Here is a 144,179-nt window from a genome sequence, read left to right as displayed (position 1 = left end):
ATGTGGCAGGGATGTATAAAACCAGGTGGAATCAGGAGCAGCATTAAGCATACTAGTTAAAGGTGTAATGCAGTAACCTGGGAAAATATAATAGACATAAGTTATATGAGACACTGTGGTTTGCAAAAAATGGGATGTACCAACTTGATGTAGCCTAAGCCGAAAACGAAAGTATATTATAAGGGAACTGAGATGACTCAGAGAACCCTGGGGCAGGTGGGCCTGGGCTTAATAGGCTTTAAATTCTAGGCCTCTTATTTAAACTGACTGCTATAGAGAACCTGGGTTGGGCCCCAGCAATTTACTTACATGGTCAAATATTTTTGTAAAATTTGTAAAAGTAAGATATTTTAATCACAGTTGATTAAAATCACTGTCTCTCCACTCATTCACTCCTGGAGTCTGCACCAGCCACCACTATTTTTTCTCTCGGGAGAGGGTTGAAAGCAGGGAAAGCTGCCTCCACTATACCTGAAGTTGAGGACTATTCAGTATTTTGCAACAGTCATATGTTTTCTTTTTTTTAGGTTCATATCATTTCTAGTCCTCAGATGGAGGATTTAAGTACACATGCCAATTTGAGGTTCTCTTTAGGGTCTACATAGAACAAGATGGCCTGTTCATTGTAAAACTGTTTCAGCCTTGCAGCATGGGTACAATGACGAGTTGAGGATTTTACTTTTTTTTTTTGTTTTTTTTGTTATCATTAATCTACAATCACATGAAGAACATTATGTTCACTAGGCTCTCCCCCTCACCAAGTCCCCCCCACAAACCCCACTAGAGTCACTGTCCATCAGCATAGCAAGATGCTGCAGAATCACTACCCATCCTCTCCGTGTTGCACAGCCCTCCCCTTTCCCCCACCCCCCACATTATATATGCCAATCACAAGACGCCCTTTCTTCTTCTCCACCCCTATCCCTCCCCACCCTCCCATTCTCCCCAGCCCCTTAACCACTGGTAACTGTTAGTCCATTCCTGGTTCTGTGATTCTGCTGCTGTTTTGCTCCTTCAGTTTTTCTTTGTTGTTATACTCCACATATGAGTGAAATCATTTGGTATTTGTCTTTCTCCACTTGGTTTATTTCACTGAGCATAATACCTTCTAGTGCCATCCATGTTGCTGCAAATTGTAGGATTTGTTTTCTTCTGATGGCTGAATAATATTACATTGTGTATATGTACCACATCTTCTTTATCCATTCATCTACTGATGGACGCTTAGGTTGCTTCCATTTCTTGGCTACTGTAAATAGTGCTGCAATAAACATAGGGGTGCATCTGTCCTTTTCAAACTGGGCTGCTGCATTCTTAGGGTAAATTCCTAGAAGTGGAACTCCTGGGTCAAATGGTAAGTCTATTTTGAGCATTTTGAGGAACCTCCATACTGCTTTCCACAATGGTTGGACTAATTTACATTCCCACCAGCAGTGTTGGAGGGTTCCCCTTTCTCCACAACCTCGCCAACATTTGTTGTTGTTTGTCTTTTGGATGGTAGCCATCCTTACTGGTGTGAGGTGATATCTCATTGTGGTTTTAATTTGCATTTCTCTGATAACAAGCGATGTGGAGCATCTTTTCATGTGTCTGTTGGCCATCTGAATTTCTTCTTTGGAGAACTGTCTATTCAGTTCCTCTGCCCATTTTTTAATTGGATTATTTGCTTTTTGTTTGTTGAGGTGCGTGAGCTCTTTATGTATTTTGGATGTCAAGCCTTTATCGGATGTGTCATTTACGAATATATTCTCCCATACTGTAGGGTACCTTTTTGTTCTATTGATGGCATCCTTTGCTGTACAGAAGCCTTCTAGCTTGATATAGTCCCACTTGTTCATTTTTGATTTTGTTTCCCTTGCCTGGGGAGATATGTTCATGAAGAAGTTGCTCATTTTATGTCTAAGATTTTTGCCTATGTTTTTTTCTAAGAGTTTTATGGTTTCATGACTTACAGTCAGGTCTTTGATTCATTTCGAATTTACTTTTGTGTATGGGGTTTGACAGTGATCCAGTTTCATTCTCTTACATGTAGCTATCCAGTTTTGCCAGCACCATCTGTTGAAGAGACTGTCATTTCCCCATTTTATGTCCATGGTTCCTTTATCATATATTAATTGGCCATAAATGTTTGGGTTAATGTCTGGAGTCTCTATTCTGTTCCACTGGTCTGTGGGTCTGTTCTTGTGCCAGTACCAAATTGTCTTGATTACTGTGGCTTTGTAGTAGAGCTTGAAATTGGGGAGCGAGATTCCCCCCACTTTTTTCTTCCTTCTCAGGATTGCTTTGGCTATTCAGGGTCTTTGGTGGTTCCATATGAGTTTTTGAACTATTTCTTCCAGTTCATTGAAGAATGCTGTTGGTAATTTGATAGGGATTGCATTGAATGTGTATATTGCTTTGGGCAGGATAGCCATTTTGACGATATTAATTCTTCCTAGCCAGGAGTATGGGATGAGTTTCCATTTGTTAGTGTCCTCTTTAATTTCTCTTAAGAGTGTCTTGTAGTTTTCAGGGTATAGGTCTTTCACTTCCTTGGTTAGGTTTATTCCTAGGTATTTTACTCCTTATGATGCTATTGTGAATGGAAATGTTTTCCTGATTTCTCTTTCTATTGGTTCATTGTTAGTGTATAGGAAAGCCACAGATTTCTGTGTGTTAATTTTGTATCCTGCAACTTTGCTGAATTCCGACATTAGTTCTAGTAGTTTTGCAGAGGAGTCTTTAGGATTTTTATGTACAATATCATGTCATCTGCTAATAGTGACAGTTTGACTTCTTCTTTACCAATCTGGATTCCTTGTATTTCTTTGTTTTGTCTAATTGCTGTGGCTAGGACCTACAGTACTATGTTGAATAACAGTGGGGAGAGTGGGCATCCCTGTCTTGTTCCTGATCTCAGAGGAAAAGCTTTCAGCCTCTCGCTGTTCAGTATGATGTTAGCTGTGGGTTTATCATATATGGCCTTTATTATGTTGAGGTACTTGCCCTCTATGCCCATTTTGTTGAGAGTTTTTATCATGAATGGATGTTGAATTTTGTTGAATGCTTTTTTAGCATCTGTGGAGATGATCATGTGATTTTTGTCCTTCTTTATGTTGATGTGGTGGATGATGTTGATGGATTTTCGAATGTTGTACCATCCTTGCATCCCTGGGATGAATCCCACATGGTCATGGTGTATGATCCTTTTGATGTTTTTTAGAATTCGGTTTGTGCGGGAGTCCAGCTCCAGCCTAGGGGTGGGATGCCCGAAGTTGCAGGACGGAGTCGGCGTATGGATAGACAGGACACGGAGTCAGATGGAGGTGGTCTCTCGACAAAGTGTCGATGACAGCTTTATTTATACCATTTTGCACAAGGATATGATTATTTTTTATTGTTCTGATGATTCATTAGTATAGGCAGTTGGTTAATAAGCATAGGCAAGCTTTTTTCTTTCTTTTCCTTTCTAATCTATTCATGGTTGGTCAAGCATTAGACAGGTGATTGTTTTTCTGTTTTTTGACCGAAATTTTTCTTGTCAACATGTACTCTATTGTTTTTTACATTTCTATGCAACGCAGTTTCTAAGTAGTGCATGTGACCGTAGGAGTGTGCAGTATGTAGCAGCGACTATGGAGTCTATCAGTTCAGGGTGAAATACAGGTCACCTAGTGCCACAGTTAGCTAGGATTCTTTTCCACAAAAATATTCTTAAAAGGTTTAATTTATACTTAATCTAAAATCATAAACTCATATCTTCACTTTATACTCCCTTATAGGGCACAGTAGGCAGCAAACGAAATTTCCTCTTCTTATCTACATTTCTCTTTCTTCTGTGGGGATACTAAAATCTCCTTGACATATGCTACACAGGTCTCCATGACTCTACTACTGCAGGGACTAAACAAGTTCTTACGTGGTGAACAATGCAAGAGCATTCATATCATAGAAACTGTTTCTGTTTTAACTACAAACCTTAAACTATAAACAATTATGTCAAATATAATGTATGATTATTCATTTGATTTTTATACTTTATATGTGAATCTGATAAAATGTTAATGTTGTAGGTAAATGCAAGATATAGATAGAAAGCATGATTTAGAACTGTAAGAAGGCAGGTGTAGATGATCAAGTTTGTGCCTACAGACCAGGTCTTAATCCAAGCTGAACAAGGGCAACAAAACATCCACAGGTGTAGAAGATTTCTCTCAAAACTGGGGAGGTGAGGTTCTAAGCCTCACCTCTGTTGGCCCCCTTTTTCTCACCTGATGGCCCCCCTGCAACTGTGCCTGTCTTAGGTTGTTCCTCCCTTGAGGAATCTTACCCGTCTCTGGCTAACCAGCCATCTTACGGGGCCATACAGGGAGATGTAAAGCTGGTAAGTGAGAGAGAAGTAATATTCTTTGAAAAGGTTAGTTTTTCACTTCTTTACAGATTTATGCTCCATGGCTTCTATGCCCAGCACTTGTTTTAAGGTATCTTTACTTCCTGGAAAATTACAGTACTTGGTAATTTCACATATGAGGCACAAATTCTAGTAAAGGGCTGTGATTAGGAAAGAAGAAAAACAAACTATAGAAGTAGTAGAGGGAAGAAAACATGAAATGATTAATTGAGTGTCAACAGAGTTATTCTATTCAATATTTTCTCATGACTCTATTTCTATAAAACTTTCCATCACTAGTTTCACTAGCATTGTAAACAAGGGGGGCATTCTCAGTGGAAATGGGGTGGTCAATGTTTGACTAACAGCAGGTATCAGTACTTTATGCTAAGATCACCATTTGGTGATCCTGCGTGTTCTATTCTTCAGGAGCACTGTCCTGAAAAGCTTTTGGGAAGTTTATGTTCTCATCCTTTCCACACTGCTCAGCAAAGGTTAGTTAACCCTTGGCAACAATGCAAGCAAAAACAAAGCCAAAAGTATAATGGAAAATAACAAAATCAAGGTGGGTAATAGAGGGAGCCAGCTGCAAAGGCCCCTGCCTTATGGGGGTCTTCTTCCAGCCTGAGCTTTGCTACACAGCTTGAGTAGCATGGCTCCCAGCAGGTTTGCTAATATTTTGTTGAGTATTTTTGCATCTATGTTCATCAGGGATATTGGTCTGCAGTTTTGTTTTTTGGTGGGGTCTTTGCCTGGTTTTGGTATTAGGGTAATGTTGGCTTCATAGAATGAGTTTGGGAGTATTCCCTCCTCTTCTATTTTTTGGAAAACTTTAAGGAGAATGGGTATTATGTCTTCTCTGTATGTGTGATAAAATTCCGTGGTAAATCCATCTGGCCCAGAGGTTTTGTTTGTAGGTAGTTTTTTATTACCGCTTCAATTTCGTTGCTGGTAATTGGTCTGCTTAGATTTTATGTTTCTTTCTGGGTCATTCTTGGATGCTTGTATTTTTCTAGGAAGTTGTCCATTTCTCCCAGGTTTTCCAGCTTGTTAACATATAGGTTTTCATAGTATTCTCTAGTAATTCTTTGTATTTCTGTGGGGTCTGTCGTGATTTTTTCATTTCTTGTTTCTGATTCTGTTGATGTGTGTTGATTGTCTTTTTTTCTTAATAAGTCTGGCTAGAGGCTTATCTATTTTGCTTATTTTCTTGAAGAAACCAGCTCCTGGTTTCATCTATTTTTTCTACTGTTTTATTCTTCTCAATTTTATTTATTTCTTCTCTGATCTTTATTATGTCCCTCTGTCTGCTGACTTTAGGCCTCATTTGTTCTTCTTTTTCCAATTTTGACAATTGTGACATTAGACTATTCATTTGAGATTGTTCTTCCTTCTTTTAATATGCCTGGAATGCTATATACTTTCCTCTTAAGACTGCTTTTGCTGCGTCCCACAGAAGTTGGGGCTTTGTGTTGTTGTTGTCATTTGTTTCCATATATTGCTGGATCTCCATTTTAATTTGGTTGTTGATCTATTGATTATTTAGGAGCATGTTGTTAAGCCTCCATGTGTTTGTGAGCCTTTTTGCTTTCTTTGTACAATTTATTTCTAGTTTTATACCTTTGTGGTCTGAAATGTTCGTTGGTAGGATTTCAATCTTTTGGAATTTACTGAGGCTCTTTTTGTGGCCTAGTACATGATCTATTCTTGAAAATGTTCCATGTGCACTTGAGAAGAATGTGTATCCTGTTGCTTTTGGTTGTAGAGTTCTGTAGATGTCCATTAGGTCCATCTGTTCTAGTGTGTTGTACAGTGCCTCTGTTTTCTTACTTATTTTTTGTCTGGTGGATCTGCCCTTTGGAGTGAGTAGTGTGTTAAAGTCTCCCAAAATGAATGCATTTCATTCTATTTCCTCCTTTAATTCTGTTAGTATTTGTTTCACATATATTGGTGCTCCTGTATTGGGTACATATATGTTTATAATGGTTATATCCTCTTGTTGGACTGAGCCTTTTATCATTATGTAGTAGCCTTCTTATCTCTTGTTACTTTCTTTGTTTTAAAGTCTGTTTTGTCTGATACTAGTATTGCAACTCCTGCTTTTTTCTCCCTGTTGTTTGCATGAAATATCTTTTTCCACCCCTTGACTTTTAATCTGTGCATGTCTGTGGGTTTGAGGTGAGTCTCTTGTAAGCAGCATATAGATGTGTCTTGCTTTTTTATCCATTCTATTACTGTGTCATTTGATTGGTGTATTCAGTCCATTTACATTTAGGGTGATTATTGAAAGATATGTACTTATTGCCATTGCAGGCTTCAGATTTGTGGTTACCAAAGGTTCAAGGTTAGCTTGTTTACTACCTTACTGTCTAACTTAACTCACTTATTGAGCTATTTTAAACACAGTCTGGTGATTAATTCTCTCCCTTCTTATTCTTTGTCCTTCATTGTTCATACGTTGGGTGTTTTGTTCTGTGCTCTTTTTAGGAGTGCTCCCATCTAGAGCAGTCCCTCTAAAATACCCTGTAGAGGTGGTTTGTGGGAGGCTAATTCCCTCAACTTTTGCTTGTCTGGGAATTGCTTAATTCCTCCTTCATATTTAATTGATAATCGTGCTGGATACAGTGTTCTTGGTTCAAAGCCCTTCTGTTTCATTGCATTAAATATATCATGCCATTCTCTTCTGGCCTGTAAGGTTTCTGTTGAGAAGTCTGAAGATAGCCTGATGGGTTTTCCTTTGTAGGTGACCTTTTTTCTCTCTCTGGCTGCCTTTAATACTCTGTCCTTGTCCTTGATCTTTGCCATTTTAATTATTATGTGTCTTGGTGTTGTCCTCTTTGGGTCCCTTCTCTCAGGAGTTCTGTGTGCTTCCGTAGTCTGATCAACTATTTCCTCCCCCCATTTGGGGAAGTTCTCAGCAATTATTGCTTCAAAGACACTTTCCCTTTTTCTCTCTCCTTCTTCTAGTAACCCTATAATGCGGATATTGTTCCTTTTGGAATGGTCACACAGTTCTCTTAATATTGTTTCATTCCTGGAGATCCTTTTATCTCTCTCTGTGTCAGCTTCTATGCGTTCCTATTCTCTGGTTTCTATTCCATCAATGGCCTCGTGCATCTCATCCATTCTGCTTATAAATCCTTTCACAGATTGTTTTACTTCTGTAATCCCCCTCCGGATGTCATCCCTTAGCTCTTGTATATTTCTCTGCAGCTCTGCCAGCATGTTTATCATTTTTATTGTGAATTCTTTTTCAGGGAGACTCATTAGGTCTGTCTCTGCAGATCCTCTCTCAGGTGTTGTCTGAACTATCTTGGACTGGACTAAATTTTTTTGCCTTTTCATGGTGATAGCGGTGGCTGTAGGCAGGTTGCAGGTGTGTCAGTTGGGAAAAGAAAGTCCTTTCCTGCTTGCTGGATGCCTTGCCCTTCTCCGCTGCCTGTGTCAGTTACCCGCACTCCTGGAGCAGCCACCGGGTCAATCCCCTAAGCTGCTGTGGGCACAGTCTCTGTCAGAGAAGCACGGAGCCCTGCGGGGAGTTGCAGGCATGCCACGTGCACTCCTCTGCAATAGCGGTGCCCCTGCCAGGCAGCTGTGTGCCAGCAGCGGCCTTTGGGTCTCGCCCAGGTGGCTGTGCATCGGGTTGGGATTCTGGTCAGCTGCTGGGAGCCCAGCTGCTCCCTCTGGCACCACTGCAGGTGTGCGCAGACCTCTCCCGGGCTCCTCTGGTGCCATTGCCGCCGACGCACGTGGGCCGCATCTGGGCTGTTCGGTTGCTGCTGTGGCGGGCTTGCACGTGCTGTTCCTGGTCCCGTCTGGTGACACTGGTGAATGTGATCTGCTCCCGGTCCCCCCCGGCGTGTGCTTTCACTCTCCCATTGCTGGGCCAGTGTGTCAGGGTCCGCACCAGTTGCAGGAATGACTGGCTGGCTGCTTAGTGCCATGAGGGGCTTCAGAGCTGTGCTTCCTTCCCAGGGTTTAGGGCACCTAAAGTTCCCTGGGATTCTAAGTGTGCCGGGATGACTTTGTCCAGCTGTGGGGTCCCTGTCTCTTTAAGACTTGCAGAAAGCACTCGCTTTTCTTTTGTCTCAGGGGCGCTGGTTGTGAGGACCTGCCCACAGGTTTTGCTTTTCTGTTTCTCTAATATCCAGCACCCCGTGCACCTTGTGTCTGCACTCTGGGTGCGGATTTCTAGAGCTGGTTGTTTAGCAGTCCTGGGCTTTCACTCCCTCCCCATTCTCACTCCTTTCTTCCCGCCGGGTTCTGGGGTGGGGGAGTGTTCGGGTCCCACCTGGCCACAGCTTGTATCTTACCCCCTTCGTGTGATGTTGAGTTCTCGCAGATGTAGATGTATCCTGGCTGTTGTACTGCATCCACTGGTGTCTCTTTTAGGAATAGTTGTATTTATTGTATTTTCATAAATATATATGTTTTGGGGAGGAGATTTCCACTGTACAACTCACGCCGCCATCTTCCCGTGATCCCCTTGGTTTGCTAATATTTTATTGAGTATTTTTGCATCTACATTCATCAGGGATACTGGTCTGTAATTTTCTTTTTTGGTGGGATCTTTGCCTGGTTTTGTTATTAGGGTGATGTTGGCTTCATAGAATGAGTTTGGGAGTATTCCCTCATCTTCTATTTTTTGGAAAACTTTAATGAGAATGGGTATTATATCTTCTCTGTATGTCTGATAAAATTCCGAGGTAAATTCATCTGGCCCAGGGGTTTTGTTCGTGGGTAGTTTTTTGATTACCGCTTCAATTTCTTTGCTCATAATTGGTTTGTTTAACTTTTGTGTTTCTTCCTTGGTCAGTCTTGGAAGGTTGTATTTTTCTAGGAAGTTGTCCATTTCTTCTAGGTTTTCCAGCTTGTTAGCATATAGGTTTTCATACTAGTCTTTAATAATTCTTTGTATTTCTGTGGAGTCTGTCGTGATTTTTCCATTCTCGTTTCTGATTCTGTTGATATGTGTTGATTCTCTTTTAGTCTTAATAAGTTTGGCTAGAGGCTTATCTATTTTGTTTATTTTCTCAAAGAACCAGCTCTTAGTTTCATTGATTTTTTTCTATTGTTTTATTCTTCTCAATTTTGTTTATTTCTTCTCTGATCTTTATTATATCCCTCCTTCTGCTGACTTTAGGCCACATTTGTTCTTCTTTTTCCAGTTTTGATAATTGTGATGTTAGACTATTAATTTGGGATTGTTCTTCCTTCTTTAAATATGCCTGGATTGCTATATACTTTCCTCTTAAGACTGCTTTCACTGCATCTCACAATAGCTGGGCCTGTGTGTGTTCTTGTTGTCATGTTTCCGTATATTCCTTGATCTCTATTTTAATTTGTTCATTGATCCATTGATAATTTAGGAGCATGTTGTTAAGCCTCCATGTGTTTGTGAGCCTTTTTGTTTTCTTTGTAGAATTTAGTTCTAGTTTTATACCTTTGTGGTCTGAAATGTTGGCTGGTAGAATTTCAATCTTTTTGAATTTACTGAGGCTCTTTTTGTGGCCTAGTATGTGGTCTATTCTGGAGAATGTTCCATGTGCACTTGAGAAGAATGTGTGTCCTGTTGCTTTTGGATGTAAAGTTCTATAGATGTCTATTATGTCCATCTGTTCTAGTGTGCTGTTCAGTGCCTCTGTGTCCTTACTTATTTTCTGTCTGGTGGATCTGCCCTTTGGAGTGAGTGGCATGTTAAAGTCTCCTAAAATGAATGCATTGCATTCTATTTCCTCCCTTAGTTCTGTTAGTATTTGTTTCATATATGCTGGTGCCTCTGTGCTGGGTGCATATTTATTTATAATGGTTATATCCTCTTGTTGGATTGAGCCCTTTATCATTATGTAATGTCCTTCTTTATCTCTTGTGACTTTCTTTGTTTTGAAGTCTATTTTGTCTGATACTAGTCCTGCAACACCTGCTTTTTTCTCACTGTTGTTTGCATGAAGTATCTTTTTTCCATCCCTTGACTTTAAGTCTGTGCATGTCTTTGGGTTTGAGGTGAGTCTCTTGTAAGCAGCATCTAGATGGGTGTTGCTTTTTTTTTATCCATTCTATTACTCTGTGTCTTTTGATTGGTACATTCAGTCCATTTACATTTAGGGTGACTATTGAAAGATATGTACTTATTGCCATTGCAGGCTTTAGATTCGTGGTTACAAAAGGTTCAAGGTTAGCTTCTTTAGTATCTTACTGTCAAACTTAACTCATTTACTGAGCTATTATAAACACTGTCTGATGATTTCTTATTTCTCTCCCTTCTTTTTCTTCCTCGTCCATTCTTTATATGTTGGTTGTTTTATTTTGTGCTTTTTTTGTTTCCTTTAACTGCTTTTGTGTGTAGTTTATTTTATTTTTTGCCTTTAGTTAGTATTTCATTGGTCTCCTTTGTTTGCTGTGATTTTGTTTTCTCTGGTGACATCTATTTAGTCTTAGGAGTGCTCCCATCTAGAACAGACCCTCTAAAATACCCTGTAGAGGTGGTTTGTGGGAGTCAAATTCCCTCAACTTTTGCTGGTCTGGGAATTGTTTAATCCCTCCTTCATATTTAAATGATAATCGTGCTGGATACAGTGTTCTTGGTTCAAGGCCCTTCTGTTTCATTGCATTAAATATATCATGCCATTCTCTTCTGGCCTGTATGGTTTCTGTTGAGAAGTCTGATGATAGCCTGATGGGTTTTCCTTTGTAGGTGTCCTTTTTCCTCTATCTGCCTTTGAAACTCTGTCCTTGTCCTTGATCTTTGCCATTTTAATTATTATGTCTTGGTGTTGTCCTCCTTGGTCCCTTCTGTTGGGAATTTGGTATACTTCCATGGTCTGATCGATTATTTCCTCCTGCAGTTTGGGGAATTTTCAGCAATTATTTCTTCAAAGACACTTTATATCCCTTTTTCTCTCTCTTCTTCTTCTGGTACCCCTATAATGTGGATATTGTTCCTTTTGCATTGGTCACACAGTTCTCTTAATATTGTTTCATTTCTGGAGATCCTTTTTTCTCTTTCTGCATCAGCTTCTATGCGTTCCTGTTCTCTGGTTTCTATTCTATCAATGGCTTCTTGCATCTTATCCATTCTGCTTATAAATCCTTCCAGAGATTGTTTCATTTCTGTAATCTCCCTCTGGACGTCATCCTTTTGCTCTTGTATATTTCTCTGCAGCTCCGTCATCATGGTTATGACCTTTATTTTGATTTCTTTTTCAGGAAGACTGGTTAGGTCTACCTCCTTCTCAGGGGCTGACTCTATGATTTTGGTCTTTATCAAATTCTTTTTCCTTTTCTTGGTGATAAAGATAGTTTATGGAACTGGTGTGTGGGACGGCTGGGAGAACGTCCCTTCTTCCTGGTTTGTGGCCTTCCTCTCCTGGGAGAACAGCGACCTCTAAAGGCTTATGTTGGGCAGCTGTGCACCGACAGGGCTTCTCATTCTTGCCCAACAGCTATGGAATATAAGCTCCGCGGTTGCTGTGGAGTTAAGTTTGCGTTTGCTATGGGTGCGGCCTGCTCCGGGCTGCTACTCCGATATGGCGGAGCCCTGTCGGAGGGGAAATGGCCAGGAGGCTGTTTATCTTTGTGAGGGGCCTCCGAGCTGCATTGCTGCCCAGGGGGTTTGGGCGCCCAGAATTCCCCGGGATTCCCAGTTGTTGGGCTAAGTGTCCCCGGATGCTTTCTGTCCAGCTGTGCGGTCCCTGTCCCTTTAAGACTTTCAAAAAGCACTCGCTTTTCTTTGTCCCAGGGGTGCTGGCTGTGGGGAACCACTCACATGTCTTACTGCCCTGTTCCCCTAGTATCCAGCACCCCATGCACTCTGTGTGTCTGCGCTCAGGTGCAGATGGCTAGGGCTTGGTGTTTAGCAGTCCTGGGCTCCCTCTCCATTCCTGCTCCAACTCCTCTCCTCCCACCGTGAGCTGGGGTGAGGGGCACTTGGGTTCTGCCGGGCCGTGGCTTGTATCTCACCCCCTTTGTGAGGCGCTGGATTCTCGCTGGTTTGGATGTAGTCTGGCTGTTGTCCTGTGTCTTCTGGTCTCTCTTTTAGGAAGTGTTGTATTTGTTGTATTTTCAAAAATATATATGGTTTTGGGAGGAGATTTCCCCTGCTCTACTCAAGTCACCATCTTGACTCTGCCTTGAGTTGAGGCTTTTAAAATACATTTTTTGAAGACTCAGAGAGAAGCTCATATACAAACAAAATGTAAAATATTCAGAAAGTGGATAAACCTTTAATGTGCATTTTAACTCTAATTGACAAGATACTTTGGAACATTTCAGGAAAACAAGGAAGAACTAGATTACTGATTTGGAGAAATATGAAGGGTACCTCCTTTTATCATTTTAAGATTTATTTATTGAACTAATTTATTTTTGAATACATTTTTATTTTTACTTAGATAAAAAGTAAAGGACTCTGAAACAAGTGATAAAGATGATGGTCACACCAAAAATTGAAATTCAAGAGAATAATTTCAGATCACTCCAAAAGCAATCATTCAAAGGAAAAGATAAATCTGAAAATAAGTGGCGAATAAGCTCCAGATTATTTCATACCACAATTGACAAAGAGGAGTGAATTATAGGAACACATTGGCAAAAGTTGTAAATTCATGGCTGATTTGACATGAAATAGTGACATCCATAGGGATAACATAAGACTCATAATTACTACTCACCGAAACAAATAGCAACTGTGAGTGTTTCCAATTCAAAGAATATTTAAGATTAGTCACTGCATAAGAAAACTGGAATGTGCTAAAATCTTACTTTTCTAAGAAAGAAATATATGATAGAAGTTCCCTTAAATTGAGAACAATCCTAAAAACTTACATGACTTTATCAATAACAAGATATGAGGCTAATATAAAGTTTTCTAAATTATCAGTAATAAAAGCCAAATTTTAATATTCTAACCTAGGGCAAAAATTTAATTATCTATCTGTTCTCTCCATAGAGAATAATATTACCAAATTATCACACGGAGAAACAATTGGAGAGTATCTAGACAGTGGATGCAGGAAAATTACTTAAGAGGTATGTCAGGCGATTGATTAACAAAAATTGTATTGTACATTTCATTTTTATGGGTTCTATAGTATTTGAGGTATTGATCAGCTTTTAAAAACCTGTCACTTTTGTAATTAATATACTAAACAAGTATTCATATTCATACCATACTAATATTAATTTTATATTCATAATTTTATGTTTTTTTTAAAGAGGTCCCCCCCACCCCCAAATTGTCTAAGTGTCAGGGACTACAAAAGTTGGAATCACCCCCAGCCACTGGGCTGGACTGGATCCAGAAGGCCACCAGGAAACCACATAGTTCTCTCTTGCTCTCAACTGTCTGCTTTTTCTTGTGGCTGGGCCACAGCTAAAGGGCTTTCCCTGCTCTCTCTTAGTTTGCATATGGCGAAGTACAGCTTTCCCACAGCTACCAGCATATATATATATAAAACAAGGTTCCAGCAGACATATTAAGAGACTTTAGATGGCCTCTTGGTCCCAATTCCAAATTCCTGAAAGAACAAATAGAATAGGTTTAGATAGGGTGTGTGCATCTGCCGGCTTAGTCAACTACAGCCAAAGAGATCAAAGTCACATGGTGTATGCATGGCTGCTGGAAGCAGGGCCAGGGCTTGCTTAAGGCCTGGTCATCAGAGAATGGGGTTGGCTCCTGAACTGGTCAAATCCCAAAAGCATCCTCCAGAGGTTGAACTAGAGAAGTCCTGAGTGGGAATGAAAACACATGAGCACAGAAAGAAAAGCTAGAGAGTTTCACATCTGATGAGATTAGGGTGGGGAGCAAAACAAGAAGCCAAATGGGAGGAGCACCCATTCTGGCTCATTACAGGATAGGAATGATGATCAAAGCAAGGGTCAGGGGGGCAGACTAAATTCTCAGAGTGGCAGCAGGTAAACCAGTTGTCCTTCCCAGTCTAGAAATTCACTTTCTTGGGCTAATCTTTGGAGGCTTTGAGGTGTATTTGATTAAGTGAGGCCATTTTTCCTTTTAACATTTCAAAGCTCATTTGTTATCTGTGAGAATTTTTTAAGAAAGAGTTGACCTCTTTATAGCTCATCAAGATTTTCAAATGCTACTTTCATAATACTATAGTTACAGACTGATGTTAACTTAGTAAGTTCTAAAATTAAAAATAATAAAAAATAAAGTGTTACCTAGCATATTGAATGACCCTAGTCCCTGGCAAATATATATATATTTACAGCAATTTGTCTACTCTTTTTTTCTTAAGTCAGATCTTTGAAATGTGTTCCTACAAGAATAGAAACAGCTAGAATACACCTCTAATACATACACACACACAAAACCCTCTTGCTTTTTCATTCCTTTCCCCCATTTCTTTATCTCATTCCAAAAACCTGCTACTGGAAAACAGGATCCCAGCTAAGATACTTTGTGGGCAGAGGGTTCCATAAAGTCAGTCACATTTACAACACTCCTCTAAACTACTCATTAATCTCCTTTCAAGATATCTAAGACCATTTACAGAAAAACCTACTGTTGCCATTTGAAATTTTTACACTCAATACTCATTGCTGCTCACTCAGTGGGATGTGTATCTTACTTCAATACAAATTATCTCTTGTTCTTCTCAGGAGCTGTCATTAGTAATTTCAGTACTTTAGGGCCTAAGAGGTAGGATTTAGTGCCTTTGCTCTAGTATCTAGTTCCTACCTGAGTCAACAAGAATTACATTAATGATTGGAGAGCTGTTTGGATTAATGGTAAATAGAATACATTAAAGACTGAAAATTTCAATAGAACAATATGAAAATAATTAAGTTTCAATCAAATAAGTGTTAGAAAAATATCAAAATTGGCTTATAATAAATGTAACCCTTATAAATATACACAGGACATCCTGAGGAAAAACTGCAAAGCAAAATAATTTTAAACATATGGGTATGGCTAACTACAAACAAAATTGAAAAGTAGGTAGTTGTCTACATTTAAGTCCACAGTTTACCTAACCAATTTTAGCTCTTACATCAGATTTGCTTAGCTCCTAATTTTTCTACTTTCTGCCTCACTAGAACCAAGCATGTATCTGTCATTCTACACCTGGCTTCTTGCCCCACCATATCCCTTTGCCCCTCCCTCTCTTGCACTGCCCTACTAGTAAATTAAAAGGAGCCTAGTATTATCTCCCTCCAGTAGGTTCAAGGGCATCAACATTTCCAAAGATCTTCTTCTTCCCCAACTCCTATCTCAGTGACCTCGAAGAGGAAGCTTGGAATCATTTCCCAACTCTGCTTGGCTGTATTAACAAAAGCAACTCACTTAATTTTTTAGGGCTCAGTGCCCTCAATTGTAGGGCAATTGGTTTAGAGTAAATGTATGATATTCCTGACAGATCTAAAAGACTAAAAGCTGGAGGTGGGGGACTCCAGTCTTGCCTCTTCCATCTGTTGAAGCTTACTTTTCTAGTTTGTACTCATCACAAAGAGACCTTTCTCTTCAGTCACACTGGGTAATAGAATTAATTTTTCTTAATGTATTAATTTTCTTTCCCCACCCAGGTAACCAAATAAAAATGCAGACTCTGTCAGTGGGTTCTGAAATTCTCTACTAGTAGACTCTAAGCCACTTTTAGGCTTGTTGAATTGTGAATTCGGCTCCTTCACCTTCCTTACAGCATATGTCAGAGGGACTGGCCTATTCCTAAGAATACAGGCTAGGGAACAGCTGGCATGACCACACCCTCAACCCCAGAGAGGAAAATGTGGAGGAGCCAGAGGAAAACTGAGCCAAGTATCAACGGCACAGAACCTGGAGCAGCCTGCCTGGGTTTCCTGCCTGACTCCACCTCTCACTAGCTGGTGGTCTGGGAAAGCTGTTCCACTCCTTCAGTTACCTCAGTTTCATACCTTGCAAATTGGTAATAATACCTTTCTGATTGTGTTCTTATGAAGAGTAAAAGAAAGTGCAGAGGCAATCAACACTATTAACATGATGCTAACTTTCAAGGTATTGTTGGTATACAGGACTCTCACATATGAGTACAGATATTTTCAATTACTATACCTCCTCACATATTTTATTATTATTTTTAACTATAGAACTATTTTTATTTCCCTCCTTTATATTATGGGAGCTTCTGCTCTTTCATATAGATTCACAATATTTTGAAACTATCAACTCCTCTTCCCATTTACTCCATTTTATTCTGTCTTGTGTTTGCATTTTAATTATGGTTCTTTTATGACCCTTTTATCCTCTGTACTGATTGTGGCTTCTTATCCTGGCATTAAATTTCTCTTTCTCTCTTTGCTTAGCAGTCAGTGTCATCAGCAGATACGGAAAGTCTGCTCACACACTATGAGGCAGACAGGAAGAACAGGATACAGAAGCCACATTCTGGAGTAGAGGGAATATGTCGGCAGCCAGTGGAGAAGGCAGCATCTGGAGAGAGATGGAGATAGGGAGGAATATGGCCAGAAACACAGCCATTTGCAGTAGTGCCGGCTGTGTTAGGCAGAATGGGATGCCAGAGGTAAGGCTGCGAGGTGGTGGTAGTGCCCAGCGAATTTGGGGGAATAAGACATGAGGCTGATGTCAAAGCTGAAGAGGCAGGCAATACTTTTTCTCCTTGATGTTCAGACACGCACAGTTGTTGAAACATGGCTCCATTTCAGAAATACTAGTGGTTAAGAGCACAGGCTCTGGGAAGCATTCTATCTCAAAATTCCATTGTCTGTTATGTATAACTTTGAAAACATGGCTCAACCTCTCTTACCTTCAATGTGAACTATAAATGGAGGCAATTATACAGAACTCATAGATGAAGGCACACAACCTATCTAGTGTTATTCTAATAGTGGCCAATGTTTTGCTATTATTTATGATTACTAAAATAATGTCACATACTCTGATAGGCTGACCAATAGGAAAAACCTCCAGAGAAGAAAGGAAATAAATAATAGGAAAAACAAGGCTTTGGGTTTGCTTTCTAACCTTTAGGGTGATCCAGGAAATGAGTGGGAAGAAAAATTTCTACTCATGCATTTCAACTTAGTGGCAGTTAGAAAGAAACACAGTGGAATAAACAGAGTTAAATGTCCTTGAAAACTAGCCAGTTCCCAAATATGGAAATGTATTTCAGATCTTTCTCCCATGAAGATATTTACCTTTGTGTTTTAATTAACTACTATAGCATTTATCCTGAATTTTATTAAGAAATCAATTTCATTAAGAAATTTTAAAGATTAATATGATCTCAAGTCACTAATAAATGTCTTCATGTACATTTCACTTGGACTTTTTTTTTATTTTTATTTTTTTTATAATAATTATTTTTTATTGAAGGGTAGTTGACACACAGTATTACATTACATGAGTTTCAAGTGTACAACACAGTGGTAGAACATTTATATACATAATTCTAGGTTCCAGCTATCACCCTACCAGGCTGTTACAATATCTTGACTATATTCCTTATGCTATACATTACATCCCGGTTACTAATTTATTTTACCATTGGAAGTCTGTCCTTTTTTTTTTTTTTTTTTTTTTTTTTTTTTGTGAGGGCATCTCTCATATTTATTGATCAAATGGTTGTTAACGACAATAAAATTCTGTATAGGGGAGTCAATGCTCAATGCACAATCATTATTGCTCCCCAAGCCTAATTTTTGTCAGTCTCCAATCTTCTGAGGCATAACAAACAAGTTTTTACATGTAGAACAAATTCTTATATAATGAATAAGTTACATAGTGAACAGTACAAGGGCAGTCATCACAGAAACTTTCGGTTTTGCTCATGCATTATGAACTATAAACAGTCAGTTCAAATATGAATACTGATTTGGTTTTTATACTTGATTTATATGTGGATACCACATTTCTCTCTTTATTATTATGATTTTTAATAAGATGCTGAAGTGGTAGGTAGATACAAGATAAAGGTAGAAAACATAGTTTAGTGTTGTATGAGAGCACATGTAGATGATCAGGTGTGTGCCTGTAGACTATGTGTTAATCCAAGCTAGACCAGGGCAATAAAACATCCACGTATGCAGAAGATTTCTCTCAGAACGGGGGGGTGAGGTTCTAAGCCTCACCTCTGTTGATCCCCAATTTCTCACCTGATGGCCCCCCTGCGACTGTGCCTGTCTTAGGTTGTTCCTCCCTTGAGGAATCTTACCCGTCTCTGGCTAACCAGTCATCTTCCGGGGCCATACAGGGAAATGTGAAGTTGGTAAGTGAGAGAGAAGCCTTATTGTTTGAAAAAGTTAGCTTTTTACTTCTTTGCATATTTATGCCCTGTGGCTTCTATGCCCAGCATTTGTCTTGAGGTATCTTTACCACTTGGAAGAATTATGATACTCGGTAAATTTGATATGAGGCACAAATTCTATTTAAGGGTTGTAATTAGGAAGGAAGAAGAAAAGCTATAGAAGTAGCAGGCGGAAGAAAACATGGGAAGATTGATTATTTCTTTGATATATCTTCTTGTAGAGTAACTTCAGCATGTATAGGTTTTAAGCTACTACTTAAATTGCGCACACACATTAACATAATAGGAGTATAGTTACATAACCAAAGCATATCTGTAATTACCAGCCCTCTGCAGTGAAACCAAGAAAACCAGTTAGGCACCTTAGGCATTTGTGAAAACTTATCTATGATATGGTGGATATTGTCCAAATGAACTTGAACAGTCTGAGAGAAATCAGACAAATTAAAACAACCCATTCCTGGGGACTGTTCACATGCCATATGTTCTTTTAACAATAAATAGTTTGTAGTTGTAAGACTTTGGAGCGCTACAATTTGCACTTCTCCAAATTCTTGGTTGAGTTCCAACAGTATAGATCCAGTCCAATTTTGTTGTTTTACTGTATGCACAGGCCAGCTTAGATATCTCCTTCCTCATTCCCATGGCAAGTCCAGGAACTGGTGGGATGAGTGCATCTGCAGCTGTAGCAGTGCGTGGATCTTTGTTGGGGTTTTTTGATGATCATCTTCTGGCATGAGTCTTCCAGAGGGTGCAGATGTTGGAAGTTCTTTTTCATATCGTATCTTAGTTCATTTTCGGGGTAGCCCAATTAGGCTTTGATCCTCTGTATAAACACAAACAGACCCTTTGCCTACACTTTTATATGCCCTTTATACCCTTGTGTAGAACTCGTTGGAGGTTACCACACAGGAACTGCCTTTTTTTTTTTTTTTTTTTTTTTTTTTTTTTTTTTTTTGCTATCACTAATCTACACTTACATGACGAATATTATGTTTACTAGGCTCTCCCCTATACCAGGTCTCCCCTATAAACCCCTTTACAGTCACTGTCCATCAGCATAGCAAAATGTTGTAGAATCACTACTTGCCTTCTCTGTGTTGTACAGCCCTCCCTTTTCTCCTACCCCCCCATGCATGTTAATCTTAATACCCCCCTACTTCTCCCCCCCTTATCCCTCCCTACCCACCCATCCTCCCCAGTCCCTTTCCCTTTGGTACCTGTTAGTCCATTCTTGAGTTCTGTGATTCTGCTGCTGTTTTGTTCCTTCAGTTTTTCCTTTGTTCTTATATTCCACAGATAAGTGAAATCATTTGGTATTTCTCTTTCTCCGCTTGGCTTGTTTCACTGAGCATAATACCCTCCAGCTCCATCCATGTTGCTGCAAATGATTGGATTTGCCCTTTTCTTATAGCTGAGTAGTATTCCATTGTGTATATGTACCACATCTTCTTTATCCATTCATCTATTGATGGACATTTAGGTTGCTTCCAATTCTTGGCTATTGTAAATAGTGCTGCAATAAACATAGGGGTGCATCTGTCTTTCTCAAACTTGATTGCTGCGTTCTTAGGGTAAATTCCTAGGAGTGGAATTCCTGGGTCAAATGGTAAGTCTGTTTTGAGCATTTTGATGTACCTCCATACTGCTTTCCACAATGGTTGAACTAACTTACATTCCCACCAGCAGTGTAGGAGGGTTCCCCTTTCTCCACAGCCTCGCCAACATTTGTTGTTGTTTGTCTTTTGGATGGCAGCCATCCTTACTGGTGTGAGGTGATACCTCATTGTAGTTTTAATTTGCATTTCTCTGATAATTAGCGATGTGGAGCATCTTTTCATGTGTCTGTTGGCCATCTGTATTTCTTTTTTGGAGAACTGTCTGTTCAGTTCCTCTGCCCATTTTTTAATTGGGTTATTTGTTTTTTGTTTGTTGAGGCGTGAGAGCTCCTTATATATTCTGGACGTCAAGCCTTTATCGGATGTGTCATTTTCAAATATATTCTCCCATACTGTAGGGATCCTTCTTGTTCTATTGATGGTGTCTTTTGCTGTACAGAAGCTTTTCAGCTTAATATAGTCCCACTTACTCATTTTTGCTGTTGTTTTCCTTGCCCGGGGAGATATGTTCAAGAAGAGGTCACTCATGTTTATGTCTAAGAGGTTTTCGCCTATGTTTTCTTCCAGGAGTTTAATGGTTTCATGGCTTACATTCAGGTCTTTGATCCATTTTGAGTTTACTTTTGTATATGGGGTTAGACAATGGTCCAGTTTCATTCTCCTACATGTAGCTGTCCAGTTTTGCCAGCACCACCTGTTGAAGAGACTGTCATTTCGCCATTGTATGTCCATGGCTCCTTTATCAAATATTAATTGACCATATATGTCTGGGTTAATGTCTGGATTCTCTAGTCTGTTCCATTGGTCTGTGGCTCTGCTCTTGTGCCAGTACCAAATTGTCTTGATTACTATGGCTTTATAGTAGAGCTTGAAGTTGGGGAGTGAGATCCCCCCTACTTTATTCTTCTTTCTCAGGATTGCTTTGGCTATTCGGGGTCTTTGGTGTTTCCATATGAATTTTTGAATTATTTGTTCCAGTTCATTGAAGAATGTTGCTGGTAGTTTCATAGGGATTGCATCAAATCTGTATATTGCTTTGGGCAGGATGGCCATTTTAACGATATTAATTCTTCCTAGCCACGAGCATGGGATGAGTTTCCATCTGTTAGTGTCCCCTTTAATTTCTCTTAAGAGTGACTTGTAGTTTTCAGAGTATAAGTCTTTCACTTCTTTGGTTAGGTTTATTCCTAGGTATTTTATTTTTTTTGATGCAATTGTGAATGGAGTTGTTTTCCTGATTTCTCTCTCTGTTGGTTCATTGTTAGTATATAGGAAAGCCACAGATTTCTGTGTGTTGATTTTGTATCCTGCAACTTTGCTGTATTCCGATATCAGTTCTAGTAGTTTTGGGGTGGAGTCTTTAGGGTTTTTTATGTACAGTATCATGTCATCTGCAAATAGTGACAGTTTAACTTCTTCTTTACCAATCTGGATTCCTTGTATTTCTTTATTTTGTCTGATTGCCGTGGCTAGGACCTCCAGTACTATGTTAAATAACAGTGGAGAGAGTGGGCATCCCTGTCTAGTTCCCGATCTCAGAGGAAATGCTTTCAGCTTCTCGCTGTTCAATATAATGTTGGCTGTGGGTTTATCATAGATGGCCTTTATTATGTTGAGGTACTTGCCCTCTATTCCCATTTTGCTGAGAGTTTTTATCATGAATGGATGTTGAACTTTGTCAAATGCTTTTTCAGCATCTATGGAGATGATCATGTGGTTTTTGTCTTTCTTTTTGTTGATGTGGTGGATGATGTTGATGGACTTCCGAATGTTGTACCATCCTTGCATCCCTGGGATGAATCCCACTTGGTCATGGTGTATGATCCTTTTGATGTATTTTTGAATTCGGTTTGCTAATATTTTGTTGAGTATTTTTGCATCTACGTTCATCAGGGATATTGGTCTGTAGTTTTCTTTTTTGGTGGGGTCTTTGCCTGGTTTTGGTATTAGGGTGATGTTAGCTTCATAGAATGAGTTTGGGAGTATCCCCTCCTCCTCTATTTTTTGGAAAACTTTAAGGAGAATGGGTATTATGTCTTCCCTGTATGTCTGATAAAATTCCGAGGTAAATCCATCTGGCCCGGGGGTTTTGTTCTTTGGTAGTTTTTTGATTACGTCTTCAATTTCGTTGCTGGTAATTGGTCTGTTTAGATTTTCTGTTTCTTCCTGGGTCAATCTTGGAAGGTTATATTTTTCTAGGAAGTTGTCCATTTCTCCTAGGTTTCCCAGCTTGTTAGCATATAGGTTTTCATAGTATTCTCCAATAATTCTTTGCATTTCCGTGGGGTCCGTCGTGATTTTTCCTTTCTCGTTTCTGATACTGTTGATTTGTGTTGACTCTCTTTTCTTCTTAATAAGTCTGGCTAGAGGCTTATCTATTTTGTTTATTTTCTCGAAGAACCAGCTCTTGGTTTCATTGATTTTTGCTATTGTTTTATTCTTCTCAATTTTATTTATTTCTTCTCTGATCTTTATTATGTCCCTCCTTCTGCTGACCTTAGGCCTCATCTGTTCTTCTTTTTCCAATTTCGATAATTGTGACATTAGACCATTCATTTGGGATTGCTCTTCCTTTTTTAAATATGCTTGGATTGCTATATACTTTCCTCTTAAGACTGCTTTTGCTGTGTCCCACAGAAGTTGGGGCTTAGTGTTGTTGTTGTCATTTGTTTCCATATATTGCTGGATCTCCATTTTGATTTGGTCATTGATCCATTGATTATTTAGGAGCGTGTTGTTAAGCCTCCATGTGTTTGTGAGCCTCTTTGCTTTCTTTGTACAGTTTATTTCTAGTTTTATGCCTTTGTGGTCTGAAAAGTTGGTTGGTAGGATTTCAATCTTTTGGAATTTTCTGAGGCTCTTTTTGTGGCCTAGTATGTGGTCTATTCTGGAGAATGTTCCATGTGCACTTGAGAAGAATGTATATCCCGCTGCTTTTGGATGTAGAGTTCTCTAGATGTCTATTAGTTCCATCTGCTGTACTGTGTTGTTCAGTGCTTCGGTGTCCTTACTTATTTTCTGCCCAGTGGATCTATCCTTTGGGGTGAGTGGTGTGTTGAAGTCTCCTAGAATGAATGCATTGCAGTCTATATCCCCCTTTAGTTCTGTTAGTATTTGTTTCACATATGCTGGTGCTCCTGTGTTGGGTGCATATATATTTAGAATGGTTATATCCTCTTGTTTGACTGAGCCCTTTATCATTATGTAGTGTCCTTCTTTATCTCTTGTTACTTTCTTTGTTTTGAAGTCTATTTTGTCTGATATTAGTACTGCAACCCCTGCTTTCTTCTCACTGTTGTTTGCTTGAAATATGTTTTTCCATCCCTTGACTTTTAGTCTGTACATGTCTTTGGGTTTGAGGTGAGTTTCTTGTAAGCAGCATATAGATGGGTCTTGCTTTTTTATCCATTCTGTTACTCTGTGTCTTTTGATTGGTGCATTCAACCCATTAACATTTAGGGTGACTATTGAAAGATATGTACTTATTGCCATTGCAGGCTTTAAATTCGTGGTTACCAAAGGTTCAAGGTTAGCCTCTTTCGTATCTTACTGCCTAACTTAGCTCGCTTATTGAGCTGTTATATACACTGTCTGGAGATTCTTTTCTTCTCTCCCTTCTTGTTCCTCCTCCTCGATTCTTCATATGTTGGGTGTTTTGTGCTGTGCTCTTTCTAGGAGTGCTCCCATCTAGAGCAGTCCCTGTAAGATGTTCTGTAGAGGTGGTTTGTGGAAAGCAAATTCCCTCAGCTTTTGTTTGTCTGGGAATTGTTTAATCCCACCGTCATATTTGAATGATAGTAGTGCTGGATACAGTATCCTTGGTTCAAGGCCCTTCTGTTTCATTGTATTAAATATATCATGCCATTCTCTTCTGGCCTGTAGGGTTTCTGTTGAGAAATCTGACGTTAGCCTGATGGGTTTCCCTTTATAGGTGACCTTTTTCTCTCTAGCTGCCTTTAACACTCTTTCCTTGTCCTTGATCTTTGCCATTTTAATTATTATGTGTCTTGGTGTTGCCCTTCTTGGATCCTTTCTGTTGGGGGTTCTGTGTATTTCCGTGGTCTGTTTGATTACTTCCTCCCCCAGTGTGGGGAAGTTTTCAGCAATTATTTCTTCTAAGATACTTTCCATCTCTTTGCCTCTCTCTTCTTCTTCTGGGACCCCTATAATACGGATATTGCTCCTTTTAGATTGGTCACACAGTTCTCTTAATATTGTTTCATTCCTGGAGATCCTTTTGTCTCTCTCTATGTCAGCTTCCATGCGTTCCTGTTCTCTGATTTCAATTCCATCAATGGCCTCTTGCATTCTATCCATTCTGCTTATAAACCCTTCCAGAGTTTGTTTCATTTCTGCGATCTCCTTTCTGGCATCTGTGATCTCTTTCCGGACTTCATCCCATTTTTCTTGCGTATTTCTCTGCATCTCTGTCAGCATGTTTATGATTCTTATTTTGAATTCTTTGTCAGGAAGACTGGTTAGGTCTGTCTCCTTCTCTGGTGTTGTCTCTGTGATCTTTGTCTGCCTGTAGCTTTGCCTTTTCATGGTGATAGGAATAGTCTGCAGAACTGGGACGAGTGACGGCTGGAAGGACTTCCTTTCTTGTTGGTTTGTGGCCCTCCTCTCCTGGGAGAACAGCGGCCTCTAGTGGCTTGTGCTGCGCAGCTGCGCGCAGACAGGGTTTCTGCTTCCTGCCCGGCTGCTATGGAGTTAATCTCCGCTGTTGCTGTGGGCGTGGCCTGGCTCGGGCAGCTACTCCAAAATGGTGGAGTCGCGTTGGAGCAGGAGCTGCTGGGAGGCTATTTATCTCCGTAAGGGGCCTCCCTGCTCCCTGCAGCCCAGGGGTTAGGGTGCCCAGAGATCCCGGATTCCCTACCCCTGGATTAAGTGGCCCGCCCTGCCCCTTTAAGACTTCCAAAAAGCACCCGCCAAAACAAAACAACGACCACAAAAAAAAACAAGAAAAAAAAATTTTTTTAATTAAAAAAAAAAAAAAAAATTTTTAATTAAAAAAAAAAGGTGGTCGTTCGTTTTTCTTTATTCTCCGGTGCCAGCCTCAGGCCTCTGCTCACCGGTCTTTCTGCCCTGTTTCCCTAATATTGGGGTCCCTGTCCCTTTAAAACTTCCAAAAAGCGCTCGCCAAAACAAAGCAGCAAAAAAGCAAAAAATAAAAAAATAAAAAAAATGGTCGCGCGCTTTTCTTATGTCCTCTGTCGCCCAGCCTCCAGTGCCTGCTCACTGTTCTTGCTGCCCTGTTTTCCCAGTATCGAGGGCCCTGCACTCTGGCCCGGATGGCTGGGGCTGGGTGTTCGGCAGCCCTGGGCTCCGTCTCCCTCCCGCTCTGCCTGCTCTTCTCCCGCCGGGAGCTGGGGGGAGGGGCGCTCGGCTCCCGCGGGGCCGGGGCTTGTATCTTACCCCCTTCGCGAGGCGCTGGGTTCTCTCAGGTGTGGATGTGGTCTGGATATTGTCCTGTGTCCTCTGGTCTTTATTCTAGGAAGGGTTGTCTTTGTTATATTTTCATAGATATATGTTGTTTTGGGAGGAGATTTCCGCTGCTCTACTCACGCCGCCATCTTCCGCCCCACCCCCTCACTTGGACTTTTAATTTTATAATAAAGAGGCAAAATTTGCTTACAAAAATTGATTTTAACACTGAAAATATTAGAAATTCTAACTGGAAAAGTGTAATCCATTTTAAACATTTCATACATTTTAATAAAACATATTTTAAGGTAAATTTATTTGTGAATGGAATTAATAAAATGATTCCCACTAAAGCACAATTTTAATGAAAAGGCTGCTTTTAAAATACATTGAGAACTCAAATTAAGAAATGAATCAAGTACTTACTTTACTAGAAATTAATACATGGTAAAATCAGACATGCAGCTCATGAGGATATAACTTCCCTTCTACATTCAAAACTTTATGCTTTCTGCTTATTTTACCTGAATGAATTTGATAGTACAAATTTCATTCTCAGACTTGTTTCATTGGACTCTGAAAACTTAACATGTTCCCCGAGAATTATTTTGATTTTGGTTATTCTCTAAGGCAGGCCTTTTATAAGTTGTTTAATATACAATGTCTCAGAGATTGATTCATAAAAGGCAAGATAATACCTGAAACAAAAAGTGAATTTGGGGCTGGATTCCTTTGGAGACCCAAAGTATGGGGAAGTTATGAATACCCATCTTCGCAGAAGCCCAGAAAGTGGCAGTCGGAGAGAGAGATGGTTATAGTGGCTCAATAAGGTAGGTTAACACGAGGATATAAGTGGACAGTTGCCCAGACCACTTATTCTTTAAGGAAAGGCAGAAGAAGAGAATATTCTAGCTGTCCTTACAGTCTACACAGTTGTTGGTAACCTGGGGATTTGCCCACCTGCAATGAAGGAATCCAACAAATCTAAAGACTGTGTCAGTCACTCAAAAGTCACTACTGTGGAATGTCCTTGAGGTAGCCAGCTTCCAACATGGCCCTCAGTGAGCCTCACCTCCTGGTTGCATGTGCTTGCATGGTGCCCTTTCACAGTGATTTAGGAGTGATTTGTATGACCATTAGAATATAGTATAAATGAGGGTGTGTAACTCCTGAGGCTAGGACAGAAAAGGTAGCACAGGATCCCCTTGTTTTCTTGGAATACTCACTTTGAAATGTTATAAGGGAATATAGCCTTATTTGATCACAGCTATTAACTCAAAGCATCCAAGGATTACCCCAAGAAAGAGAATTTCCAGTTTGGGAGGGGCCCATGATTTACTGGCTACCACTCAGAGAATTTAGTCTTCTGTGATCCTTCATGTTGATTATCACTCCCACCCCTAAACTGGGTTCTAGAGGGCACTTCTGCCATTTAACATACTGATATAAAAGCAGGAAAACCTCTTCCATTGGTTAGTTTATAATATTGAAGACAGGCTGAAATTTAAAACAACTTTCTTAGATAATTAGAAAGAACAAAGGGTAAATAAACAGAGAAAGGAAGTACAAAAGCATTCTACCTGGTACACATATTATAAATCTCATTTATACTTAATCTCTCTATATGGGTGTATATGTATATAAACATACAGAAGAAAGTCTGGAAGCTTAAATGCTAAATTATCACTTACAATTACCTGTGGAAGGTATGGGATGGTATGGGTTGACTGGGAATGTGTAGAGTTTGAGGAGCTTAAGGGAAGTAGAGAAAGAAAGGAGACCTACTTTTAAAAAGTCAATTTTGTATTATTTGAAAACTGATGATGAGAATGTATTAATGAACCACTTGTATAACACAAAAATAGTGCATATAATAAAACAGAAGCAAAAGCAATCTAGTCACAACCTAAGAGATCTCCTATTCTAAGATCATTAGCTTGTTTCTAGGACTACTGGCCACATCAGCCCTTTCCTACTGAACCTGAGGTCTTTAGAATGCTTTGCTACAAACCTTCTGGGTTTCTTTCTTGGTTTGCTTCCATAAAGTGTCTTTCCCAGCCCCATTACCAAAGAGCTGCCTCAGAAACATGAAGTGTGGCTCCTTCGAGGCCAATATCAAGAGAGCAGATTGCTCCATCTCCTACTGTACTAGTCAGCAATTGCAGCCCTAATTCTGGATAGCTAACTACCCTAAAACACAGTGCTTCCAGCAACAATCCTTTTTTCCTGTTATGTCACTGGCTGCAAGCTGGGGATGGTTTTAGACCTGCTCCATGTCTTTCATTCTTGAACTGGCAGATTACCTGGGCATGTTGTTCACATTGTGAAAGGCAGGTGTAAAGGGAGGCAAGCAGAAACATGAGAAACCTGAGGTCAGGCTCACAACTGTCACACTATCACTTCTGCTCGTATTTACTGCAGTAAAAAGCCTGAAAGGACCTAAGATCAACATTGGCAGGTTGGAGAAATATTCTATATCTCACGAGAGGAACTACAAAGCCACATTTCAAAGGGTATGCATGAATGGAGAAGTGAAGAATTAGGAACAATAATGTTATTTTCCACTGTTATCCATCTGGGACTTCCCAGCTTACTTCCAATTGGCAGTAAGGAAGATAGTGATGGGTGCTGAAAACAGGAATGGTATGATCCAGCAGATGAGATCTGTTCCTAACTATAGGTAACATTAGGCTTTGTCCTTGCATGCTTCTTAATATGCCATGTTATTGTCATGGAGATGTAGTAGTCCTGGTTATTAATTCCTTATAAATATTGAAGTGGAGAATAGTTCCCATAAGGGATGGTTATTTTATAGAAAAGAGACAAGAAATAATGCCCTAGAAAGGGTGCAATGTTTGTAGTATCCTGTTTATTGTGTATTAGAGGTTTGAAGGTTAGGAAGCTTTATGAATTCTTTAGTTCAAAAGGGTGCCAAAAGTTGCCACGTTCTAGAACTAAGGAATCCATAATACTTCATCAGAGTTAAGAGGATGTCTTTACTAATCCTACCTCTTTGATTACTATGTTTAAAATTATCTCTTAAGGAGTCCCCAAAGTTGCTTTTTAAAATAGGAATGAAGTATTCCGGGCCCTGAAAATAGAGACATTAACAGCCTTCTAAGAAAGAAGCGATCATTAAGTTCCTTGTTTCTTCAGAGACAATTCAGTGGGGCCTCCTGTGGTTGTCTGACTTTTGAGACCTACTCTCAGGTAATTTCCATGGTTCCCACGTTACTTTGGAGAACAGTTACCACTTACATTCCTCAGGGTTTGTTCTTCCCTCCAGGCTGGTCGTGCAGCCGCAAAGAGTAAGGCTGGGGCCCAGAAACGAACCTGGTGAATACTGCGCCAGGTCCATCGAAGTGCGGCTGCAGGAGCCCGAGAGGGGAGCACAATCAGTCCCCACGCGCACCGGGGCAGTCGCTGCTCTTTGTTTGACAAATACAAGAAAAGGCGGCGGCGGCGAAGCGTGGGATGGGGAAATACACTGAAGCGTTTGTATGCATAACCGTGTGTAAGAAAGATCATTAATGAGGCGCTCCAACTGCAGGACAACCCCGGGCACCGTGTCATTGGCTTTTGTGCACTTGAAGGCGCGTTAAGTGCCTTGCTCAGAGGTTCCCCTTTGTGTGAAAGTGGGGAAACTAGAAGCATATAGCTACTGCTGGGTTTTCATTTTCGAATTCGTAGGCACTTGGGCCAAAGTCCTCTCACACCAACACACTCCTGCATTCTTGCACCAACATACTCGGACTTGAGTTACTTCTCCGTGGTTGACCTAACGCGGAGCGACAAAGGTTTGGGGCCGCCGCCCGTAGCTCCAAAGGCAACGCCAAGGGGCCGCCCGCCGCGTTCCGCAGCTGCGCGCTGAGCCCCGCCGCCCGACCGTCAGCAAACGCGGGCACCAACCGCCGCGCGGCCCGGCCGTTGGGCGGGTGGTAATTTCTGGGAATGGGGCGGGGTCCGCGGGTGTAAGACGCCGGGCGTTTGCTAGCGTGGAGGGGGAGCGGGCGGCGCCGAGGGGCGCGAGGCCGGTGGGGCGGGGCGGAGCGCTAGGAGCGTCACCGGCGGGGGAGGGGCCGGGGCGGGGTCGACGGCGCGCTCCAACCCGCCCGCGCCTTTCCTTTACTTAGACGAGGCTGAGTGGAGACCTGAGGGATCTAGGCTTGGAGTTTTTCCAACCCCCGGCCCTCAGTAACTGTCAGACTGTTCGAGCGCGGACCCATCCCTGGAGGAAAAGGGCGGGAGTCCTGAGTTGGGCATGGGGTGACAGCTGGGCCCCGCGGGAGGCCTCCGAGAGAGGCGAGGCTGTGGGCGTGCGGTCCCGGCCGGCCCGGAGAAGCAGGCAGGCGGGCGCTGCAGGTGCACGCGCGGCCCCGCCACCCCCACGCCCCACCGGCGCCTTGGAGCCTCCGCACCAGTCTAGGGTCGAAGCCGGGAGCGGGATGCGGGAGCCCCGAGCAGGGAGCGGGACAAGTGGCGAGAGTCTTTACCTGAGAAGGCGGGTCTGGGAGAACTTGGGGGAGAAGGGGCGGGCCAGATTCAGGAGAGCCACCGAGGCAAGGGCGAGCGGGCGGGCGGGGGTCGAGAGCGGCGGGGCCCCGCGCAGTATAAATAGCTGGGCTCCGGCTGACAGGCGCTGCGGTGGCCGGCTGTGCAGCCCCCCTCCCCCGCCGCGTGGGGAGGGGAGGAGCGCTCGGAGCGGGCGGGTGGGGGTGGCGGACTCGAGTGTCCTGGTGGCGGCGGCAGGAGGCCGAGGGGGAGGAGCCGAGGCGGGGGGTGGAGGGAGGGGGCCGAGAGCGGGCCGAGGGCGGGGGCCACCATTGCTCCCCGCGCCGGGCTCTGTGTCGCTGCCGTCGCTTCGGCGGTTGGGGGTCGGTGGGGCGGCGCGAGCGGGGGGCGCTGCGCGGGGCTGCTGTTTTGTTTCCCCTTTTCCCAGTGGAGCGGCTTGAGCTGCTGGGGAGGCCCCGGCTCCCTTGGGACGCCTGGCCAACTGCGGCGGCGGCGGCGGCGGCTGCTAGTCCGCGGCCCTGCCAGGAGGGTACGCGACGCTGTGGTCTCAGGCTCCGCGGAGAGCAGGTAAGAGCGCGGGCAGCCGCGGCTGGTGGGAGGGAGCGCGGAGGGCGCGGCGAAAAAGCCTTGCCGTCCTGAGTGCCGCCTCCTCCCTCCGTACCCCCGCCTCGTGCCTGTGTTGTTTGCTCCTGGGTGTGCGGAGGGTTTTCCGGAGGCTGTGGCGGTGACAACGGCCGGGAGCCGGGGAAGGGGGTTAAGCGCCTCCGACAACGTCGGGAAGCGGGACTTGGAGAAAGGCGACGGCGCGCTGCGCGTTTGCCCGCGGGGAGCGCGGCGCGCGGGGCAGGGCTGAGGGAAGAGGTTACGGACCCCGGCGGGGGGGATGGGCTGAGCGCAGCTGGTCTTGCTGTGTTTACATCTCGGCGCGAGTCACCTCTGCCGAGAAGCGGACTGAACTGACCCGCCTTATCCCGCGGGGAGGCCAGGGCGGGGGTCCAGCTCGGGAGGAAGCGCGTCCTGGGAGGGTCTGGAAGGGCGGGAGGCGGCTGCCGGAGCCCGGGCTGGCCGGCGAGCTCGGGGCGGGACCTGGGAGGCTCCGACCGCTCGAGGTGTCGTGGAGGACTGGAGACCAGTTTCCTTCCCCGTCCGGCTTTATCTCCACCTCTTACCTTTCCTTCCCTCCTTTGCTTAGCTTGCACGGCAGGTTGTCCTCGGTCATTCTTTTAATCTCGCTCTTCGGCCCCCTGCTGCCACTTCCACCTAGTCCCCTGGGGGTAGCGCGGCTTGGCTCTGATAGGAATCTGTTTTCTCAAGAAAACAAAAACAGGCTCTATAACACGCTCGTCCAGTGACCGCCTTCTGGATCCTCTCTTGCCTAAGCTGGCCCTCCTTGCCGTGCTATTGGATGTTTTGGGGGCGCGGGAGGAGGACAGTGAGGGCTCTGGTAAGACTGGTATTAGCTACCAGAACCGCTTCGAGAGCAGGGAAGCCGAGCCCCCTCGCTTGTTCCAGTTGGACATTTTTATTCCTTGTCAATAAAGGGCGGAGAAAATATTTCTAACGTCTAGAGTGATTCAGATTGTAGTTTCTAATGCTCCATCTGCCAGCATCCTGGGTACTTTTTTACTAGGGGCTAGGTTCGCTGCAGAATAGCATTTAAGTTCTTAGTGCTTCATTAAATGATTAAGAGGGGGACACTTCGTTGTAAAACTAAAAAATTTTTTCTCCTTGTGTTCATCAACATTTACTTCAGCTGTGTGGTTTAAATTTTAATCCGACGATGATAGAACAGTTAACTTGTGTTTGGTAATCAAATCTGCTTTTCTTTTTATCTGAGAGTCTCTATCGAGAGGTAAATTATGCACTTTCTCTAGTACAATAATCCCAGAATAGTGCCGGAAGAATGTGCCCTTTACTAAGATAGGATTGGATGTTTGTTACTTCGAAAGGTAGAATGACTTTATGTAAGTGTGGAAATTACTGAATTATGTTTAAAGGAATTTAGGAATAATTACAGTTTATATATAGTACAATACAGTTAATATAGTGTGTTCATTTGAAGACTGAGATACTGATTAGTTAACATGTGAAGTAGAAAACATATATTGGGCATTTGAAAATTTGAAAATGTCAGCCGATTTTTTAAGCTTAGTGACTTGACTAATTTGATTAATCATTGCTTCTCATTTCAGACAGATATGCTCTCTTATAAAACAGAGTACTGTTGAGAAGAATTTGTAACTGAGATTTTTCTATTCTAACTAAATAGATTAGTAACTATGGTAGGGCCTACCTGTGTCAAAGGCCTTTACCTGCTCAGATTGTATACTAAGGGTTTTTTGTTTGTTTTTTGGTAACAGCTTTATTGAGATATAATTCACTTGCATTCAGTTCGCCTATTTAAAGTGTAAGTTCAGTGGTTTTTAATATACTCAGAAGAGTTGTGCAAATATCACCATAATCAATTTTGAAACATTTTCCTCACCCCAGACAGGAACCCCATACCCATTTGTGGGTCACCCTCCTTTTCCCTTCAAAACCCCTAGCCCCAGGCAACCACTGATCTACTTTCTGTTTCTTTTTTTTGCCTATTCTGCACATACTTTATATAAATGGAATCATGTGGTCTTTCACAACTAGTTTCTTTCACTTAGCATAATGTTTTCAAAGTTCATCCATGTTGTCCATCATCATTTATTTTTATTGCTGAGTACTATTCTCTTGTATGGATATACCACTTGTTTTTCATTCATTATTCAGTTGATGGAAATTTGAGTTTCCACTTTTTAACTATTATGAATAATACTGCTGTGAACATCTGTCTACAAGTTTTTTTGTGAATGTGTTTTCATTTCTTTTTCAAAAGTTAACTTTTTGAATTATTTGATACCAAAATTAATCTATTCAATGATTTTTAGTAAATATATAGAATTGTTAAACCATCACCACAAACCAGTTTTAGGACATTTCTTTCACCTCCAAAAATTGACTATAGTCTTTTTGCAGTTAAACCCTTATTCTTAACCTCAGCCCCAGGCAACAGCTGATTCGTGTTTTGTCTCTATAGATTTGCCTCTTCTGAATATTTCACAAATGGAATCATACAATACATATGCATCTGGCTTCTTCCATTTAACTTAATGTTTTTAGGTTTCATCCCTCTTGTAGCATGTATCAGTATGTATTTTGTTCCTTTTTGTTGCTGAATGGTGTTATATTATATCCAGTTGACGGGCATTTGGATTGTTCTCAGTTTTTGACTGTTGTGAATAATGGAGCTTGAACATTTGAGTACAAGTCTTTATGTGGACATAGGGTTCCATTCTCTTGGGTAGATATATACCGAGGAATAGAATTGCTGGGTCATCTGTTTAACTTTTTAAGAAGCTGCCACACTTTTCTAAAGTGGTCATTGCATTTTACATTCCCAGCACAGCAGTGTATGAGAGTTCTAGTTTCTTCATATCTTTGCCAACACTTGTTACTGCCTGTCTTTTTTATTAAAGCCATTCTAGTGGGTATGAAGTAGCTAACTCATGATGGTTTTAATTTGCATTTTTCTAAAGATTCAAAATGTTGAATATTGTTTCATATTATTAGCCATTCATATATCCTTTTTGGTTAAATAGTTATTAAAATCTTTTGCCCTTTTTTGTTTTATTACTGAGTAGTGACAGTTCTTTATTCTGGTTGCAAGTCTCTTATTACATACTTAATTTGCAGATATTTTCTCCCAGTCTGTGGCTTGTTTTTTAATTTTTTAGCTGTAGTTTTCTGAAACTCACAAGTTTTAATTTTGATGGAGTTTAATTTCCCAATATTTTCAGTTATAGGTCATGCATTTGTTATAAGAACTCTTTTGAATCCAAGGTCTCAAGGATTTTCTACTTTATTTTGTTCTAGATGTCATAATTTTCTCTCTTACATTTAGATTTATTATCTATTTTGAGTTAACGTCTATGTATGGTATGAAATAAGGGTCTAACTTCATCTGTTACGTATGGATTGTCTTAGCATCATTTGTCAAGAAGATTATTCTTTCTCCATAGATTGTAAATGTCAAGATTTATTGCCTGACTCAGTTCTGTTCCATTATCTGTATGTCTAACCCTACACCAGTACTACCTTATCTTGATTAATGTGCTTTATGGTAACTTATGAAACCAGGTGTGTAAGCCCTCCAGTTTTGCTTTTGCTTTTAAAAGTTGTGGCTATTCTTGGTCCTATATAAAAATTTTAGGATCAGCTTATCAATGTCTGCAAAAAGTCTGTGAATTTTGGTGGGGAATGCATTGGATCTGTATCAGATTTAGGGAGAATTGCCTTCCATCTTAAAATGTTGAGTTTTCTAATACATGACCATGAAAATATATTTTCATTTATTAATTTTTAATTTTTCTCAGTGATTTGTAATTTTTAGTGTACAAATCTTGTTTTTTTATTTTATTGTAATAAGAACACTTTATCTGAGATCTACTTTCTTAATATTTTAACTGTACAGTACACTGTTGTTACCTGTAGGTGCAATGTTGTATAACAGATCTCTGTATTTAGTGGAAGTTTTCATTTTAATCCTCGTTTTCTCAGAGTTTTTATTGTGAATGGGTATTGGATTTTGTCAAGTGCTTTTTGTGTATTTGTCATGCTAACAAGTGACCAACTGCCAGTTTCCCCAATACTGCCCTGGTTTTAGCACTGAAAGTCCTGCATTTTGGGAAACCTGTCAGTCATGGTCAAACCAGTATGGTTGGTCAACTTAGAGTCTGAGATGATCATGTGGTTTCTGACCTTTATTACATTACTATTGCTTATTACATTAATTGATTTTCACATACTAAACCAACCTTATATTCCTGGGATAAATCCCACGTGGTCATTGGTATATAATTGTTATTATATGTTGCCAGATTTGGTTTTCTAATGTTTGGTTGAACATTTTTGTGTTGATATTTATGAGAGATAGACTGAATTTTCTTTTCTTGTGTTGTCTTTGGATTTTGAAGCATAGTAATACTAGCTTCATAGAATGATTTGTTACCTCTTCTATTTTCTTATGAGTTTGTGAAGGATTGGTATTATTACCTCCTTGAATAATTTGATAGAATTTACCAGTGAAAGCATCTAGGCCTGGATTTTTCTCTTTTTAAGCTACAAATTCAGTTTCTATACTTGTTACAAGTCTATTCAGATTTTCTGCTAATTTTTTAGTTAGTTTCAGTAATTGTGTTTCTCTGGATGTGTTCGTTTCATCAAAGCCATTTACTAATTTTGGCATGTAGTTCATAATATTCCTACATATGCTTTTAATTTTGCTAGTAGGTTATGTCCTTATCATTTAATTTTGATAGCATGTGTCTTCTTTTTTACTTGGTCATTCTAGCTAAAGGTTTGTGAATTTTGTTTTTCTTTTCAAAGAAATAGCTTTGGTTTAATTGATTTTCTTTCAGTTTTTGCTTGATTAATTTCATTTTAATCTTTTAAATTTTCTTCCTTTTGCTTGCTTTGGGTTTATTTGCCTTTTCCTAGTTTCTTATGAAGCAGCTTAGATTATTGATTTGAGATCATTCTTCTTTTCTGATACAGGCATTAAAAGTTTAAATTTCCTTTCAAACTCTGTGCTTTAATTGCATCCCATGTTTTAATATGTTCTATTTTGAACATTTTTCATTTTTAAATGAAAATTAAATAGTTCTAAGTATTTTGAACTATATGTTCTAGTATTTTCTAATTTCCTTTGTTATTTCATCTTTGACCCGTGGGGTATTTACAAATGTATTGTTGAACTTCCAATTATTTGGGGATCCCCCAAATTTCCTTGCTTTTGAATTCTAATTTAATTACCCTGTAGTAGGAGAACATACTTTGTATTTCTCTCTTTTTAAATTTATTGAGACATTTTTATGACTTAGTGTATAATCTGTTCTGAAGAATGTTCCATGTGTGCTAGAAAAGAAAACATATTCTGCTGTTATTGGGTGGAATGTTATGAAGGTGCAGGTCGAGTTGGTTGATAGTTTCAAGCTTTCTGTGTCTGTGCTGATTTTCTGTCTATCCATTCTATCAATTATTGAGAGTGAGATATTAAATTATTATTAAATTGTTTATTTTTCTTTTCAGTTCTTTTAATTTTCACTTCATATTTTTGGAAAAATGGTGTTAGGTTTTGGTATACATACATAATTGTTTTATGTTACTGATAAATTGACCATTTTATTATGAAAGATCCTACTTTATCTCTAGTAGCATTTTGTCTTGTATTAATTACTGTATTTGCTCTAAGCTCTCTACACTGTTTGTATTGCATCATTTTACTTTCCACCTATTCTTTTTCAACTTATTTGTTTTTTGAACCTAAAGTGTCTTCTATAGACATTCACACTTAAAGTTAAAATGCTTTTAAAGAAATAGTCTGACCATTTCTTCTTTTGATTGGAGGGTTTAATCTGGTTATGCTTAATGTAACCTTTGGTAGTCAGATTTACATCTGCAATTTTGCTTGTTATTTTCCATGTCTCATTTCTTTGTTTGTTCTCTACTGCCTCTTCTGGAGTTAATATTTTCCAGAGCATAACTTGAATTCCTTTGTTAGTTTTTTTTTAATGGAAGTATTGTCGATATACAATCTTATATTGGTGTCATGCATACAACACAGTGCTTCAACAGTTACCCCATATTATTAAATCCTCACCACCAAAAGTGCAGTTACTATCTGTTAACACAGGAGGACATTACCTAATAATTAGCTATATTTTCCATGCTGTACTGTACTGTCCCTATGACCAACTTATATTATGACTGAGAATTTTTGTGCCCTTTTATCTCCCTTACCCTCCCCACAACCCAACCCAAACCCTCTCCTATGGTAACCCCCAGTCACTTCTCAGTATCTATGAGTCTACTGCTCTTTTGTTCATTTTGTTGTGAGATTCTACAAATAAGTGAAATCACGTGGTATTTGTGTTTTTCTGTCTGACTTACTCACTTAGCATAATACCCTCTCGGTCCACCCATGTTGTTGCAAATGGTTTGATTTTTTTTTTTGTGGCTGAATAATATTCCATTGTGTATATGTACTTTGTTAATTTTTTTGTTTGAGGAACATTATGTTTACTAGGTTCCCCCCTTCACCAAGTCGCCCCCACAACCCCCATTACAATCACTGTCCATCAGCATAGTAAGATGTGGTAGAATCACTACTTGTCTTCTCTGTGTTGCACAGCCCTCCCCGTGCCTCCCCCCACATTATAAATGCTAATTGTAAGGCCCTCTTTCTTTCCCCCCCCTTATCCCTCCCTTCCCATCCATCCTTCCCAGTCCCTTTCCCTTTGGTAACTGTTAGTCCATTCTTGGGTTCTGTGATTCTGCTGCTGTTTTGTTCCCTCAGTTTTCTTTTGTTCTTATACTCCACATATGAGTGAAATCATTTGGTACTTGTCTTTCTCCGCCTGGCTTATTTCACTGAGCATAATACCCTCTAGCTCCATCCATGTTGTTGCAAATGTAGGATCTGTTTTTTTCTTATTGCTGAGTAATATTTCATTGTGTATATGTACCACATCTTCTTTATCCATTCATCTAATGATGGACACTTAGGTTGCTTCCATTTCTTGGCTATTGTAAATAGTGCTGCAATAAACATAGGGGTGCATCTGTCTTTTTCAAACTGGGCTGCTGTATTCTTAGGATAAATTCCTAGAAGTGGAATTCCTGGGTCAAATGGTATTTCTATTTTGAGCTTTTTGAGGAACCTCCATAATGCTTTCCACAATGGTTGTACTAATTTACATTCCCACCAGCAGTGTAGGAGGGTTCCCCCTTCTCCACAACCTCGCCAACATTTGTTGTTGTTTGTCTTTTGGATGGTGGCGATCCTTACTGGTGTGAGGTGGTATCACATTTGGTTTTAATTTGCATTTCTCTGATGACTAGCGATGTGGAGCATCTTTTCATGTGTCTGTTGGCCATCTGAATTTCTTCTTTGGAGAAGTGTCTGTTCAGCTCCTCTGCCCATTTTTTAATGGGATTATTTGCTTTTTGTTTGTTGAGGTGTGTGAGCTCTTTGTATATTTTGGATGTCAACTCTTTATTGGATCTGTCATTTATGAATATATTCTCCTATACTGTAGGATGCCTTTTTGTTCTATTGATGGTGTCCTTTGCTGTACAGAAGATATTCAGCTGGATATAGTCCCACTTGTTCAATTTTGCTTTTGTTTTCCTTGCCCAGGGAGATATGTTCGTGAAGAAGTCGCTCATGTTTATGTCGAAGAGATTTTTGCCTATGTTTTTTTCTAAGAGTTTTATGGTTTCATGACTTACATTCAGGTCTTTGATCCATTTCGAATTTACTTTTGTGTATGGAGTTAGACAATTATCCAGTTTCATTCTCTTACATGTAGCTGTCCAGTTTTGCCAACACCAACTGCTGAAGAGGCTGTCATTTCCCCATTGTATGTCCATGGCTCCTTTATTGTACATTAGTTGACCATATATGTTTGGGTTAATATCTGGGGTCTCTATTTTGTTCCACTGGTCTGTGGCTCTGTTCTTGTGCCAGTACCAAATGGTCTTGATTACTGTGGCTTTGTAATAGAGCTTGAAGTTGGGGAGCGAGATCCCCCCCACTTTATTCTTCTCAGGATGACTTTGGCTATTTGGAGTCTGGTGGTTCCATATGAAATTTTTAACTATTTGTTCCAGTTCATTGAAGAATGCTGTTGGTAGTTTGATAGGGATTGCATTGAATCTGTAGACTGCTTTGGGCAGGATGGCCATTTTGATTATATTAATTCTTCCTAGCCAAGAGCATGGGATGAGTTTCCATTTGTTAGTGTCCTCTTTAATTTCTCTTAAGAGTGCCTTGTAGTTTTCAGGGTATAGGTCTTTCACTTCTTTGGTTAAGTTTATTCCTAGGTATTTTATTCTTTTCGGTGCAATTGCAAATGGAATTGTTTTTCTGATTTCTCTTTCTATTGGTTCATTGTTAGTGTATAGAGAAGCCACAGATTTCTGTGTATTAATTTTGTATCCTGCAACTTTGCTGAATTCTGGTATTAGTTCTAGTAGTTTTGGAGTGGATTCTTTACGGTTTTTATGTACAATATCATGTCATCTGCAAATAGTGACAGTTTGACTTCTTCTTTACCAATCTGGATTCCTTGTATTTCTTTGTTTTGTCTAATTGTCGTGGCTAGGACCTCCAGTACTATGTTGAATAACAGTGGGGAGTGTGGGCATCCCTGTCTTGTTCCCAGTCTTAGAGGAAAAGCTTTCAGCTTCTCGCTGTTCAGTATGATGTTGGCTGTGGGTTTATCGTATATGGCCTTTATTATGTTGAGGTACTTGCCCTGTATACCCATTTTGTTGAGAGTTTTTATCATGAATGGATGTTGAATTTTGTCGAATGCTTTTTCAGCATCTATGGAGATGATCATGTGGTTTTTGTCCTTTTTTTTATGTGGTGGATGATGTTGATGAATTTTCGAATGTTGTACCATCCTTGCATCCCTGAGATGAATCCCACTTGGTCATGGAGTATGATCCTCTTGATGTATTTTTGAATTCTGTTTGCTAATATTTTGTTGAGTATTTTTGCATCTACGTTCATCAGGGATATTGGTCTGTAATTTTCTTTTTTGGTGGGATCTTTGCCTGGTTTTGGTATTAGGGTGATGCTGGCTTCATAAAATGAGTTTGGGAGTATTCCCTCCTGTTCTGTTTTTTGGTAAACTTTAAGGAGAATGCGTATTATGTCTTCTCTGTATGTCTGATAAAATTCTGCAGTAACTCCGTCTGGCCCGGGGGTTTTGCTCTTGGGTAGTTTTTTGATTACTGATTCAATTTTGTTACTGGTAATTGGTCTGTTTAGATTTTCTGTGTCTTCCTTGGTCAGTCTTGGATAATTTTTTGTATTTCTGTGGGGTCCCTCGTGATTTTTCATTTCTCATTTCTGATTCTGTTGATGTGTGTTGATTCTCTTTTTTTCTTAGTAAGTCTGGCTAGAGGCTTATCTATTTTGTTTATTTTCTCAAAGAACCAGCTCTTGGTTTCATTGATTTTTTTTCTACTGTTTTATTCTTCTCAATTTTATTTATTTCTTCTCTGATCTTTATCATGTCCCTCCTTCTGCTGACTTTAGGCCTCATTTGTTCTTCTGTTTCCAATTTCGATAATAGTGGCTTTAGACTATTAATTTGGGATTGTTCTTCCTTCTTTAAATATGCCTGGATTGCTATATACTTTCCTACTTTCGCTGTGTACCACAGAAGGTGGGGCTTTGTGTTGTTGTTATTTTTTTCCATATATTGCTAGATCTCAGTTTTAATTTGGTTGTTGATCCATTGATTATTTAGGAGCATGCTGTTAAGTCTCCATGTGTTTGTGAGCCTTTTTGCTTTCTTTTTACAATTCTAGTTTTATACCTTTGTGGTCTGATAATGTGGTTGGTAGAATTTCTATCTTTTTGAATTTACTGAGGCTCTTTTTGTGGCGTAGTATGTGGTCTATTGTGGAGAATGTTCCATGTACACTTGAGAAGAGTGTATATCCTGTAGAGTTCTATAGATGTCTGTGATGTCTGTTTAAGGGTGTTGTTCAGTGCCTTTGTGTCCTTACTTATTTTCTGTCTGGTGGATCTGTCCTTTGGAGTGAGTGGTGTGTTGATGTCTCCTAAAATGAATGCATTGCATTCTATTTCCTCCTTCAGTTCTGTTAGTGTTTGTTTCACATGTGGTGGTGCTCCTGTATTGGATGCATATATATTTATAATGGTTATATCCTCTTGTTGGGCTGCCCCCTTTATTATTATGTAATGTCCTTCTTTTTCTCTTGTGACTTTCTTTGTTTTGAAGTCTATTTTGTCGGATACTCGTACTGCAACACCTACTTTTTTTCTCCCTGTTGTTTGCATGAAATATCTTTTTCCATCCCTTGACTTTTTAGTCTGTGCATATCTTTGGGTTTGAGGTGAGTCTCTTGTAAGCAGCATATAGATGGGTCTTGTTTTTTTATCCATTCAGTGACTCTATGTCTTTTGATTGGTGCATTCCATCCATTTACATTTAAGGTGATTATCTATAGGTATGTACTTATTGCCATTGCAGGCTTTAGATTTGTGGTTACCAAAGGTTCAAGGGTAGCTTGTTTACTATGTTACTGTCTAACTTAACTCGCTTAGTGAGCTATCATAAACACAGTCTGATGATTCTTTATTTCTCTCCCTTCTTCTTCTTCCTCCTCCATTCTTTATATGTTAGGTGTTTTATTTTGTGCTCTTTTGTGTTTCCTTTGAGTGCTTTTGTGGGTAGTTGATTTTATTTTTTGCCTTTAGTTAGTATTTGGTTGGTCTGCTTTCTTTGCTGTGATTTTATTTTCTCTGGTAACATCTATTTAACCTTAGGAGTGCTTCCATCGAGAGCAGTCCCTCTAGGATACCCTGTAGATGTGGTTTATGGGAGACAAATCCCCTCACGTTTTGCTTGTCTGAGAATTGTTTAACCCCTCCTTCACATTTAAATGATAATTGTGCTGGATTCAGTATTTTTGGTTCAAGCCCTTCTGTTTCATTGCTTTAAATATATCATGCCATTATCTTCTGGCCTGTAAGGTTTCTGTTGAGAAGTCTGATGATAGCCTGATGGGTGTTCCTTTGTAGGTGATCTTATTTCTCTCTCTGGCTGCCTTTAATACTCTGTCCTTGTCCTTGATCTTTGCCATTTTAATTATTATGTGTCTTGGTGTTGTCCTCCTTGGGTCCCTTCTGTTGGGAGTTCTGTGTGCTTCCGTAGTCTGAGTGAATATTTCCTCCCCCAGTTTGGGGAAGTTTTCAGCAATTATTTCTTCAAATACACTTTCTATCCCTTTTTCTGTCTCTTCTTCTTCTAGTACCCCTATAATGGGAATATTGTTCCATTTGAATCGGTCTCACAGTTCTCTTACTATTCTTTCATTCCTGGAGATCCTTTTATCTCTCTCTGCATCAGCTTCTCTGCATTCCTGTTTTCTGATTTCTGTTCTATTAAAGGCCTCTTGCACCTCATCCATTCTGCTTTTAAATCCTTCCTGAGATTGTTTTATTCTGTATTCTCCCTCCCAACTTTATCCGTTAGCTCTTGCATTTTTCTCTGCAGGTCCATCAGCATGGTTATGACCTTTATTTTGAATTCTTTTTCAGGAAGATTGGTTAAATATCTCCCCAGGTTTCCTCTCAGGGGATGTCTGTGTGATTTTGGTTTGTATCATATTCTTCTGCCTTTTCATGGTGATAGAGTTAGTTATGGGCAGTTGGCGCGTGTGTTAGCTGGGAGAACAAAGTCCCTTCCTGCTTGCTTGTTGTCTTCCTTTCCTGTGAGAACAGTGATCACTACCGGCTTGTGTTGGGCAGCTTATCCCCGACGGGGTGTCTAAGTCTGGCCCAGGCAGCTACGGAGGATGCTCTTTGCAGCTGCTGTGGGTGTGACCGGTCTCAGGCTGATGCTCCGCTATGGCGGGGCTGCACTAGAGTGGGAATGGGTGGGAGGCTGTTTATTGCTGTGAGGGACCTCAGAGTTACGCTGCCGCCCAGGAGGTTAGGGTGCTCGGAGTTCCCTGGGATTCCCAGCTGCTGGGCTGAGTGTGCCGGGATGCTTCTGTCCAGCTGTGAGGCTCCTGTCCCTTTAAGACTTTCAAAAAGCACTCTATTTTCTTTTGTCCAAGGGCCACTGGCTATGGGAACCCACTTGCAGGTTTTACTGTTCTGTTTCCCTAGTATCCAGCACACCATGCACTGTGTGTCTTCGCTCCCAGTGCGGATGACTATGGCGGCGTATTTAGCAGTCCTGGGCTCCCACTCCTTCCCTGCTCCAACTCCTTTCCAACCGTTGGGGAGCTGAGGTGGGGTGTGCACTCGGGTCCTGCCGGGTTGCGGCTTGTATATTACCCCCTTTGTGAGGTGCTGGGTTCTCGCAGTTGTAGATGTAGCCTGGCTGTTGTACTGTATCTTCTGGTCTGTCTTTTAGGAATAGTTGTATTTGTTGTATTTTCAAAAATATATATGCTTTTGGGAGGAGAATTCCGCTGCCCTACTCACATCGCTATCTTGGCTCCTCCCCTCTCCATCTCTTTGTTAATTTTTTTAACTAGATTTTTTGAGTTATTTTATTAGGTTTCTCTAGGGATTACAACTGTGTTATTTGTCAGTCTACTTAAGATTGACTAATTTAATTATGGTGTAATATAGAAACCTTGCTCCATTTCTTATCCTCTTCTGTTTGTTAATATTGTCATATATATTAAATTTTTTATGTGTTAGAAGCCTAACAATATAGTTGTATAATTTTTTATCCAATTTTATGTCTTTTAAAACACAAGAGAAGAAAAAATAAACAGTCTATTAAATGTTTTTTTGACCTTTTATAATGCTCTTTATTTCTTTTTGTGTATTATGGGCTGGTTATTTCCTTTCAGTCTGATGGATCCCTTTAGGATTTCTTGTAAGGCCAGTCTGTTATCGATGACTAATCTCAGTCTTTGTTTTTAGGGATTGTTTTTATTTTGCCTTTATTTTTTATTTTCAATTTTTTTTGATATTTCATTCTGCTTTTGTAATTATGTTCTTAATTTTGGTAAAATATATGTAACACAAAACTTACCATTTTAGCTATTTTTAGGTGTACAATTCAGTGGCACTAATTATGTTCACAATGTTGTGCAACCATCACCACTCTCTATTTCCAAAACGTTTTTATACTCTTTCAGCTATGACTCCCTGTTTCCTCTTCCCCAGCCCCTGGCAACCTCTCTTCTACTTTCTGTCTTTGAATTTTCCTATTGTAGTTACCTCATGTAAGTGAAATCATATGGGATTTGTCTTTTAATATCTGATTTTGTCTTTATTTTTGAAAAATAGTTTTACTGTTTATAATATTTGTTGTTACATAAGATGTTTTCTCTTTTAGCACCTTGAATATGTCATGTCTTTCTGGCCTCCATTGTTCCTGATGAGTTGTTTTTCTCTTTGGTCTTTCAAGATTTTCTGTCTTTGGCTTTCACAAATTTTACTATGATGTGTCTAGGTATGGATATGTCTCTTTATCTGCTTTGTATTCATTAAACTTAAATCTACAAATTAGTGTCTTTCAACAATTTGGTAAGTTTTAACTGTAATTTCTTCAGATTTTTTTTTCCTTTCACCCTCTCCTTTCCTTCTGGTACTCTCATTACATATAAGATTCTTCTTTTTTTGTTTTTTATTAAGGTATCATTGATATACAATCTTATGAAGGTTTCACATGAGCAACATTGTAGTTACTACATTGACCCATATTATCAAGTCCCCCTCTACACACCCCATTGCAGTCACTGTCCATCAGCTTAGTAAGATGCTAACATATATAAGATTCTTGATGGTATCCCCTAAGTCTGTGAGGCTCTGTTCATCTTCTTTTTTTTTTTTTTTTTTAATTCTTCCAGTCTTTAGAATTGGTAATTTCTATTACTATGTCTTCAAGTTCACTGACTCTTCCTTCTGTCACTCAAATGTGATATTGAGCTCTGCTAATGAGTTTTAAATTTTGGTTGTACTTTTCAATTCCAAAATTTCCATTTTGTTCTTTTTAAATAATATCTCTATCTTTATTGAGAGTGCCTGTTTTTTTGAGTTATTTATAGTTGTCATACTCTTTTAATTTTTTAAGGCTGGCTTCTGTACTTGGAGATAAAATTAAATTTTAGACGATGACATCTAAGTGATGCATTAAATCCTAAGGTGATGTTTTTTTTTATTTCTAAATTATATTCAATATTTTTCATTTGTATTTCATGATATACATGTAGATATATTACTCCTAAATATTAATTTCATCTGATATTTTTAATCTAAACATACTTAACAGTTTTTTTATAATCACTAATATTTATTGACATGTAGGATCAGTGTAGAATTTGTAAGGCCTGCCATTAATTCAGAAACCTTAGTTCAATCTCTGAATTGATTATACAGTGTAACATCTACTTGTTTGTCCATATTTTTTGCTGTTAACTAATTCTCTCATTGTAGGTACTAATGAGTAGAAAAAAAATGGAAGAAGCCTAAGACAGTAATATAATGTGTTAGAATGGTTACAAAATATCAGAATCTTTATATCAGCCTGAACATGTAATAATACAGCATCCATTCATTTTAGGTTCTTTAGCTACTGCAGTAAACAAGATTAGTGCAGTACCTGTTCTCATGGAACTTACATTCTGGTAGAGGAGACAGACATTGAACATAAATAAGATAATTTTAAAGAGCGCTAAATAAAATGAAGCAATAGGCAGGGCAATGTGGTGTCAAATAGAGAATAATGGGGGAGCTACATGAAAATGGAATATAGTTTGGGCAGGGAGACAGGGAAATATATTTCTGAAGGATTACTAGTTGAAGTGAGATCTGCATGATAGGTGAGAAAGATTCTGTCTGTTGATCTGGAAGAGGTTTATGACCTAAGAACAGGAGGTGCAGGATAAGCTTGATGTGTTTTAGGAACAGGGCTAGTACTGGAGTTAAGGAAGCTATGAAGGAAGGATGAGGAATGAATGAGGTCAGAGAGTTGGGGTGGGTAGCCATGGGTTGACCTTTATATAGATCATGTTAGAGAGTTTAGATTTTTTCCCAAGTGTGGTGGGAACCTACTGGAAAAATATTGCAGTGACCTCCATTCTTCACTGGAGTTAATTTATAGCTCAGTTTGTAATCTTAGACTTTATAGCTTCATGTGTGCCATTTTCTCTAAATGATTTTAGCTTCATAGAAAATAGCAGAGAAAAAAATTTTTTCCTGATACTTCTTCCTTGCAATTTAACTAAGAAAGATAAAATACCAATACCTAGAAAACCTTAAATTTGTAGAACAGTTAAAGTAATGGCAAAGATTTTTAACTAATTTATATTAGTATTATAAAATATTTTTGACTGTATATAATTATGTGCTAAAATGTACAGGTAACTTCATGTAGTTGTATGATTGATTTTCTAAATAATTTGGATATAAACATTTTTTCTTTCACTATTTCACTATTATAAGCAGTCATAGTTATTTTTGTGTGGCTAATATTAACATAAAATAATTCTGATTTCACATTACTTCAAATTAGACAGTGTGTGAAGATTAGCTTCTTCAAAGCTTTATGTGACTAAAATTTTTGAAGATAAACTACCTTTTCAAAGTAGAACTATAGGTTATTAAAAAAAACCTGTGGTCTTTATAAAGTGAGTAGTAATCTCCAGTATTTCCATTTATACTGCCATGTGTATATTTCTAATATTTAAATTATACATTTCTATAAGGAACCCAAATAATTTTCAAAGAACTAGTTTTGTAAGTCAACCCAGGTATACACCATAATTTGGAAGGTATTTTTAAATTACTCCAATTCTGTGTTAAATATTAACTTAGAGTATCTGAGTATATTTCTTGACCCTTTATTCACTAGCAGTTTATTCTGACTATATTCCATATCTTATTTATGGTTGTTAAAAGGTGCTTACATTTTTCCCAAAATGATTTAAGTGGCTTAACAAAGGATACATATATATTAGAGATATAAAACAGAGGATGGAACAGGAACAAGAAAAAGTTGAGTCAGGGGTTAAAATTGTTGCCTGTTAAGTAAGTGCCAGCCACTGTTCTGTATCCGTGGGTGATTAGAATAGCTATGGCCCAGCTCTAATGGAGCATATTCTAGTTTGTGTTGATGGGGTGCATGTAAGTAAAAACCTTACCATGCACTTCATTACAGAGAACTGACAAAAAGGTAATTTGGGGCAGTATAAAACCCAGACAGTTAAAAAATACTCTATTGGCTGGTATCTTTAATATCCTTGATATAATTCATTTAAAATAGAGTAAAGCTTATTGTTTTGGTTCCCAAGGTAGTACATGTTAGTTTGTGTTACTGGTTATAAATTTGGCCAAAGAATAAAATAAAAAATTTCTCTAATATGGTCATTTCTATGGGCTTCTACTCAGCTATAATTACTGAAAATGAGGAAGCTTAGAGATGTATTGTGGTAGATTGACTATAGGGCTAAGCTTTGTAAAGGATGCAAAAAAAAAGTTAAATTCATGAATTATGGATATGACCAGGAAATAATATAGTGATTGCAGAATTAATATTAAAACTCAGAATATTTTGGGTTTTTACCTGTATGCAAAGGCCAAAGTCCCAATGTTTTCATAAGTAACTGTCCAATTTGAGTAATTTTATTTATAAACTTGCAAGGAGGTACTGTTAGATACATGAACAATAAAGTAGGTTTTCCTTATAACTCAGGTCTGTATTAAACATGTACCATTGTAAACTCTTAAGTTTAAGGATTATCTTACTTTATAATTAGTAAGAACTAGAAAGTATAGTTGACCTTTGAACAGTGCAAGGGCTAGGGTGCTGACACCCATGCAAACAAAAATCTGTATAACTTTTGATTCCCCAAAAACTTAAGTATTAATAGCCCTACTGTTGACTGGAAGTCTTACCAATAACCTAAGCAGTCAATTAACACATATTTTGTGTGTTACATGTGTTATATCCTATATTACAATAAAGTAAGCTGAGAAAGAAAATGTTTTTCTAATTGGTGCAAATCTCCAAAAGTTTTTTGATGTGTTCATTGAAAAAAGTCTATGTATAAGTGGACCCATGCAGTCAGTTCAAACTGTGTTGTTCAAAGGTCAGCTGGGGTATTCATTTTAAAAAGGATTAGTGGATTGTTTCCTTTTACATTTTTGTTCAGTAATAGTGTGCTTAAACTTTCAGAAAAACTTTTTTTAAATATTTTATTTCATAATCTGGATGAAGTTGAGAATGTTCCATGAAGTCTACATAGCTTTATGAATTTTAACTTAATGTTTAGAAGTGGAGATGCTGTTCTTTTTGTTTGTTAGCTTGTTTTTTGAGATGCTGTTCTTACTATGTCATACTTAAACATTTAACTCAATCACGATACCACTCTATAATGATAAAGCATTTTAAACTTCCCATTTTATTTGTTTACTAATACTATATACTGATAGTTCCAGGCCAAACATTTCTTCCTGTTATATTTTATTACGTGGAAACACAGGGTCTATTTTGTGTTCATTCCAGACCGTTATGGTTTTTATACTCCTCTAAAAGTTGCTGCTGGGTTTAAGTTTTAAGTTGAGGATTTATATTATCTTTAACTTTCTGTAATCTTCATCACTGTCATCAACTGATGTTCATAGAGTTTTGCCATCCAACTGACTAACAATATTATGATAGTCACTATAATAATTATGCTGGCTGTAAAGTAGTTTCTATTAATTTTCACTTTTTTATAAGATGAGTGAGATTTTGAGAAGTAAAATAATTTGCTGTGCAGAAGAGTTAACATAGTAAGTTTGAGACTGCTGTCCTGAGAAAGGCCTGCTTGTGGGGTTGGCCCTTGGCTGGCATCTGGGAACTTGGTTCCTAGTGACCTGTTAAGGGTGATTCACTGTGCCTAGAATGTGCAAACCATACAGCTTATATTGAACCACCTGCTTTCCATCTGGAGGTCTGGAATTTTGGTATACATGAGGCAGAGGGTGCTTCTGTGACCATCCCCTAATAAAACCTTAGGTGTTGAGTCTCTGATGGGCTTTGTTGGGCAGAAACATTGCACACATGTTGGTGCATTTTTGTTGATGGGGGAAGAGTAAGCACTGCATCACCTCTCATGGATTCCTTCAGATTCCACCTGTGTCTTTTCCTGTTATGACCTTCTCTATAGGCATGAGTACAACTATATGCTGAGTTCTGTGAGATCACTGGACACACCTCTTTAAAACTAAAAGAGATTCAGCCCCGCTGAGGCTAAAGATTTGTGTTTTAACCTCTGTGGAAGAAGTTTATTTCCCTTTGCCTGATGATTAGAGTCCCAAGCATAATGGGGAAAATGACATTTAGTCCTTTAAATAAGAACAAGCGTGCATTTGTTCATTCATCTATTCATTATGCATTCTGTAGGCCCATAAGTGTGCATATTCTAGGCCCTGTGAAGGACCTTCTGCAGGGGTCCTTTCTATTTAGTACTATTAAAAAGTTTATATTTTGGTTTCAGGTAGTTCATTTATTTGAGATATGGGTAAACTTGAATTAAGATATAAGGTGTATATCTGAGAATCTTTGTTTCTTACTAATACTAATACTAATACTAATACTAATACTAATACTAATACTAATACTAATAGTTATAATTCCAGGCCAACATTTCTTTCTAAAAAACAAACAAGCTTAACTCTGAAGACAGTAGAGAAAGAATTTCTAATATAATCACTTTCTCCCTAAGGCTTACAGAACATATATAAGAGAATTGGTGGGTTAAAGAATTTACCGCCCGTCCCTACATGCCCCCACCTCCCTTTTATGGAAAGGGAAAAAAACGTATACACTTGTATAGATCAGATATATATATATAATTTACATTTAAGATATTTTAAGCCTTTTGATCAGCCCGTGTTATGAGCCAATCAGGAAGTGGGTAGAAAAATCTCCCAGGGTTAGGTGGGAGAGGTTCTATGTGATTCTTTCACATTTTTAATAAAAAAAAAACTTGTTTAATCATGAGTCCGAAAACCTTTGAGAGCATAGACTCTTCAGCCAGACTGCTTAGGTTGAAATTTTGACTGTTACTTGCCAGTTGTTTGACCTTGGGACAAGTCACTTAAAAAACAAAACAAAATAAAAGTCCCCATGCCTCAGTTTCCCCAAATGTAAAATGGGAATAATAACTGTTATGTAGGATTATATAGAGTAAATAGATTAATACACAGACTGAGTTTAGTATAATGCTTGGCACGGAGTAAGTGATCTATAAATGTTAGCTAACTTACCCTTCATTGTTTAGAAGAAGGAAAAATACTCTACATTAAGCTGTTCATTGACTTTTTTCTAGGGTAAACTCATTTTAATGATTCAGATCCTGTCAAACCAGAATACTAAAAAGATTCTTGTAAAAGGCACTTCTTTTCTTTTTTTAATTCCTTTTATTATCATTGATCTACAATTACATGAAGAACATTAAGGTTTCTAGACTCCCCCCTTCACCAAGTCCCCCCGCCAACAAACCTGATCACAGTCACCGTCCTTCAGCGTAGTAAGATGGTGTAGACTCACCACTTATCTTCTCTGTGTTGCACATCCCTCCCTGTGCCCCCCCCACACATTATACATGCTAATCGTAAGGCCCCCTTTCTTTTTCCCTGCCCTTATTCCTCCCTTCCCACCCCTCCTGCCCAGTCCCTTTCCCTTTGGTAACCGTTAGTCCATTCTTGGGTTCTGTGATTCTGCTGCTGTTTTGTTCCTTCATTTTTCCTTTGTTCTTATACTCCACATATAAGAGAAATCATTTGGTACTTGTCTTTCTCTGCCTGGCTTATTTCACTGAGCATAATACCCTCTAGCTCCATCCATGTTGTTGCTAATGGTAGGATCTGTTTTCTTCTTTCACACTTAGGTTGCTTCCATTTCTTGGCTATTGTAAATAGTGCTGCAATAACATAGGGGTGCATCTGTCTTTTTCAAACTGGGCTGCTGTATTCTTAGGGTAAATTCCTAGGAGTGGAATTCCTGGGTCAAATGGTTAAGTCTATTTTGAGCTTTTTGAGGAACCTCCATACTGCTTTCTGCAATGGTTGAACTAATTTGCATTCCACCAGCAGTGTAGGAGGGTTCCCATGTCTCTGCAACCTTGCCACATTTGTTGTTGTTTCTCTTTTGGATGGTGGCGATCCTTACTGGTGTGAGGTGATACCTCATTGTGGTTTTAATTTGCATTTCTCTGATGACAAGCGATGTGGAGCATCTTTTCATGTGTCTGTTGGCCATCTGAATTTCTTCTTTGGAGAACTGTCTGTTCAGCTCCTCTGTCCATTTTTTAATTGGATTATTTGCTTTTTGTTTGTTGAGGTGTGTGAGCTCTTTATGTATTTTGGATGTCAAGCCTTTATTGGATCTGTCATTTATGAATATATTCTCCCATACTGTAGGGTACCTTTTTGTTCTATTGATGGTGTCCTTTGCTGTACAGAAGCTTTTCAGCTTGGTATAGTCCCCCTTGTTCATTTTTGCTTTTCTTTCCCTTGCCTGGGGAGATACGTTCATGAAGAAGTTGCTCATGTTTATGTCCAAGAGATTTTTGCCTATGTTTTCTTCTGAAGAGTTTTATGGTTTCATGACTTACATTCAGGTCTTTGATCCATTTTGAATTTACTTTTGTGTATGGGGTTATACAGTGACCCAGTTTCATTCTCTTACATGTAGCTGTCCAGTTTTGCCAGCACCACCTGTTGAAGAGGCTGTCATTTCCCCATTGTATGTCTGTGGCTCCTTTATCATATATTAATTGACCATATATGTTTGGGTTAATATCTGGGGTCTCTGTTCTGTTCCACTGGTCTGTGGCTCTGTTCTTGTGCCAGTACCGAACTGTCTTGATTACTGTGGCTTTGTAGTAGAGCTTGAAGTTGGGGAGTGAGATCTCCCCAACTTTATTCTTCCTTCTCAGGATTGCTTTGGCAATTTGGGGTCTTTGGTGTTTCCGTATGAATTTTTGAACTATTTGTTCTAGTTCGTTGAAGAATGTTGTTGGTAATTTGATAGGGATTGCATCGAATCTGTATATTGCTTTGGGCAGGATGGCCATTTTGATGATATTCTTCCTAGCCAAGAGCATGGGATGAGTTTCCATTTGTTAGTGTCCCCTTTAATTTCTCTTAAGAGTGTCTTGTAGTTTTCACGGTATAGGTCTTTCACTTCCTTGGTAAGGTTTATTCCTAAGTATTTTATTCTTTTTGATGCCATTGTGAATGGAATTGTTTTCCTGATTTCTCTTTCTATTATTTCTTTGTTAGTGTATAGGAAAGCCACAGATTTCTGTGTGTTAATTTTGTATCCTACAGCTCTGCTGTATTCCGATATCAGTTCTAAGAGTTTTGGAGTGGAGTCCTTAGGGTTTTTTATGTACAATATCATGTCATCTGCAAGTAGTGACAGTTTAACTTCTTTTTTACCAATTTGGTTTCCTTGTATTTCTTTGCTTTGTCTAATTGCCATGGCTAGGACCTCCAGTACTGTGTTGAATAACAGTGGGGAGAGTGGGCATCCCTGTCTTGTTCCCGATCTCAGAGGAAAGGCTTTGAGCTTTTCACTGTTCAGTATGATGTTGGCTGTGGGTTTATCATATATGGCCTTTATTATGTTGAGGTACCTGCCGTCTATACCCATTTTGTTGAGAGTTTTTATCATGAATGGATGTTGAATTTTGTCGAATGCTTTTTCAACATCTATGGAGATGATCATGTGGTTTTTGTCCTTTTTTTTTTTATGTGGTGGATGATGTTGATGGATTTTCGGATGTGGTACCATCCTTGAATCCCTGGAATGAATCCCACTTGGTCATGGAGTATGATCCTCTTGATGTATTTTTGAATTCTGTTTGCTAATATTTTGTTGAGTATTTTTGCATCTACAGTCATCAGGGATATTGATCTGTAGTTTTCTTTCTTCCTGGGGTCTTTGCCTGGTTTTGGTATTAGGGTGATGTTGGCTTCATAGAATGAGTTTGCGAGTATTCCCTACTCTTCTATTTTTTGGAAAACGTTAAGGAGAATGGGTATTATATCTTCTCTGTATGTCTGATAAAATTCTGAGGGAAATCCATCTGGCCTGAGGTTTTTTTCTTGGGTAGTGTTTTGATTACCACTTCAATTTTTTTACTGGCAATTGGTTCGTTTAGATTTCGTGTTTCTTCCTTGTTCAGTCTTGAAAGTTTTTATTTTTCTAGGAAGTTGTCCATTTCTTCTAGGTTTTCCAGCTTCTTAGCATATCGGTTTTCATAGTAGTCTCTAGTAATTCTTTGTATTTCTGTTGGGTCCGTCGTGATGTTTCCTTTCTCATTTCTGATTCTATTGATATGTGTTGATTCTTTTTTTTCTCTTAATGGCTTATCTATTTTGTTTATTTTCTCAAAGAACCAGCTCTTGGTTTCATTGATTTTTTTTCTACTGTTTTATTCTTCTCAAGTTTACTTCTTCTCTGATCTTTATTATGTTCCTCCTTCTGCTGACTTTAGACTTCATTTGTTCTTCTTTTTCCAATTTTGATAATTGTGACATTAGACTATTCATTTGGGTTTTTTCTTCCTTCTTTAAATATGCCTGGATTGCTATATACTTTCCTTTTAAGACTGCGTTCGCTGCTTCCCTCAGAAGTTGGGGATTTGTGTTGTTGTCATTTGTTTCCATCTATTGCTGGATCTCCATTTTAATTTGGTCGTTGATCCATTGACTATTTAGGAGCGTGTTGTTAAGCTTCCATGTGTTTGTGAGCCTTTTTGCTTTCTTTGTACAATTTATTTCTTGTTTCATACCTTTGTGGTCTGAAAAGTTGGTTGGTAGAATTTCAATGTTTTTGAATTTACTGAGGCTCTTTATGTGGCCTAGTTATGTGGTCTATTCTGGAGAATGTTCCATGTGCACTTGAGGAGAATGTGTATCCTGTTGCTTTTGGGTGTAGAGTTCTATAGATGTCTATTAGGTCCATCTGTTCTAGTGTGCTGTTCAGTGCCTCTGTGTTGTTACTTATTTTCTGTCTGGTGGATCTGTCCTTTGGAGTAAGTGGTGTGTTGAAGTCTCCTAAAATGAATGCATTGCATTCTATTTCCTCCTTTATTTCTGTTAGTATTTGTTTCACATACGCTGGTGCTCCTATGTTGGGTGCATATGTATTTATAATGGGTATATCCTCTTGTTGGACTGAGCCCTTTATCATTATGTAATGTCTTTCTTTATCTCTTGTGACTTTCTTTGTGTTGAAGTCTATTTTGTCTGATACTAGTACTGCAACACCTGCTTTTTTCTCCCTGTTGTTTGCATGAAATATCTTTTTCCATCCCTTGACTTTTAGTCTGTGCATGTCTTTGGGTTTGAGGTGAGTCTCTTGTAAGCAGCATATAGATGGGTCTAGTTTTTTTTATCCATTCAGTGACTCTATGTCTTTTGATTGGTGCATTCCATCCATTTACATTTAGGGTGATTTTCGATAGGCATGTACTTATTGCCATTTCAGGCTTCAGATTCGTGGTTGCCAAAGTTTCCAGGTTACTTTCCTTACTATCTAAGAGTCTAACTTAAGTCACTTAGTATGCTGTTATAAACACAACAATTTAGAGGTTCTTTTCTATTTCTCTTCCTTTTTCTTCCTCCTTCAGTCTCTATAAATTAGCTATCTAAATTTGTACTTTTTGTCTATCCCTTGATTGACTTTGGCGATAGTTAATTTAATTTTGCATTTGCTTCGTAATTAGCTGTCTACTTTCTTTACTGTGGTTTTTTTTTTTTACCTCTGGTTACAGCTATTCAACCTTAGGAGCACTTCCATCTATAGCAGTCCCTCTAAAATAAACTGTAGAGATGGTTTGTGGGGAGGTAAATTCTCTCAGCTTTTGCTTATGTGGAAATTGTTTAATCCCTCCTTCAAATTTAAATGATAATCTTGCCGGATAATGTAATCTTGGTTCCAGGCTCTTCTGCTTCATGGCATTAAATACACCATGATACTCCCTTCTGGCCTGTAAGGTTTCTGCTGAGAAGTCTGATGTTAGCCTGATGGGCTTTCCTTTTTATGTGATCTTATTTCTCTCTCTGGCTGCTTTTAACAGTCTGTCCTTATCGTTGATCTTTGCCATTTTAATTACTATGTGTCTTGGTGTTGTCTTCCTTGGGTCCCTTGTGTTGGGAGATCTGTGGATCTCCGTGGCCTGAGAGACTGTGTCCTTCCCCAGATTGGGGAAGTTTTCAGCAACTACCTCCTCAAAGACACTTTCTATCCCTTTCTCCCTCTCTTCTTCTTCTGGTATCCCTATAATACGGATATTGTTCCGCTTGGATTGGTCACACAGTTCTCTCAATATTCTTTCGTTCTTAGAGATCCTTTTTTCTCTCTGTGCCTCAGCTTCTTTGTATTCCTCTTCTCTAGTTTCTATTTCATTTATTGTCTCCTCCACCACATCCAACCTTTTAATACCCTCCATTGTGCTCTTCAACGATTGGATCTCTGACCTGAATTCATTCCTGAGTTCTTGGATGTCTTTTCATACCTCCATTAGAATGTTGATGATTTTTATTTTAAACTCCCATTCAGGAAGAGTCACGAGGTCCATATCATTTAAATCTTTCTCAGGAGTTGTATTAATAATTTGACTCTGGACAAGGTTCCTTTGGCGTTTCATTTTTGTATATGGCACCCTCTAGTGTCCAGAAGCTCTATTCTGGATCTGCTCAGCCCCTGAAGCAATATCGGGGGTTGCAGGGGAGCGGTACTGGTGCCTTGGGGGAGGAAAGAGCTGTTACCTGCCTCCTGGCTGCTGTGCCTGTCCATGGGCCAGTGGGCTGGTCACATAGGTATAAGTTTTTCTCCCAGAGCAGCCGGATAAGGATCCTTGCTTTCCACAAGCGGCTGGGATCCCAGTCTCTGCAGGAACTCTGCCTGTATTAACTTTCCAACCTGGTAGTCATGCGAGTCTCATGAAAGCACCATGAAATGTAGGTTTGTGCTCTCTGGAGGTAGGTATTCAGCAGTCCCAAGCCTTCTGCTCCCTCCCCGCTCCGTTTCTCTTCCTCCCACTATTGAGCTTGGGTGGGGGGAGGGCTCAGGTCCCGCGGCGCCACAGCTCTGGTACGTCACCCTGTTTGGTGAGGTCTGCTCTTTTCTCTAGGTGTATGCAGTCTGACGCCATCCTCTTTCCTGTTGCTCTCTCAGGATTAGTTGCACCAAGTATATTTTCTAATTGTATCCAGTTTTAGGAGGAAGCCTCTGTCTCTCCTGTCACACTGCCATCTTTAAGCCAGTCTACTTCTTTGCTTTTTTTTTTTTTTTTCTTTTTTTTCTTTTTTTTTTTTTTTTATAAATAATTATTTTTTATTGAAGGGTAGTTGACACACAGTATTACATTACATGAGTTTCAAGTGTACAACACAGTGGTAGAACATTTATATACATAATTCTAGGTTCCAGCTATCACCCTACCAGGCTGTTACAATATCTTGACTATATTCCTTATGCTATACATTACATCCCGGTTACTAATTTATTTTACCATTAGAAGTCTGTCCTTCTTTTTTTTTTTTTTTTTTTTTTTTTGTGAGGGCATCTCTCATATTTATTGATCAAATGGTTGTTAACGACAATAAAATTCTGTATAGGGGAGTCAATGCTCAATGCACAATCATTATTCCACCCCAAGCCTAATTTTTGTCAGTCTCCAATCTTCTGAGGCATAACAAACAAGTTTTTACATGTAGAACAAATTCTTACATAATGAATAAGTTACATAGTGAACAGTACAAGGGAAGTCATCACAGAAACTATCGGTTTTGCTCATGCATTATGAGCTATAAACAGTTCAAATATGAATACTCATTTGGTTTTTATACTTGATTTATATGTGGATACCACATTTCTCTCTTTATTATTATTATTTTTAATAAAATGCTGAAGTGGCAGGTAGATACAAGATAAAGGTAGAAAACATAGTTTAGTGTTGTAAGAGAGCACATGTAGATGATCAGGTGTGTGCCTGTAGACTATGTGTTAATCCAAGCTAGACCAGGGCAATAAAACATCCACGTATGCAGAAGATTTCTCTCAGAATGGGGGGGTGAGGTTCTAAGCCTCACCTCTGTTGATCCCCAATTTCTCACCTGATGGCCCCCCTGCGACTGTGCCTGTCTTAGGTTGTTCCTCCCTTGAGGAATCTTACCCGTCTCTGGCTAACCAGTCATCTTCCGGGGCCGTACAGGGAAATGTGAAGTTGGTAAGTGAGAGAGAAGCCTTATTGTTTGAAAAAGTTAGCTTTTTACTTCTTTGCATATTTATGCCCTGTGGCTTCTATGCCCAGCATTTGTCTTGAGGTATCTTTACCACTTGGAAGAATTATGATACTCGGTAAATTTGATATGAGGCACGAATTCTATTTAAGGGTTGTAATTAGGAAGGAAAAAGAAAAGCTATAGAAGTAGCAGGCGGAAGAAAACATGGGAAGATTGATTATTTCTTTGACAAATCTTCTTGTAGAGTAACTTCAGCATATATAGGTTTTAAGCTACTACTTAAATTGCGCACACACATTAACATAATAGGAGTATAGTTACATAACCAAAGCATATCTGTAATTACCAGCCATCTGCAGTGAAACCAAGAAAACCAGTTAGGCACCTTAGGCATTTGTGAAAAATTATCTATGATATGGTGGATATTGTCCAACTGAACTAGAACAGTCTGAGAGAAATCAGACAAATTAAAACAACCCATTCCTGGGGACTGTTCACATGCCATATGTTCTTTTAACAGTAAATAGTCTGTAGTTGTAAGAGTTTGGAGCGCTACAATTTGCACTTCTCCAAATTCTTGGTTGAGTTCCAACAGTATAGATCCAGTCCAATTTGTTGTTTTACTGTATGCACAGGCCAGCTTAGATATCTCCTTCCTCATTCCCATGGCAAGTCCAGGAACTGGTGGGATGAGTGCATCTACAGCTGTAGCAGTGCGTGGATCTTTGTTGGGGTTTTTTGATGATCATCTTCTGGCATGATTCTTCCAGAGAGTGCAGATGTTGGAAGTTCTTTTTCATATCGTATCTTAGTTCATTTTCGGGGTAGCCCAATTAGGCTTTGATCCTCTGTATAAACACAAACAGACTCTTTGCCTACACTTTTATATGCCCTTTATACCCTTGTGTAGAACTCGTTGGAGGTTACCACACAGGAACTGCCCTTTTTTTTTTTTTTTTTTTTTGCTATCACTAATCTACACTTACATGACGAATATTATGTTTACTAGGCTCTCCCCTATACCAGGTCTCCCCTATAGACCCCTTTACAGTCACTGTCCATCAGCATAGCAAAATGTTGTAGAATCACTACTTGCCTTCTCTGTGTTGTACAGCCCTCCCTTTTCTCCTACCCCCCCATGCATGTTAATCTTAATACCCCCCTACTTTTCCCCCCCTTATCCCTCCCTACCCACCCATCCTCCCCAGTCCCTTTCCCTTTGGTACCTGTTAGTCCATTCTTGAGTTCTGTGATTCTGCTGCTGTTTTGTTCCTTCAGTGTTTCCTTTGTTCTTATATTCCACAGATAAGTGAAATCATTTGGTATTTCTCTTTCTCCGCTTGGCTTGTTTCACTGAGCATAATACCCTCCAGATCCATCCATGTTGCTGCAAATGGTAGGATTTGCCCTCTTCTTATGGCTGAGTAGTATTCCATTGTGTATATGTACCACATCTTCTTTATCCATTCATCTATTGATGGACATTTAGGTTGCTTCCAATTCTTGGCTATTGTAAATAGTGCTGCAGTAAACATAGGGGTGCATCTGTCTTTCTCAAACTTGATTGCTGCGTTCTTAGAGTAAATTCCTAGGAGTGCAATTCCTGGGTCAAATGGTAAGTCTGTTTTGAGCATTTTGATATACCTCCATACTGCTTTCCACAATGGTTGAACTAACTTACATTCCCACCAGCAGTGTAGGAGGGTTCCCCTTTCTCCACAGCCTCGCCAACATTTGTTGTTGTTTGTCTTTTGGATGGCAGCCATCCTTACTGGTGTGAGGTGATACCGCATTGTAGTTTTAATTTGCATTTCTCTGATAATTAGCGATGTGGAGCATCTTTTCATGTGTCTGTTGGCCATCTGTATTTCTTTTTGGAAGAACTGTCTGTTCAGTTCCTCTGCCCATTTTTTAATTGGGTTATTTGTTTTTTGTTTGTTGAGGCGTGAGAGCTCCTTGTATATTCTGGACGTCAAGCCTTTATCGGATGTGTCATTTTCAAATATATTCTCCCATACTGTAGGGATCCTTCTTGTTCTATTGATGGTGTCTTTTGCTGTACAGAAGCTTTTCAGCTTAATATAGTCCCACTTACTCATTTTTGCTGTTGTTTTCCTTGCCCGGGGAGATATGTTCAAGAAGAGGTCTGTGCCTATGTTTTCTTCCAAGAGTTTAATGGTTTCATGGCTTACATTCAGGTCTTTGATCCATTTTGAGTTTACTTTTGTATATGGGGTTAGACAATGGTCCAGTTTCATTCTCCTACATGTAGCTGTCCAGTTTTGCCAGCACCACCTGTTGAAGAGACTGTCATTTCGCCATTGTATGTCCATGGCTCCTTTATCAAATATTAATTGACCATATATGTCTGGGTTAATATCTCGATTCTCTAGTCTATTCCATTGGTCTGTGGCTCTGCTCTTGTGCCAGTACCAAATTGTCTTGATTACTATGGCTTTATAGTAGAGGTTGAAGTTGGGGAGTGAGATCCCCCCTACTTTATTCTTCTTTCTCAGGATTGCTTTGGCTATTCGGGGTCTTTGGTGTTTCCATATGAATTTTTGAATTATTTGTTCCAGTTCATTGAAGAATGTTGCTGGTAGTTTCATAGGGATTGCATAAAATCTGTATATTGCTTTGGGCAGGATGGCCATTTTGACGATATTAATTCTTCCTAGCCACGAGCATGGGATGAGTTTCCATCTGTTAGTGTCCCCTTTAATTTCTCTTAAGAGTGACTTGTAGTTTTCAGAGTATAAGTCTTTCACTTCTTTGGTTAGGTTTATTCCTAGGTATTTTATTTTTTTTGATGCAATTGTGAATGGAGTTGTTTTCCTGATTTCTCTTTCTGTTGGTTCATTGTTAGTATATAGGAAAGCCACAGATTTCTGTGTGTTGATTTTGTATCCTGCAACTTTGCTGTATTCCGATATCAGTTCTAGTAGTTTTGGGGTGGAGTCTTTAGGGTTTTTTATGTACAGTATCATGTCATCTGCAAATAGTGACAGTTTAACTTCTTCTTTACCAATCTGGATTCCTTGTATTTCTTTATTTTGTCTGATTGCCGTGGCTAGGACCTCCAGTACTATGTTAAATAACAGTGGAGAGAGTGGGCATCCCTGTCTAGTTCCCGATCTCAGAGGAAATGCTTTCAGCTTCTCGCTGTTCAATATAATGTTGGCTGTGGGTTTATCATAGATGGCCTTTATTATGTTGAGGTACTTGCCCTCTATTCCCATTTTGCTGAGAGTTTTTAACATGAATGGATGTTGAACTTTGTCAAATGCTTTTTCAGCATCTATGGAGATGATCATGTGGTTTTTGTCTTTCTTTTTGTTGATGTGGTGGATGATGTTGATGGACTTTCGAATGTTGTACCATCCTTGCATCCCTGGAATGAATCCCACTTGGTCATAGTGTATGATCCTTTTGATGTATTTTTGAATTCGGTTTGCTAATATTTTGTTGAGTATTTTTGCATCTACGTTCGTCAGGGATATTGGTCTGTAGTTTTCTTTTTTGGTGGGGTCTTTGCCTGGTTTTGGTATTAGGGTGATGTTAGCTTCATAGAATGAGTTTGGGAGTATCCCCTCCTCCTCTATTTTTTGGAAAACTTTAAAGAGAATGGGTATTATGTCTTCCCTGTATGTCTGATAAAATTCCGAGGTAAATCCATCTGGCCCGGGGGTTTTGTTCTTTGGTAGTTTTTTGATTACGTCTTCAATTTCGTTGCTGGTAATTGGTCTGTTTAGATTTTCTGTTTCTTCCTGGGTCAATCTTGGAAGGTTATATTTTTCTAGGAAGTTGTCCATTTCTCCTAGGTTTCCCAGCTTGTTAGCATATAGGTTTTCATAGTATTCTCCAATAATTCTTTGCATTTCCGTGGGGTCCGTCGTGATTTTTCCTTTCTCGTTTCTGATACTGTTGATTTGTGTTGACTCTCTTTTCTTTTTAATAAGTCTGGCTAGAGGCTTATCTATTTTGTTTATTTTCTCGAAGAACCAGCTCTTGGTTTCATTGATTTTTGCTATTGTTTTATTCTTCTCAATTTTATTTATTTCTTCTCTGATCTTTATTATGTCCCTCCTTCTGCTGACCTTAGGCCTCATCTGTTCTTCTTTTTCCAATTTCGATAATTGTGACATTAGACCATTCATTTGGGATTGCTCTTCCTTTTTTAAATATGCTTGGATTGCTATATACTTTCCTCTTAAGACTGCTTTTGCTGTGTCCCACAGAAGTTGGGGCTTAGTGTTGTTGTTGTCATTTGTTTCCATATATTGCTGGATCTCCATTTTGATTTGGTCATTGATCCATTGATTATTTAGGAGCGTGTTGTTAAGCCTCCATGTGTTTGTGAGCCTCTTTGCTTTCTTTGTACAGTTTATTTCTAGTTTTATGCCTTTGTGGTCTGAAAAGTTGGTTGGTAGGATTTCAATCTTTTGGAATTTTCTGAGGCTCTTTTTGTGGCCTAGTATGTGGTCTATTCTGGAGAATGTTCCATGTGCACTTGAGAAGAATGTATATCCCGCTGCTTTTGGATGTAGAGTTCTCTAGATGTCTATTAGGTCCATCTGCTCTACTGTGTTGTTCAGTGCTTCCGTGTCCTTACTTATTTTCTGCCCAGTGGATCTATCCTTTGGGGTGAGTGGTGTGTTGAAGTCTCCTAGAATGAATGCATTGCAGTCTATTTCCCCCTTTAGTTCTGTTAGTATTTGTTTCACATATGCTGGTGCTCCTGTGTTGGGTGCATATATATTTAGAATGGTTATATCCTCTTGTTTGACTGAGCCCTTTATCATTATGTAGTGTCATTCTTTATCTCTTGTTACTTTCTTTGTTTTGAAGTCTATTTTGTCTGATATTAGTACTGCAACCCCTGCTTTCTTCTCACTGTTGTTTGCTTGAAATATGTTTTTCCATCCCTTGACTTTTAGTCTGTACATGTCTTTGGGTTTGAGGTGAGTTTCTTGTAAGCAGCATATAGATGGGTCTTGCTTTTTTATCCATTCTGTTACTCTGTGTCTTTTGATTGGTGCATTCAACCCATTAACATTTAGGGTGACTATTGAAAGATATGTACTTATTGCCATTGCAGGCTTTAAATTCGTGGTTACCAAAGGTTCAAGGTTAGCCTCTTTAGTATCTTACTGCCTAACTTAGCTCGCTTATTGAGCTGTTATATACACTGTCTGGAGATTCTTTTCTTCTCTCCCTTCTTGTTCCTCCTCCTCGATTCTTCATATGTTGGGTGTTTTGTGCTGTGCTCCTTCTAGGAGTGCTCCCATCTAGAGCAGTCCATGTAAGATGTTCTGTAGAGGTGGTTTGTGGAAAGCAAATTCCCTCAGCTTTTGTTTGTCTGGGAATTGTTTAATCCCACCGTCATATTTGAATGATAGTCGTGCTGGATACAGTATCCTTGGTTCAAGGCCCTTCTGTTTCATTGTATTAAATATATCATGCCATTCTCTTCTGGCCTGTAGGGTTTCTGTTGAGAAATCTGACGTTAGCCTGATGGGTTTCCCTTTATAGGTGACCTTTTTCTCTCTAGCTGCCTTTAACACTCTTTCCTTGTCCTTGATCTTTGCCATTTTAATTATTATGTGTCTTGGTGTTGCCCTTCTTGGATCCTTTCTGTTGGGGGTTCTGTGTATTTCCGTGGTCTGTTTGATTACTTCCTCCCCCAGTGTGGGGAAGTTTTCAGCAATTATTTCTTCTAAGATACTTTCCATCTCTTTGCCTCTCTCTTCTTCTTCTGGGACCCCTATAATACGGATATTGCTCCTTTTAGATTGGTCACACAGTTCTCTTAATATTGTTTCATTCCTGGAGATCCTTTTGTCTCTCTCTATGTCAGCTTCCATGCGTTCCTGTTCTCTGATTTCAATTCCATCAATGGCCTCTTGCATTCTATCCATTCTGCTTATAAACCCTTCCAGAGTTTGTTTCATTTCTGCGATCTCCTTTCTGGCATCTGTGATCTCTTTCCGGACTTCATCCCATTTTTCTTGCGTATTTCTCTGCATCTCTGTCAGCATGTTTATGATTCTTATTTTGAATTCTTTGTCAGGAAGACTGGTTAGGTCTATCTCCTTCTCTGGTGTTGTCTCTGTGATCTTTGTCTGCCTGTAGCTTTGCCTTTTCATGGTGATAGGAATAGTTTGCAGAGCTGAGACAAGTGACGGCTGGAAGGACTTCCTTTCTTGTTGGTTTGTGGCCCTCCTCTCCTGGGAGAACAGCGGCCTCTAGTGGCTTGTGCTGCGCAGCTGTGCGCAGACAGGGTTTCTGCTTCCTGCCCGGCTGCTATGGAGTTAATCTCTGCTGTTGCTGTGGGCGTGGCCTGGCTCGGGCAGCTACTCCAAAATGGTGGAGTCGCGTTGGAGCAGGAGCTGCTGGGAGGCTATTTATCTCCGTAAGGGGCCTCCCTGCTCCCTGCAGCCCAGGGGTTAGGGTGCCCAGAGATCCCGGATTCCCTACCTCTGGATTAAGTGACCCGCCCTGCCCCTTTAAGACTTCCAAAAAGCACCCGCCAAAACAAAACAACGACCACAAAAAAAAAAAGAAAAAAAATTTTTTTAATTAAAAAAAAAAAAATTTTTAATTAAAAAAAAAAGGTGGTCGTTCGTTTTTCTTTATTCTCCGGTGCCAGCCTCAGGCCTCTGCTCACCGGTCTTTCTGCCCTGTTTCCCTAGTATTGGGGTCCCTGTCCCTTTAAGACTTCCAAAAAGCGCTCGCCAAAACAAAGCAGCAAAAAAGCAAAAAAAAAAAAAAAAATGGTCGCGCGCTTTTCTTATGTCCTCTGTCGCCCAGCCTCCAGTGCCTGCTCACTGTTCTTGCTGCCCTGTTTTCCCAGTATCGAGGGCCCTGCACTCTGGCCCGGATGGCTGGGGCTGGGTGTTCGGCAGCCCTGGGCTCCGTCTCCCTCCCGCTCTGCCTGCTCTTCTCCCGCCGGGAGCTTGGGGGAGGGGCGCTCGGCTCCCGCGGGGCCGGGGCTTGTATCTTACCCCCTTCGCGAGGCGCTGGTTTCTCTCAGGTGTGGATGTTGTCTGGATATTGTACTGTGTCCTCTGGTCTTTATTCTAGGAAGGGTTGTCTTTGTTATATTTTCATAGATATATGTTGTTTTGGGAGGAGATTTCCGCTGCTCTACTCACGCCGCCATCTTCCCCAATTTCTTCTACTTCTTTGCTTTTTAAATCATGAAAGTAAATAATTTGGCTAAGGTCTTGGTATTATTTGCACTGGGGTCTTTAGGATGGCAATTGCCGGACTGGCAATTTATCCCTCCTTGAAAAAGGGCAATTCTCATAATTTGTTGATTAGAAACTAACTAGATTCTAGGTTTCTTAATGATTGGAAATCTGCCATTTATCAATATCACCTCTATCTCTAGCCTTCTGTAAAAGAGTTGTTTGACTACTATAAGCCAGTTGACTCAAGTCTTTTAAGTATCTCTTTTTGACTATAGAAAAGGTGTTTATGACCACACTTGAGACTTTTCAAACATCTGAACGGTGGTCAGGGAGTAAACCTTGACTTTGACATACTTTTTCCCTAACCAGACCTCCTAGTGCATATCCTTTTGTCTGGTTCTTTCTTTTTATTTTCTTATTTTTTAATTCTACTTTGGTATTGTTAATGTACAATTGCACGGGCAACATTATGGTTACTAGACTTCCCGCATTATCAAGTCCCCACCACATACCCCATTACAGTCACTGTCCATCAGCATAGTAAGATGCTATAGAATCACTACTTGTCTTCTCTGTGTGGCACTGCCCTCTCTGTGCACCCCCTACCCCTGACATCATGTGTGCTAATTGTAATGCCCCTTTTTCCCCCTTATCCCTCCTTTCCACCCATTCTCCCCAGTCCCTCTCCCTTTGGTAACTGTTAGTCCATTGTTGGGTTCTGTGAGTCTCCTGCTGTTTATTCTTTGTTCTTATACTCCACATATGAGTGAAATCATCTGATCCTTGTCTTTCTCCACCTGGCTTATCTCACTGAGCATAATACCCTCTAGCTCCATCCATGTTGTTCCAAATGGTAGGATTTGTTTTCTTCTTACGGCTGAATATTATTCCATTGTGTATATGTACCACGTCTTCTTTATCCATTCATCTACTGATGGACACTTAGGTTGCTTCCATTTCTTGGCTATTGTAAATAGTGCTGCAGTAAACATAGGGGTGCATCTGTCTTTTTCAAACTGGAGTGTTGCATTCTTAGGGTAAATTCCTAGGAGTGGAATTCCTGGGTCAAATCATATTTCTATTTTCAGTTTTTTGAGGAACTTCCAGACTGCTTCCCACAATGGTTGAACAAATTTACATTCCCACTAGCAGTGTAGGAGGGTTCCCCTTTCCCCACATCCTTGCCAACATTTGTTGTTGTTTGTCTTTTGGATGTTGGCCATCGTAGCTGGTATGAGGTGATAATCTCATTGTGGTTTTAATTTGTATTTCTCTGATGATTAGCAATGTGGAGCATCTTTTCATCTGCCTATTGGCCATGTGAATTTCTTCTTTGGAGAAGTGTCTGTTCAGATCCTGTGCCCATTTTTAATTGGATTATATTCTTTTTGTTTGTTGAGGTGCATGAGCTCTTTTTATATTTTGGATGTCAACCCTTTTTTGGATCTGTCATTTATGAATATATTCTCCCATACTGTAGGACGCCTTTTTGTTTTATTGATAGTGTCCTTTGCTGTACAGAAGCTTTTCAGCTTGATATAGTCCCTCTTGTTCATTTTTTATTTTGTTTCCCTTGCCTGGGGAGATATGTTTATGAAGTTGCTCATATTTATGTCCAAGAGATTTTTGCCTGTGTTTTTTCTAAGAGTTTTATGGTTTCATGACTTACATTCATGTTTTTGATCCATTTTGAGTTTCCTTTTGTGTATGGGGTTAGACAGTGATCCAGTTTCATTCTCTTACATGTAGCTGTCCAGTTTTGCCAACACCAGCTGTTGAAGAGGCTGTCATTTCCCCACTGTATATCCATGGCTCCTTTATCATATATTAATTGACCATATATGTTTGGGTTAATATCTGGACTCTCTATTCCATTCCACTGGTCTATGGGTTTGTTTTTGTGCCAGTACCAAATTGTCTTGATTACTGTGGCTTTGTAGTAGAGCTTGAAGTTGGGAAGCGATATCCCCCTGTTTTATTCTTCCTTCTCAGGATTGCTTTGGCTATTTGGGGTCTTTTGTGGTTCCATATGAGTTTCAGAGCTATTTGTTCAGTTTGTTGAAGAATGCTGTTGGTACTTGATAGGGATTGCATTGAATCTGTAGATTGCTTTAGTCAGGATGGCCATTTTGACTATATTAATTCTTCCTATCCAAGAGCATGAGGTGAATTCCATTTGTTAGTGTACTCTTTAATTTCTCTTAAGACTTTCTTGTAGTTTTCAGGGTATAGGTCTTTCACTTCCTCGGTTAGGTTTATTCCTAGGTATTTTATTATTTTTGATGCAACTGTGAATGGAATTGTTTTCCTGATTTCTCTTTCTGCTAGTTCATCGTTAGTGTATAGGAATGCAACGGATTTCTGTGTATTAATTTTGTATCCTGCAACTTTGCTGAATTCTGGTTTTCTAGTAGTTTTGGAGTGGTTTCTTTAGGGTTTTTTATGTACAATATTATGTCATCTGCAAATAGTGACAGTTAATAAAATGGCCATCCTGACTAAACCTTCCTTAACAATCTGGATGCCTTTTATTTCTTTGGCCGTCATCTTTCTTCCTCTTCCTCACTTCACTCCAGCCATGTCGCCTCCTTGCCGATCCTAGAACTAGATCCTTGAAGTGTATTCCTCTTGAAGATCTTACATTTTCTCCTTCCTTTGACAAGAGAGCTCATCCCCTAGTCACTGGCACAAATCATTCCTACTTTTGGGTCTTCACTCATATGTCACTTTTTCAGTGAATCCTTCTCTCTGATTCACTCCAATTTGAAATTGCAATCCTCTTTTCTGCTGAATAGTCTCTCCCTTCGGTTCATTTGTCTCCCTAGACTTTATCACCAGCTGTATGTATACTATACATATTTTGCATATTTTCGTTTCTTCCCACTGGAATTTAAGGTCCTTAAGGAGAAGGACTTCTCTTTATTCACTGCTGTATCTCCAGCACTGAAAACCAATAGTGTATCATAGATGCTCAGTTAATATTTGTTGAATGACTTAATTATTGGAGTATGAGGGATAACTTGGAATAGATGCTCCCTATTTATTTATACCCTATTTAATTTCACAAAGAAGTAGAGACAACAAAGCGTCTAGTAGATAAACTAGAGTCTGTAAAGTGGTTTAGACTAAAACATTTGAGTGAAGCCATGGCAGTACAGGAGATAGCATAGAGAGTTTAATGAGTTATAAGAGGACTTAGGGATTCCTGGATCCTACATGCAAGGGTTGACCAGAGAGTAGCAGTGCCCTTAAATTTAGCCAAGTGGAAAACCCTGCTGTGGGCCTCTGCCTTAGAAGTCCTTAACTGGTCCATGCCTCCTGATAGGGTGAGGATTGTGGGGTTTCAAGGGAACTAGTCCTTCTAGTACCTGTTTCTAGATCAAGCTCTGAGTATTTGAACCCAAGAATTCCCTGCCCTTGTGGTCCTTCATAGGCCTCTTCCCTGGTTCTCTCTCCTATTGACTGTACCATGTGTATGGTTTCTCTAGGCCTAAGGGGTATCCAAGGGGCAGTTGTTTGCAGGCATGTGGCCAGAGCTTAGACACATGGGCACATGTATGTGTATAAGGCTTCTTGTAGGATGGAGTAGAGCCAGAGGTAGGAAGAGAAAAAGAGGCAGCCTGCAGGCCTGGGGAGAGAGTATGGTCCTCCCATGCCCCCATAGAACTTGAGGGAGCCTGAGAATTCCAAATCAGAATTTAGTCTTTTAGGTTGTATAAAGGGAGATGGAATAATAATTTAATATCTTGCTAGGTTGTTTTATAACTAAAAGATTTAGACATATGGTATATAGGCTTCCATTTGTACTCTTGTCCCAAGTCCCTTGAACATTAGGTATAGGCCTGCAAGAGGGAATTGAAAAGGAGTAGCTAGAGAGGGAGAAGGTAAATTCAAGATAAGAGTTTCAAGGAGGGAATGATCAATGTTGTCAAATGCTTCAGACATTAAGCCCCACGAAGACAGAAAAAGTATAAAATGTATCCATTGGCTTTGACAACCAGAATTTAGTAAAAATTTTAGTTGGTGGTGATGTTGCCAAACTTCCATAGAAGGAGGACTACCTGAGAAATTAGGAAATCGAGACAGAGTATAGAAGATGTTTTCTTAAAACCTCTGAGAAAGGAGAAACTCGAGTTGTAGCTGGAGGGGTATGCAGGGCCATGGAGGAGGATTCTTCCATGTTTAAGGTGACAGAGTCTTGTAAATGTTTATGTGTTGAGGGGAAGGATACAGTTATCCTTTAAGTAAGAGAATATTAAGGAAAATGGGAATAATTGATGGAGCAAGGCCTAAGATCCAGTACATAGGTCACTAGAATAGCCTTTGAAAGAAAGAGGGCTGTTGGAGGAGGCTTGGGATGTTTGGATGTATATGGATGCTAAGTTTGGAGGGTGAGAGAGCAGGAAAGTGATTTAACAGGCAATAATACATCATGAACATTGTTTTATAGTAGTTTTTTGGGTTGGTCTTTTTAACTTGATTTTATACTCCTGGGGATCAGGGATCCTGCAGCCAAGCATTGAAATCCTGTTGGTTGATTGAAATATATAGCCCAAAATATGGGGCCTAGGCTATGTATATTGTATCTTTCCTTACTCAAGGATTGTTATTTGTGGTGACTTAAAATTTTAAGTTTGTTAAAAACTTCTGATTCCTCAACAGCCTAGAAATAATTTATTATATTCATTATACAATGTATGTTATCAGGCTTTAGAGGTGGTTTGTTATAATAAGTATATTCTGTCTGAATCACACTTATTTTGGGCAACAGATTTTTAAAATAGAATTATATTAATACTGCCCTTTCCCCCCCGACCCACACTAGTAACTCCAAAGAACTGCTGGTTTATATTTTGTGATTTAGCTCTTGCAAAGTTGTGAAAATAGTGAAGATGCTTAGACTACTTAATATTCAAATTGTAAGTAAAATTTACTTCTGCTATTATTATCTACATGTTTAGAAAACAGAAATTGAAAAGAGTAGTTTACCTGGTATAGTAATAATGAGTTTTAGTGTGATAGGACTGTGTGTTATCTTAACTTTTATTCTTAAGCTACAAATACTTCCATTTCCTGTTGAAGATCAAAAGGAGCCATTACTGAATGGGACTTAGGTAGTGAGCTAAAATTTCTACTTTTTTTCAGGTATTTCTTTTTACTGTAGAAATTTATGGAAATTCTTTTTAATTTTATTTTCATATTTGTATGATACTAGTAGTTAACTTAGGACATAATATTAGTGGAATGATTCATTAGAAATGTCTATTCTGTTCTTTTTATATGCTTATTTTTCTGCATCTTTTAATTTTTATATGAAAATCCTGTTAGAAGTAAATATCTAATATATGAAAAATTTAAAATGTACAAAATCAAATGAAATAACTTTTTAGGAGTAATCTAATGTGTAAATCTAGGTGTACATATTGACATTCATAACTAGTAGAGAAAAAGCTTGAATTATGTTTACTTGAAATCATTCGCTATACTGTATTTTGAACCAGTAGCAAAAATATTATTGAGGAAAGAATGATAAAGTAATATTAAAGGCATTCCAAGCAAGTTCACTACATTATTTTCAAACTCCTCTATTTGAAAGTATAAGCAGCTCGCATTAATGTAATACATATCCTTACATAGTATTCAAAATGTGAACACAAACTGAAATTGCTACCATAAGCAAAAGACAATTGAATTATATTTTTCAAATAAACAAAACAAATGAGCCGAAGAAGAGTGAAATATTTACAAATCAATAAATCCTTTAATTTGTTAAATAGGCAAATAATTTCAGAAGTTGTTTCAATCCAGCACTTTTTATGTTTTCAGTACATTAAAAGATTTTTTTATATTCCTACCAAAGTATTTTAGGAATAAAGGTACATTTTCATAAGGGAGAAAGTTATAACATTTTATCTCAGAATGTAAATGTCATAAGGTCACTTACATGCAGTAGCTTTGTAAAAACTTTTATTTCAGATTGCTCATGAACTTGACAACTCTTAAGGAGAATGCTCCTTACTGCCCTCTTTTGTCACAGGGCTGTAAGCCTATCTCCTTTTTTCCTGGTTTACAGAATGTTAAAAAAGTAGAGAGCAAAGTAGGCTGTGCTTTACATCCTTCCTGTATATTTTTAATAACTTCTCAAATTCTTCCTCTTTTTAGGTTCTCTGATTAATCATCTTTAGAAGACTGGATTTCTGGATATCTATTCCACTCCACCTCTGTTGATTTTTAAAACATGATAACGCAAACCTGTAACACTGGCAATCATCCATGAACCTTTAATTACATTGGCTAATAGCATTTGAAGCTTCCTCAGGGAATAAACAATGACATCAGCAGTGATTGACAGTGGAGGTTCTATTTTGGAGCTTTCCAGCAATGGAGTAGAAAATCAAGAGGTTAGGCATCCAATGTATTACATTTCTGTTTTTTTCATAGAAATTAATGCATGAACTAATTCTGAAATTAATAGGAAATAGGTATTTGAGAAATGTACAATGCTTGAAACTGTACCTGTCTTGTGTCCTCATATAATTTAGGTAGTAGAAGGTTGAGGAAAGTACTGCCAGGCTCACCTGAGTTGTTGGTACATGTATATATTGGAATAAACTGGGAGGAAAAAATTTGAAAGAAAAGAACACTGTTGTATTATTAATTGAGAGATTTAAATTCCTGATAAAATCCTTTGTTTTGGATTATAGAGTGTGAAGGTATATACTGTACCTAAACACCTAAATTAGATCTTAAATTAGAATTCTGTGTCTCCTTTAGTTGTCATCTTTGCTTTTTGGTTATTATATCTAATTCTCTGGGGATCCATCATATTTTAATCTAATATATGTGCTAAGAAATTTAGATAATTTGTAAATTTGGAGAGAAATTCAGGTTTTGAAATTTTATACATGCAGAATTTTTCATCATTAGCATATTTGGTTATTTTCACATTACTGATAACATTAAAAAATAAGAGGAGTAGAAAAATAATAGTACCTGAAATATATGGACTTCCAGGGCTTGTCTTCTGTTCCCAACATTCAGTAAAGAATGAATATTGGGAAGTATCTAAATTAAAATAATAATGTGAGACTTCCTTTCTGCTTGCTAGATAGGCTGCTGCCCAATTCATGACTCATTGAATAAAACCAGTTATATCTTCAAATATTTTTATATATATATATATATATAATAATGCTGTCACAGTAATGGACAAGCACAAATACTTAGTCAGAGATGAAGTGGGAAAATGGAAAGTTTACTGTATTAAAAAAAAGTTTTCCTTATAATATATGAAACATACTTCTGTTCCTGGTGCTTACTTAGTACCAGTATAGTGGTACAATGGCAGGACTGTGAAACAAGTTAGGACATCAGGCTGTGTGTTCTAGAGTCAGGATTCTTTTTCTTCTTTGCTTGGTGTCTGTTTAGTCTTCCAGGATAACTATGGAGTAATCTAATGTGTAAATCTAGGTGTATATATTGACATTCATAACTATGTAATTCATTGGGAAAGGGATAAAGTAAATGTCCTAGTTTTCCTTTGTTCTCAATGGACTTGGTAACTGAAATGTTCCTGTTGTGTTTTAATCTAAGACTGGTTTAAGGTTCATTAAGAGAAGCCACAGTTACAAAACATATTTTATTCTCATAATCAATTTCTAGTTTTTTCTGGAAGATTCACTATTTTCTGTGTGATCATTTGCAGGTATGATAAACCAAAGAGATCAGGGACTCAAGGGACTTCCATCCCCTCCCACATCATCCAGACCAATTATTGCTTCTTCTTCAAGTGCCTTCTCTTTGTCCTATAGTTGTACTCTGCTGGTATTTAACCTATGAGGGGGGCCGCCAAGAACAACAGGCAGGATACATTCATGTTGTGCTGATTGGGTACTGTTAATATAAGAAAAAGAGCCCAACAGTTTGTTTCTGGAAGATTCCTTATATTTTTCTTCCTTTACATGGAACACAGGTATTCATGGACTGGAGGACTAAAGATTATGGAAGAGTCTGATAAATGAAATCATTTTACTAAGGCATTATTGAGTTATGCGGCAGCCATATAGGGTGGTCACAGGCATTTCAGGTAGTGTAGCATAAGAGTGGGGGAAACTATTCTAGGGGAAAATTATATTATGTAGGTGCTTGCTTTCATTCATTTGCTCCTTAAAGAAATATTAATTGGCCATTTACTGTGTGTCAAGTACTTTTCTAGGCTCTGGGGATAAAGTATTTTGGAATGGCTATGAAGAATAAATTAGGGCTAGAGACAGATGGAGAGGTGGTAGGGGGTATTTTAATTAGGGTGGTCAGGGAAGTCTGAAGGGGTGATGTTTTAGTTTAGACCTAAAGTAAGGGATTGGCCACTATCCAAAAGAAACATCTACAGGAAGAGAATTGCAGGAAGAAAGAAAAGTCACTAGTACCTGAAATATCTTTTAATTTTAAAAAGGGAGTTTGGGGAGTTTCATTCCTGAAAAGTGATTTATAAGACAAAAATTTTACAATTAGATTTTCAGGAATGCATCTATAACATACATCTCTACTCTGTTCAGCATGGAGAATATAGCCAGTTGTTCTGTAACATCTTCCTATGTTGACAGATAGTAACTGTACTAGTGGGGGTGAGGATTTCATAATATGGGTAACTGTTGAACCATTGTGTCGTATACTTGAAACCAATATAAGACTCTATATCAACGATCTTCAAGTATATCCTTGAAGTATATCAAGTATATTTGAACAGTGAACTATATCCTAATACTTCAATTAAAAAATATATACTCTAAAACAGAATAGGGTGAAAAGATGACCTGTCACGATTTTATAATCATCACTCCAGAATCTGAAGGAAAAAAATGAATGTTTAAAAGTGATGGGTATTTGGGGAGTTATTAATGATTTTCAGGCTTTAATTTTTAATTTTTTAATTACTTTTTATTTTGCTATCATTAATGTACAATTACATGAACAACATTATGGTTACTAGACTCCCCCTATTATCAAGACCCCACCACATACCCCTTTACAGTCATTGTCCATCAGCGTAGTAAGATGCTGTAGAATCACTATTGTCTTCTCCATGTTATACTGTCAGGCTTTATTTTTTATAACTATTTCTAATTATAAAAACAATACATTTTGTAAAATTAGGATAATCTTATTTCTGACAAAGATACCCAAAAAAGTAAACTACAGTCTTACTAATAAGATGCAAAGACCATATGGAAAATAGTAATAAATATATAAAATGCTGTCATACATTAAGAAATCCAGTTGCCAAAAAGGATTTAGATACAGAAGGATAATTTAGTATTAAGAAAACCATTAATACGGATCAAAGATCTGAATGTAAGACATGAAGCTATAAAACGCTTAGAAGAAAACAAAGGCAAAAATCTCTTGAACATAAATATGAGCAATTTTCTCCTGGACACATCTCCTTGGGCAAGAAACAAAATAAAAAAATGAACAAGTGAAACTACATTAAACCAAAAAGCTTCTGTACAGCAAAGGACACCATCAGCAGAACAAAAAGATATCCTACAATATGTGGGAGAATATATTCATGACCATTTTATCCAACAAGGGGTTAACATCCAAAATATATAAAGAGCTCATATGCCTCAACACTAAAAAAAACCAAATAATCTGATTAAGAAATGGGCAGAGGACCTGAACAGACATTTCTCTAAGGAGGAGGTACACATGGCCAACAGGCACATGAAAAGGTGCTCCACCTCGCTAATCATCAGGGAAATACAAATCAAAACCACAATGAGTTATCACCTCACACCAATCAGAATGGCCATTAGAAATGACAAGTGTGGGTGAGGATGTGGAGAAAAGGAAACTTTTCTACACTGTTGGTGGTAATGTCAATTGGTGCAGCCACTGTTGAAAGCAGTATGAAGGTTTCTCAAAAAATTAAAAACAAATACCATTTGACCCAGTGATTCCACTTCTAGGAATTTACCTGAAGAAAACAAAATAGCTAATTTGAAACGATATATTACCCCTATGTTTATTGATGTATTATTTACAGTAGCAAAGATATGGAAGCAACCTAAGTGTCCATGAATAGATGAATGGATAAAGAAGATGTGGTACATATACACAATGGAATATTATTCAGCCATTAAAAAAAGAAATCCTGCCATTTGCAACAACATGGGTGGATCTAGGGGGGTATTATGCTCAGTGAAATAAGCCAGGTGGGGAAAGACAAACACCATATGATTTTTCTTATTTGTGGAATATAAAAACAAAGCAAAATAAATGGAACAAAACAGCAGTAGCCTCATAGACACTGAGAAGTGACTGGTGGTTTCCATGGGGGAGGGGTTGGGGTGTGTGGGTGGGTTGGTTGAGGAGGATAAAGGGGCAGAAAAATTCTCAATCATAGTGTAGGTTGGTCATGGGGACACTACAATATGGAGAATATAGTCAGTGATTCTGTAACATCTTCCTGTGTTGACTGATAATAGCTGTAGTAGTTGGGGGTAGTTAGTAATATGGGTAACTGTTGAACCAATGTGTTGTATATATATTTGAAACTAATAGAAATTGTATATCAACTATACTTCAATTAAGAAAAAAGAAAACCATTAATACAGCATATATTCCTACTAACTGGGTTACCATTAATATAATATATATCCCTATGAATATGATAAATGATAATTAAGAGTAGGGATAAAATACTTGTTGAAATGGGGTTTGTGAAATTCAGTATCCATTCCTAATAGCTCTTAATAATATAAATACAGATGTATATTTCCTTAACATTATAAAAAAATAACTTAAAATCAACAATCCTATTTAATGGTTATGTACTGGAGTATTTCCTTTAAGACTGGAAAGAAGGTAAGTATGGACACTACCATTGCTATAATATTTTTCTGCAGTCAGGCAAGATAATAAAAACATATATGAATATTATGAAGGAGACCAAAGTTTATTTACATATAATGTGGTTTTTCACCTGGGAAAACCAGAGGCATCCATGAAAACCTTTTAGAAATAATAAGGGCGTTTGGTAGTTTGGTGCGTACAAAATTAACATTAAAAAATCTAGCTTTCTTTTTTAAGGACTATAAATTAGGATAGACCATAAAAATAAGATCCCTTTCAGAAAATTAACAAAAATATATAAAATGCTGAGGAATAAATGTGAAAGATACGTGTACTTATTTGAAGAAAAATTAATGGTATTGAAGTGCATGAAAGAAGACTCTAGTAAACAGAGATATACTTTGTACTTGGGTAGGAGAGATGGGAAGAGTTGATATTTTGGAAGATGTCACTTTCCTCCAGTTAATCTATATTTTAATTCTATCTCTATAAATGTTAGGGCAAGTTTGGGGAAAACTGATTATATGGACCTAAAGATTGAATGGAAGAGTAAACCATGCAAGAATAGCCAGAGCAGTTTTTGAAAAGGAAATGTAAAGCAGGTAGGTCTCATAGAAATGCAGAATTAATGTACAATAAAAAATAAAAAAGAATTTATACTTATGAAAACACAGTAAATACAATTTTAGAGAGCATCTGCTTCCAGACAAACAAGATTGGGAGTTTTTCCATTCCAGATTGTGATGGAATAACTGAGACCAGATTTATACTCCTACCGTAAACAACTAGGAAAATGAACAAAACATGAAATCACAGTTTCAAAACATTAGTGTTATGGTCTGAATATTTGTGACACCCCCACCCTCCCATTCATATGTTGAATCCTAACTCCTGAAGATGATGGTATTATGAGGTAGGGTCTTTGGGAGGTGATTAGGTCATGAGGGAGGAATCCTTATGAACAGGATTAGTGTGCTTATAAAACGTTACAGACAGCTCCCTTGCTGCTTCTGCCATGTGAGGATACAACAGAAATCTGACCGAGAAGAGGGCCTGTACCAAGTCATGTTGGCACCCTGATGTTGGACTTGCAGCCTCCAGAACTGTGAGCAATAAACTTCTACTGTTTATAAGCCACCTAGCGTGTGATATTTGTTACAGCAGCCCAGATGGACTAAGACAACACCTGGACAGTGGGCAGCACACAACTGCCTCCTGAGAGAAGAGAAGTCCATCTTTGTGATTGCACTGGCTCATTGCTTGGAGCCACTTCCAGAACCACATGTGAGGAGGAGGAACCCAAGCAGAGTGCAATAGTCTCACCTGTCTGAGGAAACAATATTTAGAATTTGTAGGGGCTAACACAACTAATCTGAAGGGCAGAGTATCTGAGAGGAAGAAGCTGTTAAGAGGAAGGATATCAACTCGGCCTTGGGCCCCACTAGTCTTTAGCTGAATGAGCTGCCCTGGTGTGGTGTGAAACTCCATGAAGCCAAGCAAGTAATGACCAGGAAGGTGTGTAAATTCAGTAATTTGTTGAACAATCTGCAGAGTTCATTCAGGGCTGGGAGCTATTAAGAGTTCCAGGCCAGTAGAATGGAGAGTCCTTGTTAATTGCCAGAGCATTCCCAGGGAATTCATTATAGGCTTCAGAAGGGTCATGCCTTATAGTAGTGCTAAACTAGTCCTAGAATAAAGGATAGTACAAACTTGCCCTAAAAAGGTTTAAAAACAGGCTTTGAAAATGGATCCTAAAGTAACTTAACTATGTCATAGTAAACATTAAAATAACACAACAATATGTAAATCGCTCCCAGCAATGTTAAATATACATATCCAACACCCAACCATGTTAAATGCAAAGAAGCAGGAATAATTAACCTGTAATTTGGAGAAAAAATACCTGCCAATGAAAACACAAACACAAATGATAGAAATGATGAAATTAGCAGGTCAGACTTCAAAACAGCCATTATAAATATGCTCAAGAAGTTAAAACGTGAACCTCAGAGGAGAGGTATAAAAGACATAAAAGAACCAAATGAAAGTACCATAAATGAAATATATACTATCTGAAAAGAAAAACACACTGGATAAGATTAGAAATACATTAGGCACGGCAGAAGAAAACAGTGAATTTGAAGAGAGGAATAAAAGTACATTGATAAGCACAAAAAACATTGTGGGGGCTAGGGGGAGACAAAGACTCAGTTACCTATGGGACAGTGTCAAACTGTGTAACATGTAATTTAAGCTCCAGAATGAGAGGAGAACAGAAGTAGAATATATGAAGAAATAATGACCATATGATTTTCTAGTTATTTGCAGCTGAAGCATTCCTAACTAGTATACCTTCTCTATGCATTTACATGTGGATATATATACATATGTGTGTATGCATATGTTTATATGTAGGGCTAGCGGATTTTAAAAATATAAATGGATCATACTACCCCCCCAAAAAAGAAATAATGGCCATAGAAGTTCCAAGTTTGATGAAAAATACAAACCTATACATAGATCTAAGAATCCTTAACCCTAAGCAGGATAAAGCAGAGAGCAAATAGACACTGAGGCACATCATAATAAAACTACTGAAAGCCAATTTCAGAAGGAAAATCTTAAAAGCATCCAGAAAAAATTCATTACATACAGAAGAACAAAGATAAAGACTATAGACATCTTGACTGAAACTGTAAATCAGAAGATGACTTTAAAATGCTGCAAAACTAAAATTTGTCAGCCTACAATTATTTATACAATGAAAATGTCCTTTAAAACGAGGCTCTTTTTCAGACCAACAAAAGTTGAGAGAATTTATCACCAGCAGACTGTGTTACAAAAAATGTTAAGTATATTTTAGGCAGAAGGTAAATGATACCAAGTGGAAATTTAGATATACACAAAGGAATGAAAGGCACTGGAGAAATTATTAAAGTGGGAGTAAATATAAAATACTTTTTAAAGTCAGTTTTTACTTTTTATAAAAGACAGTTGTTTAAAACAAAAATAACAATGTGGGGTTTATAATGTGAAGAAGTAAATATATGACAACAGAACAAATGATGGGGAAGAGGGAATTGGAAGAACATGATTGTAAGCCTTTTATGTTATAAATAAAGTAACAATTTGTATGTAAACTATAAGCATATTGTAAAACCTACATCAAAACTAAATACAAATTTAAACTAAAAAAGCACTATAATGCAATATTTGAATTAAATGGATATTAAATTATTAAAAAGGCAGATTAAAAGGAATGAGGAATAAATGAAAAAAAGCACATTGGATGGTAGATTTTAAACTTATTAATAATATTAAATGTAAATATTCTGAACAGTATAAGAAATTGACTTTATAGCAATACAGTTTCAAAGTGAAAGTAGAGAAATAGATATACCATGCAAACATTAATCATAAAAGCTGAAATGGTTTCAGGACAAGAATATTATAAAGGGATAAAGATAGATATTTCATAAATGATAAAAGGACTGTTTTGTCAGGAAGACTTAACCCTAAATGTGTATGGACTCAATATTAGAGCTTCAAAATACATAAAGCAAAAACAGAATTGAAAGAAGAAATAGATAAATCCACAGTATTAGTCGGAGATTGCTGCATACCTTTCTCAGTAAGTGATAGAACAATGAGACAGAAAAATCTGTGAGGACATAGAAGACTTGAATAACATTGTCAGCCAGCTTCACCTAATGGGCATTTATTAAACACTAATAGCATTGGAATATACATTCATTTCATATGCATGGACAGTGAACTAAGAACATTTGCTGGGCTGTACATCTCAATAATTTTTAAAGGAATGAAATCATACAGAGTAAGTTGTCTGACCAAAGCAGACAATATTAGAAATTAATAATGAAAAAATGTTAGCAAAATCCCCCAATATTTGGATATTAATATCTCACTTTTATATAACCTATGGATTAAAGAATAAAGCACAAAAGAAATTAGAAAGTATTCAAAATGAAAATGAAAACAATATATCAAAATCTGAGGGATACAGATAAAGCAGTGCTTAGAAATTTTGTAGCTTCAGATGCTTATATTAAAAAGGAGAAAAAAATCAAGCTTCCACTTGAAACAAGAATGTTGGAAGGCTTATACCCCTAATTTGAAGACTTACTATGATGCTCCAGAAATTGAGATGTTATGGTAGACACATATGTAGTTCAGTGGTATGTATATAGATTCACATAAGGCTGACTGATTTTCAGTAATGGTACTAATGTAATTCAATGGACAAAGTATAATCTTTTTAACAAATGATGGTAGAACAACTGGATATCCATATGCAAATGAACTACAATCCTTTGTCACATTGTATGCAATGAATAACTTAAAATTGATTATAGAACTAAGTGTTTAAACTATAAAAACTTAAGGAAGGAAACACAGGAGCAAATTTCCTCAACTTTGAAACAGGCAATATGTCAGACTGAATACAGAAAGCATGAACTTTAAAAGAAAAAGATGAATTTAGCTTCATTTAAATAAAATTGAGGTTATTTAAATTGAGCTTTATCTGAAAAATTCTAAGAAAATCAGAAGGCAAACCAAAGATAGGAAAAAATATTTATAATACATATGCTGACAAAGGATTTATATTCACAATATACAAAATAGTAAGTGGAGATAATCCATTAAAATGGGAAAAGGATTTGAACAGATAATTCTATGAATGGTCAATAAATACACATAAAAATGCCCAATATTAGCCATTAGGGAAACAAACTAAACCACAAGGAGGTACTACTACTACATACTTACACAGAATGGTGAAAATTACAGAGTGGTACCATGTGTTAGAAAGGATATAGAGCAACTGGAACTCTCACACATTGCTGGTGGAAATGTAAAATGTAAAATAACATAATCACTTTGGAAAGTAATTTGATAGGCATTTTAAAATTAGACGTACTGTTCCCATATGGTCTAGTAACTTGACTCATAGGTAAATGTAGAGTAGAATGGAAAGGAAGAGAGGAAAAGAGCAGGGATGTTAATAGGAGCATTACAGCTATATGAAAATAGGTGAATGGATAAGCAATTGGTATATCCATACAATGGAATGCTCAGCAATGAAAAATGAACTAATACATGCAACAACGTGTATAAATCTCAACTTTATGCAAATTTCAAGAACTCAGACATGATAGACAAGCTGTTGACTATGTAAGAATTTTAGAAAAGGCAAATTTATAGGGATAGAAAACAGATTGGTGGTTGCTTAGGCCTGTGTGGGTGTGTGGGTGAGTAGTAGGTGGTGGTGGTGGTGGTAGTGAGGGTTGAATGGTATAGGGGGTGCAAGGGAGCCATCTGGGGTAATGGAAATGTTCTATTTCTTGATTGTGATGGTAGTTGCACAGTTGTTTTGTATTTATAAAAATCCATAAACCTTAAGTCTATAAAACTCAAAACTTAAATTTATAAAACTCATTTAAAATAAGTCTACTTTCAGTGACTGTAATGGGGTATGTGAGGAGGGGTATTTGATAATAGGGGGAATCTAGTAACCACAATGTTGCTCATGTGACTTTATATTAATGACACCAAAATAAAGAAAAAATAAGTCCACTTATATAAATATACCTAGATAAAGTTGATTAAAAATAAATGATTTATGTAAGAGAATGAAACTGGTCATTGTCTAACCCCATACACAAAAGTAAACTCGAAATGGATCAAAGACCTGAATGTAAGTCATGAAACCATAAAACTCTTAGAAAAAAACCATAGGCAAAATCTCTTGGACATAAACATGAGCGACCTCTTCATGAACATATCTCCCCGGGCAAGGGAAACAAAAGCAAAAATGAACAAGTGGGACTATATCAAGCTGAAAAGCTTCTGTACAGCAAAGGACACCATCAATAGAACAAAAAGGCATCCTACAGTATGGGAGAATATATTCATAAACGACAGATCCGATAAAGGGTTGACATCCAAAATATATAAAGAGCTCATGCACCTCAACAAACAAAAAGCGAACAAACAAAAAGCGAACAAAAAGTTAACTAATGTGGTATGTGGGGGGAACTTGGTGAAGGGGGAAGTCTGGTAAACATAATGTTCCTCATGTAATTGTAGATTAATGATACCAAAAAAAAAAAAAAGTGAATGCGATCACACCAAGTGACTAATGCCCATGGTAAAAAAATAAATAAAAATAAAAAAATTAATGATTTATTTGTTGAGATACAGCCTTCCACAAGTTTTATTTTATGAAAATGATATTTCTTTAAAAATTTTTCAAATTACTCCTTATAGGCTTGAAGGTTTTTTTTGTTATTAGTCCATTTGTTATTTGAAAAAAAAAAGTATTTTGATTTTTCTTATATAGGATTATTGTAAAAAAAAATAAACTCAGACATACTGAGAAAATGAAAATCCTCCTTTATCTGCTCACCTCTTTTACCAGGTTATTGACAGAGATATACTTTTCCAGACTTTTAAATGCATATGTAAAATAAGTATTTATATAAATAGAATCATACAATAATACTGTGTGTACTTCCTCACTTATTTGTCTCATGTATCTTTTTCCATGACAATGCATAGATATCTGTCTCAACTTTATAATTACGCTGAAAAATCTATCATTGTATGGATATACCATAGTTATTTAGTCCATTTCTGATGGGTATGTTTTCTTTTTCTATTTCTGTTTTTTTGGCACTATGAACACCTTGAGAGATTTGTCTTAAAACTGTGTTTGCATAGTAAGTCCACTTTATTTTAGTGACTTACTTATTTGGAACAGCTCCTGGTGGTAAACAGCTGGGGGGAGATTTGTTCCCCAGAGACTGTCACAGTGTATGTGTCATTTTTGATAAGGTTTTAAAGGTAGCCTTACCATATACCATGAAAGAAAAAAATGTGAAACAAATTTATGTGTTTTTAATACACTACTGAATTTTATGTCTTTCGATGTATTTGTAATACACAGTGATAAAGAATTACAATAACTCTGCTTTTTAGCCATTTTATGGTATTTGTCTTTGGAAAAACTTCTGATATATGGAGAACAATGACTGTAGTGCATTAGTAAAGCACTTTTTAGGTGAATACTGCAGAATTGCCCTTGTCCTCCCTCTTTAAACTAAGAATGTCTCCTTGAAAGAAGTTTTTGAGATCACTGTTACTGCTTCTAGTAGGGTTGTCAGATAAAATACAGGCTATTCAGTTAAAATTTGAATTTCAGATAAACAACAAATAACTTTTTACTTTATGGATGGGACATTCTTATTCTTTGTTTATCTGAAATTCAAATTAACTGGGTGTCCTTTATTTTTTATACACTAAGTCTTGACAGCCTAGCTTAAGGGGAACTAGTAGGTTGTGCCAAGACCTGCTGCATCTGTATTTAATGTGTTTCAATTATTGCATATTTTGATGACAAGCAAGATTACAGTGATCCTAAGAAAAACAACTTGGTAGATATGTAAGTTTTACTATATTATTATAGAACAAAAGACTCCTGATTCTTTGTTTTTCCACACTCCTTCCCTAGTAAAAATAGCTAACTCTTTTACAAAATACAAAGCTTAGGAAGTTATGTGCCATTGTAGATTACTGAATGTTGAATTTAAGCATACCTATTAATACTTATTTTTTTTTAGCTTTATCATTCTTTCAACCAAGTTACAAATACTTAAATGCCATTTCAGTTTATATGAAATGCCTGTTGTTGAGGAGGATATAAAAATTGACTGAGATCTGGACTCTTGCTCTCAAACATCTTAATATCACATCAAAGAGTTGGATATGTAAACAGATAATTGCAATACAGGATAATGAACAGTGGCAATATTAGGCAAACAACTTGTTCTAGAAGTACTTGGGGTGGAAAAATTGATTCAGACTGGGGGGATTATAGAAATTTCAGGCTACAAAATAAATATGAGAAAAGTCATGGAAACTTTCACATTTGGGAATTAGGGACAAGGCAAATAAACAGCTATTTGAAGTAATACAGGAAATAAGCTGTCAAGGTGGCACATTAGTTTATTGGGGCTGCTGTAGTTTCATAAACTAGGTGGCTTAAGCAGATATTTATTGTGTCTCAGTTCTGGAAGCAAGAAGTTCAAAACTGAGGTGTTAGCGCTTTGTCTGAGGGCTCTGAGGGAGAATCTCATGTTTCTTTCCTAGGTTTTGGGAACCTCCTGGATTCCTTGCCTTGTAGATGGTATTGTCCCTGTGTCTTCAAATCATCTTTCCTCTGGGTCTCTATGTGCAAATTGTCCCTTTATATAAGGACATGGTCATACTGGATTAGGGCTTGTCTTATTTTAACTGGGTCATCTGCAAAGACCCCCATTTCCAAATAAGCTTAAATTCACAGGTACTGTGGGTTAGGACTTCAACAGATTTTTATTTCCTACTGGTAGAGTAGGGGTGGGGAGTTCACAACATAAAATAATCTCAGATTAGTGTTACTATTAAAAACTGCTAAATTTCAGAGCATTGAAAAAAGGTACAAGTCCCTTGGATTATGTATAAATAAACTATTCACTGCTTGGGTCAGTACTGCTAGTTCAAATGCTACTTACGATGTTGCTTTCTGAGTTTCTGGTTAGTGGAGACCTCGTCAGTCTTTACCTATCCCATGCTTGTCTTTAATAGCTATTTTATAGCTAGGTGTTGCTGCTTGTAGGCTGGTTATAAAGCTGAGCAAGAAGCATGGAGATTCAAATGTTAGTATATTCCATTTGTGGGAGATAATTTTTTTTAATATTCAAAAGTTGGCTCACATTTTTTGCCATATACAAAGTAGGGGAATTCAGTGTTAATACTCAACATCTGCTTTTAAAATATTTACTATATCTTTGTTTTGTAACATTTAAATTTGTGAACTTTTATACAAAATGAAGAGCATATAAAATATGTATGTTTCATTTTAAGAGTAACAAGAAGAATATTACCTATAACTCAGATTAAAATAGAAATTACTATTATTTTTAAAAAGTGTGCCCCTCTCATATCCCCATCCCTGTCCCCAGTGGTGCCATTATTCTGACTTACTTGTTATTATTCCTTTACTTTTCTTCATAGTTTTATTATCTGTGGATATATTCCTAAACTATATATTGTTTACTTTGAAAAACTGAAGAGCATACCAAACTAACTGAGTTAAGAAAGGGCAGCATTACCATAGTTTGATGAAGGTTTCCAGGAAAGGGCTGACTAGTCTAACATCAGGTTCATTGAGTTCAAGAGCTTCTACTCAGGTAATAAGCGAGCAGGGTCATGAGTTCTTGGAAACAAAGGGCCATCTCAGACAGGTATCCAGCTGTGTTACAGTATGGACCTGGTATTGCAGGTTTGTTCAGCAGCTTTCTAGTCACATGAAAAGAGTAGTTTTTAAAAAATTTTTTGTTTTTAAGCTCTTTGTGGTCTTCTTCCAACACTTAGGAGTAGATCAAAGCAGAACACATATGGAAGGTGAAATGACTGTTCAGCTGATTCAGGTAGTGAGGCAAGGTAGAGTGAATAAGGTACATCAAGGAAGCCAGATACAGTTTTTAAAAAATTGGAATAGGCTTATCTGGGCATTCTGTCTTTAGGAACTATGTCAGTGGTTGTCTTGGTGATGACAATTTATCATAATGTCTTAGCAGTCACATTGCTACAGTCTGGACTGGTTGCCCTTTAAATGCAGTGCACAGCTGGCAACATCCTGGAATCTCTCTTCACAATCCTCCTGAAGATTACTATTGTCTTTCTTCCATGTTGGATCACCTGTATTCTGTATCCTAAGTTGTCATGTTTATTAACAACTTATTCTTTTTTTTTGATGGAATTCACCTGTATTCTGTATCCTAAGTTGTCATGTTTATTAACAATTTATTCTTTTTTTTGATGGAATACACTCTCCAATATCTTAAGAAAGGATGCATGGAAGATAAATGTTTTGAGATCTTTCACGTCTGAGAAAGTATCTTTATTTTACTTTAAAAAGATGGTTTGGGTGAAGAATTAAATTTGAGACAGGAAATAATTTTCCTTTTATAATTTTGAAGAATTATCTCCATTGTCATGTAACTTCCAATATGACTCCTGAGAAGACTGAAGTCTGAGTCTTATTCTTTGTATGTGACCTTTATTTTTTTTCTAGAATCTTGTAGAATCTTCTTTTTGTCCCCATTATTGTGATATTTCACCAGCGGTGTGCCTCAAACATTGGTCTTATTTTCTTATACTAAATACTTGGTACTTCCTCTCAAGTGGGCAGCTCAGGAAAATTTTCTGGAATTCTTTCATTTCATGCTGACCTTTCCCCCTCCCTTAATTTTATTTTTCCTCTGGAACTCCTACTATTCAAATATTGGACCTCCTGGGCTGGTCCTCTAATATTGTTCTCCTTTCTCTCTTATTTTCCACTGCTTTATCTTTTTTCTCTGGTTCCTGGAAGACTACCTTAATTTTATCTTCCAGTACTGTTTTTTCATTTCACCTATAATGTTTTTAATTTCTAAGAACTCTGTTTTTTAATGCTTCTTATTAAAATTGTATTCCATTCCTTTATGGATATATCTATCATTTTTTATCTCTGAGGAATATGAATATATTTGTGTGTATATATTCTGTTTTAGAGGCTTTTCCTCGGATAATATTGGCTATCTATATTTCCTCTAGTAATATTGGCTATCTGTTCATGATTAAAAGTAGAGGACTAAAAAGCTGATTAGAAACTGTTTTTGGTATAGTAGTGAGTGATACTAACAAATGTGCCTAATACGTCTCAAAGATGCTGTTGTTTCTCCTCTCCAGGAAGTAACTCTTCAATCTTCTGATGAGGTTGGGGAGTCCAGCTGCCTAGTATTATAGGAGGAGGGAGCAGGTCTAGGAATCAAAGTGCTTTTCAAACAGCTTTAATGGAATCTTCCTGGTCTTAACCCTCTTCTCTTTACCATCTGCTGCTCCCCAGTTTCCAGAAGTAATTGGTTTTGCTCTCTGTGGATTCTCTGTGTAAAGTGTGTGGTTTCTCAGCATTTTTTGCTGCCAGGCTATGATTTGGTTTTCCTGGGTCTGTTAAGCCACATACTACTACTACTCATCCGTCCACTTTTAGTCTCCCTAGATTTTGTTGCTCTTCTTCCTTTTCCTTTGTTGCTCATCTGTCTTTTCCATATGGGTTTTTTTTAATATTTGAAGGTCTTTTACTGTGTTTTAATGGACTTTCATTGACACAGTGAAATTATATGCATACTTTTAATTTTTCATCTTAATCCTTAAGCCCTGATTATTTAAAATGTTTAATATATGTCTTACCTCTTGAGACTTGAAAAGACTATTAAAGTGAGCCCTTTACATCTCATTTTAGTTTTTATGTTCATATTTATAATACGTGAAACTCACTGTGTAGTCTCCTTGAGACTATATGAACTCAAGTGAATCCAGACTTGTGAAAAAAAAAAAAGGTTGATTGTTTTTTAAATTTGCTCTTGTAGGAAAGTGGAAAGGTTTCTGAATATCCAGCAGTGATTGTGGAGCCAGTTCCAAGTGCCAGATTAGAGCAGGGCTATGCAGCCCAGGTTCTGGTTTATGATGATGAGACTTACATGATGCAAGATGTGGCAGAAGAACAAGAAGTTGAGACCGAGAATGTGGAAACAGGTAGACATCTCATGAAATTTCCTTATTTATAACTTTCCCCTTTTGTAAGTGTCAGCATTGCTATTTCCAGAGAATAATAAATCAAAGAATGTCTTTTTAATGCTATTTAGTATAGCTTGGAAACCAGTAAAGCATCACTTGTTTAGGAGAATTTATGTAGATAAAAGAAGTCCTACATTTTAATTCTTTTAAGTGTAACAGAGTTTCATATCATGGACCCTAAGGACAAAATTAAAAGGCCCACAGTAATTATTTATTTTTATATTGAGGTACGTAAAATAAAATGCACAAATCTCTGTACAGCTTGATGAATTCATAAAAATGAATTATTTTATAAATTTGTTACAATTTTTTATGGAGATGTGAATAATGGCTAGTTATTAAGTCAGTAGGCTTGTATACAAGATTAAATTTTTTAATTCAAAAAATGAATATAGTATTCTCATTCTATAACAGGTTAAGAGTTTCTTTGAATCAGTATCAGTGGAGCAGTGTAATTCTGTTTTTCGTACATCAGAAACATTTTCGTAGTATTCTATTAGATTCCTCTTCCTTTTTTGTCTCCCTAGAAATTTTAATATTTTAGTCCGTCTTTGGTAAGATAACTATATGTTTAATTGGTGATTAGTATGTGTAAGTCTTGGAGAAACCTTTACATTTTTGCCACTGACTGTAATGAAAATAGAGTATTTTACCAGATGGATTGTAGTTGACTATTTTATAATAAACATTAAAATTTATCTTTAGCTCTTAATAGAGAAAGAGAAGTCTTATACTTGGTTTACAACCCTAATACAAATTCCTAAGTATTTAGGTAAATTTCTATAAATATAGCAGTTTCATGATTAAGAATTTTGAGGATTTGATATTTTTCTGCTTGTTGAGACTCCGTAGCACTCCTGAGGACCACTAGTTTCTTCCAGCTTAAAGCTGTTCTTCCTTGTATTTTACTTTTATTGGTCTGAAATATTAGAAGTTACCTGCTCTTTCAGAGCAGTGATGACAACAGTGCTGGCAAATCCCATGTAAAGTGGCAGTCAGTTCATTTTATCAAAACAGTTCAGCTAAGCACTTCATATAGGCATCATGACTATAGTTTGCAGTGGTACTTGATTTTACAGTATATAATGCTAGTGGGAGGAAGATACATGTGTTTTTTTTAGAGTTTGGAGAGTTTTGTAGTTTGAAGCTTGAAGTATAGTGGTACAGATGAATTTTCTTGAGGAAAAGAATAGGCAAAACATTACATTTAACAGTATTATGCAAGATTATATAGATATTGTAACTGATGTTATTATAGGAGTTATAGTTACTATTGTAACTAAACAGAAAACTAATAGCACAAGAAAAAAAAATATGATAGCTTAAGTTGAATTGAAAAATTAGAACCTGTTTGAATGTCTGGAAAATTTTTTGAGCAAACAAGTAAGAAAGACTATGATTTTGGTAGCAAATTGGAAACTTTGTAAAAAATGAAAACTAAAGTGCCAAATTTGCATTAGTAGAAAATTATGATATTTATAACATTAAGATATCAGAGCAGGGTGGACATATGGTTGTGCAATTGATGGTCAGTGCTTCATTAATTTAAATCACTCAGAAAAACAGTTCCAAATAGGAAGCAAATCTGACCTGTTTAAGGGATTTTATTTTCATAGTTTTCTTGAACTCTGAATGTGACGATATTATTTGGAGGGCAGAGGTATGAGTGATTGTGATTTTGAACAAGTATATACAAAGTCTGGGTAAAAGATGAGTTACTTTTGTGATATTTAAAAAATGATTTTGAATCCTTGATAATTTTTTTAGCATTTTCTTCAATACTAAAAGGAAGTATAGCTATTCTTGTCTCTCTTTACAGAATAATGCTATAAAACTTAGATTTCAGACAACTTTTTTAAGGGCAATGCCAAATTCAGACTGAAAGCTGTACATCTAAAATCACAACTTAGAACACTTGGATTTATTCATCATAAGACATGTAGAACTTAGAGACTACAGTATACTTCATTATTTTAAATACTACGGCTCATGGATTTTTATAAAACTAAGAATTGTTAATATGTATAGATTTGTTTAGAATCAGCTGATCTGAGCTTAATTTTGTTCAAAGAATGAAATGCATTTTTAAACAAGTTAAACTGAATAATTTTCATCCTGACATCTAGAACATGTAAGAATAAAGATTGTTATGACTTATCTTAATGCATGTTTCCTTTTACATAGTGAATTAGGATCAGATTTATTTATTGTGGTGATATAAATTTTTAACTTAAATTCCATATATGTGTAAGTTTTGGAGAAGAAGCTGATGGGAGGGAAAAGGAATATTTATAAGACTGCTAGAACACTTTCTATATGGGGAATTGGTGGAAATAAGATCCAAACAGAGTAAGATTTACTTTTGTACATCTAGGAAATACTTCCTGGAATGCTCCTACATTATAAAATATTCATAATTATGTTGATTGACCTGTTATATCAGTTTTCTGCATGTTTATGTTGAAGGTTTTCTTCTTTTATTCAAATATGCCTATATGTCTGTATGAGAAACAATGTTTGTAATGTTATCCAGTCAGGAGTACTAAAATCGTATAATGATGTATATTTAGCCATTTTCATTATTTTGTGTATAAAATGATTTCTTATTTTGTTAATAGGAATTGCAGGCTATATTGCTTCACCTCTTTATAGACTAAAAGTCTACATTCCCCCACAGAGCTTATGTATAATAGTAATCCTCTCTTAAAATTTTATAGGAAAGACCAAATATATTTTGAAACTTGAAAAAATAGGCATGTTCATCTAAAGCTATAAATTGCTTTTTGATGGTAACTGAAAATTAGTTATAAAGTGCTTTTGAGGAATAGTAATGAAGTAGGATGAAGGGTGGTTTTAACTCTGGCAGGCTGGAAATACCTTTGCCAGTAGCTACAGACTGCTACCCACCAGTTCTGGAGGCCTGCTGGGTAGACTGATGAGGTGAGCTGGAGGGGAGGAGTCTCTTAGATTCCCTAGTAAGAGTTGAAAATGTAGTTTTTATGTTCACGCTTAAAAAGTGATATATATATATATATATATATAGGATATAAATTGTACAAGGTTATAACAGATTACCATTTAAAAATAGACTTATACTGGTGCAATCAATAATAGGTATGTTTTGCTATAAATCTTTTAAGACTTGGCTGAGAAGATTGAGCTGTTGAGAATCTGCTTCATCTTGCAGCTTAACTTGCTATTTGTATCCTTTTAACTTTCCATTTAATTTGTTATGTGGAAGCGCTCTATTTTCAACATGATTCTTTCCTTTAAGAGGTTAATAATTTAGTTGTGGAGATACAATATATATGTTTTATTCAGAATATAAAGCAGTATAGAATCAGTTGAATGCTGTTTACAAATTCAAAGAAATTTTCAGAAAAGGAAGGTTTAATTTACAAGATTAAGGAATGTTTTAGAGAAAGTAAAGGAGAACAAGTGGTAGCATTTGGATAGTGCCCTGCCAGGGCACTCCATTAACCAAACCAAATCTAGACTTATGGGAGTCCTTGACAAAATCAGCCTCCTGGGACAGAGAACAGAGGAAGAAGGGTGAAAAGTTGATCTGGAGGGACAAATGGAAGACATCTAGTACAACTGAAGTTTAGTGAAGAAATGTCAAGGAGAGACTGATTTGGGAACCATCTTCCTTGAAGCCATAGGAATAAATGAAATCTCCAGGGGTAAGGTATTTGAGAGATTTCCCTATAGTGGAAGATACTTAAATTCTGTTATTTGTCTATGATCATGAACAAAGAAGACAGAATTAAGGAATTACTCTTGGAAAATGTTTACATTTTGAAAACATGAAGAGTCAAAGAGTAGTCAAATATCATAGGAAATCCTAGGTGACTATTCCTGAGCTTAACTTTTTTTTCTTTTTAAGCCTTTTAAGCAGCTCTCTTAGTAGGAAAGGGAAGAATATTGATTGGATTAGTTAGTCCTGGTTTCACATTTCTGCGTTATCCCTTACTTTGTAGTGTTTAGCCTTTTCTGAGTCTGTTTCACTGTCATAAAATAGGAATTCAGGGTTGTGAGGGTTACATAAGATAAATATATAAAACCCAGTGCTTGTGACATAGTAAGTGCTCCATATAGTGTTCCTTTAACTTCATTTGGACCTTTCCTTGTGCCTTCAAATATGGAGATCTTTTTTTTTTTTTTTTTTCCTGGATAATTATTTTTTATTGAAGAGTAGTTGACACACAGTATTACATTAGTTTCAGGTGTACAACACAGTGATTCAACATTTATATACATGATAATTCTAGGTACCAGCTATCACCATACCAAGTTACAATATTTTGACTATATTCCTTATACTATACATTACATCCCGGTTACTTATTTATTTTGCAATTGGAAGTGTGTTTATATATATATATATTTTTTTTTTTGTGAGGGCATCTCTCATATTTATTGATCAAATGGTTGTTAATAAAATTCTGTATGGGGGGGTCAATGCTCAACGCACAATCATTAATCCACCTCAAGCCTAATTTTCGTCAGTCTTATGGAGATCTTTTATACACCAAAACAGAACATTTGTCAAGTTTTCTGTTGTATTTTTCTCTTTTCTTTCACTTCTACTTTTTAAAAAAGCAAATGTTTTATCCCTTCAGTCTGTACTTTTTTTGATCATTCCTTCTTTAACTTACTGTGCTTTGATACGTATATTTATCATTCTCTTGAAGCTCTTTATCAGATTTCAAAGGCCACTCCTGCCAAATTCAGTGATCCACAGAATCCTCCAGAAGTAAATCCTTCCTAATCTGGCCTTTTTATCTACTGAAACACTGTAATCTAGCTGTTTTCCCTACTGCCCCTTCATGGACTGTGCTCTTTATGCTTCTGAGCTTTTCCTTAAATACAGTTTTTAATCAAGAATGATTTCAGGTATTACCATTCTTTAATTTAGGTTCAACTATATGAAAGTCTCCACAAGGATTGTAGCCTACCTTAAACACACCCCTTTCCTGATGTTTTGTTAGACCATCTGGATTTATGCACTTGATCATTTGCTTTGTTTTACTATTTTTGTACGTTTACTCCTTTTGTCTTCAAAGTGAGCATGTAAGTCCCTTGAAGATAGAGAACATATTTTTGATTTTTTTGAACATAGTGTATATATAATACAGTATTTAACTCATGGTTGTTAAGAAATACAGACTGAAACAAATTGACTTTTGATTTAGACTTGCAGTATAATCAAGAACCATCTATGTAAAATCTTAAATATATTTTTTTTGTTTACATGCTAAATATTGAATACCTTAGGGTTATTTAAAATACAAAAAAGAGTAATCCAAAAAAATGTAAATGTGGTCATCTCAAATATATTGGAGCCATAATACTGTCATATTTAGATTGACTTCATTTTAAAATCACAGTGGGTTTTAATCATTGTTGCTTACACCTAAATTTTATTTTTTCTTAATAAAAGCAACATGTGCTCATTGGAAAAATTAGAAAGTATTGCAAAGAATAAATAAATAGTGAAAATTCAGGACAAATCTGAATTTATAAATGTCTTTGTAACAATTATATTTAACACATATATTTAAATCAGTAAATAGAGTTTTATCACAATTGCCTGTCAGTTTTTCATTGGATTTTGCAATCTAAAAAGAAAATGAAATGAAGCTTTTGCTTTCTAAACTACCCATCATCTTACCAGCAAGGGAACAGTAACTACTCCTTTTGTATATTTCCTGCTGGTCTTTTAAAAATGTACATTATCAGCATAATTAACATATTGTGGTAGACTTACTAATCTTTACCAACCAACATTGGCTGAAAGGGGTCTGGTAGCTTCCTGACTCTCTATTCTCATCACTGGGAGCAGGACTTTAGTTTTTAACCAGGTATCAGAATATAAAAATTTGGTCTTACTAATTAAAATAATTACCAAGAAAACTGGAAAACTTTTAAAATGATCAACAGTTATATTTAGAGATTAGTTGAAAAGATAGATGACAAGAATTTTTATATAACAAGAAAGCAGCTTTTTAAAATAGATGTAAGTTCAGCTTTTTAAAATGCAGGTTAGAAAAATAAAACCAGATTTCTGTCTTGAAAAATAAGGAGCCAAATTTCTTTCTTGAAGAATCTCAAGACTAAGTTGACTTTATGATGAGCTATGATAACTTTTGTATTTGTTATACCATCAGAAATCCTCCCTGTGGCACAAAATGACTCTTAATTAGAAAATATTGTTGCCACAGAGAGGTAGAAGATTGACATGAAAAACTGGGGATCTGAAAAAGAGCCCCTATCCTAGGATTACCTGAAGGTGAAACATATTGAGCCAGAAGGAAGACAATGCTGGTAAGGTTGGTTTTTAATTTACCTAAGAATGTTTACAGTTTTACATTTAATTACAATTATTTCAACTACCTATACCATATTTTTGTTTAAGGGGTAACAAAGATTCCTCCTTAAGGAGGGAGAAATAATACAGTAGTATTTTTTCTCCTAAATAATTAGCTATCTGAGTTATCCTCTGCCATGTTCCTATTTTTTTTTTCTTTTTATAGATAAAGTTCTAGGGCTATTTCATGCCTCCACTTCCTTCGAAGTTACTACTAACTGAACATCTTCAAGTCTCTTTCTCTTTTTCCATTTCCATTACTTCTGCTTCTAATCTAGACTTCTTCCTAAAATTTTTTGAAGAGGTGTTTTCTTCCAATTATCTATTTTCTTTAGTTTAGCCTAGTCACTAATTTTCTAAAAAGGTAAAATGTGAATCTTAAGTTCATTTAGTTTTGATTCTTCCATTGTTTGAATTATAATTGTACTGGATTTAGATCAGAAAGCATTATTGGAGAAAAGTTTTTAATATTTTAATAACCATATTTCATTTAGCCTAAGATGCCATCAATTGTAAAAAACATATTTAGACACTAAAAGAAAAATGCTGCCAATTATACATTTTAGGATACTATCAGTAGTAAGATACATCTTGATTGAAGAGATGTCAAAATATGAAAAAAGAATTAAAGAAATATGTTATCATGCAATTATGAATCTTCCTGAAATTCTCACTTACTTGGAGGTTAAAATATCAGGTTTATGAAAAATGGAGGTAAGTCTGTGTGCTGAGTAAGATCTCTAAATTCTTTACTGTCTTTTAAAAGAGAGGGTATTTAAGTAAAAAATCATTTAATTGTATTGTTTACAAATATACAAAGTAACCATAATGTATTATGAAGAGTACAGGAGATAAAAAGGCATTTTAATATGACACATATATTTAAATCAGTAAATAGAGTTTTATCATAATTGAGTGTCAGTTTTTCATTGGATTTTGTGATCTAAAAAGAAAGTGAAATGAAGCTTTTGCTTTCTAAACTACCATTTTAAAATGGGATCCTTTAAAGGACTCTTTAAAATAGCCACTTATTTTTAGTGCACTTGAATATGTATTTTACAGATTCTTAATTATGTGAAGGAGAAAATAGTGGCCAAAAGAAAACATCAATTAATAAAGCAGAAATGAAAAGGAATGTTTAAAAAAATGTTTTTTTATTAAGGTATCATTGCTATACACTCTTATGAAGGTTCCACATGATCAAGATTGTGGTTATTACATTCACCCATATTATCAAGTCCCCCAAATACCCCAATGAAGTCACCATCCATCATTGTAGTCACTGTAGTGCTACAGAGTCACTACTTCTCTGTGCTACACTGTCTTCCCCATGAGCCCCCCATACCATGTGTACTAATCAGAATACTCCTCAGTCCTCTTTTCCCTCCCTCCCCACCCACCCTACCCCACCCCTCCCCTTTGGTAACCAGTAGTCCCTTCTTGGAGTCTGTGAGTCTGCTGCAGTTTTGTTCCTACAGTTTTGCTTCGTTGTTACACTCCACAAATGAGTGAAATCATTTGGTACTTGTCTTTCTCTGCCTGGCTTATTTCACTGAACATAATACCCTCTAGCTCCATCCATGTTGTTGCAAATAGTAGGATTTGTTTCTTTCTTTTAGCTGAATAGTATTCCATTGTGTATATGTACCACATCTTCTTTATCCATTCACCTACTGATGGACACTTAGGTTGCTTCCATATCTTGGCTATTGTAAGTAGTGCTGCAGTAAACATAGGGGTGCATATGTCTTTTTGAATCTGAGCACCTTTCTTTGGGTAAATTCCTAGGAGTGGAATTCCCAGGTCAAATGGTATTTCTATTTTTAGTTTTTTGAGGAAAATCCATATTGCTTTCCACAATGGTTGAACTAGTTTACATTCCTACCAGCTGTGTAGGAGTGTAGGAGGGTTCCCTTTTCTCTGCATCCTCACCGGCATTTATTGTTCCTAGTCTTTTCGATGTTGGCCATCCTAACTGGTGTGAGGTGAATATCTCATTGTGGCTTTAATTTGCATTTCCCTGATACTTAGCAATGTGGAGCATCTTTTCATGTGCCTGTTGGCCATCTGAATTTCTTCTTTGGAGAAGTGTCTGTTCATATCCTCTGCCCATTTTTTAATCAGATTATTTGCCTTTTGGGTATTGAGGCCTGTGAGTTCTTTATATATTTTGGATGTTAACCTGTTGTTGGATATGTCATTTACAAATATATTCTCCCATACTGTAGGATGTCTTTTTGTTCTGCTGATGGTGTCCTTTGCTGTACAGAAGCTTTTTAGTTTGATGTAGTCCCATTTGTTCATTTTTGCTTTTGTTTCTCTTGCCTGAAGAGAGGCGTTCAGGAAAAAGTTGCTCATGTTTATATTCAAGAGATTTTTGTCTATGTTGTCTTCTAAGAGTTTTATGGTTTCATGACTTAATTCAGGTCTTTGATCGATTTCGAGTTTACTTTTGTGTATGGGATTAGACAATAATCCAGTTTCATTCTCTTACATGTAGCTGTCCAGTTTTGCTAACACAAGTTGTTGACAAGGCTGTCATTTCCCCATTGTATGTCCATGGATCCTTTATCATATATTAATTGACCATATATACTTGGGTTTATATTTGGGCTGTCAATTCTGTTCCATTGATCTATGGGTTTGTTCTTGTGCCAGTTGACAAGGAATGGTTTTAAATGGTCTTTGTATACTTTTCAAGAAACAGCTGATTGATATAAAAGGAAAGATAAATGTATCTAGAAAACAAATCATTAGAGGAAGTTTGTTTGACTTTGGAAACTAGTAGCATTCATTCCTTTGCACTCAGACTTTTTATTTTTTAAAGCACTAGTTAACTTTCAATTTTACTATATCACAGTGAGTCTAAGTAATACAGTTGTATTAACTCAGACTGAGGAGAGGCTAAAAATGGATTATATAGAATTTTAAATGAGTAACACACAAGGTTTCAAGTGTTTGCCAAGTACAGATAGCTCAAGGTTCTTAGATATACAGATAGGAATGCTTTAAACTGTATCTCCAGGCTAACCATATATCCATATGTTCATTCTTCTGCCAACTCTCGCCAAGGACCTAGAACCTTTCAGGCTCAGAGCTGAGTGTCTTGTAAACAAGATCCTGCCTTTGCCTTCACCAGGCTTTCAGCTTTCTGGAGAAGATGAACAATTAAACATGTTATTACAATAAGTTGTGATGAGTGTTATAACAGGATTAATGAAAGGTTTAGGGATTATACAAAGGGAAATGCCTGGGAGGGCAGAGAATGCCTTCCTGAGGAAGTGACATTTAAACAGATTTGAAGACTTTGAAGTAATTAGCTGAGTAGAGCATGGAAGTCTGGGAGAAAGGGAAACATGAGCTATTTGAATTGCAGAAAGGAATTCAATAAGGCTAGGATATGGATTATGAGAAGGAAGGGGGAATTAAGTGAGGCTAAACAGGTAAAAAAAATATTTCTGCATCTGTTGGGCCTCATCTAAAGGACATTGGGAGCCTTTTAAGAGTTCTAAACAAAGTATGATTTTCATACAAATTTAGTTGTTTCTACAATATAAGAACTATAAATGAAAAGTAAAATAAAACAAAGCATTACCTGAAATAAAAGTTTGAATTCCTTAGCTCCCCATTCACAGCTCCTACTAGCTAGTTAACTATTCTTACTCACCTTTGACTAAATTGGCTGCTTCTAAAGATTTAGGCTAAAGGTCTGTTCATTGCCCACACTAAGCTAAAAGTTACAAAGGTGAAGGTAGTCGTATAGTTAGCCTTTCTTTTTTTGAAATTAAAAGCTGGGTGCTTTGGTACATGCTTGTTCAGGGTAAGGAGGAATCATTGTCCCTTTTGTATCCCCCAGGCCCATTTGTAAACTGGGAAGAGGCTGTTTTCTCAGATTTGTGAAAGGGCACATCAGGTGAAGTGGTCAAGAACACTTTAAAAACAATTGTCAACTGTTAACCTTTGTGCCTTTTTAAAAATCGTTCTGTGTTTGGGCCTCCTTGGTCATATGAAGCCTGTGGACCTTCTCTCTGAAGAACATTTAAAAATATATAAAATAAAATACCTAGAATTACAAAGGAACCAAATATATTGAAATGCAGCTTTTAGACTATTTTAAATCATGTACTTTTAATGCATATGCTTCTTTAATAAAGCATTAAATAATGAGATCTAGTGGCATATATAATTTACAGCTATAATTTCAAAGTAGTGATGACCATAAGTGGTATTTTGAGATATCTGTAACAACTATAATATTATATGAAAATGTTTATCATTTTTACTGTCATGAAGTCACAGTTACTGCCAAAACTATTGTGGTTTGTGCCTTTATTTAAAATGGAAGTGCTAAATTTCAGACAGAATCTAAAAGACTTTTCCTAGGTCTCATCCATATATTATTTTAGCTGTCATCCACCCTTTCTTCATCCTTCCCTCCTCTTTCTATTCTATCTACTTTGATTCTCTTTTCCCTAATAACTCATAGTAGGGATCCTAAATCCATTTTAAATGTGTCACTTATTGAATACACTTCTTTGGTCCCTGCTAAGGAAAAAAAAGCTGTATTATGGTAGTTTTTCATGATCCTTAATTGGTATAATTTAGCTTATTATAAAACATTCTAGTATTTGAGCATTTAGAATATTTCTTTAAAGGCTCATTTAACATTTTATAACATCTTAGTTGTCTTGAGATCCCTCCTATTTCCACAACAAAAATTCCTGTGCTCAGTGGTTCTCAAACTTGAGCATATGTCAGAATCATCTGAAGCACTTGTAAAATACAGATTGCAAGCCCCACCTCCAGATTTCTGATTCAGGGGTCTGGAGTTGGATTTGAAAATTTGCATCTTACCAGGACTCCAGGTGATGCTCACGTTGATGCTCTTGGCTCAGAGATCATACTTTGAAAACCATTAAATAAATTGTGGGGAACAACACACCAAGGAAGTTTCTGCCATTGTAAAGTTTCTTACTGTGTTTTATTATACCCATCACAAAAGATTGTTATTAGAGGTGAAAAGGTACTAAACTTCTTTCAGGTTTATATGAGATGATGTAATGCATTACCATTATTAATTAATTCATCAGTAAACATTCATTAAGCATCTACTGTTTGGCAGGCACTATTCAAGTCTTGGGACTAGAGTGGTAGACCAGACAGGCAATGTCTCTGCATTCATAGTACTTAGAATCTAGTGGCAAAAACATGTAAGTTGCCATACTGTAAAAACGCTTTGCACAAATCAGAGTACATAAATGAACAACTCTTGAAATTGTTCTTTAGAGTTCATATTTACAATTAAGCTATAATAGTTAACTCCCTAATCATTTCTTTTCAAGCAGTTGAAGCAGCAGATAATTCTTCCTCCATATGGTAGTTATTAATATTAATAAGTACAGTTGAAATACTGGTAAATATAACATTTATCATGTGCAAAGTACCTCTACATATACAAAGTACTGTCATAGCTCCTAGGGAGTAAGTGATTACATGTTGAATAAGACATGGTGCCTGGCCTCCAGAAAGCTTACCAAATAAGTTGAGAAAAACAAGCATTCAAGGAGATAATCCTATGGAGTAGTTAGGGTTGGGGAAGGGTGAGGAAAAACAAAGAATTGCCAAGCATGGTAGCCAATGTAAAGGTTCCATATTGCATTATTGCTGTTGTGATGGGTCATAGTTAAATTTCATGACAAGGGCATAGTCCTGTAGGTTTGGGGCAGAGGAGCAAGTCAAATGGAATTAAGCATTCCTAAATCTCACCATTTTTATGTTTTTAATGTGTGGAAACAATATCATGAAAAGCATGAGTGGCTTCTTTTTCTCTTTCACAAAAAATCAGCAAAGAGTGTTAACTGGTTTACAATGATAGTTACAATTTGGGAGTAGTAGTAGGAGGTGAGGTAGGAGTAATATGTAACATTTCTATAATTTTTTTTCATTGAGTAGATCAAGAGAAGAAAGAATTTGGTCCATTTTTTTTGTTCCATTATACATTAGTAAGATAGATGACCAGTTTTTATTATAGACATCCTGTATTCTCCAAGTTTAAGGTCAGTGTTTGATCAGAACTGGATGTTTGATTTCTATTCACTTTGGAAACCAACCAAAATACATACACTACTTAAAAGGAATGAACAATTAAATTAACGAAAAAACACTTTTCATATGTTTTATATTTGGTGATTATATGTGGTTATCCTCCAGGACTTATTTAAGATATATTTGAACAAAATCATTTGTTAGCTAAAACTTGGGAGAGATTTTCTTACCATTAGATGAGCTTCCAAAGATTACTCTAGAAAGTTTACATCAAAGAGACATGCATTACATCTCTAATCTAACAGCAAAAAGGTACTTCTTGTTATGCATGGTGTTTGATAAGATTTTTAGGAAAATATGAACCCTTTTTTTCCCACATCACCCTTTATTCTGTTACTGGATTCTCAGAAATAATGACTTAGAATAATAACTTAGAATGAAAATTTTCTTTTGAAGAGGAAGCCAAGGATTTGATTCAAAAGGAGAAAGAACTCAAAAGTTGCTGATTTCTTTTGGAGACATTTGATTTCTTGAATAAACTTGAACTTTCATTTTTTTTCCCCTTCTCTAAAGATATTGCTGTACAGTTAGCATCTATTTGGATTTACAGGATTAAGCTTTGCCTTCTGGTTTGGAAAAAACAAGGTTGGCAGTATCACATTTTTATTTATTTTTATTTTGATATCATTAATGTACAATTACTTGAACAACATTATGGTTACTAGACTCCCCCTATTATCAAGTCCCCACCACATACCCCATTACAGTCACTGTCCACCAGCGTAGTAAGATGCTGTAGAATCATTACTTGTCTTCTCTGTATATACTGTCTTTCCCATGTTCCTCCCCACTACATTATGTGTGCTAATTGTAATGCCCCTTTTTCCCCCTTATCCGTCCCTTCCCACCCATTCTCCCCAGTCCCTCTCCCTTTGGTAACTGTTAGTCCATTCTTGGCTTCTGTGAGTCTGCTGCTGTTTTGTTCCTTCAGTTTTTTCTTTGTTCTTAAACTTCACAGATGAGTGAAATCATTCGATACTTATCTTTCTCTGCCTGGCTTATTTCACTGAGCATAATACCCTCTAGCTCCATCCATGTTGTTGCAAATGGTAGGATTTGTTTTCTTCTTATAGCTGAATAATATTCCATTGTATATATATGTACCACATCTTCTTTATCCATTCATCTAATGATGGACACTTAGGATGCTTCCATTTCTTGGCTATTATAAATAGTGCTGCAATAAACATATGGGTGCATATATCTTTTTCAAACTGGGCTGCTGCATTTTTAGGGTAAATTCCTAGGAGTAGAATTCCTGGGTCAAATGGTATTTCTATTTTTAGTTTTTTGAAGGACCTCCATAATGCTTTCCACAGTGATTGAACTAGTTTACATTCCCACCAGCAGTGTAGGTGGGTTCCCCCTTCTCCACAACCTCGCCAACATTTGTTGTTGTTTGTCTTTTGGATGGTGGCGATCCTTACTGGTGTGAGGTGGTATCTCATTGTGGTTTTAATTTGCATTTCTCTGATGACTAGCGATGTGGAGCATCTTTTCATGTGTCTGTTGGCCATCTGAATTTCTTCTTTGGAGAAGTGTTTGTTCAGCTCCTCTGCCCATTTTTTAATGGGATTATTTGCTTTTTGTTTGTTGAGGTGCGTGAGCTCTTATATAATTTGGACATGAACTCCTTATCAGATATGTCATTTCTGAATATATTCTCCCATACTGTAGGATGTCTTTTTGTTCTACTGATGGTGTCCTTTGCTGTACAGAAGCTTTTTAGTTTGATATAGTTCCACTTGTTCATTTTTCCTTGTGTTTCCCTTGCCCAGGGAAATATGTTCATGAAGAAGTTGCTCATGTTTATGTCCAAGAGATTTTTGCCTATGTTTTTTCTAAGAGTTTTATGGTTTCATGACTTACATTCAGGTCTTTGATCCATTTTGACTTTACTTTTGTGTGTGAGGTTAGACAATAATGCAGTTTCATTCTCTTGCATGTAGCTGCCCAGTTCTGCCAACACCAGCTGTTGAAGAGGCTGTCATTTCTCCATTGTATATCCATGGTTCCTTTATTGTATATTAATTGACCATATATGCTTGGGTTTATATGTAGGCTCTCTATTCTGTTCCACTGGTCTATGGGTCTGTTCTTGTGCCAATAGCAAATTGTCTTGATTACTGTGGCTTTGTAGTAGAGCTTGAAGTCAGGGAGTGTAATTCCCCCAACTTTATTCTTCCTTGTCGGGATTGCTTTGGCTATTTGGGGTCTTTTGTTGTTCCATATGAATTTTAGAACTATTTGCTCTAGTTCATTGAGGAATGCTGTAAGTATTTAGATAGGGAGTGCATTGAATATATGGATTGCTTTAGGCAGGATGGCCATTTTGACAATATTAATTCTTCCTAGCCAAGAGCATAGGATGAGTTTCCATTTGTTAGTGTCCTCTTTAATTTCTCTTAAGAGTGTCTTGTAGTTTTCAGGGTAGAGGTCTTTAACTTCCTTGGTTAAGTTTATTCCTAGGATTTTATTCTTTTTGATACAATTGTGAATGGAATTGTTTTCCTGATTTCTCTTTCTGCTAGTTCATCATTAGTGTATAGGAATGCAACAGATTTCTGTGTATTAATTTTGTATCCTGCAACTTTGCTGAATTCAGATAGTAGTTCTAGTAGTTTTGGAGTGGATTCTTTAGGGTTTTTTAATTACAATATCATGTCATCTGCAAACAGGGACAGTTTGACTTCTTCCTTGCCATTCTGGATGCCTTTTATTTCTTTGTGTTGTCTGATTGCCATGGCTAGGACATCCAGAACTATCACATTTGTTTTTAATTCCATTGGTACCATCACATGCCAGCTTAGGAGGCCCTCAGGAGTGCCAGTCATCTACTAGAGTCAAGAAGGCACCAATTATTATGTTTAGGCTTCATCTACAGGCCTATTGTCTGGGAAGAGACGCCTCCACGAAAAAAGGAAGAGCTTTGGGAACCTTATCCTTAGGAATAAATGTCAGGGGTAGAAACCAATGCATTCCGTTTATCATCTTAGGAATAGATCCAGGAACTATAGAGATCACTGCTGCAAGATCATAAAACCCTATGTTTAATTTTCTTCTCTTCTGCTTTTCAGTAGTAATCAGTAGCAAGCAGTTTAACAAAAATGAACCCCTTTATACTTGTTTTTGGAGGCTGCAAGAATGAGGGGCTAATAAGAGACTTGTTAGTTCTGCAACCAGTGTTAGGGGAAACAGAATTCCAAAAGAGAGAATAGTGGAAAGGAGAAGAAACTGGGCTGAGTTGTTGTATTTACCAAAGGCAGGCAAAGAGCATGATGAGTTGCCCTGGCTATGAGACCCTTGTGGGATTATCTGAGACTGCCTGTGTTGTGCACAAAACAATTTTTTTGAGGGCTAGAACAAAAAATTAGATATGGCCATTACTGTAAATGAGCTTGCTTTCTATTGGGGAAAATATATAAGAAAAAATTCTTCAGTACCTAAGGTTTAATAAAATCAGTGTTATAAGAGTGAGGAGGAGAGCACTATTAGCTATTGTGATGGGAAGTTCATGTTTTACCTGAGCCTGGTAGGATAAGTAACATTTCATTTGGGGAGTGTTAAAGAAAAAAAAGGCAATGACACTTGTTAAAGCACAATAAGGAAGACTTTCTTCAAGGGGAGCTATTGTGATAGGTATAGAGAACATTGATGGAATTTTACAGTGGGGGAGAGAGAGTGGGCTTAACTCAGAATACAGCATGGGCAAGTAGGAGTAGAGTGAAATTCACTGGATGGAAAATTACTAAGAGGAAACATCAGGACTAAGGAGGTTTCTGGCTAAACAGACCTAAGAAGATTCTTGGCTGAAGATGGACCAGGGTGATCGGACATCACTAGGGGAAATGGTGGAGGATGAGGAACCCAATTAGGTATAGAGAATGACCAGATAGGAGGTTGGGGGATTCTGAACTGACTAGCTAAACTGACTTAGCTGGGTTCTTGCTAAAACTGGATTTTACAAGTGCACAGATGGGCCTAGGAGAAGGTTCAGGAGCCTATTTAAAGTTTGGTAGGCAAAGAATCTTTGACAATAGCAAAAGTTTTTTTTTGGTTCACAAGTCATCATTTACACCTTCTCCTCCTTTACCATCTAGTCCATTACCAAATCATGTCAGTATTACCTCCAAAATACATCTTTAATCTACCAATTTCTTTCCATCTTCATTGTTACTAGTCTAGTCCAAACTGTAGTTATTTTTTATATGAACTATTGCCATGGCCTCTGGAGTTCTAATTGGTTTCCTTGTTTTCATTCTTGCCTCTCCCTGCGCCCATCCTAAGCAACTCATTGTTTGCATAGAAGCCAGAGTGATTTAAAATATATATATTTGTAAGTTGAATCATGACACATCCATCCCTAAAACCTTTAAGTGGATTCTAATTGCACTTAGGCTAATATTCAGGATTTTTAACATAGCCCTCAAGACCATGAATAATTTGGCTCCTCTCATCCATCTAGAAACAGTAACAACAATAATAGCAACAAAACCGTAACATTTAAAATTTCTTTACTGTACTATCAGGAATAGCTCTTAGGGCTTTATATATTAATGTATTTAATACTTTCAACAACCCTAGGCTAAATAACTTTCCCAGGGCTACACAGCTATTTCAATGGTAGAGTAAGTAGAGTGCTAGCACCCAAAAACTCTGGAGCATTTTACCCTGATGAATTATGTCAGACCCCCTCTCTCCCACCCAACATAAACACACACGGTTGTGTTTTCTCCTTTCCATTAATTCAGGCTGAATTTTCACAGAGTGCTCACATATACTTTCTTTCTGTAAAAGACCGCTTTCCATTTTTCAGCTTCTAACTCCTTGTTATCCTTTGGATCTTAGTTTGAATGTCACTTTCTCAGAGACTGACTTTAGCTAATACTCTTCAATCTCAATCAGCACTATTAATGTCATAGTTACCATTCTTCTTTTTTTTGAACACCTGCAATTTGTGATACAGTAAACTCCCATATAGTAAGGTGACAAATAATTTAAAAAAGTCAAATCACATACAATAATGGCATTACTGTCAGTTTAATAAAATGACCTAGTCAGTCTGTGTGGAGGAGGAATTGTGTGTGTGCAATGGTTTCCAGTGTTCTGACTAAGGTATCCAAATCAGTCTAAGGTCCAGCTGTGGTATGGTGCCACCTGGTGGCAGTTGTATACTCCAGTGATTGCTATTTGAGGCTAGAGTGGAAGAAAGGTGGCCAATTAATTACCAGTTAACTTTTCTGAATGCATGTATTCATGAAGTTTTGTTTTATTTATATTTGTATATATTTGTTTAATGTTGACACATGATGCTTCATAAAACCAGACACCATGTCTGTTGTGTTTACTGGTATTGCTAAGAACCAGCACCCAGTAGGTTTTCAATAAATATTGAATGAACAGGTGAATGAGAAGACATCGTGAATCAGAAAAGAATGCCAGGAATTTTGTATTTTACTTAAAGATTGACAAGCAGTGCAGTGTAAGTAGAGATTAGGCTTTTATATGGTTGAGCGAGGTGAGGCTAGAAAGGGAGTGGAAACAGATTGTGGTGGTTTTTGAGTAAATTAGCTAGGAAGCTGTGAAACGTGATCCGGGGGAGATGAGAAGTGAATAAAAGTTCATTTATTTTAAGCAACTAGAGCATACACAAATAACATAAATAGAAGGTATATAGCTTCCAAAATACGAAATTGGGGGTAACCTAGGGAATAAATTTTGACCAATCTAACAAAAATGGCAACCAAAGAGGAAAAAAAAAAAACCAGGAAAATATAAATCATAAGTCAAGATAGTAGAAATAAGTCTAAAATATCAGAAATTATATTAAAATCACTTATTGTGACCTTCACATGAGTCTGTGCTATTTTTAGCAGATACACAAAACAAAATTAGATAAAAAGTATGGAAAAATATGTTCATCAGTAAAACACTAATCAAAGGAAGCTGATGTAATAAAATGAAATTTAGAGTGAATCTTTGACACAAAGAGAGACTCTTCAAACTGCTAAAAGGAACGATCTGGAAAATATAATCATCATAAACTTATACGCATCTAACAACATAGCCTTGAAATACCACTTAAAGCAAAAACTTTAAGACTTGCAAGAAATGGACATGTTTACAGAACAGTTGGACTTTCTTTCACATACCTCTGTCAAAATTGAAAAGTCAAGCAAACCAAAATAAAAAATGGCATCAAAGAATTGAAACAGGATTAACAAATTTCATAAACCAGAGAGATATAGAACCTGTACCAAATAAAACATAACCTTGTGCATTTTTTTTTCAGTTATACATAGGTCACTTTTAAACTGTGTACTAGGACATAGAGGAATCTCAACAGTGTCCAGAAAATTGGCATCATTCAAAATACAGTTGGCCTTTGAACAACATTAGGTTGGGTGCCAACCCCCCATAGAGTTGAAAATATTTATATAGCTCTTGACTCCCCCAAAACTTAACTGATAGCCTGTTGTTGACTGGAAGTCTTACTGATAACATGAACAGCTGATTAACATATTTTGTATGCTATGTGCACTATATATTGAATTTTTACAATAAAGTAAGCTAGAGAAAATAAAATGTTTTTTCAAATTGTTGTAAATCTTCAAAAATGTTTCCAGTATGTTTGTTGAAAAAAATCTGTGTATAAGTGGACCTGTGTTGTTCAAACCTGTGTTGTTCCAGGATCAACTGTATATTATTTCATTACATGCAATAAAATTTTAGAAGTCAACAATGAAAAGACAATCAAAATACTTAATAATATTGGCAACTAAAAGCTTACTAATAGTTAATGGATGAAAGAGTAAAGGAAAATTTTTAAAGTATTTGCACCTGAGTAACAATGAAAGCATTTAATATAAAAATTTGAGATGTGACGTAAGCAGAACTCCCTGAGAAATTTAATAGCTCTGAATGTATTTACTGGAAAATAAGGACATGTTTAACTCTAGGTGTTAAGGAACAACAGAATAAATCCAAATTAAGTAAAAAAAGGAAATAACAAAGATAAAAGTCAATATTAGTGAGACAGAAAATAAAACAGAATAATTATTATAACCATAAAATTAATAAAAATGGATAAATTTTTGTAAAGACAGATCAAGGAAATAAACTATGAAGAAGCACTATGAGGAGAAATATAGCCAACTGAATAGAGTTTAGAAATCACAAGAGAAAATTGAACAACATATTTCCATGGAATTTAAAATCTATGATGTGGACAATTAAAAAACATAAAATACAACTGACTCAAGAAATAGAATATCTATACAAATAATAACCATTTAAGTTATTTAATTGTACATATGTATCCCCTCATTCAAATAAAATCCATCAGACCCAGGTCTAACTAAAATTTCCAGGGATACATAATCCCTATCATATACAAACTGTCATAGAAAACAGTAAAAGAAAGAAAGCTTTCTGACTCATTTTATGAAGTTAGTATAACCTTTACTTTAAAATTGATCCAGTATAAAATTTCTTGCTGAATTTATGTATGATCAAAGCTAAAAATATTGTAAATAAAGAAGAGCAAATTGAATCTAGCTATGATTAAAAAATACATAATGACTAAATGCCTACTAGGAAGGCAAGGAAGACTAAATATTAGAAAAATCTATGAATGTAATTCACCACATGAATAGATTAAAGGAGGAAAAAACCCCATACAATCACCTCAGTAGATCCAAAAAACATTTGTTAAAATTCACCATCTTCTGATGATAAAGATCTCATCTGGATTGGGACTTAAAAAGGGATAGATACTAAAAATCTATAGCAAATATAATAATTAATAGGGGCAAGATGCCAGCTGTCATCTTTACTAACTAGCATTATTATTAGGGATCTTAGCAAACACATATAGGAAAATAAATAAAAGGCATCCGGATCAGAAGGGAAGAAACAAAATTGTTATTTGCAGATGGTTTTAATTAACATATAAAATTTAAGGGACTATTTAGATTGTAAAACTGCTTAGAGGATTCATCAGGGTTGCTGTATACACGAGCAACAATCAGAAAAAATACAGAAAAGATCTCATAATAAAGATATAATAATAAAACAATTAGGTATCTAGGAATAAATTAACAGTGAATATGCAATATCTTTGTAAAAATAAGAATTTAGCATTTGACAGACATAAATAAATGAAGAGATACACAACTTTAGAGGAAAGAGAAAACTTAAACAGATATACTATTTGATTCCTTTAATCTTTAAACCACAAACATACATGGAAAATTAGACACAGTAAAGCTGTTAATTCTTCTCCAGTTAATCTATAAATTCAGTACAATTCCAGTCACAATCTCAGGAGGACTTGTTTTTGGTGGAATTTGACAAACTTTTAGATAAAGATATTAAAATAGTATAGACATAAAGAAATCTCACCAATGTCCAGAAATCATTATCATTTAAAATACAGTTGGCCCCTTGAGCAACGTGAGATTGGGGTGCCTAGACCGTTCTGCAAAAGAACAAAGTATGGGGTACCTGTCCTTTTATCTATCAGGAAAAGCTGTAGAAAATTTTAAAATGTGTTCCTGGCCCACAGACAAATACTTTAGTGGGATAGAAACAGAGTAAGCATTTGTTTACACCTGGTATATAATAGATAATGGATTTATAAATCAGTGGGAAAGAATGTACTATGCAATAAATTATATTAGGATAGTTGGCTATTTATATAAAGAAAAGTACAATTAGATTCCTATTTCATATCCTCCTGTTTTATTTTTTTCAATTAATTTATTCCTCTATCTGCTTTATTTATACAATCACCACATCTCCCTCCCTCATAAGCATCAATTTAATTTGTTAGTGGGTTATTTTTGTAGGTATTGGGTGTATATATCCTGTTTTATATATTTAAAATTTACATAAATGGTACTATGTATCTTACTGTTTCCTACTTTCCTTTAAAAGTACTGCTTTTAATATCCACCCATGTTGCTTTGTATATATCTAATCTGTTGCTGCTAACTGCTACACAATACTCTGTAATAGACATACACCACATTTTATCTTCTACTTGCCTAGTAATAGATAACCATCACTTTTTACTTGTATCAGCTATTGCTGCATAACAAACACATCCAAATTTATTGGCTTTAAACAAGAACCAGTTACTGTTTCTCTTGAGTCCGTGGGTTAACTATATGGTTTTTCTGAGATGGGCTGGGCTTACTCCCTTTTTTGTGGTCGTCTGTGAATAAGCTAGGAGCTTACTGGTCTAGGTGGGCCTCAGCTGGGACAACTCAGCCCTCCTCTCTTTCCAGTCATCTTATTTCCTTTTCATTTCTTACGATGTTGGTCGAGAACTCCAATATGTTAAAGAGTAGTGATACTACTTGGCATCCCTGTTTCTGATCTTGAAGGGAATGCATCTGAAGTTTCAACTTGAATTTTAAGGTTTGTTGTGGGTTTTAGTATGTAATATGTGTGAAGTTAAGGGATTCTTATCTACTTTGTTTTTTTTTTGTTGTTATACTTAAGTATGGAGTCCTATCAGAAACTTTTTTGTTATTCTTTGATAAGTCATGATTTTCTCCTTTAATCTATTAATGTGGCCAGTTAATTGATGGATTCTCAGTGAACTTTCCTGATATTTGAGGATACATACTGCTCATCTTTTTGATTTGTTTTGCTTGAAGTTTAAGACCTTTCATAAGTAATATGGAGAGGAGGTTTCTGACTACATTTAAATTTCTTGACTAGTTACTATTCAATTTTTTTTTCTTTATACAAGTCATCCATATTACAACTTGATTAGTGTAGAGTTGTTCATAGTACTGATTTATTATTTTTATATCTTTGTTGTTTTTCTCCCCTTTTGTTCTATATTTGCACCTTCTTTCCTTGATAACTCTTGCCAGGTCTATCTATTTTATTAATCTTTCCAAAATCATCTTTGGTTTTGTGAATCGTCTCTATTTTTTTAAATTACTGTTCTCTATTTCATTTTTCCTGCTCTTTATTATTTCCTTTCTTCTTATTTCTTTGAGTTTGTTCTGTTGATTTTTCTGCCTTTATGAATTGAATGCTTAGATGGTTTGCTTTTAAACTTTTACATTTCCTGACCTCTAAGCACTGTTTTAACTGTGTCACACATAGTTTGACATTGCATTTTTATTTGATTCATCTCTAAATATTAATTCCTTTATGATTTCCTTTTTATTCCAAGGGCTATTTAAATTACACCATAAGGGAAAACACATATTAATTTGATTACATGTAAACTTAAACTTATGGTAGAACAAAGGATACTATAGACCAACCAAATTGGAAGTCAAATAACAGGCTGGCAGAAGATATTTGCAACACATATCTGAATTATTAACTAGAATATGTTAACATTCTACAGATCAGTAAGACAAAAAGTATCATAGAAAAATGACAAAGGATATGAATCAGCAGTTAGTTCATAGGGGAAATGTTAATGGCCTATAATAAGTATATGAAAAAATGTTGATCCTTGTACTTAAGTGTATGCAAACTAATACAACAATGAAAACTTTCTTGTCAGCCAACAGATGGCAAGAATTTTTAAGGTGTGATTACATCTTTTTGACAGGCAGGTGAGAAAAACAGGAACTCTGACATTAGATTTTAGAACTGCATAGCCACTTTGGAGAGAGTAACATAAAATTAAAAATGCACTTACTCTATGACCTAAAAATTCTATTTGTAGGTATATACTGTGGAGACACTCTAGAGTACATGTTTAAGAAAATATATAGATGAGAATTTTTTGCAGCATTGTTTATAAAAATGAAAAATAGAAACACCTTTTTTCGCCTACCAGTAGATAATTTGAGGAATAAAATGGGGGTAACCATGTACTGGAATGTTTTGTAGCATGTAAAAAGCATAACTATATTTACTTGAACCAGCATGGATAGAATGTAAATCTTGAATGAAAAAAGTAAATTTGAGAATGGCATATATAGAATAATGCCATATATGTGCCCAAAGTCTGCAAAATAATACTATGTGTTATTCTGGGGTACACACACACAAACATACACTTGAACATTCACATAAATACACACACAAAAAATAAAAGTGTTAAAAAAGAGACTGGAAGACTATACACAAAACTCATGATAGGGGTTTCTTTGGAAAGATGCAATAGTGAATGAGGTCTGGGGGTTTTGAATACTATTGAAAGATATATCTTTACCTGCAATGTGGTATTTCTTAGGGAAAACAAACACCTTGAAGCATAAGTAACAAAATGATAGTATTGGTCCTGGACGGTGGGAATGTGACTATTTTGTTACATTATTTTTTGTAATTTCATACATGTTTTAAGTCCTCCTAAAAAATTGTGTAAGAGATGAGTTCCTAAATTAGGACCACAGATGACTTAGATTTCTAGCCTGGGATGATGGTAATGTTATTGATAGAGAACAAAGACCTCTAGGTACCAATTGGTTACCCAAATAAAGATGACTACCATACAATTGGAAATTAGAACTTAAATCTAAATAAAAACAAGAGTTAAAACTGGAGCTGCTGATTTTTGAGCAGTACAGAAATAATATTGAAAGCCCTAGTAGTGAAAGGGTAATAAATACCATTGTTGAGAGAGTAGAGAATGAAGAGAGAGAAGATGGCTAAGGATTACATTTTGGGAAAAGTCACATTTAAGGGTTTTGTAAAAGTGAGTGAAGTCAACTGAAAAGACAAATGGGCAAAAACAAAACCAGTTTATTATCATTAAAACCAGAAGGAAAGGATTTCAATAAGGGGTGGTCAATAATGTCTCTTGTTTGGAGAAGTAGAGTCAGATGAATATTAAGAGGAGGTTGCTGGGTTTGGCAATTAAAAGCTCAATGTTGACCTTCTAAAGAACTTTTCAGTGGGTAGGGTGAATCTGACCTTCCTGGAATCAGTCAAAATAGGATTTGACTTATATTTTAGTTAAGAACTCCATTATAAACTTTTTCATAAACATGCTAAACAAGAATCATATATTAGCTCTTGTAAAGTTTCAGAGGAATTGAAAAAAAAAATTCCAGAGTATTCAAGATACTACACATGAATAAAGCCCTTGAAATCGAGTTGTCATAAATGTTATTTAAAATGTAGAAATCAAGAACTATTTTAATTCACTTTGTGGGGTGTCATGCACATATGGGTGCTTAACAAATGCTACTTGAAAACAGTTGTTCATCTAACATCCATTAAAAAACAGTTGCAGTAATCAGTTGACAGTTTTCTAGGATTGGCTGCTAAGAATTGGAAGCAGGGTTTTGCCTAGTATAAGCCAGACAGTGAAGAATCAACAAGCTCCAGGAGAGTCTGACTGAGGGACAACTTATATAAAATGCAGAAAACATGATCATAAGCCAAATCATCAGCCTCACAAATAGTACATACTTGATCCTTCCTCATTATAGGGTTTTGATGGTTGATAAATGCATATGGCAGGATAATTTATGAAAAAATAACTTGTGGGAGTCATGGACCTGTTTGGGAACCTAAAAAATAGCCATGGCCCTTCTTATAAAACTGTACATTTTGCTAATACAATTGTGGTTTTGTAAACCCCCTATTAAAAAAACGCATGCCTTATGAAGGCTTTTTTATACATAAAACTGATTTACTAACTTTCCTGTGTAATAATCCAAAATGTAACCCATACCCACTATTCTCTAATTCATGCTTAAACATTTTATTTATTATTTATTTATTTATTTTGGTATCGTTAATCTACAATTACATGAGGAACATTATGTTTACTAGACTCCCCCATCACAAAGTCCCCCCCACAAACCCCATTACAGTCACTGTCCATCAGTGTAGTAAGATGCTGTAGAATCACTACTTGTCTTCTCTGTATTGCACAGTCCTCCCCATGTGCCCCCATTATACATGCTAATCATAAAGCCCTCTTTCTTTTTCCCTGCCCTTATCTGTCCCTTCCCACCCATTCTCCCCAGTCCCTTTCCCTTTGGTAACTGTTAGTCCATTCTTGTGTTCTGTGAGTCTGCTGCTGTTATGTTCCTTCACTTGTTTCTTAGTTCTTATACTCCACAGATGAGTGAAATCATTTGGTACTTGTCTTTCTCCGCCTGGCTTATTTCACTGAGTATAATACCCTCTAGCTCCATCCATGTTGTTGCAAACGGTAGGATTTGTTTTCTTCTTAGGGCTAAATAATATTCCATTGTGTATATGTACCACATCTTCTTTATCCATTCATCTACTGATGGACACTTAGGTTGATTCCATTTCTTGGCTATTGTAAATAGTGCTGCAATAAACATAGGGGTGCATATGTCTTTTTCAAACTGGCTGCTGCATTCTTAGGGTAAATTCATAGGAGTGGAAATCCTGGGTCAAATGGTATTTCTATTTTTAGTTTTTTGAGGAACCTCCATACTGCTTTCCACAATGGTTTAACTAATTTACATTCCCACCAGCAGTGTAGGAGGCTTCCCCTTTCTCCACAACCTCGCCAACATTTGTTGTTGTTTGTCTTTTGGATGGTGGCGATCCTTACTGGTGTGAGGTGGTATCTCATTATGGTTTTAATTTGCATTTCTCTGATGACTAGCGATGTGGAACATCTTTTCATGTGTCTGTTGGCCATCTGAATTTCTTCTTTGGAGAACTGTCTGTTCAGATCATGTGCCCATTTTTAATTGGATTATTTGCTTTTTGTTTGTTGAGGTGCGTGAGCTCTTTATATATTTTGGATGTCAACCCTGTATCCGATCTGTCATTTATGAATATATTCTCCCATACTGTAGGATGCCTTTTTGTTCTATTGATGGTGTCCTTTGCTGTACAGAAGCTTTTCAGCTTGATATAGTCCCACTTGCTCATTTTTGCTTTTGTTTCCCTTGCCCGGGAGATATGTTAATGAAGAAGTCACCCATGTTTATATCTAAGAGATTTTTGCCTATGTTTTTTTCTAAGAGTTTTATGGTTTCATGACTTACATTCAGAGCTTTGATCCATTTTGAATCTGCTTTTGTGTGTGGGGTTAGACAGTCATCCAGTTTCATTCTCTTACATGTAGCTGTCCAGTTTTGACAACACCAGCTGTTGAAGAGGCTGTCATTTCCCCATTGTATGTCCATGGCTTCTTTATCATATATGTTTGGGTTAATATGTGCAGTCTCTATTCTGTTCCACTGGTCTGTGGCTCTGTTCTTGTGCCAGTACCAAATTGTCTTGATTCCTGTGGCTTTGTAGTAGAGCTTGAAGTTGGGAAGTAAGATCCCCCCACTTTATTTTTCCTTGTCAGGATTATTTTGGCTATTCAGGGTCTTTGGTGGCTCATGAATTTTATAACTATTTGTTCCAGTTCGTTGAAGAATGCTGTCAGTATTTTGATAGAGATTGCATTGAATCTGTGGATTGCTTTAGGCAGGATGGCCATTTTGCCAATATTAATTATTCCTAGCCAAGAGCATGGGATGAGTGTCCATTTGTTAGTGTCCTCCTTAATTTCTCTTAAGAGGGTCTTGTAGTTTTCAGGGTATAGGTCTTCCATTTCCTTGGTTAGGTTTATTCCTAGATATTTTATTCTTTTTGATGCAATTGTGAATGGAATTGTTTTCTTGATTTCTCTTTCTGCTAGTTCATTGTTAGCGTATAGGAAAGCAACAGATTTCTGTGTATTAATTTTGAATCTTGCAACTTTGCTGAATTCAGGAATTAGTTCTAGTAGTTTTAGAGTGGATTCTTTAGGGTTTTTTATGTACAATGTCATGTCATCTGCAAATAGTGACAGTTTAACTTCTTTACAATCTGGATGCCTTGTATTTCTTTGTTTTGTCTGATTGCCGTAGCTAGGACTTCCAGTACTATGTTGAATAACAGTGGGGAGAGTGGGCCTCCCTGTCTTGATCCTGATCTTAAAGGAAAAGCTTTGAGCTTCTCGCTGTTCAGTATGATGTTGGCTGTGGGGTTATCATATATGGCCTTTATTATGTTGGGGTAATTGTCCTCTCTACCCATTTTATTGAGAGTTTTTATCATGAATGGATGTTGAATTTTGTCGAATGCTTTTTCAGCATCTATGGAGATGATCATGTAGTTTTTGTCTTTCTTTTTGTTGATGTGATGGATGATGTTGATGGATTTTCGAATGTTGTACCATCCTTGCATCCCTGGGATGAATCCCACTTGGTCATGTTGTATAATCCTTTTGGTATATTTTTGAATTCGGTTTGCTAATATTTTATTGAGTATTTTTGCATCTACGTTCATCAGGGATATTGGTCTGTAATATTCTTTTTTTGTGGGGTCTTTGCCTGGTTTTGGTATTAGGGTAATGTTGCCTTCATGGAATGAGTTTGGGAGTATTCCCTCCTTTTCTATTTTTTGGAAAACTTTAAGGAGAATGGGTATTATGTCTTCTCTGTATGTCTGATAAAATTCCGAGGTAAATCCATCTGGCCCGGGGGTTTTGTTCCTGGGTAGTTTTTGATTACCACTTCAATTTCTTTGCTGGTAATTGGTTTGTTTAGATTTTGTGTTTCTTCCTTGGTCAGTCTTGGAAGGTTGTATTTTTCTAAGAAGTTGTCCATTTCTTCTAGGTTTTCCAGCCTGTTAGCATATAGGTTTTCATAGTATTGTCTAATAATTCTTTGTATTTCTATGGGGTCCGTCGTGATTTTTCCTTTCTTGTTTCTGATTCTGTTGATGTGTGTTCTCTTTTTTTCTTAATAAGTCTGGCTAGAGGCTTATCTATTCTGTTTATTTTCTCAAAGAACCAGCTCTTGGTTTCATTGATTTTTTTCTATTGTTTTATTCTTCTCAATTATATTTCTTCTCTGATCTTTATTATGTCCCTCCTTCTGCTGACTTTAGGCCTCATTTGTTCTTCTTTTTCATATTTTGATAATTGTGACATTAGACTATTCATTTGGGATTCTTCTTCCTTCTTTAAATATGCCTGGATTGCTATATACTTTCCTCTTAAGACTGCTTTTGCTGCGTCCCACAGAAGTTGGGGCTTTGTGTTGTTGTTGTCATTTGTTTCAATATATTGCTTGTTCTCTATTTTAATTTGGTCATTGATCCATTGATTATTTAGGAGCATGTTGTTAAGCCTCCATGTGTTTGTGGGCCTTTTTGCTTTCTTTGTACAATTTAGTTCTAGTTTTATTCCTTTGTGGTCTGAAAAGTTGGTTGGTAGAATTTCAGTCTTTTTGAATTTACTGAGTCTCTTTTTGTGGCCTATTATGTGGTCTATTCTGCAGAATGTTCTATGTGCACTTGAGAAGAATGTGTATCTTGTTGCTTTTGGGTGTAGAGTTCTATAGATGTCTGTTAGGTCCATCTGTTCTAGTGTGATGTTCAGTGCCTCTGTGTCCTTACTTATTTTCTGTCTGGTGGATCTGTCCTTTGGAGTGAATGGTGTGTTGAAGTCTCCTAAAATGAATGCATTGCGTTCTATTCCCTCCTTTAGTTCTGTTAGTATTTGTTTCACATATGCTGTTGCTCCTGTGTTGGGTGCATATATATTTATAATGGTTATATCCTCTTGTTGGACTGAGCCTTTTAACATTATGTAATGTCCTTCTTTATCTCTTGTGAGTTTCTTTGTTTTGAAGTCTATTTTGTCTGATACTAGTACTGCAACACCTGCATTTTTCTCCCTGTTGTTTGCATGAAATATCTTTTTCCATCTCTTGACTTTTAGTCTGTGCATGTCTTTGGGTTTGAGGTGAGTTTCTTGTAAGCAGCATATAGATGGGTCTTGCTTTTTTATCCATTCTATTACTCTGTGTATTTTGATTGGTGCATTCAGTCCATTTACATTTAGGGTGACTATTGAAAGATATGTACTTATTGCCATTGCAGGCTTTAGATTCGTGGTTACCAAAGGTTCAAGGGTAGCTTCTTTAGTATCTTACTGCCTAACTTAAGTCACTTATTGAGCTTTATTTCTCTCCCTTCTTATTCGTCCTCCTCCATTCTTTATATGTTAGGTGTTTTATTCTGTAGAGTTTTGTGTTTCCTTTCACTGCTTTTGTGTGTAGTTGATTTTTTGCCTTTAGTTAGTATTTGGTTGGTCTGCTTTCTTTGCTGTGATTTTATTTTATGTGGTAACATCTATTTAGCCTTAGGTGTGCTTCCATCTAGAGCAGTCCCGTTAAAATATCTTGTAGAGTTGGTTTGTGGGAGGCAGATTCCTTCAACTTTTGCTTGTCTGTGGATTGTTTAATCCCTCCTTCATATTTAAATGATAATCATGCTGGATACAGTATTCTTGGTTCAAGGCCCTTCTGTTTCATTGCGTTAAATATATCATGCCATTCTCTTCTGGCCTGTAAGGTTTCTTTTGAGATAATGATAGCCTGATGGGTTTTCCTTTGTAGGGAACCTTTTCTCTCTCTCTGGCTGCCTTTAATACTCTGTCCTTGTCCTTGATCTTTGCCATTTTAATTATTATGTGTTTTGGTGTTGTCCTCCTTGGGTACCTTGTATTGGGAGATCTGTGGATCTCCATGGTCTGAGAGACTATTTCCTCCCCCAGTTTGGGGAAGGTTTCAGCAATTATTTCTTCAAAGATAATTTCTATCCCTTTTTCTTGTACTCCTATAATGCGAATATTGTTACGTTTGGATTGGTCACACGGTTCTCTTAATATTCTTTCGTTCCTGGAGATCCTTTTATCTCTCTCTGCCTCAGCTTCTCTGTGTTCCTGTTCTCTCATTTCTATTTCATTAACGGCCTCTTGCACCTCTTCCAGTCTCCTCTTTAGTCCTTCCAGAGATTCTTTTATTCCTGTATTCTCCCTCCTAACTTGATCCTTTAGCTCTTGCATATTTCTTTGCAGGTCCATCAGCATGGTTATGACCTTTATTTTGAATTCTTTTTCAGGAAGATTGGTTAAATCTATCTACTCAGGTTCCCTGTCAGAGGTTGTCTGGGTAATTCTGGACTGGATCAAATTTTTCTGCCTTTTCTTGGAGATAGAGGTAGTCGTAGGAAGTTGGCGTGTGTGTTAGCTGGAATAACAAAGTCCCTTCCTGCTTGCTGTTCACCTTGCTCTCCTCCGCTGCCTGTGCAGGTTACCCGCACAGGGGAAGCAGCTTCCTGTTTTATTTCCTGAGCTGCTGTGGGTGGGGCACCCCAGAGCCCTGCGTGGAGGGGCAGGCATGCTCGGTGTGCTCTCCTGTGAGAATGGCAACCCTTCGCGCCTTGTCCTGGCTTCCTCTGTCCCAGGCAGCTGTGTGCCGGTGGAGCCTCTGAGTGTGGCCCGGGTGGCTGCGGAAGAGGCTCTGGGTGGTTCCTGTGGGTGCGCCCGCTCCCGGGCTACTCCTCTGCTATGGCGGGCCACACTGGAGGGGGAATGGACGGGAGGCTGTTTATCGCTGTGAGGGGCTTCAGAGGTGCGCTGCTGCCCAGGCGGTTAGGGCACTCGAAGTTCCCCCGGATGCTGCCTTCCAGCTGTGAGGCCCCTGTCCCTTTAAAACTTTCAAAAAGCACTCGCTTTTCTTTTGTCCCAGGGGCACTGGTTGCGACTGTTCCATTCTCTAATATCCAGCACACCATGCACTGTGTGTTTGCACTCCTGGTGTGGATGATTAGGGCTAGGTATTTAGCAGTCCTGCGCTTCCACTCCCTCCCTGCTCTGACTCCTCTCCTCCCACTGGTGGGCTGGGATGGGGGTTGCGCTCGGGTCCCACTGGGCCGCAGCTTGTATGTTACCCCCTTCATGAGGTGCTGAGTTCTTGCAGATGTAGATGTAGCCTGGCTGTTGAACTGTATCTTCTGGTCTGTCTTTTAGGAATAGTTGTATTTTCAAAAATATATATGGTTTGGGAGGAGATTTCCGTTGCCCTCCTCATGCCGCCATCTTGGCTCCTTCATTGTTTAAACATTTTTATGTATCACAGTGTCTTTTATGAATTTCAGTCTCAGTGGACATTCTGTGTGAATTCAGAAGGCTTATTTTTTTTCTTCTGTTACATAATTTAGGGCTACCGTAATAGGTGCCCACAATAGAAACTTGCTCAAAGAAAGTGCTTGATAATTATTTGTTGAATAAGTGAATGAATATGTGAACTATGTTCACATATCTTCATTCCAATAATGTTTTATAAAACCTTACTATTAAATAAAACAAATGAATATAAAAAACTGCAAATAGAGACTTAATTAATTATACGAAAATATGAAATAATTGATCTTTTCTCTTTGTAAATCTGTAGACTGCACTCCTGTGTCTATTGTCTATCTGCCAGTGCTGATGAACCAGATTTTTTAATGGTCCTAAATCACTTGATTCCAGCTTATTGTACTTGATTCACATTTTTTTAATAGCAGTTTTTCTTGACTATTTTTTCTTCTGAATGTGCCCAACACACCACACGTCAACTTTGATTTTTATTTTTGGTTTGGCTGTATTAGAAAAGCTTATGTAGTGTAGACTGGCTGCCTCTTAACTGTTGTCCTACAATTCACTGCTAAAAACCTTTTTTTTCATTTTTTAAAAAATTTCTCAGAGGGACTCTTAACCATTACTTTAGCTTCTGATATTAAAAAGGAAAACGGCCATTTTATAATTTACAACTCATAAATACAATAGTAAAATGGGTTTAACTTTTCATCCACTTGATAACTTCTATGTTTTATAGAAGAAAATTGTTCTGTAGAATTTTTGACCTTGAAATCATAAGATACTGTGTGACTTTGGTCAAAGTATTTAAGTTCTTGGGATCTCAGTTTCCCGATGTGTAAAGTGGGGGCACTGGACTAAACTGATTATTCTTAAATAAGTCTCCCATTGGTGGTTAAAGAGCTGTTATTTCTAAAATAGGAACTAGGCATCATTTTCCCAAATTAATGGTAAATGACATTAATGGATAGGATAGACTGTCTCCTCCCCTTGATTCCTACCCATAATTTTTTAAAACCATGAAGCCTATTGCCCTTCATTTGTACTAATACTAGATAGAGCACACAGTTACATATTTGGTTTTAAAGTATAATATGTCTAATTCATGGTAGTCAGAATAAGAGATCATGATGTTGAAGTTCTTTATGTTATATATTTTTTGAAAACCTCTAGGTGATATGGGCATTTATGGACCTGTGTACTAAATAAAGGTAAAAGAAAAATGAAATAATCAGGATAAACAAAAATAAAAACAGTTGAAACTTACATGGTATTGGAAACAATTGGTGTTGGAATAGGGAATTGGAAACATATCTCCCATTTTTTCCATCTTGGATACTACAGGACGATAAAATCATTCAGATAGCCAAGGGTATGTAATTATTTTTAGTTATATTAGACTTTAGTGATAATGATTACTTTATGAACATATTTTCAAAATGTAAAAGTTGGAGGATGAAAGAATTGATACCTGGACTATAAGGTATAAAGAAATGGAAAGACTGCTCAGGACTCTGTAGTTGGAAGTTAGAGGTCATTTACAAATTTTACCCTTTTAAGCTGTGAAATGTGACAAGAGTATAAGCTGCTTCTTCCTTTTGTGTTATTAATTACTTTTTGCTGATTAACAAATCACTCCAAATTTAGCAGCTTAAAACAACAAACATTTATTATATTTTACAGTTTTTGAAGTTAAGGACTGGGGAGTGGCCTACCTGCACGGTTCTAGCTCAGGGTCTTTCATGAAGCTGCAGTCATCTGAAGGCTTGATTAGGCCTGCAGGTTCTGTCTCCTGCATAACTCAGTCACAGGCCTACTGGCAGGATACAGTCATTCCTTGCCTAATGAGCCTCTCCCCAGAGTTACTTGAGTATATTCGTGACATGGCCGTTGGCTTCCTCCAAGAATGACCCAAAAGGAGAAGATCAAGCATTCAGTTTCTGAAGTCATATACCATCACTTTAGCTTTCTTCTAGTAGTTAGAAGTGAGATATTAAGTCCAGCCCATGCTCAAAGGGAGAGAGGAATTAGGCTCTACCTCTTGAAGGGAGAAATGTGAAAGACTTTTCAGACAAGAAAATCCATAGGAATGAAATGCATCCTAACAGATAAACAGGCCTTGTTACATTGGTGCTTGAGGAGTATTTGAGAGTAAAGGTCTAGAGTCAGAGTGCTTGGATTCAAATTTGGACCCTGCCTCTCATTAGCTCTGTAAAGGAACCTTAGATTCTCATCTGTAAATAATAAGCACAAATACCTATTTCATAGGAATGCAGAGAAGAGTAAGTGAAGAAAGTAAAGGTAAAGCATTCAGTATGGAAGCTTTTATTTCAGTAAGTTAGCTGCTATTTGCCTTTACACAGCAATAACTTTTGATGTAGGGGATATCTTTCTATAATGTTATTAGCAGCATTTGAATTTGCTTTAAAGGGTTTACCATGCTAACCCTACCTATTCTTACTCAATTTATTAGTTTGCTTATCAATACTTAATCTTGAAGATTTGAGCTATGTAGATGTATGTGTGTCTATCACACATAGACATACATACATATATTCACATATATTACATGGTTTGAGTCCTATTGTAATACATATATATTTAAATCCTGCTCTATTTATATGCTTACCATTTTACCAAGTAGCTAAAAATTCTTCAAATGCAGTTTTAATAGAACAATCCATTGAATGTCTTGATTATTTCCTCAGACTAGGCCCTAGAAATGAAATTCCTGGGTCAGAATATATGAACCTTTTTTAGATTCTTAATATATAATGTCACATTGCCTTCCTGAAAGTTTGTACCAATTTATATTTCCACCAGCAAGCTATCCTTATTTGCTATTCCCAATATAGTATTATTGGTCTCTAAAAAGTAGTGGGTCTTTTGAAAGCCTAGTTATAGTCGCAAGGTAGAATTCCATTAAAGCTTAAGGAATTGTTTTTATAAGAGCTTTAAATATATGGGAATATTTTCCAGTCTTTCTGCATTAATCTCTGTTATATACATATGCATACATGTTATATATATATGTGTATAAATAGTAAATATGAAGTACTAGTAGGAATACAGCTGTTCTCTCAGAACTTAAAAAATAAGGCTGACATGTATACATAAGTAATTAAGATGTACAGAAAATAAAATACACTATTCACTTAAGATGTATCTCAAGAAGCAAACAGTAAGGTAAAAATTATGTATCAGACTTCAAACTGACTACCACATTGAGAACAGTACAACTTCTTGAGCCAAATTAACCTGTTGCTTTCAGAAAAAATAAACCTTTGGCTTACATTAATCTCTTCTCTCCTGAATACATAAAAAACTGCTGATTGATAGGAATGGAAATTGAGATTTACTATCAATTTCAATAATTTGCCTAAAGCCAGCAGTTTACCAGTGTCCCTTGTCATACCCCATCTGGAAACTGTCTCAGTTTAAGATGCTACCTATCAAAGGATGATCCTTATTTTAAATTAACTAGAAATAAAAAAGCTACCACTCACAGAGTTTCTCTTGTCCGATAGGTGGCAAGTTTACCTAGTTCAAGAAAGAGATCCTTACCGGGTTTAAGAAGAGTTGTACCTTGAAAATGGCTCATAGATTGTTTTTCCGGAGGGTGGGGATCATGGTGGTAGGGCTAGGAAAAGTGCCGAGAGAATAAATCAGTATTTAGAAGAAATGAGAACAAAACAAGTCATGGGCTACCTAAATCTATTCTGAAATTGCACTGACATTGTGGGCAAACTTTTGTAAAATGGTCCTACAATAATATTACCACTGGGAAAACTTTTTTTTTCTCTCTTGACTACCAGCAGTTTGTTCAATTCAGATCATAAAAATTATGCATTATTATTTTAAATGTGTAACTGCCGAATCTTTGTGTTTATTCAGCAAATACTGTGCACTCCTTCTGTAAGAGGTAAATTTTGTGTAGAAACAACTTTAGGGCAACATTTTGTTTATTTTTATTATGAAATTCTGACACCAGAAAAGCTTGTTTTGATGAAGCCTCATCTGAGTCATTTTATTGGTTTGACTTCTTGTGTTAAAAAATTTACTCACTAAATGGCAATTTATCTCCTATTGTAATACGTACTTCATTTGTAGTAAGTTTAGTTTACATGAAAAATTTTTTTAAGTTGATGATATAAATGAATACGTTTACAAATGAACCGAATAGAAATGAAAAGGTACCCGAATTTCATGACTAGCGAACTGGGAAAGTACAGTTTAATCCAGAGATTGGCATGTTCTGCTGTTTACTAATAAATACCGGTTTAGTGTGCTAACACTTCAGTAGAGGGAAAAGGACGAAGTCGTTCTCTGAAAGTAATTGGAAGCCCCTTACTTTTAACAAGTAATGTTTTTAGAATATTTTGTAGGCATGACTTTTGTTGGCATTCCTGTTTTAAAGTGTAGCTCTTTCAAGTGAACGGGTTGCATGTTACATCAGCTGTGAAACAGCCAAACAAGTTAAATAGCCACCTTTATTTACAGCTGCGGTACTAGGTTTTAGATCTCTTCAAGGAAGAGAATTTGATTAATGGCTCTTTTCCAGAGGGGGCACAATTAGAGACTTTTCCGCAGAGCTTGAAACGCGCCTCTTCCTGCCGAAGGGCCGTGTCCCAGCGCGGCTCCCGGGGCGGTTTCCAGCCTCAGGTGTTCCCCTCGCCGCGAGCCGCAGCCACGCTCGGGGCGGGCGTCCGGGACTTCCTGTCTGGGCGCGGGGCGGAAGGATCGCGTTGCCAGCCGAGACGGCCGCCGCCGCCGCCCCTGCCGTTAGGTGGTGGGGTTTCTCAGCCCCGCGGCGGGAGGCGGGCCGGCCTCGGCTTCCTGTCGGCGGACGCGCAAGGATCCGGGCGTCTGAGTGTGTGCGAGTGCGTGAGTGTGTGTCGGTCGCACGGCGTGTGTCTTCGGCCGCGGGTTCCGCCTCCTCCCCTGCCGCCGTTGCTCACGGTGTAAGTCAATGTGAAGCAGCAGCTCCAGCCCCGGGATAAACATGGCGACGTCTCTGCATGAGGGACCCACGAACCAGCTGGATCTGCTCATCCGGGCTGGTAAGGACATGGGAACTTTTCTCCTGTGCATCGGTGCAGCAGGGGAGGGGGTGCAGAGAGGGCGGGGTGACTCCCCTGTGGCGGTCAGCGCAGGGGTAACAGTGTCCACCTTAGTCGCCGGGGCGGCCGGGGGGAGAGGGGGTTAGTGAATGAAGTAATGGAGGCGACGAATCAGGAAGTGATCACCTTGCAGAATAACCTGCCTGGAATCCGGCGCTGTCGCTCCAGGGCGGCTTAGCGAGCAGTGGCGGCGGCCGGGGCGGAGCGCTGGCAGCGGGTGCGGGAGTAGCGACCGCGGCTAAGTTGGGGACTCGGGGGCGGACGAGTTGTCCACTTCACCCCAGTTGCTGAGGAACCAGGAAGTGAGTGAGGCTGTTGTCTTTCGGCTGCACTTGCCACGCTGTCTGGCCGGAGAGACCGCTACTACCGGCGGTCGGGGGCGGCGGGCTTCTCCGGTGGACGCGCGCCACCCTCCCCGGTCTCCTGAGACTTGGTCCACGAATCTTCGACTTCCGCATGGACTAGGCAGCCTGGGCCATGTCCGGTAGACCGATACCCGCCAAAAAAAATGCCCCAGCTCTCCTCTTAACATCCCCACCTTGTGCAGCCTCAAGAGTAACGGGTCTGGGGAGGGTCACTTATACCGTGAAGTAGCCCGGCACGAGGTTTCTTTCAGGGGTCCGCCTCCCTTTGCTCGTCTAATGGGAGGCTGTGAAGTAGGTTTATGATCCTTCCCTCGTGGGTTTTTTTTTTAATGGGGAGAATGGGAAGGACAGGGAATGTATCTTGTACCCCTGACCTGGAGCGTTAGGGTGTCAGAAAAGGACGTTTATTATGTAAACAGTGGGTGAATGTGAAGGAGTGGGGTAGGCTGGAGGGAGGCTTGGCCCCAGAGAAGTCTCAACACGGAATTGCCCCCTTTCCCCCTTCCCCCCCAAACCTCCCACCACAGCGGAAGCGCTTTGGAGAGGACAGAACGGACGGGATTGACAGGCCTCTGGTTCCAATCTACTCTCTGAGATGTTCCAAATAAGAACGTTGATTTCGGGGGGCGGGACTCCGGGCGCGAGCTGGGCCAATGAAGGTTGGGCGGGAGTGAAGCTGACAATGTACGCATGGAATTGGAGGGAAGAGGAGTGTAAACACGGAAGTGGCGGCGGGGGTGGGGGTTGTGCAGCGCCACTGCTGCAGCGGAAGGGCACGGACTTAAGTTACACGGAAAAAGCTTTACTTAATGGACAGCCCAGTGAAGGCCCTGAATCGATGCAGCAGTGCTTGAATAGTATTTACTTACAGTGATGATAAGCACACATAGTCCTTTACTTGGCTTCTATTTCATATCGCTGCCGATGGGAGATACTCACCGAGGAGTAATACTGTTAAAGTCCTGACTCTGGGAGCGCGAAATGAGTAGTTTGGTTGGTGAAATTGTAACTCAGTTCGATTGGGGGAAATCATGAACACGTGTATCTTTAAATTTGACAGAAGGACCTTAGGTTGAAATAAAGCCTGGAATAATAGAACCATATGTATTGTATAACACTTAATGACCGACCAGCCTTTTATTCTGTAAAATGTAGCACTACTACACGATTCAAAGGTCCCAAAGAAAAATCAGTAAGTCATTAGTGACTTTCTGAAGTCATTAAAACACATTTGGCAGTTATGTTCTGATCAGAGCAGAAACTTAACTTATTAGTGAAGTGACAGGCAGAGTATAATGAGAACTTGGTTCCTTTGTGTGTTCAGTCCGTTAACATAATTTGAACTAAGGGAGATAATTTTTGGCATTACATTATTGGCCCTAACGATATTTATAAATGTTTGGGTCAGTACAATACATACATTTCAAGAAGTGTTTCCAGTGGTTGTGAATGTACCAGAAGAACTTTAATATAGTCCCTGCAGTCAGAATTTTGAAAAATACGGTGAAGAGGACTTAATTTTGCAAGGAGAAAGTATTTTTTTTTATAAGCTTTTGGTATTAACAGTGAAATTGTGATCTGTAGATATTTTGCTTGGAGTGGATACATACATACAATCTACAGTTTGAAAATTCAAAAGTTTTACATCCTTTTAGTAAGGTGTTTTTTTTTTTTTCTTAGTTAAATGCCATTTCCCAGACCTACTGCATTTCTTTAGTGTACACAAATCTTACACTTGAAGTTTCCGTTATGATTATGATGTTCTGTAGTAAATACATTTTACTTAACAATTGTTTTCAAATTATTTCCTCACTTCACGTAATTTGAAGCTCCTTTACAAGCCCGATTTTAGAAGGACTGAGACAGTTTGCCGATTTACTGAAGGTTTATGCTTTGAGTTAGAAGTCGGGAAAGAAAGGTGGCCCAGAAAATGAAGAATCATGGATCTAAATCTTTATTGCTGCCAATTAATGATGTTGGGAGAGTTTGTAAAGTTTGTATTTGTAAAATGGATAGAATGGTACCTTTTTATTCCCTTGAGGGAAGTCATCAAGTGTTAAGAGTCTGAGACAGATGAAAATCTACATAATATATAAATGTTAATATAACTACAGTGATTGCTACAATGGGTTGATAATGAGATGAAGAAAAACTTCTAGAGGAGATAAGCTTTAAGTTGAATATTGTTAGCATAATTTGTTTCTAAGCAAGTATAAAGCAGTAAGTTTTACCATGTATAGGTACTAGAGGATATACTTTTGCTTTTATTTCCTCCTTTAGAGGCTTAACTGCCAACTTTCAACTTTAGCTTTAGTTATCAACTATACTATCAAAGGAGTAAAGAATGAAATAAATAAGCTTATTTATTAAAAGTCACTTTCATTTTAACAAGCAGAGTGTTTCTGTGGTAAACACTTGACATACTTCATAAAATTTTCACTGGGAACATGAGGTGTGAGAAAGAGCCTTGACCCTTTTAAGTCAAGAGATGAGGATCTACATCTAGCTGTCACAAGCTAGCTTTGTGCTACTGACTTACCTCTTTAAGACTGCATTTTCTGTAAGAGGAACAGGATTGACTAGGTGATCTCTAATAACTTACGTTCTGAAATTTTAAGTGGCTCAAGAAATTTAATGGAAAGTAAGGGTTTCTTTTTTTCTTGGATTTTTTTTTTCACATTATACTGTTAATGAATGTAAAATCATTATGTAATTGGAGGTTATTAGCCAATCTTTTTGCCAAGTTACAACATGAGGCCATGTCTATATGTTGAATAAGACTATAGTTTGAATAATTTAATAATTTATGCTCATTTCTGATATGTGTATATATATATATATGTTAGGAAAAACACAGGAAAATTAATTTTTAAAAAACATTTACATGAAGATATGGTATAGATATGGCTTGGATTTTTTAGAAGATTTTCAACCTGCAATATTCTGCCTTATATACTTTCCTTGACTTCTTTGAAAATTTAAGAATTGAAAATTCGGGTCACCAGAAGTTTTGTTCTACTAAATGATTTATTAAATAGAAGGGAAAAATTTTTCAGGAAATACAGCCAAAGTATTTTCACTGACAAAACGTATCTGTTTGGCTTGTAAAAAAGTTCATTGTAAAATTTGAGCTTGAAAATCTCATTTCTAATTTACCGTAAATTGGAATATTTGCTATCAATCTTGGGAAGATCATCAGTATAAAAAAATTTTAGCAGGATGTGAAAATATGAAGCATATATTGAAATTAGAAGAATGGCATTAATTTTTTTAAAAACTTGAAAATGTTTAAGAAATTATTCTAATTAGGGTAATTATGAAATCATTTCCTTTAGAAACATTTGGTTGGTGGGGAAGGGTAGGCAGGAGAGTGTTCTTGATAATTATTTAAACTCTATGTTATTTACAGTTTAAATGTTCAAAAGGATGCAAAGATATGTTTATGAAAAGCCTTTAAAAAATCCTTTATTTGTAAATGGACAAAGTACTATTGTACTTAAGGAAATACAATCATAACTTTTCATCTATACACTGATGTTTACATTTTGAAGCTAAAGCTTACAGAAAAAGGAAGATAGAATTTGGGTGTTACTACATTTGATAATAAATTATAACTGCATTTCTTAAAAACTAAAAGCTCTGATCTCAGGATTCTGAGAGTCTAAAGTTTCTTTCAGGGGCTCTGTGAAGTCAGTTGTTTTCATAGTAATCCTAAGATATTTTCTTTTCACTTTCACAAATGTTCAGAGGAATTTTCTAGAGCATACATGACTGATATTACAACAGATTGAATGAAACAGCAAATAAAAGAATTCAGCTGCTTTCTACCATGTATTCAGATTTGCAAAATTGTAAAACAAAGTTAAGTTTTTCTTTGTTTTAGAAAAATTACTTTTCATAAAAGTACAATTTTAAGTATTGAGTTTATTATTTTTAAAAAATAAATATTGTAGTTTTTCTTAATTTTAATTTCAAATAGAATTTCTATAATAGGATTTACATAAACAAAATCTTTTTTTTATGTAATCCTCAATAATTTGAGTGATCCTCAATAATTTGAGTTTTAAGAGTTCTTTGACCAAAAAAGTTCTAGAATAGCTAGTTTTATTAAGTCTGTACTTTTCAGTACTATAGCCACTAGCCACATGTGGCTATTGAGTACTTGAAATGTGGCTGGAAACTGAATTTTTAATGTTTTTAAATTTTAATTAATTTAAACAAAAACTGAAGCAGTGGAAAACAACTTCATATTGATTACCTGTTTCAGTGACCATATTTTGGTACACTAAGTTAAATTAAAGGTGTTTCATCTTCATACTTTCTAAAATGTGGATACTACAAATTTTAAAATCATATTTGGCTCACCTATTTTTAGAAGACAGCTCTACTTTAGAAAATAATTTTAGTCCTCTTTCCATTTTAAACCTTACAATGCAACTATATTAGAAAGTCAGAGAAGAACAGGTAAAGATGGAGGATCTTAGACTTTTACCTTTCCCCCCTTTCTATTGCATTCTTTTGTATTTGTCACTAAACCTAGTCTTGTTATAACCAGCCTTGGAGCATCAGAGGATAAGTGTGCTAAGTTAGGTGTGACAGTTGAGTGATTACTTCATAATATTAATTATGGTCTTTCTTGTAGGGGAATACTACTGAAAACCTAATGAAGTGTTTTCTAATTTTTTCATTTACTCTCAAATTGCTGTCAGTTTTTACTTTTAACTTTAAGAACTTTGTTTTGAACTAGATCCATTGCCAGCATTCTCTTGTGTAAAGCTGAGAGGTATGTCTCTTGTCAGACTTAATTACCAAGTTTGGTATTTTGTAACAGCTGTTGAGTGAGTCTGGAATAATCCACCATACAAACACCAGTTGATTAGAAAGCTAGAAATGGAACAAGAAGACTCTTACCATTAGTAAATGAAAGCTTGAGCAAATTTAATTTGGGGGTCTATGATTAAAATTAAAGTATATTTGACATTAATTTTTTCAAGGAGGGTTGACCAGCAACACTAACTACTAGTCCTAACTAGAAAATTATACCTGTCAGATTGCTTTTAGCTTCATTGTTTCTATTTTTTAAATGACTTAATTTTTTTTCCTCTCAATTTATACACAGGTCTAGAAAGGCACTAATCAAGTTTAAGTAGGAGACAAGGAATTTTCAGCCCTTGCTTGTAGTTTGCTTACTTCACACTGTTACACTGATGTTTATCCTTAAGAATTGTGTAGAATTTTAATTTAAATTTTGTATGAATTATTGTTCTGAACAAAAAGGCATTGTGTGGGGTATGTGGGGGGGACTTGATGATGGGGGGAGTCTAGTAAATATAATGTTGCTCGTGTAATTGTAGATTAATGATACCAAAAAAAAAGGCATTGTGAAAAGATTTCAAAAATTACAGAAACTTGAATAGGAGAAATAGCTCTTAATTTTTTTTGTTATCAAAAACTACTTATGTCAACAAAAGAAAAGGAAAAAGCTTGTTCACTTTTACAAAATGGGCGAAGTATTGGAAACTGTTGTGGATACATTATTGTAAATTGATCTAAATATGAACTCTTAGGTGTTTGTTTAAATGTGCTTAGGCTTATTTTAGTTAGTAAATAAAAATGACAAAAGTAAAACTAGCAAGCACCAGAGAAAAACATCAGGGCTCTACTTAAGCTGTTAGCTTACAGTAGTTATTACTTACAATAATTTGTTTGCACTTTATGTTGTTTTGAAATATTTTACTTCCATATATGTTTTTGATACTCTGAACTATTAGTATAAGCTTCATGAGACCAGAGGTCTAATTTACATTTGTGTCTTAGGTTTATAGCACAGGGTCTGGTGCATGGTAAATGCTCAACAATCACTTGTTGACTGTACATAGAGTATTAGATCTTCTAATTGATAATTCACAGAGAACTTAGGCATCCTAAATTTAAAGTGTGAATAAGTAAATTATCTTTTAAATATGTATATTTTGTTTTACTCTGTAAATATAAAGTATTTTTGGGAAATAATATGTTAAATTTGGGGGAGAAGGGGAGGTTCAGGTCAGAAATATGAGCAAGAACACACACTTTTAAGAAATAATTTCCACTAACATGAAATCAGGGTTTTGAAAATGCACCTTAAACTACATTAAGAACTCAGGGCAGCGTAAATATCTAACTGTTAGCTAGGCAAATTTCATTTTGCTTATAGCTTAAAACATTTAAGAGTCTGGTAAAATTCTTCTGCATTATTAACAAATACTTGAAGCTCTGATTTTAATATGGTAGAGTTTTTACGGTGTGTCTTAATACAATTACATAAGGAATTAGTTTACCCAGGATGATTTATTAATAGCACCTAAGACAACACCTAACTTGCAACACAAGCAGACTTGAAAGAGTATGAAGTCCCTAGAATAAATTTTAAAAACCTGAGAATTTGCTTTCCAAGGCTTAGTATATGTAAGGGAGGTATTTAAAAAATACTTAAATGGCAATATATTTTATACTTACTAATATTAAGTAAGTTTCTTAAAGTTGAGCTAGAAGGACTGATTGAGTCCCTCACTTCAGTGAAGCTGCAGATAAGAGTAAGCAGGGTCACCTAAAGATAGATTTACTTAGAGGTTTGGCTGCCTCTCTTGAACGGTTTCGCTTTGAGCAGATTTCCATAAATGGAAAGAGCAACTGGAGAGACCCGGTACCTTAGTTGCGAGAGTGTGGATGATGTGCAACAGGTGGTAGAACAGTCACTGGATTTTTTATAAATGCTCTCCAAATGATTGCTGTTTGAGGCTGAGGCTTCAGCGTTTAATTTTGAAACAGCATGAAAAACTTTCTTTCAATTAAAGTTTCCTGGAAAAAGTTTTAGAAGATTCGTATCTTTAGCCTGTAGAACTTGTGAATTGGTAATGTGGTTTTGGGAAATTAGTATATTTCCGTTTAGTTCCTATAACATCTTAAGAAAAATATGAAATTAGAAACTGTTATATTTTCATGTTTCAGAACTGCTCACAAAGTAGAATATTCAGTATTTTAAGTCAGGATGTGAAAATAATACATCACAAATATACTAAGTTTGTGCTTGAATTGCCAATTTTCCTGTAAGGTCAGTGGGTTCTTAACTGCAGTACATGAAAGAAATACTGCATACCTCCTGTCTGATGAGTCTGTGTTAGGAACTACAGCAGATACAAAGATGAGACCTCAAGGAGCTTATAATCTTACAGGAGTGATAAGAAACCATCACCATTTATTGAATTCTTATTTATATGCTAGACATTATGCATGTTTTTAATGATAATCACCTCACTTACTTCTCATAATTATTTGAGGTAAGCAATACTCCTGTTTTGTGAAAAGACTGAGCCTTACAAGAAATTAAATTACTGGCTAACGGTAACAAATTATAAGTGGTGGAAACTAGAACCTAAGCTTTTTGTCCTGATAGCCTAAACTACTGCTGCACTTGACTGTTTCACAAATAATTCAATTAGCAATGCATAAAGTGAATGCTGGAAGAGTTACATAAGGTGGTAGAATTAGAAATGGCTTCATGGAAAAAGAAAAGCAAAGAACATAAACTTAAAAAAAAAAATTTATTGGTTAAAACCCAGAAATAGACTAGTGAGGTTCTGAAGAGAGGAAGGTTATTGCGAAGAAAGTTTCCAAGTACTCTGCCGCTAAAGCTGACACACTCACGCAGCGGGGTCTGAGAGAACTGAGTTATTAAATTAACCTTGAAACACGTTTTTCTGAATGGTTCTGCTAGGTAGGTATCACTTCAGATTTTAGTAGCAGTTTATCAAAATATATTATTGACCTAATGGGATTGTTAAGCTACAACCACTGCTCCCAGCCTCCTGCCAAGTTAGTTTTGGCCTTAAATTGGTACAGGATACAAATTTAAGGTGTCTTTCTTTGTTTTTCTTTAGATAAAATTGAAAAATTCCTTAGTAGTTTCTAACCAATCTCAATAATTGTTATAATTGACATTCATTTTACTGAGTGTAAATACTAGATTTTTTTGATTTTTAAATTATTTCTGTAATTTGTATGGACTAATACATATTGATGACTTATTCATGAGAGATAATTTATATTTATGTGTTTTAATTTAGCGATGTGTTCAGTGCATTTTAAATTGAGTAGAATTTGTTTTCCCCCCAGTGGAAGCATCAGTTCATAGCAGTAATGCACACTGTACAGATAAGACAATTGAAGCTGCGGAAGCCTTGCTTCATATGGAATCTCCTACCTGCTTGAGGGATTCAAGAAGTCCTGGTATGTCAACCATTCTTTTTTTTATAATGATCGTGTCATACATATCATTTCATGTATCTAGAATGAAAGTTTTTTTAAATACAAGGGGATTGTTGGTGTTCATAAAGTCTGCTGTGACAATAATTACTGATTTTTATTTGTAAAGTTCCCAAGTCTTAAATACTTAGAATACTTAATTTTCATAACAAATGATATGAGAAATGCCCACTGTAGACAGCTAAATGTTTATTAAATTGTTATTTATACTATCACATCTTATTTCCTTAACTCTTGAAAAATTATAAACTTTGTGGTCCTTAAGAGAATGGCAGGTGGGGGCAGCTGCCTCCTATGACCACTTTCAGTCCTTTAATAATAAATGGCAGTGACTCCAGAGACTTCTCCAGGTGGAATGAGGAGTAGCTTCCACCATTTCCTCATACCCCCTACAGGTGGCAAGTTTTCCTTTTCTTCTGTTCCTTCTTTGCCTTTAAGACTGCCTTTGAGAGTCATTTTATCCTAATTTTATTGTCTAAATGTCAATTTGATGTAATAGAGTAAGATTGGCCCCTCTTATAGGGATTTATAATAAATACTAAGAGCAACTGTATTTTTTAATTAGAATAGAAATCCCATGTATTATTCAGGGAAATGAGGAAAAACTTAGGGCATTTGGTCAATGTGTTAATCCATAGGATGGATTTATTGTCTCAATTAAAATAGAAATGTCATATCCAGATTATTTATGCACATTGAAAGGAAGCTGTCGTAACATTGTTGTATGTAATAGAAGACCACATGGCATTCTGTATGTATTGTTCTAGTGACCCAAAATATCAGGACTGTTCATTAAGTAAAATATTAAATACTGAAAGATACCATTCAAGGTTTTCCTTTTTTTCATATTCTAAAATGAACTGTAAATACTTTCTTTTCAAGGAATACAATGTTAGATGTTTTTCATTTTATACTATGTATTACCTAGTTAGAGAATAATGATGGATAATCAGAAGAAAAATAGTTTTTAATGAACTTGCTATTATACTGTTATTTTATTTTCAATTATTTTCCCAATTTTCAAAATTATTCAAAGTCTTAAAATAAATTTGAAAGAATCTAAAAGTGTGAAGAAAAGTGGGGATGAAGAGTGACTATTCATGGTCCCTGCCCTACTCAGAGGATTAACATTTCCTTCAACTCAATTTTCTTTGCATTTATTTCCCTACATACTATAGATCATGTTGCATTTTCAGCAAATTAACATCATGCTGTCATCCTGCTTTGATGAATTCTTAATAAACCTCACCTCTACTCAATATTGAATTGTCCACATTAAGAAAGAAGCATTAATGGGGTTGGGAAATTTTAATTTTTCAACTTTTTTTTATAGTGGAAGTGTTTGTCCCTCCTTGTGTATCAACTCCAGAATTTATCCACGCTGCTATGAGGCCAGATGTCATTACTGAAACTGTGGTGGAGGTGTCAACTGAAGAGCCTGAACCAATGGATACCTCTCCTATTCCTACATCACCGGGTAGCCATGAGCCAATGAGAAAGAAAAAAGGTGGAGTGTATTTACAGATTGCTGGGAAAGCAGGTGGCATTTTTTCTGGTATCTTTTTTCCCATCAAGGGAAATAGGAAAAATATAAAATATGCTGTAGATTTATGATTGATGGTATCTTAACTAGATAGTCTCAAGGAATCAACAAATTGAGATTTTAATTTTGTATTTTAACATATTCATACAGTGTTTGAGCCCTAAAAGTAAGTTGCTTGAAAAAGAGAGTATAACAGGTGTTGGACACACAGAAGGAAGATCAGAGATTCACTGCCCATTTGGCTACTTTCTGATCATTTTGGGTACTTGGTTACTTTAAAAAATTTTTAAATTTTACTTAAAAAAATTTATTTTCTCTATTTTTCTTAATCTTCCCATTCTTTTGTGGACATTAAAATAAAAATTCAATGCTCTTTTCTTCCCCATACTTTTTGCTTTGAAACACCAAGCCTGCTAATAGGGATTTCTAAGTGGAATAAACTCACCAGTGGGTAAAGTGCATTTCCACTTTTTGACTTCCGCTGACCCTTCTGCTTACCTGATATACCAGTGGGCGAGGAACAGGCTCCAGCACATTTCCAGCATCCCAAGGAGATGGGCAGCAAGTGGGTCCATTTCCTATTTGAATCAAAGGCAAAACTTGAAGGAAATGAAATCCTATATAAGTGGGTACTCATCTAATTCCACTTTCTTCCCTATCTCTTTCGTCACATTTTAGCATGGAAGAAAGGACAAAAGTTAAGGGAAAACTTGTGTAAGAAATAATCTTATTTTCTTTCATTTGTTAGAGGTACTTCAAATTGCTGTGATGTTCGTGGGCCTCGGCTCATTACTATGAGGGATACAGTGAAGAATAAAGATAGAGTACCCTCCCTCATATAATACATATTGATTATTTGTATCTTGGGAGGTATGAATGAGAGAATTTAGAAGGAAGAATTCTTGCTGTAAATGTTTAAAAACAAAAGGTATACATATGAATAGTCCTTTTTACCCAGTTGCTATTATACAGTGCCCACTGTAGCCTTAGTCTGGTTATATTTATTGGGAGCTATTACAAAAGTACTTAAGAAAATTTTAGATTTAAAAGAAGATGGAAAAGACCATGAAAAGCTGGGATCATGTGGGGAAACAAGAACTTTAGATAAACAGATTGATCTGCCTATATGGTATGATATAAATCAGCAAATAATTTGCCAATTTAATACTAATTTTATGTTTGAAAAATCGATGGTCTTAATGTCCAATTTAAGATGACATATACCATCATTATTATTTGTGGTTAAGTGCATTTGGGACATACAAAGTTATGTAGGTTATTTAAAAGCAGAGCCTTCTTTTTATTTCCAGAGCTTTTAATACATCAGTGTGTTGTAAGTCTCTAAGACAAGATACCATGCAGTATTCTGAAAGTTAATTGGACTGTAGCACCCTTTATTTCTACTGAATATGATTGGGGAAATGCTGCTTTATAAGAGAATAAATTACACTTTTTTTGACTAACCTTTCCATTAAGGAAGCTGGGCTTTTGTGCTTTTATTTAGGAGACGGTAAAGATGTTACTACTGAGTGATTCATTATATAAGTACTATTTAAATTGAGAAACTAATCTGTATTCTGATAAGGAAACCAATGAACTTTCCATTTTAAACTTTGCCAAAGCATACTTTTTATTGAGCAGTTTTCATAATGAAATCCTAGAATGTAATAGCTGTGCATTTTGAAATAAAAATTAAGACACTTTAGGTCTTTATTTAGCTCTAAATAATCTTTACTAATGAATAGAAAGACATCAGAAATCCTGGATGAATGACAATCACCAAATCATAATAATTTATTCTGAAAGTAGGATAACATGCTTGAGTATTCCCATCCTTTCTTGAGGCTTCCCCTCCTTGCCAGCATTCATTCATCATTGCTGAGGACTGAATACATGCATTTCAGACTCATACCTTCTTTAGTGCAGGCAGAGAAGTTTTGCTCTTGCTTTTCTGTTCAGTGTGGGTGCTCATCTGTCTGAGAGCCTTCTAGCAGAAGTGAGGAGAAGCAAAAGGAAGAGCACAAACATTTATTAGACAGGAAATAATTGCTTGGGAGATTTTTATCCTCATATTGTACCTGCAAATTGAGGTCGGGACATCTGAACAAATATGCTTAAATCCTGTTGAATTGATTGGCTCAGAGCAGTAGAGAGTGTTTAAAATAATATTTTTTACTTTAACTCATTTGAGCTCAAAAGGCTTGCAGATTATTAAATCCTCTGTAATAGGTAGGTAAAGTTTTTTCTAATAATCCTGTAGAACAGAAAACAGTTTTTATTAGAATTTGTTACCAGTAGAATTTTGGGAAAAGGTTAGCAAATTGATGCTCTGACCATGACTAACAGGTTAGTAGTATCTGACTTGTAGTACATACTGAGATTACCACCAGCTAACTACTGTAATCTAAAATTGCAAAAGTGCTTTTAATGATCCTTTTAAAAGCAACCATTTATATACCCTGAGTATATTAATTTACAGATTAGTGTGGTTTCATTAGTGTAGTATCAGAGTCTGCAGTCATGTTTCTATTATTTTTGTTTTCAAAGTATTATTTCAATACCTTATTTTTATTTTTTCAGTTGGCCGTAAACCAAAGACTCAGCAATCACCAATTTCCAATGGGTCTCCTGAGTTAGGTATAAAGAAGAAACCCAGAGAAGGAAAAGGTAATTTGGGGAGGGCTATTTTGGAGGTGAGATAATTTTTTTTTCAGTCAGGTGACATTTTTGCATTATTGGAAAATTATTTCTAGTACATACACATGTGTGGAGTGCTGCTTTGGTAGTATTCTTAATCAGGACTGTATCAGCATCAGCTGGGGAACTTTTCAAACTCTCCATGCCCAGTCCCTACCCCACTGAGATTTTATAGCCACAGATACACAGTGGGGAGTGCAAGGGGGTAGATACTTGTATTTGGAAAAGGTCCTAAATACAACCTAATGCACACCCTTCTTAAGAACCACTGTGGTAGGGGGAATGTGTATGTAGAATAGCACCTACTTTCACTTGGAGCCAGTTAGAATTGAAAGACGATTATAACTAAGGTGTATTTCTGATACATAATTTCTTAATTGATAGAAGCAATGCAAGAATTCAAGGCAAGGTGAATTTCCCAGTCAACAAATTTCAGCCAGGTTAGTTGAGTCAGAACAAAAATTGACTGTGTTTTTGCTTTAGAAGTTGCATATTCTTATTAAAAACAAAAATAGCAACAAGCCTCCCACATTCTGTGCTCTTTTAATTTGTTGGATAAATTGATTTCAAATAATATTTTAATACTGGTTTTAGGTATGTTCTGGTAATCTGATGACCAAAATGTATCACTCCCATGAATAAATGTTTTCAGAGCAATATTGAACAGCTGGATATGTTTCAGATGAATATATTCAAATTTGTTCCTTCTTCAGTAGGTCTGATTCATATCTACTTTTAAATAATGAAAGCAAAAATCAAGTCTCTTGTTGAAAAAATTAAGCCTCTAAGAAATTTAGACAAAAAATCCAATTATATTGAACTCCTGTTTACTCAGGGACTGATAACTGAGTTTGGGACAGATGTAGGATACTTTTCTTCACTGTGTCTTTGGTCATTTCTTAACCTTAGGGTTTTGCCTTTTAATTTATATTGAAAAGTTACATACTAGTAGTAAATATGAGAAAGCTAAGCTGTATATATGCAATTAGTTTTTTCAGTTAATTACTGTCTCAGTGGTATCTCTTGCACTCAGAAGACCTTAAGCTTAACACTGGAAAAAAACTTTGTCATGACCTATTTTTACCAATGAAAATAACCTTTTGTTAAAATCTCTGTCTTAAGGAAATAAAAAACTTGCAGCAACATGCTGTAATGTGAAGACTAAACTTACTTCAGTCACACCTGGATTAAAAATCCAGCCAATATTTCCTCTTCTGCAAAATTAATAATGTCTGTCATGGGCTTAATGAACTACCTTGTCTGATAAAGGCAGGTTGTTGCCTTTCTGAATTCTATTTTCCTTAAAACCAGATAGAGAATTATAAATTTTTAACCTGGACATGGGAACTGGGGTGGAGAGTATTTAAAGGTAACCTGAGAAATATTGATGAGTCTAGTTAATTCCACAAAGTGTGGACAAGGCATTCTCTATGTTACACAAAAATTTCTTCCAGATTAAGTTCTCTGCTCACTTTTACTGTGTCTACTCATATGGCCTGATAATCTCCTGGTCATAAAGTAAAAATGCCCCAGCTACACATCTTGATGTAGTTGAAAGTGTTGCATAGTTTGATGCTGATGTAGTAGGGCTTCAGAGATACAAATATAACATTGTGAAGCTGGAGGTTAATTTTTTTTAGGTCAAGACAGGGACACTAGGCTCAACCATGAGTTGATAAATTTACTGAATTTTCAGAGAAATCCATAATGAAAGTGAAATGCTAGAGGAAGAGCATCAGCTTGGTTTGGAAGCCTCCCGTCTTTGGAGGTTTTTTTCACATAGCCTGTGGCTTGGATCTGGATTTGAGAAGAGTAAAGGGATAGTGAGTAGAAGCCTAGAGATGACCTAGTGACTCAGTGGTGGCATGATTCTGATCTTCTCAGGATTCTTTTCTGTTCTTTCATCAATTTCAGAACCTCTTCTCCTAGAGGCTTACAAAAGAAATAAACCCCAGCAACTTGAAAAGCCCTTCTCAAAACCACTGCCCACTACTCTCCCCTGCTTTTTTGAATGGAAAAAAAAAAAAAGTGATGCTTCCTTTCTTTTGGGATTAAATATCTTACCTTACGTACGCAGAATTCCTCTTTCCCTTCTATGCAAATCTTTATTATCTTCCAGGACTCCACGATGTCTTACCACCCTGCTTTATTTTCACCTCTGACATCCCAGACATCATTTTCTGTCATTCATTTGGAATATAATTGTGCATTGTTTCGTGCTATATCTTACACTGTTTTAAAGTATTTATTTATTGTATTGTTTAACTTGTCACTACTTTTTTTCTTCTCAACTAAATTGTAAATTCCTTGAAGTAGAGGCCAAATTTTAAATGCTTCTCTATCTTCTATTGTACTTAAGCACAGTATGTGATGAGTGTTTTACTCTGAGAAGTATTTTAGTATTTCCTCATTTTAAAATTTTGCTAGTAGTATGATTAAATATTACATATAGCTAACACTTGATCACTACTTGTAGTCAAGGAATTAGTGTTTCTATTTAAGGAACTCATTCATATTTTAAGACTAAAGCACAGATGTCTTTAAAAATTGAGTTGTTACATATATAATGAAATCCTTCAACATTTTATCTTTAGTGTCTTGGGTATGCTCAGTAAAAAGATGAGCAGTTCTTAAAAATTTGTTTTCAGAATCAGTAACTTTCATTGCTGTCAAATTTAAATTGATTAGTAGTCCAGAGGATAATGATAACAGATGTTGAAACAGTCATGGGTAGTTTGTACTTTGTAAGACATGTACATGAGGGTTCCTGCCTATAGGCTTAACCAAATAAAAATGTGTTAATGACAAAAAGACCCTAGGACTGACACCTAAAAAAAGTTTCGGAAATTTCATTGCCAATTGCTTGCCTTTTCAATAAATTAATCAGTGCCTTGTGATGAATTCTGGCTTCCAGTATAATAAACATATAGGAGCAAATAAATGTTATTGAATTTAAATCTGTGCAGATAAATTTGATTCTGTGTAATTCATGTTCACTCTGTGCTGTGCATTATGCCTTTGCCTTTACTGAACTCAGCATCTCAGATCAGTTGATAGATAATAGTACAAAGTTCAGGACCTTTGTTTTTTTAGTTTCATAACTAGAAACATACATAGGATATTTTTGAAAAATACAAGTATATTCAGGATTTTTATGTTATAATGACATACTTTGTTGTTTACAACACAATTTGACATTATTCAAATGATTGGTGATACAGTCAAGTACTTAATGACAGACTCAGTATGTTTGTTTCAACAGAGTAAATGAATTTTTATCCAGCATAACTAAATATTTGTTTTTAATTGTATAATTATGTAAATGAATTTTTAACCAATGTCTATCATTGTTTTCAAAGGAAACACAACCTATTTGTGGGAGTTTCTTTTAGATCTACTTCAAGATAAAAATACTTGTCCCCGGTATATTAAGTGGACTCAGAGAGAAAAAGGCATATTCAAGCTTGTGGATTCAAAGGCTGTCTCTAAGCTTTGGGGAAAGCATAAGAACAAGCCAGACATGAACTATGAGACTATGGGGCGAGCTCTGAGGTAGGAACATGAAGGAATGAGTTTTTATACAAAACTTACACATCTTTTATATTGCTTATTAGTTTAAAGAGAAGCTCTAAAAAATCTCTTATTTATGTAACTTTTTATTTGGGGGGGATATTCTAGAAGAGCTTTTTGGATTTGGAGGTAAATGGGATGAGGGGAATTTGTTCTGTATGTCTAACATTTCAACATCATTGAGAAATCCATTTTGGCAGAAAATGTGCTTTTGCCCTTAGGACTATTCCTTAATAGAAAGTTAAGTTGTATACCTTTAAGAAAATTAAATCCAAATGATGAAATAGTTTCCAAATTGTTAATCTGCTTTTCAGTTCCTGTGAATGTGTTATGATGGATTATGTCGATCATGAAAATTTCTCTCCAGTTTTGTCAGTCTGAAAAATTCAGAAAATTGTGATATACATAGCCTCTTCTAATTAGGAGTGTTTGTAGACAGAGACTTAATTTATGAGACAGTCTTCATATATCCCAGATTTATCTCTTCTAAGCACAGTTTAGGTAATTTTCCCACATGTCAGATTGTTAAACAGTGTACATCAGAGTTGAATTTTTCTAATGTCCTTAAAATACAGTAACATGTTCTGCACTTAGGTTAAATTGCTTCCTTTGAGAAAGAGAATGAACTTTTAGCTACTTTGTGGATCCCAAGGTTACAGTGGTACCTGGTTCCAACTTCATTCCTACTCCAAAATCTTAGCCTTTTAAACAATCCGAGTAGTAAGAACTCCTTATCTCTTATAGGAATAAGAGAATGTTTGTGTTAGCATCTATTCTACATGGTATTTTTTACTTTTTGGGAGGTGGGGGGATATAAAACACTTGATTCATTCAGTACTTTTTCCCTTACAGATATTATTACCAAAGGGGTATTCTTGCAAAAGTTGAAGGACAGAGGCTTGTGTATCAGTTCAAGGATATGCCCAAAAACATAGTGGTGATAGATGATGACAAAAGTGAAACCTGTAATGAAGATTTAGCAGCAGCTACTGATGAAAAATCATTAGAACGAGTGTCACTGTCTGCAGAAAATCTCCTGAAAGCAGCAACCTCTGTTCGTAGTGGGAAAAACTCCTCTCCTCTCAACTGCTCCAGGGCAGGGAAGGGTGTAGCTGGAGTCGTGAATGTCACTTCCCCTGGTCATGATGCTTCATCTAGGTCTCCTGCTACTACCACATCTGTATCAGCAACAGCAACTCCCAGGCAAGTGGAGGACACCATTTAGTTGTAATGAATAACACTTTTTAGAAAGGTCCTTGGCAATAATAATATGTCTTTTTTTATAAATATTAGCATTCTAAGAACCCAGTGTTGTCAGAACTTTGAAAAGTGCTTGATCTTTTAAATATATTTTGGAGGTAAAGTAGATATCTTAACTAATGTGAATTTTTATGGTTTTAGAGGTGAAAGTTACTGTGGGCTTTAGTTTTTTAAACATACTAATTGCATGGTATTTCACATTCTAATTTAGCATTAAATATAAACAACTTCTTTCTTTAATCTACTAGGACAGTTCGTGTGGCAATGCAAGTACCTGTTGTAATGACATCATTGGGTCAGAAAATTTCAACTGTGGCAGTTCAGTCAGTTAATGCAGGTGCACCGTTAATAACCAGCACTAGTCCAACAACAGCAACTTCTCCCAAGGTAGTTATTCAGACAATCCCTACTGTGGTGCCAGCTTCTACTGAAAATGGAGACAAAATCACCATGCAGCCTGCCAAAATTATTACCATCCCAGCTACACAACTTGCACAGTGTCAACTGCAGACCAAGTCAAACCTGACAGGCTCAGGAAGCATTAACATTGTTGGAACCCCACTGGCTGTGAGAGCACTTACTCCTGTGTCAATAGCCCATGGTACACCTGTAATGAGACTATCAGTGCCTACTCAGCAGGCATCTGGCCAGACTCCTTCCCGAGTTATCAGTGCTGTCATAAAAGGGCCAGAGGGTAAATCAGAAGCAGTGACAAAAAAGCAGGAACATGATGTGAAAACCTTGCAGCTGGTACAAGAAGAAAAACCAGCAGATGGAAATAAGACAGTGACCCACGTAGTGGTTGTCAGTGCGCCTTCAGCTATTGCCCTTCCTGTGACGATGAAAACGGAAGGACTGGTGACGTGCGAGAAATGAAATAGCAGCTCTGCCATGAACTTGAGACTTTTAGTACTAACATAAATACTTGCAAGGGATGTCATCTAGAAAAGTCAAAAGAAGACTTTAACATTTTAATGCATATAAGAAAACAATCAAACTTACTGGAAATAAATTACCTATCCCATGTTTCAGTGGGAAATGAACTACATACTGAGATGCTGACAGAAAACTGCCTCTTACAGTAGGAAACAACTGAACCTGTCTACAAGAAAAAGGATTGAAAGGGACCAAACACCTCACTACAGTATCAAGTTACACTAAGATTTGGAACACTAACAGTCTTGTAAGAGGTTATGTAGTTTTCAGTGGGGAGGGGTTGGGATGGGTGATCTTATTGTTACATATAGCAATTTTTGATGCATTTTATATGCATACCAGCAATTATGACTGTGTTCACACAGAACTCACTTAACTGGTGCTATGTGAAGACTCTGCTAATATAGGTTTTTTAGAATGTGAATTGAAGAATGGATCCAAAAGCTTCAGAAAGAGGATAGCAAAAAAGATCTAGTGTGATTTTTTTTTATATCATATAGCTTAAGCTGATTTAAAACAAAGGCCTTAGACTAATTTTCGGTTTTCTTTATTGAAATGAGCTAATGGCTTGTTTGTGTAAAGCTTTTTTATTAAAAGAAAAATTTTAAAAATCTTGTACCTAGCACAGTATTGTTATAGAATTTACATGTAACATTTTATATGGTAGTTTAAGTCTGTCGGTTTCCTAATTGTGGACAAATTAAGAGTTGGCTCTGGCCTTTTGCTATAACATGCCTGTGTCACTCACTTAGCCCTGGCATCTGTGCAGACATAATCAGTTTCAGTTCTACTGTCACTTCGAAGTTCAGGCTCAGCATGAATTTTTGTCAGGTAGCTCTAATACCTAGAGTTTTCTTTCTTTTTTTTTTTAAGTTGAAGTTTTAAGAGGGAAAGTACCAGTGTTCAGATTTGAACTATAATAGTTTGTATATTCAACATTTGAAGTATATTCTATTTTGTTGTACTCTTGTTTCAAAGTGTATTCAAGTAGGTTTTCTGAAATATAGAAGTGAAATTTATGTTGTGTTTTGGTCTCTGGTGATATTTATATAACAATATTCAAAAGCTAGTATGGAGGTATTGTTTTAGTTAAGAAGTAACAGAAGTCCTGTTTTTCCTTCCCAGCTATGGCATGGAGAAATTCTACTTATGTTTTGTTCCATTACATTAATATTTGCAAATATCTGCATGTTGCCACTTCCTTTCTAATTACTATCATGAACTATAATATAATCTAGTTACTGAAGTGAGTTTATGATTCTAATGTTGGCCACACTTTTAAAGAACTTATATCAAATATCAGATGTCATTTCTCAATCAGACCTTTTGAGATGTTAGGAAGAAGTAATACTCTAGCCCCTTTACAAATAGGAAGTGGAGGTACCAGAAGGATTACATGAATTTCCTAATTTCACACCAAACTAGATGCTGTGACTACTCCACTTCTTAATGATCTTTCTACTACAAAGAAAAGTTGTCTATTTTTACATCTTTTAGAAATTTAAATAAAGTGATAACTTTATATTTTGTGGCCTTTAATTGTGCATTGATCAGATACTACTTAAGTTGACAAAGATTTTTATAATAGCACACACACTCTGTAATCTTGTGTCTTTTCCATAGATTTACTTGGTGGTACTTTTAGAAAACCTCCAAAAAAAACTCACTTGATTCTTATTCCACTTGGGAGTTCATCTCAAAGTCTATCTCCTTTTAAAACATTTCCCAAAATGTTCCAGCTTTCAAACTCTACTGTGTGGCTTTGGCACTTAATTATATTGTCTTCTTGCACTGCAGTTTCATTTGCTTAGTGTGTCTCCCCATTGTACTCTTGTAAGGCAAAGACCAGCTCATACCATACCTACACCCCTCCCCAAGTACTCAGCATATCAGATACTTAGTTGACTTTAGTAGCATATTGCTAAGAATTGAAGTCACGTGCTATAAAGGATACCTCAAGAAACTTAAAGTGCATAATTCTTCTCCCCAGTGCTGTGTTATTAATTGGTTCTAGTTAGGCTAAGCAAAGGCCACCTTGCTTACCTGAACACTACTCTGACAACATTTTTCTTTGTACACCTAAAGGTCTAGATCTGGAAACATACATTGTTCAATGTATGTATTTATCAGAGTGTTTCTACTTACTGTAATCATTCAGGGTATAGCTCTTAATCCTAATCCTTCCAAACTGAAATTCATTATAACTTGCAATTTGGCTTTATACTGGCTAAAAACAGGTCTCCTTCAGGTCTAGCATATCTTTCTTACCT

At 37.0% G+C, this 144,179-nt stretch overlaps 1 protein-coding gene across 12 annotated transcripts; it reads left to right on the top strand.

Annotated features, from left to right (window-relative positions):
• The first annotated feature begins 30,486 nt into the window (after positions 1 to 30,486).
• On the top strand, positions 30,487 to 142,928 carry ELF2 (E74 like ETS transcription factor 2). Of its 12 annotated transcripts, none has more exons than XM_057502620.1 (9): positions 30,487 to 30,749; positions 70,386 to 70,624; positions 86,549 to 86,714; positions 131,754 to 131,867; positions 133,273 to 133,443; positions 136,027 to 136,113; positions 139,503 to 139,695; positions 140,566 to 140,916; positions 141,222 to 142,928. In XM_057502620.1, exons 2-9 carry the CDS (start codon positions 70,553 to 70,555, stop codon positions 141,847 to 141,849), a joined length of 1,782 nt encoding a protein of 593 aa, XP_057358603.1. In that variant the 5' UTR covers positions 30,487 to 30,749; positions 70,386 to 70,552; the 3' UTR covers positions 141,850 to 142,928. The 12 variants fall into 12 exon arrangements, with proteins under 12 accessions (XP_057358603.1, XP_057358600.1, XP_057358602.1 ...); XM_057502617.1 differs by having other exon boundaries at positions 133,237 to 133,443; XM_057502619.1 differs by having other exon boundaries at positions 30,488 to 30,749; positions 133,237 to 133,410.
• Positions 142,929 to 144,179: the final 1,251 nt, after the last annotated feature.

This window comes from Manis pentadactyla, chromosome 5 (genome assembly GCF_030020395.1).
Source record: "Manis pentadactyla isolate mManPen7 chromosome 5, mManPen7.hap1, whole genome shotgun sequence".
In the NCBI taxonomy this organism is placed as follows: domain Eukaryota; kingdom Metazoa; phylum Chordata; class Mammalia; order Pholidota; family Manidae; genus Manis; species Manis pentadactyla.
The sequence above is the reverse complement of the archived record's forward strand: the minus strand, read 5'-3'. Positions and strand labels throughout refer to the sequence as shown.

Bases quoted from the DNA above. Each gene is read 5' to 3' on its own strand.
- ELF2 (XM_057502617.1), top strand. From the start codon at position 70,553: ATGACATCAGCAGTGATTGACAGTGGAGGTTCTATTTTGGAGCTTTCC. The intron at 70,625-86,548 runs GTTAGGCATCCA...TTGCTCTTGTAG, and splicing joins ATGGAGTAGAAAATCAAGAG to GAAAGTGGAAAGGTTTCTGA. The intron at 133,444-136,026 runs GTGGCATTTTTT...TTATTTTTTCAG, and splicing joins ACAGATTGCTGGGAAAGCAG to TTGGCCGTAAACCAAAGACT.